Source organism: Candoia aspera, chromosome 2 (genome assembly GCF_035149785.1).
Source record: "Candoia aspera isolate rCanAsp1 chromosome 2, rCanAsp1.hap2, whole genome shotgun sequence".
Classification (NCBI taxonomy): Eukaryota; Metazoa; Chordata; class Lepidosauria; order Squamata; family Boidae; genus Candoia; species Candoia aspera.
In genome coordinates, this window is record NC_086154.1 from 240,777,951 (window position 1) to 240,922,129 (window position 144,179).

Genomic DNA, 144,179 nt, shown 5'->3' on the forward strand with positions numbered 1-144,179 from the left:
GGAAAGCATTGGTGGAACCAGTTTCCCGGGGATCCTCGCCTCAAGCAAAGGCAACGCGAAGGCATCTCTTGAGCTGTAATGGGGAGCCCTGCGCTGGCCAGGAGGCTGGAGGCGACGGCCTAAATGGCCCCTTCCAACTCTGTCACTGCAGCCAGTCATGGTTTATCCAACAAATCACGGTTAAACGTTTCAGCTTGGTGCACGAACCACCGTGCCGGGGCGATCGGGTGGGCTAGTCCCTTGAGGAACCCTCCCTCCCGCTGCCTCCCCGACCGCCGCGGTTCTTTTATCTCGGGGCGAAGGAAAGGTCCCGCTCAAACTTCGCGAATGAGGCGAGGGGTTCGTTTCCGTTGCCCCGGCTGCAAGTGGGGAGTTCCTGCCTGCCTGCCCCTTCCTTCGCTTCCCTCCCGGCCTTCCTTCGGGGCTGAAAGGCAGGCAAAGTCCCCGGAAGGATGGACACGGCAGCTGCAGGACCTCCGTCCTCTTCCCCACCTCAGCCCACCGCCCGGCCAGGCGAGGAGGCCGCTTTCTTCCCCACCCCGGCTGTAGCCCCAGTCCCGGCCGGGCTGCCATTGGCTTAGCGGCCCCATCCGGGCATTTGGCGCATCGCTGCTGCTCAGCCCGAGCGCTCCCAATATGGCGGAGGTGAGCGGGGAAAGCGGGTAGGGGCGCTGGGGTCCGGCCGGCTCCTGGTCGAGTTCCGCTGAGGGGCGGCCCCTTTCGGCCACTCAGGCACCCTCATAATTCCCTCCCGGAGGTCGGAGCCCTAGTGAGGGGGCCTCGGGGGGCGGCTGGGGTCCCTTTGAGACACTTGCAGCGGGGAAGCGCAGCCTGCGCGACTAGGCCGCGGCTGCCTCCGTCCGTCCGTCGGTCCGTCTGCCTCTGGCTGTCTGCTGAGCGCTCTGCCGGTCTCCACCCACAGTCCCGGGGCCGGGAGCGGAGCGGTCTCCTTTCTCCGGTTCTGCGGGGGTCGGAATTGGGATGAAGACGGGCTGGCTGGGCTGAGATGTGGAGGGAGACGAAAGAGGCGGCGGAGCGGTGAGATTCTCCGACGGGCAGTCCGGATCTTTTGGTCGTTGCTTCTTCTTAAGCTGCCCCTGTCACCTCTCGGGCGGGCCCGGCCGGGATGGGACTGGTGTCAAGGCCCGGGTCTCGCGTCGGGGACGGGGTGGAGGACCTGAAGAAGGCGAAGGTTGGAGGGAGAGAGGCAAGTTGGGGCGCTGAGTGCGGAGAGCAGGCGAGAAGAGAAGAGGGACCGGAGGAGCGGTGGTGGTGGGGAGGCGATGGAGGGATGCTGAGAGCCGAAGAAGAGGAAAGAAAGAAGTTAGAAGGAAAAAAGGAAAAAAAGATGGGGAAGTGTGTATGTGAGAGAGAGACAGATTGAATAATTAGGAGGGGTTGCATTAAGATATTCCTTTTATAAGTCCTCTTTTTGGAAGTCTCTCTGCCAGCCTATTTGTAACCTGTTTTTTTCCCTTCTCCCATTGCTTGTTCCAGGCTTCCTTTGGGAGTTCGAGCCCAGGTTTGTCCCGTTCAGTTCCTTCTTCTGTGATTCCGGCAGTGGGAAGCTTTTGGGTACGGTTAAGGGCCAGGGTACAGGCACATCTGTAAAAGATGTTTTATGTGTTTTCTTTCTTATGTTACAATAATTACTTCCTCCTCCATAGTCTGTAGTTTATGCTTAGTTTTTTTTTATCCTAAAATCACTTGTATGGTCCTTATTGAAAGTATGAAGCTATTTGCAGAGGCATTCTGCCCTGTAGAAACTCTTGTGATCAGTTTCAAATTGTTCTGGATGTTTGATTTTCTAAAGAATATTTCTTGAATATGTAAGAGGCTTCAATTTAAAACATTGCTGAAGCAGCAGACAATTTTATTCAACAATCTGCAGAGCCCTTGCTTCTTTACTAAGCATGATACAAAGCATGCTTACTTGGAAGTAATCCATTTGTATTACATTGTATTTATGCAACATGAGTTAAAACTGCAGTCTTGATTACCATGTTTTTCAATAGTAAATTGGGCTTACTATAAGGTTGTTAAGTGGCCTGTACTCCCTCTAACAATGCACTAATTTATACAAATAAACATAATAAAGTAAAGTAAGGGATGAGATCCTCATTTGCATTATCAGCTTTCTGTTCACTCAGTGGAACCTTGCCATCTTTTCTTTGTCCTTCAACCCCATATACCTCCCCAAACCTCTTCCAGAAGCTCTGTCAACTCTTTGGAGTAAGTTTGGGGAGCAGGGTTGCAGGGATAGTCAGATGCTCTGCTGGTGGATGCTGTTCCTTCAAAGGAAAATAAAAGCAAGTGTAAATATATTTGGGAGTAAGTTTAATTGATATTAATGGGATCCAACTGTCCATGGCTATAATAGGCTGTGTGCATTCATATACGTATTGACTTGGAGGAAAGTCCTATTGCATTGTGAATCGTGCATCCTTGATCTTAATGCTTCTTTAGCTTTCAACAACAATGTTAGTTGCTTTCTTTACAGAATATTAATGAACTAAATAGAAATGTAATTTTATGAATGGAAGCAGAATTACTTTTGTCAATGAACTTAAAGTGTAATGCATTTGCCTTATAATAAAATCAAAATTAAAAATGTTCAGTTCAGATATTTTACGTACAACATATAAATGTATGATCAGCCTTATAACATGTCCTTAATCAACTTGATAAAAAGTACATTATATTTTAAAATGTTAGCTAATTTGAATTATTTTTTCTGGGTATAATCTTGGAATAAGCCCCTTTGAATTCAGGATGAATTCTGAGTAGACTATGCTATCAATTAAGGTATTCTTCCTTAAATATACATCTTTAGTGATATATGTATATGTCAATATAAAACAATTTCAAAAGCACTTCAAATACATTTTTCAGAAGAAATGTTAAAAACATTAATGTAATTACAGTGCAGTGCTACACTAGAAATCTGATGCTTGGAGCAAGTTTGGATGGGTAAGATTCCCTCCACTTGCTAAGCATGATACTAAGCGTGTTTTCTTGGAAATAAGGTCACTAAAGTTCAGTAGGACTTTCTTTATGGGAAATGAGTTGAAAATTCCAGCTTTTTTAACTTGATCACCATGTTTTTCAGAAGTAAACCCACCTGATTGGACTGATAAGGTCCCCAAGATGGCTCACGACAGTAAGCACAGCCCTTGGTATGCCTACAGAAAATGGTGTGATAGATCTGCTGCTGTGTTCTATAGACATGATGGCCATTTGTCTAAATCAATCTTGGATTCCCTGAATCCAAAGCCTTTTTATTTCCCCAAACAGCCCATAGATCAGCCCATCAGCTACATCTGCCTGAAGGTGGCTTTCTTATCATCAATCTAGTGGGATGAGGAAGTGACACATGATACCCCAGTTCACTCCCCTCCCTTTAAGATTCATCTGTACAACTGTAATACTTTATACATTTTCTTGGGAGTAAGCTCCAGTAAAATCATTATGGCTTACTCTGATAAAGACACACATAGGATTGCATTAACTTTATCATCATGATCCAAATATATAGTTACTTAAGATTTTTCATCTTACAGTAGTATAAACTTCATTATAAGATTCATTTAATTTTTTAAAAATAACATGAGCAAATGCAACCAAGGTTAAGCATTATTGATTGTATCAATTTTGTTTCCCACCAAGACTAAAGGCATTTCATAATGCTTAAATTTGCTTAGAATTTGTCCTATACATTTAAAACTCTTGAAATTTGAGTATTAAATGTCATATACTTGTTCTAGATATTTCTATCATGATTGAACACATTTTTGTTAATTTGAATAAACAAGGCTTTTTTTAGCATGATACATAGTCATTTTCAAAGAAGAAAAGTTCTAAAAAAAAAAAGAAATAAGCTGTTTTATATTTTGTGTACATTATTGAAAATTACAGCTTGTTTAGACATGGTTAATTTTTCAGGTAAACTGGATTTACTTCAGATATCTTTTATGTCCCAATACAAATACTTTACATTTAATGGGAAATGCACAATTTGAAGGCATTCTGTTAACTTCCAGCTTATTAAAAAGAAAAACCATAAAGATTCACCAGAGTCAAGCTTGACTTCTGGTGGTTACTAGGGCCCATCCATGCCATGCTCTTGGCAACAGGATGGAATTGGGTTGCCATTGCCTTCTTACCTGTCATTTTTTCAACCTTCCTGTCTAGCTTACAGCCTTGAGCTTTCTTGGTGGTCTCCCATCCAAGCATAAACCAGATCCTTCTTTGTTTATCTTTGTCAAAATCACCCACAATCAGCTAGGTGTTTGTACCACTTATCTGCATAATTTAAAAATGGCCATTCATCATCAATATATGTTTCCCTAAATCTGCAAAACAACAGTGTATACCCACTTTCCCAAAGGGGTGGCCTCAAGCCATTGGAGCAATATCTTCCAGAATTCCTAGTACTTCAGGGTCTAAAAACATAGCGTTTTGTATCGGGCTAGTCCTATAAACACAGTGAGTTGTGAAAAGCAGTCCTAATTTTTTTAGGTAGCTTTACCCCTTCCTCCAAAATGTATTAGCTTTAGAATTTGAACCATCTCTACAGATAAGTTGGCTATTTTTTAACATGCAGAAGATAATGCTATTTTCCTGATCCAAATTCTGTTTAGCTTCCACATACAGTTGTAATCGAAGTTATTCAACCCCCATTGCAAATCAGGTTGATTGTCAAACTGAACAGACTTTCAGCTGTTTGCAATGAACAGATCAAACAAAAGCAACTGAAATAGCTCAACACAATGAATGCTTCAAGTGGTGTCCCCAGATTCAACTGAAAATGCAACTTATCATGACTTCTCCAGTCTCAAAATTATTCAACCCCCTGAATAGAATCCAGCACAACAGCACACAGACAGTATGCAAAATAGGTGTTGTCTCAAGCACACCTGATACAACTAATCAAGGGCTTCATTAGTTGCACCAGGTATGCTTGAGCTGGAACACATGAAATACCTGAACTGGCTAGGGGTTTGTTGAGTACCACGTTTGACTGCATTTTAGAAATACAGTATGGCTAAGTCAAAAGAATGGTCCAAAAAGGTAAGAGAAGAGATCATTGCTCTTCACAAACAAGGAACAGGATACAAAAAGATAGCGAAGGCACTGAATGTTCCTAGAGACACAGTTGGAAGCATAGTTCTCAAGTTCAGAGTTAAAGGAACAGTGGTTACACTACCTGGACGGGGCAGAAAAAGGAAGCTGTCAATGGCTGCAACCAGATTTCTGAGAAGGCAGGTGGAGAGAAACCCTCGAGTGACTGCAAAAGACCTGCAGCAAGACTTGGTGGCAACAGGCACTGAGGTTTCAGTGAGCCCAGTAAGGCGCGTACTAAACACAGAAGGTTCCCATGCCAGAACTCCAAGACATGCACCACTACTGACCCAAAAGCACAAGAAAAGTTGTCTCCAACACGCTCAAAATCATATAAATAAACCACAGAAGTTTTGGGATTCTGTTCTGTGGAGCGATGAAACAAAACTGGAACTTTTTGGCCCGATGGAGCAGCAGTATGTCTGGAGGAAGAATGAAGCATGCACTGAAAAGAACACTCTGCCTTCAGTTAAGCATGGTGGTGGCTCGGTGATGCTCTGGGGCTGCTTTACATCCTCTGGCACTGGAAACCTGCAGCATGTGGACAGCAAGATGGATTCACTGAAGTATCAGGAAATCCTAGGAGAAAACCTCATGCCATCTGTAAAGAAGCTGAAGCTTGGGCGTCATTGGACCTTCCAACAGGGCAATGATCCCAAGCATACTTCAAATTCCACTAAGGCTTGGATGCAGAAGAAGTCCTGGAAGATTCTACAGTGGCCATCACAGTCACCTGACTTGAACCCCATAGACAATCTCTGGTGGGATTTGAAGAAGGCAGTTGCAGCACCCACACCCAAGAAGATTACTGAACTGGAGGCCATTGCTCATGAGGAATGGGGTAAGATTCCTCAGGAACGCTGCCAGAAGCTGGTGTCTGGCTATGCATCTCGTTTGCAGCAGGTCATAACAGCAAAAGGGTGCTCTACTGAGTAGTGAAGATGCTTGCCATGAAGGGGCTGAATAATTTTGAGACTGGAGAAGTCATGATAAGTTGCATTTGCAGTTGACTTTGGGGACACCATTTGAAGCATTCGTTGTGTTGAGCGATTTCAATTGCTTTTGTTTGATTTGTTCATTGCAAACAGCTGAAAGTCTGTACATTTTGACAACCTGATTTGCAATGGGGGTTGAATAATTTCGATTACAACTGTCTAAACTATTGTGTTTATATTGCTTTGAGCACATTTAGTAGTTCATAAAATCAAAACCCAGTAGCTAGGAAAATTACATAGCTACAGTGGGGTTAGGATTGGTGTAGCTTATGCTAGTATAAGTGCAAATATGGTTATTTCAATTTTAATACTTTTGACAAAGACTGTAATGAAGTAATTCTGTTATGTCAGCTGAACGTCTGCTCCAGGGAAGTCCCTTCACTACACCAATAAAATGGTTTTAGAATAAGAAGCATTAATTTAATACCCTTTTTGGTTTATTCTGCAGAATATACAGCTGTGCTTAAAATTCATGCCATGGTTGATTACATGTTCATTTGGAGCATTTAATCTTGAATTTTGATAATATAACATTTAAGGTGTTGGTACCATTTGCTAAAGAGATTCACATTGTCTTTTTTTAGTTGGCTCTTTGTCTTCTGAGGATCATGACTTTGACCCTACAGCTGAAATGTTGGTACATGATTATGATGATGAAAGAACTCTTGAAGAGGAGGAAATGATGGATGAAGGCAAAAATTTCAGTTCTGAGATTGAAGACTTAGAAAAGGTAAGACTTTTCTTTCCAGAGAGAATGCATCTAGACGTTTGTTCTTAAGTACCATTTGAGAATGGTGCATTTTAGAAGTTTTGAGGAAACTATTCATACCACTGCAGTGATATAAAGCAGGCCAATAAATAATTTCTGGGAACAGCCATTTAAAGAATAACTGGAAAACTTATTTACATTAACAGTATAAATGAGGGAAAGCAATGTTAGTACAACTTCTTTCTGGAATGAAGTATTAATTCCAAAGACATATGTGATTATTATAATATATCTCATTTGCATGTAATGAAATATTGATTGCTTTGTGGCACTGTGTTCAGTGTCTTGTTTGTTAAGAGAATATTTACTTTATATTTCAATTTTAAATTTGCAGACTAGATTGTAAACTAACAGTTCAAATTGTTAAGAGGATTATCAGTTTCAATAAACAATGAATAAATATGAATATCTTTACTGATAGCATCATTTCTATTTAAATTAATTTGTTCCTCAATACATGTGCAAAACCATATGGTCTTCTACAAATGGCAATCTATTTTCTCTTTATTTAAAAAAAAATCTCAGGAAGGAAGCATGCCATTAGAAGACTTACTGGCATTCTATGGCTATGAACCTACCATTCCTGTTATAGCAAGTTCCAGTGCAGATAGTTCCCCAAGTGAACTTGCAGATGAACTTCCAGACATGACTTTGGATAAAGTAAGTTGTAAACTGTTTTATCTGTTGCACTAAAATGCAAGAGATTCCTAGGTTCTGTTATTATCATGATCCCATTCCATTTAGAGATTAAATTCTTTCATCACCTGACTGGTAATGTGAGCAAGCATAGCTTTAAGTAGAATAGCAGAATTCAGAATGAAGAGAGAACATGTCTATAGTATTGAAGAGTTTTTAAAATTAAATTATCAGTACACAGTAAGATATTACTGCTGTGAAGTGAACATATAGTAGGATGCAGTATGGCTTCTACATCAAGTCCTGTTTTGTGTAATTTTTTTTATAAAGCAAGAAAAACATTATGTACAAATTAACAGGGTTCCTATATCATACTAAACCCCTAAGTCATGGTTTGCAAACCACATTCATTGAGGTAATAAAATACTCTAAAAATAAACCAAAGATCCCTCATTATGGATTAGAGCTATGGATGAGCCCAGCCATTGTATTTGAACTGCTAGAAAGAGAATATGAGGTTTCACATATACATAGTCCAAATGTTTTATATAATGATTGAAGGTAAAGCTACGGTAATCCATTTCAGTTTTTTCCAGTTCTTTCTTAAGGATATTGGTGGAGTTCCCCAGATTTATGGTTTTGGGGGACTTCAATCTGCCATCCCTGGGGCATGCCTCAGAGGCGGCTTGGGAGTTCATAGCTATCATGGCCATGTCCCAGATTATGGTTCATGGGCCTGTCCCAGATTATTCAGGACCCAACTTGAGACATTGGCCTCACTCTGGACTTGGTTTTCTTGTTGGAGCAGTGGCAGTGTGATCTGAGGGGAGAGTTGGATCTGTCCCCATTGTCATGGTCAGACCACGCCCTGGTGGTTTTGAGATTCTTTTGTGCTGCCCCACTCTGCAGGGAGGCGGGACCCATTTGACTGATCTGACCCCAGCGACTAATGGACCCAGTAGGGTTTCAGAAGGAGCTGGGGGTTATACCTGAAGATCTGATGCATGGTCCAATGGAGGTCCTAGCCGCAGCCTGGAATAGGGAAGCGGCCGGCACCTTGGATAGGATTGCGCCTGTGCGGCCTCTCTTACCCCATTCTACTTGACATTCCCTGTGGTTTACGGAGGAGTTGTGGGTTTTGAAGAGGATTAAGAGAGCCTAGAGTGCTGCTGGAGGAAGACAAAGTCCGAATCTGACCGAACACAAGCTAGAGCTGCTATTAGGGCCTACCTTGTGGTGATAAGAGTGGCAAAACGTCAATATTTATCCACTCTTATTGCATCTCCAGAATGCTGCCCAACAGCCCTGTTTAAAATTACTCGATCTCTTTTAGGTGAGGGGGGCTCAGTTACCCACCTACAGGGCTGTGCCGAGGAGTTTTCTGAGTGTCTGCAGGATACAATCACTCAGATTTGTTCCAAGTTGGACACTAAGCATAGGGCACAGTCCAAGGAGATGCCAAGGGAATGTACATACCCTGTTTGAGGGAACAGTTTGATCCTGTTGGGCCTGAGGAAGTGGACAGGATCCTCTGGACTGTAAACACTACATGTTATCTAGACCCATGCACATCCTGGCTGGTGAAGGCAGCCCAGGAGGTGACGTGGTTGGGTCCAGGCAATGGTTAATACATCCCTGAGAGAGGGGTTGGTTCCAGCTGCCTTTAAGGAGGCGCTGGTGCACCCCCTCCTTAAGAAACCATCACTGGACCCTACTCAGTTGGACAATTTTTGTCCTGGTCTCCCACCTTCCCTTTTTGGGGAGGGTGGTTGAGAAAGTGGTGGCATTACAACTCCAGAGGATTCTGGATGAAACAGATTATCTAGACCCCTTTCAGTCAGGTTTCAGGCCGGGATATGGGACAAAGACTGCATTGGTTGCGCTTATGGATGATCTCTGGTGGAAGCGGGATGGAGGGAGTGCATCCATCCTGGCTCTTCTTCTTGACCTCTCAGTGGCTTTCGGTACCATCGACCATGGTATCCTTTTGGGGCAGCTCAGGGAGCTGGGGGTGGGCGGCGTGGTTTTGCGCTGGTTCACGTCCTTCCTCCACTCCCAGTCAGAGGTAATAGGAGACGAGAGATCTGACCCTCGGCCTCTTCTGTGTGGGGTCCCGCAGGGTTCGGTGCTCTCCCCTCTCCTATTTAACATCTACCTGAAACCTCTGGGTGAGATCACTGTCACCACGGGATGAGGTATCATCAGTGCGCTGATGATACTCAACTATACATCTCCATCCCAGGTGAAGTAAGTGATGCGGTGACTGCCCTTTCTCAGTGTCTGGGGGCTGTGGGGGGCTGGAACAACAGGCTTCAGCTGAACCCTGGTAAGACAGAGTGGCTGTGGATTGATGGCGCCTTGGTATCCGGGAAGTTACTATCTTTAGTTCTGGATGGGGTGGCACTGCCCCAGACAGACCCAGTGTGTAACTTGGGGGTCCTCCTGGACTCAAGACTCCTGCTCAAAGAGCAGGTGGCAGTCGTGGCCAGGAGGGCTTTTGCGCAACTTCGCATTGTGTGCCAGTTATGCCCATTCCTGGATCGAGATGCCCTCCAGACAGTCACTCATGCCCTCGTCATCTCCCACATAGACTATTGCAAATTGCTATTTACATGGGGCTACCCTTGAAGAGTATCCGGAAGCTTCAGTTGGTCCAGAATGCAGCCGCACAGGCAGTTATGAGTGCTCCAAGATCAGCACACGTGACACCACTGCTGCACGAGCTGCACTGGGTACCAGTTTGCTTCCGGGTCCAATTCAAGGTGTTCGCTAACTCAAGTGTATATATGTATATAAACTCATTCAGACTATCTATCAATCTATCTACGCAGACGCATATATATAGAGAGAGGAAGGAATAAAATTTGCAGGGAAATTAAAACATTCTGTGTTATGGAAGCATGTATTTCATAGAAGTTAATGCAGAGGCTTTTGAACAATTCCCTTAATGTAGCTTTTTAAAAGTACCATTAGAACAGGATGAAATTCACAGGAAAGCTAGATAGCTATAAAGAGATGAAGAATAACACATTTATTACTGATTTGAGCAAAGGTTTTCAAACTAAGCTTTACATTCTGACTTTATAAAAAAGTACTCATAGCTTTTGCTTTGTTTTGTTTTGAGACAGAAGGTAAAAACATTTGCAGTGAAAAGGACTCTATAGTAAGGTGGTTGTATGACATTTTACTGGAAAATAGATTTTGCCCAAAGGGAAAGAGTGGTGACAAAAATTGGCTCATGAATGGCTTGGAGCTGATTGTCAGGTAAAGTGTGGGGGGAAAAAAAGATTAATTCACTCATATTTTTCATATTATAAAGTATAGTCCTTAAGCCAATCAGATAGATAAGAATAACCATAACAATTCTTGCAGTTTCTAAAGCTACTGTAGATAGAGAAAAGAAGTAAGCAAATAGTTGAACTAAGATTCTCTTTCAGTTTATTTACTTCACCCAGATTGAAAAAACTAATGTAATCTGATGGTATGATCCTGTGATCAGAGAGCACACACATTAGTCACTGAATCCAATCCATCCTTCCCCATCCAGTTGTTTTCGCACACTAGCAAGTGTCAAAGATTAGTATTAAAAATATTCTTTTACTGTTTCCCATGCATTTTGCTGCCTTTTCTATTCACATGCTGGGCTCAGAGAGAGAGTTTTTGGGAGGATTTTGAATTAGAGACAAGGCAAATTAAGCACTTCTGTCCCACCTCTGTTAGCTTCCACTATGACACCTTGTGAAAAGTCACCCTGAACTGCGGCCCACCCTGGCTCTAGATTCTTGCTGAATCAGAACTCCGCTTTATTAGTTAATTCTTCCAGACATGAATGATATTAATGCTTCATTCTTTTGATTATAGGAAGAAATAGCCAAAGACCTTTTGTCAGGAGATGATGAAGAAACACAGTCTTCTGCTGATGATTTGACACCATCAGTTACTTCACATGAAACAACAGATTTTTTTCCTCGACCTTTAAGATGTAAGGAAATATAATCAATACTCCTAATTAGGTGTATTAAAACCGTGAGACTGTTAGTCATCTGTCTTGGTCTGAAGAGCACATTCTGCTAGACTAGGTGCATTTTCAAATTTAAGCATAGTAGTGTCTTTCAAGAATAATTTTTAGTTTCTTTCTAATCCATTTTGTTGTATGAAATAACATGATTGTAAAAATAAAGTTAAGAATTTAATTGGTATGGTTCTAACATAGTGCCAGGGTGAAGCTATGCAAAAGGACAGAACTGCTCCTTCAGAGGAGTATGACCCCATCTATGGCAACCAATAGATCTGTGACAAGAAAACCTTGCTGTTTACAAATGAATAGCAACTCAACTTTCCTCTGGATCCATCTGAGCCTTTTCCTCCAAATCCAGTCCCTCACAGCCTCCAGACACTGGTTCAAGACATCCAGAGCATCTCTGGCATGGCTTGGAATGGCAGTGTATAATTTGAGTATTATCTGCGTACTGATGATAGTTCACCCCAAACCAACAGAGGATCTATTCCAATGGTTTCATATAGATGTTAAAAAACATGGGGGAGAGGATTAAGCTCTGATATTCCACACTGAGTAACTGCAGTCTCAGTTGCTCTTGTCTCATGACTACTGACTGGGAGTGCCCACTCAGGAGTAGAATTACTGTAAAATTATGCCTCCAAATCTCAGAAACCAAAAGGATACCATGGTTGACAATATTGAATGCAACCAATAGGTCTGCATTTCCCCCTATCCATGTCTCAGTGAAGGTTATCCAGCAAAGCAATAAATGATACTACTTCCATCCTCTGACAGCCTGAATCCTGCTTAAAGGATCTAGATAATTAGTTTTCTTTAGGATCCTCTGTAGCTGAGTCCATACCATGTTTTCGACATCCTTCCCTAAGAAAAGAAGATTTGGGACAGTGCAAAATGTGCCTAATATGGCTAATTAATATGTTCCTTAGGGCTGGGAGCATCAGAACCTCTCTCTGGGAACATTAATCACTTTCCAATCCAGCCATACTTATCTTGCTTAGTCACACAGAGGAACTAAGAGGGACATGGGTGCAGTCTGCAGGTGGTGCAGCCTATCCACTTACTTGGGTTCCACAGTCCCAAATCACATTGCCAGATGTCACCCCGTTCAGCTCACATGGTTCTGCCCATCCAGACTTGAGCAAAAATGAGTAATTGTACCTGAAAAGAAACAAATCTTAGGGTCATGAAAACTGCCTAGAGTTACATTTCTGCAAATTGGGTGGCTATATAAATCGATCGATAGATATGTAGCTAGAGTGAATATTCGTTGTTAGTTATTTTTCTCCCTTTCCGAGTTGTTATGTATTGATTCGCTGAAGACAAAATGTATATAAGACTTGCAGGGGCGGTGTTTCCAATTTCCTTTTGCAAGTCAAAGTCAAATTTCTAATTCTTTGATGAAGGAATTAGGGGTGTACAAAATGTTTCTGATTCCAAAAGGCTTCTCCCAACCTTTTTAAAAGTGTTTCAGTGCTTTTCAAACTACTCTGGAAGTGTTTAAAGTTAGAAGCAGATGTTTTGAGCTCAAACAGGGCCTCTTCTGTGCGTCCATCATCCAGAATTGTCTAATTGGGGTGATATAAAAATGTAATTTATTTATCAAGCTTTATCACCGCCCATCTCTCCCACACGGGGGACTCTTAATTACTAAATAAGATAAAAAGTGCATAGCTGGGTACATGGAGTCATTAGGAGTGGAACTTGATTTGAGGGAGTCTTTCTTTTACTTCAATATTGTATTAAAATTATATAAAAAATTTCCAGTTAACACTCCTTTTCTGTTGAAAAAGCAAACACTACATGTGATGGTGATAAAGAATCTGATGGTGAAGACGTGGAAGTAGATACTGGTAATTCATCTGAAGATTTGCGGAAGGTAATTCTTAAAATGATCTGTAGTAATACATAAACTTATGTACATGTTCTACATACTTAAAGACTGAAATTAAAACATTTGAAAATGTCCTAGAATTACATTTATTGCTGACCTCAAAGCTCCAAAGCTGTACTTGCCTTTGAAAGTGTTTTGCTTCTCCATTTCAACCGTAACCTAAAGGGTAGGAGATCTGCCTGAGTGTACTGTTGCTAAAGGAGAAGTTTGTCCTAATTCCAATATGAGCATGGAAATATGTGTGGGTTTGGATCATAGGAAAGGACAGCATTTGAATCCTGGTCTTTTTGGTTCACAAATATATATAATCTTGATGAGACATGGATTTATGTATGGTTATAATACTACCTGTTCTAATTTTTTCAGGAAATAATGATTGGTTCACAATACCAAGCAGAAATACCACTTTTCTTAGGCAAAAGTTGTGATGATGAAAAAGGTAATTAATTTTTTTTAATTAAATTGTGAGATTTGAAAATAATCATTTAAAAATATATTAGCAACTAAAGTAGAAAATTAAAACATCAACAGACTGTTGTGCTGTGCACTTCGATACTACATTTGAGTTCAGAATCCTGGTTGGCCATGAGGCATGGCATATTTGGTTGAGTTATCTTGGACTTAATTTTTGAGTTGGTTTTGAGAGTTTAATGAAGTATGTTACAGAGCACTATACGTATTCAAAAACTGCATAGAAGTACAGTGAGACCACATTTTAACAGGCCTGTTGAGGAGCAGGATATCCGTTATTTCCAAATATCTATTAAACATGAAAGAATGTCACTGCATTTGTCATCTGTATAATGATGTAATTACACAGATGATGCAAATGGCATCATTGGCATTAGTTTACATCATGTGTGTAATGATATCATTACGTAAAAGTTATAGATCACTGTAAATGTTGTAAAATTAAGATAAATTTAACTGTCTTGTCTGGATTACTACAGATGCAACAGATTCATACATCATTGGGGGGGTTATATGGGTAGAAATACAGTTTGTTGCATCTGAAGTCTGCTAATTGGAACTTTAATTGTAGTGATAATAATCTATTAAGACATGCATTGTTACTTTAACCATCTTTAGGCAGTCACCTGTCCCATTTCATACTCTCCTTAAACTCTAGCTGGTGGTTTAAAGGGGGAACTATATTTGTGTTGATTTGAATGGGAGTATATTTTCTGCACATTTAAAACTTTAGATAAATATGCAGAATAAATAAGAATACACCTCTCCTTTACAATATAAGACTGGACATTCTTATCAATAAAAAGGTAGAAATATAATTCCATTTAGTTAGTTACAGGTAGGTGGTATTTGAGGATGACTAAAATCAGAGACTTTCTGGACAGTTGATAGATGAAGTATTAGCATCTCAGTCATATCCCAACAGCTGTCTTTCACATAGGCTGGACTGCAGGTAGTCCTTGAGTTACGACTGGAATTGGGACTGGAATTTCCATTGCCAAGCGATGCGGTCGTAAAGTGCAACATCATGTGACCGCATCGCTTAGCAATGGCAAGCCTTGCAGACCCCGTTGCGGTTGTTAAGCGAGGATCATAGGTCTTTCTAGCACCTCCTCACAACTTCCTGCCAGCTTCCAACAACCAAAGTCAGTGGGAAAGCCAACAGGAAGTTGCAAGTCCCAAGCAGCTCACAAGCAGGTCAGCAGGCAGGTAAGCAGCCGCTGCCAGGTGGGAAAGGGAGTGAGGGGGTGAGCGGGTGGTTGGGTGGTTGGGGAAGCATGGCAGAGCTAGGGGTGGCTGCTACCAAGTGGGAGAGTGTGCGCAAGTGGCAGAGGAGGCATGACACAAGCACAATGGGGCTTGGGGTGGCTGCTGACGGGCAGTGGCCAGGGAGGGTGCACAGGTGGCAGGGGAGGTGTGGCACAAGCGCAACGAGGCTTGAGGGTGCGCAGGTAGGGGAGACTTACCTGAGCAACTTGCAACCTTCCCTGCTGGCTTCCTCATTGACTTTATTTGTGGGAAGGTCACAAATTGCAATCATGACTTTGGGACCCTGCAACCATCATAAGTTGCCAAGTGCCAAGATCACGATCATGTGACCGTGGGAGTGCTGGGCCGGCCAGAACTTCAAGGACCAGTCATAACCACCACTTGTTCAGTGCCACCATAACTTTGAGTGGTCGCTGAATGAGTAGTCATTAACTGAGGACTACCTGTACAGCTTTCCTCATCCACAGCTAGTATGGGAGTTATAGTCCAAACACATCTAGTGAGCACCAGATTTTGGAAAGATGCTTTATAGTTCCTTTGATTCAATAGAATAACAATTGCTGTTGGAGTGTACTGTAGGATTTAAACTATTTAGAGTGATATTCTTCGAAAACAGCACTTTGAATTGTGCCTGAAGATGAGAAGTATTCAGTTCAAAACTTATTTCCTGTCTTAATTGAAATTGGTTAAAATTGAACCATGCTACATTTGAGAAGATACGGAGTTAGGACACTTTCCAAAATTTTTCTGCTACTCTAAAATAGCAGATACTTAACTTTTCATGGTTATTTATTTGACTGTAATAAATAAAGCTTAGAGACAAACATTTCCATGTTAATTTTAACTGCTGAATAAATACTAATATTTTCCCCAGTAGCTCATAATATTTTAAGTTAAGTGCTTTATTAAGGTGCATGGATTAATTTCAGTACTGAATTCAAATTAAGTCAAATATCACAACTCACAAAAATGTATACTTTAACAATATTCTGATTTTTGGAAAAAAAATACATTGGACTTTGTAACAACAATATCTCTCAATATCCATGTATTTCTTCTTTTGGATTTCTAAAAATAAGAAACAAATTATTCCACATCATTCCAAGGTATGAGAAAGTAATTTCTTGTGGTTTCCTTTTGTGGCCTTCATGTAAGAAAATAATTACTTCCAAATTTCTTAGAAAATCGAACAATATGCAGATATATCAAAAAACTGTTGAGAGCGGGAAGAATTGCCTAAATATTTGTTAATTCCAGATTAAGATATCAGAAACAACTGTAGAATTCTAGCAAGAAAATGGAATTTATTATTTTCAAATATATTTTATACTTGATCAAGATATAGAAAAATACTTTCAATTATTATAGAATTCAGTTTGATGCATGCTAGAGTTTTCAAAAGATGCAAGCAGGGTTTTGGGGTCTTACTTGACTGTTCTTTCTTTAGAATAGGAAACTAATTATAACTTTTTTCTTCATATAAATTTTTTCATGTTTGTATTACTCTCTTATTTTATATAACTATATGGCAGACTTTTTATTGGCAACTAAGTAATTGGTAATTATTCATTATAATTATCTAATATATGTTGCAAGTAGAAAGTCTGCAAGATAAATATGAAGATGCAGGTTGCAACAAAATGAGATGCTTAAACATTTGCATAGATAAAAACCAATATGATACTTTTTTAAAATGTTATTTTATTAAATTTAAAAAATGCTACAGTTGATATTTTTGAAAAAAAAAAACAAATCTTAATAGTTTGTGGCATCATATATATACTAAATATCAAGAGTGTAACAATATAGCCCTGCAGAGACATTGAAGAAGCTGAGTATGTGTAGCCTTAAGAACACTGAAGAGAGATAGGAAAACAAGTATTACCAGAGGAAAGTCACAACCAGTTCTTATCATCCTAGAGTCTAGGTCATGTTAGTTTTAAGGCAGATTCTTACAAATTTTGTATTTCATTTTACATATTACTCTCCAGATTCCTGGAGATTGCTGGATTACTGGAGAGTTGGTCTCATCCGTATTTCAATATTTCTTAACAGCATATGAAAATGAGGACCAGCTACTTTGGCAACCTGATATTATTTCAGAAACTAAAGTTAAAGAGTACCTTTTTGAAACTTCTGTAAGAACTGGAAATGAAAAAATAATTGGCAGAATTCCTGATGGAATGCATACCCGGGACAATGAACAAGTATGCTTTAATCTTATTTCTGTACAGGTTGCCAGTCTAACTCTTTGTTTATGCTTATGTATGAGAAAAGACAAATACTTGTCTTTTCTATTTTTTAAGTTAATATGTTATATTTGATAACCTATATCACATCTTACTCTATGACTTCAAAACATTTTTATTTGCTTGTTTGTTTGTATACAATGTATATAAAGGGTCAAAGTTATTTTGTTAATAGAAGAATTTGTTTCATTTTTGCTACTGTTTCAAAAGAATGGAGATCCAAGGAGATTCTGGCTAGAGAAAGGATGAAGGGGAAGCAGTGTTCATTGATTTAGCTTTTCTCAGTTTTCCCATCTCTTACAATGTTCTAAATAATATTTTGTCCTTTGCTGTCCCCCCTTCACTCCATGCACTTAGGAGGTTCATTTCATTGATTGCAGGAGGAGGCAACTTTTGCCATTTTACCTTCTCTTAGTGATCTCTGGTAATTTTCTGGTAAAGAAAACCCTCCAAAACAGCACAGTTGACAAGCTTCTTCTACAGTGTTCTACCAGTAGGATCTTTCTGCTGGATCAGCAACGTTTAGCTGATGGAAGAAGTCTTTGTTCATAGAAATTTTGATCCAGTATAGTATCCATTAACACTGTACATTGTTTTATTTGAAGTGGATAAGTAACAGTGTCATAGAAATTTTTGACTGTAATGAGAATATAGCTGCTGGATTGTGTATGTTCCTTTTGACTGGTTAAACAAGAAATGTTGCAATCTCTACTAGGCACTCTATGAACTCTTCAAGTGTAACCACAATTTAAAAGACGCCATTGAAAAATATTGTTCAAATGGAAAGACATCACAGGGTAAGTTCTCTATTAAGAGGTTAGTGTTTTAAATAATCTTAAATCATAAGTGCAGAAGTGGATTGAGATGACTGTTATCCAATACAGTTCCTCATTTTTTTGTAGTAGCAGAATAGATTGCAGCAAAGTAATCAGAGTGATGCAACAGTAACAGCTGGAATATTCCATATAAGTAGATAACTGAAGAAGATATCCAGTCTCTTGGAAGATTCTGTTGTATAAGATTAAAGCTTTTATCTATAACTTGACTCCATTATGTTTTTATAGACAAACATTCAGCAATCTTACTTGCTAATTGTCACAACACTATTCAGATAGCAAGAAGGAATGCTTGAAACAATAACATTGTATGAAATATGCAATTATGTATGCATCAGCTCATCATTAGCTCTAAGTGTTCTTCCCTGCCTTTTGGACTCCTGCTGCAATTGACGGAATACCATTTCCACATGTGGCTTACTGTTATTGGCTAAGTTCACACTTCAGCCTAAGTCATAAACTATGGCTTACAAACCATAGTAGCTTCCAACCACAAGGTAAGCGAAAACCAAGCAAACCATGTTATGGCTTAGTTTGCTGTGTGAACCAGGCAATTTTGTTAAAGAGGTTTTCTTTATTTTCCAAATGTTGGGGCCAAATGCCTGCTGATTTGGCAAAATATCAAACGTTCATTAGTTTCTCTCTTTCTCTCCCTCTTAAGATATGACAGCTTGGACAGAAGAAGAATGTAGAAACTTTGAACATGCACTTCTGATATATGGGAAAGATTTTCATCTTATACAAAAAAATAAGGTAAGCTGACATACAAATGATGCAATAAATGGTAAAGTTAAAATTTAAGTAGTTGGATATAATATGTAAAACAACATAAACAGCATTTTTTTGTCAACTAGTTATTTGGTTTTTAAAAAAATATTTTTAATTAGACATTTTAGGGAAAATATATAAACAGAAGGAAAAAGAACAAAAGAAGAGATAAAAGAGTAGGATACAAATGAATAAACAAGTGATTTACAAATGTTATAGAGATTATAATTTTCAAGTATATCATTAATTGATCATTTGCATATGAAATGCCCATTTAGTAAATGAGTCAGCTTCTGTCTAAAATATTTTAACTAGTTGCTATATTCATAAGCATGTTTTACTATTTCATAACAAACATTAAATTATCACTTGAGGCTTTTTGAAAACGATTTTACTATGCAGAACTAATTAACAAAATGGAAGTACAACAATGTTAAGAATAGAATATAGCTTCAAATATAATCATGACATTTTAAAAGGACCTGGAAAATTAAAGTTATAATTAGAACAACTCCAAAAACATTGACTATATTAATGAAATGGTCCTTTGCTGTGATTAGATCACTTCCTTGTCAACTGTGGATCATAGAAGCTCTGGGCTTTGCAAGAGCAGGGGATACATTAGATTGGTCTACTTTAAGCTCCTAATGGATTCAGAGGGTTTGCAGAGGGTCCCTGTGGATTTCCATAATAATTTGACAGTTAGTCTTGCACTTGGTCAATCTGGAATACAAAGGGAGCCAGAGTTCTGGATGAGATTGCTCTAGTAAAGTCTTGAAACCCAAGAGATTCTTTGGTTTTCTGAGATAAGATAAAATCAGTGAATGAAAAAATATCTAGAGCAACAGTAGTGGAAAACCAGAAATGGATACCACTAAGCCCACATGGTATTGATAACAGCAGGGAAGTGTCAGTTCTTTTCTGTGATTATTGCATCCACAGATTCCTGCTTGGTGGCCAAATACAGAGTAACATGGACCCTTTGAGGAAAGATAGGCAGGATAAAATGCCTTCAGGCATGTTGGAGGAGTTTTTTTGGGTTTCTTGGTGGCTAAAGTCACTTGTATCCACTCTGGGCAGGTTATCAGTTGGGCAGATTCCACTGTGCTAAGTGAGGCAATGTCTTGTGTTATAATCTGGGATTTTTTGGAAGTTGAGCCCAAGAAAGTAGGTGGATAGTTTGAATCCTGCCATCTGCAGGCTTGACTCATGCCCCTTCTAGTTTCTTTGGGTGGTTAGGCAGGACATGAGCAACTAAATCTGGAGATAATCACTGTCTCTGGAGGAAGACATAGTACTCTCTTCCTTGTGTGCCCTTTTTTGAAGATGTCTGCCCTGGATCCAGCATTGTTTGATAAATTTTGTTACATTTCCAACCTTCCCTTTTTAGAGAAAGTTGTTGAGAAGGTCTTGGCAAATCAGATACAGAAGTTCTTAGAGGAAATGGATTGCCTGGATCCTTTTCTGTCAGTATTAAGCCTGATCATGGGACAGAAATGGCATTGGTTGCTCTAGTAATTACCTTTGTCATGGACTAGATTGGGGGAATGTGACCATCTTGATCCAGTTAGACTCTGGTAACATCCAGTACCATTGACCACTGTATCCCACTGGCCAGCCCCTTGGGAATACCAGTGTGGAGTTCCTTGGAGTTGGATGCTGTCTCCCATGTTATTTAACATCTACATAAAACCAGTGGGACAGGTGGTGTAGAGGAAGACAGCTGTGGTGCTGGCTGCCAGCTTGGCTGGCTTCAAGAAGGGGTTTGACCAATTCATGGAAATGATGGGGATCAATGGTATTCGCCTTGCTGGCAGTTGGACTACCTCTGAAGGCCATCTTCTGGGAGACTAGTGGGCTTCCTTGTGTAGTTGGTTGCTCATTGTAAGAATAGACTGCTGGACTAGATGGGCCAGGGGTCCGATCCAGCAGGGCACTGTTTATATTCTTTCCAGTATGTTCAGGGTGAGGTATCATCAATATACCGATGATACCCAGCTATAAATAGCCACTCTGGGCTGAGCTCAAGATGCCATAGAAGTCCTGAACCAGTGTTCGTCCAGTTTAGTCATCAAGAAAGAGCCTATTGAGGGTCTCCCCGTCTCAAGGTATATTAAGTATGGAGTAGATGACTGGTTTTAATGTCAGCCCCCACTCTATGGAATACTGTGGAATTGTCTGCTTTTGGCCTAGTGGAGTCCAGGGCTATACATCCATAGAAGGCAACTTCTGATTTGAATTCCACATCTTTATTTAATATTGCATTACATGAGGCAAGAAGCAATGTAGTCTTCATTTGGAATGAACTGTAAATGGGAAAGAGGGATATTTTCCAAAATCAGAGTTGTCTGTAGCTTATCCACAGCAAAGAGGAAGTGGTGATTTGATGCTATATCTTTTTCTTTTAGCCAGCATTCAGATGCTTGTAATCAATATTTTAAAATAAATAATTGTCTTAATTATTGTTAGTCAAGGTAACATCTTATTTAATAATTTTAAATGAGTCAGAAACTCTGATATCCTTCACTGAGGCACAAAAAGAACTTAAAATGCAGATTATTTGATTCCTTCGTGAATAGAAAAACTGTTATGTGATCAGAGCAAAAGATTATTTCACCAATTTGTGAGAGTCAAGCCCCTTTTTGCTAGTTCGTTGATATGCTTTGATATCAGGAGTAGTACTTTGGCTATGTTAGACCCTGTCCTGGAGCTTGTAAGTAACTTTCTAGATATTAGAATAATCCCAGGGTAACCCCTGAACCCCAGGTTATTAGTAGCATCAAATCCATTTTAAAGATAACTGGGCAAGTTTAAAAATAACTGGGCAAGGTATTAAATTTTTTAATTAAAAAAATTAGGTTAGGTTAAGAATAGAAATGTTTGCTGGTAATAAGGTAATAATCAGCATATAAAACCATATTGTACACTCTTGCCTTCTACTTTTAATAGTTTCACAATTTGTAACAGCACAAAAAAGCACTTCTAAAATTAAAAGCTAAAGTTAAAAAAGGATAATATATTATTACTTATAAAGGTCAATATATAACATGATATAAAGAAGAAAAGAAAGCAGTACATTGTTAATAGCTACTTATGGTCCAAATGTTGAATAAAACATTCTTATTCAAAATCCAAAACTCTTTGAGATTTAATCAAATCTATAAAATCTCCAATGAACCACATTTAAAACCATGAAGCTTCATTAAGAGAGATATTTTAAAGAGATAGAATAAATATCTTAGAATTTAGATTTTTCTTCCACCCAGCATTCGGACAAAATTGCTTTGGGCAAAATTCCAATCATATGGCAAGATTTCTTTAAACAGATGTTATCTCTATTTGTGCACTGTAAAACTGTGTATTGTATGCACATACCACCCAAACCACTCTGTAGGAAGTTCTGAATCCTAGTGCTATCAGTGGGGTCAACCATAGCTTTGTTCAGCAGAATATGATGGCAATCGCCCTTCTGATTTTGCTACTCAATGTGATTATGAGTAGATTAAATTCATGAATACCTGAATAAAATTTAATCCATATTTAGTTTCTTACGTTCTACTGTTAGCCATTAAAATATCCTGCTAAGGCAGAAGTTAAAAACTGTTTTGGAACATACAGTAATAAACATAAAATACTTGCACAGAAAACCTCCATTTTAAATTAGTAAATTCATTCTCTGCTTCTGTTCTAACGGTTGAGATGGTACTTGCAGAGGTTTCACAGTGTTAACCTGGAATCAAAACTAGTAATTCAAAGTCTTCCAAGTATTGTACAATTTGCCAAGTATTTTATCATTTGTATTCCTTCCCCATAAGAATTTACCACAAATATTAAGACTAATTCTTCCTCTCTTTAGGTGAGAACCAGGACAGTTGCTGAATGTGTAGCATTTTATTACATGTGGAAGAAATCTGAACGATACGATTACTTTGCTCAGCAAACAAGATTTGGGAAAAAGAGATACAACCACCATCCTGGAGTCACGTAAGTTTAAAGATCTTGGAAGATCTGCACTCATGCTTAATTTCTCTTCTGGAATTTCCCACCATTAATCGTGTGAGTGTATCATTATACCTTCCCAGTGGAATCTGTTAAATAACCTCACTGTGATCATTTTCTTGCAGGGACTATATGGATCGGTTGGTAGATGAAGCAGAAGCTTTAGGTGGAGCAGTTTCTTCAGCCATAATGTCAAATAACAGACCTGAGCCCATTCCTGATCAACAACTAAGCATCCTGAACTCTATCACTGCCAATGATTTGACAGGTAAATTAAAAGATAAAATAGAGGAGCTTACTATGACTGTAGGTCTAAGAAATGGTGGCATCTTGTATAACATCTTTTTCTCTCTCCTAGCACTGACCAACAGTGTAGCTACAGTCTGCCACCCTACAGATGTGAACTCAGAAGATGCCTTCCCACCTCTGGACAGCTTGCCTCGAACAGCAGTTAATCATGTGCCTGTCGTAACAGAAGATTTGCTTAACTTGCCTAGTAATGGTGAAAGTGATTGTTTTAATTTATTTGAGACTGGATTTTATCATTCTGAATTAAACACCATGAACATGTGCATTGAAGAATCTGAAAGGCCTGCCAAGAGATTGAAAATGGGAATTGCAGTCCCAGAATCCTTCATGAATGAAGTTTCGGTAAACAACTTGGGTGTTGATTTTGAGAATCATACACATCATATTACCAGTGCCAAAATGGCAGTCTCGGTGGCTGACTTCAGCAGTCTATCTGCAAATGAGACAAATGGCTTTATCAGTGCCCATGCATTACACCAGCACACTGCCCTCCACTCAGAATGAATTCAAGCAGCAAATTAAAGACAGTGAATACTGTTGGCAGTTTGTGGTAAACTTGATGAATTGATCAGGTTTGCTTAGTCTTTCACTGGAAGTTTGAACTATATGACATCAGTGATGTCTTTATGTACAGAACTATATCTTGATTTATCAAGAATAATTTCACTTTTTTCCAATCCATAAATGTGGAAACTTCATATAATATCTAGCAGAGTTCGGGACTCAGAGAACTATGTGGTGCAGCTTTAAGCTCTGCTTCCTTCCTTTTTAAACCTGTAGAGAGACTGCTGTCTCAAAACCAGCACAGAAGTTCTGAACTTAATAGAGTGGGTTTTTATTCTAGGTTGCTTCTGCCCTAATGGATGCAGTGGAATAACATTTGTTTACAGGTACCAGTCCTGATCCTTGCTTAATGTAGCATTTAAAAAGTAAAATCAAAAGCAGGGAAACATTTCTTTAATTTAAACTGCACAACTACACAAGGATATTTTTAAATGGAACCTTCTGTCATCTGATATTAAACCAGAGCACTTCAGTTTACAAAACAACAGATTCATCTTGATGGATACTAGCACAAAGGACAGTAGGAGCAAAGTCTGAGGACATGCTTAGATGCTCTTACAAAATTACAGGCCATGGCTACCTTACACAAAGATAGTTATACTGTCCAAAGGTTTGTGTACTTTAACGCATTGGCTGAAACAATGTGTGTTGTTGGAGTCGGGGTGGGGGGGATGTCCACCCTTCAAGTGTTACCTAGCATTCTTAAGGCCACTAAGAGAGAATGGTACAGTCTGCACAGTTGAGGATTTACCACTAATGAATTACATCTTGGGGTTTGCCTTTACTTCAGAACACTGCAGTTCAAAGTAGTGTGAGAAACTCTAGATTAATAGATGGCAATGATGGAATAGATCTTTGAACCATTTTCAAGCATTGGTGTAGTTTTCTTTCCCCCTTCCTGGTTTTTTTCATACTTAAGTACATTAGTATTCCAGAGAGGAACCTTTGACAAGATTGTTCTGTGTTGGAAGATTTGTGAAAGTTCACTAAAACTTTGGTTTATCAGTTATAAAGCTTGCCAATTTTACATTGACAATTTTACATATTTAATTTTCTTTAAACTGATTTTTAAAGTATTTTTTTTCAGTGTTAGTAAATTGCTTCATGGTTGTATATCAGAAAATACCTTAGTTAATACTTCAAAGAGAGCATACTCTACATTTCTACAGACTGCATTAGCATCTTGAGTTTGAGCAACAACAGGGTGCTGGGTATTCACTTTGGAATTGTGACAGAGGTTTTGAAGAGTTCCTCAAATAGCACATTTTAACCATTCTAAGAATTTAGTTAGCACAGCAGAAAAATTAATTGTGATCTGTTGTAAAGTATACATCTGAAACCTGTCAGTCTAATACAGTACACAGTCAATAATGGGTAGCCTTGGCCCTGTGTCATGTTCTGATACTTTCAGTCAGATTGTCAGCTTCTTGTTGCTGTAATTTGCGCTGAATGCTACATCTTGTGGGTTTTCTCCTGTTTTGAATCAACACATCTTATTTAATTTTGTAAAATACTGGCCATATTTTTTCTTTTTGTTATACATTCATGTTTATGGGTTTACAGTGGCTGGTCTGTGTAAAAAATCATCACAAAAAATGTATGAATGCTTATACCAGTTGCACTTAAATGAACACACCCATTCCCATCAGCTGATGCAGTACTATGTTCAGTTTATCTATGCATTGCTGGGGTCTTAATGAAGACCGAGACAGTCTAGTTTCTCGTCTAAAGTTTTGATTGTCAGCAAGTTAAATGGACACTTTAGTTATTTAATAAAGACTTTTGACCAAAATTCTAAAAATGGTATGAGAGAACAATGAATTCTGGCTAGTTTTAATAGATTTTTAATTGCTGATCTAATTTAGCCTATTGGCTAGCTAGCTGGTAATGTTTACTTTTAATTCCTTGTTAAAATGAGGCAATAATTTGCAAGATTATGTAAATATGTACATTCTGCATATCTTTTTAGATACCTATTTCAATATTTTCTGACTACTTCTGTGTATAGTAACATTTTGTGCATGCTTGATGTGACATTCATAAATTTGTACCACTATGACTTTATTCATGTAAAATAGCTATTTATTGAATTTTTCTTTTAAAAGCTGGACTTAAACTGTTCCTCTCTATTTTAAACATTTTACTGGAGAAATTGTTACTGTTTATTAAAAGAATTGCGTTTGAATCAGAATGAAGATGGCTAAATTGCAGCCATGTTAAAACTACATTGCATTGGTTTGTTGTAGGTAAAGCACAATTCTTCTAACAAACCGTGATGATTCTTTGTTCATTGCCGAGTATATCCTCTGTTCTCCCCTGCTCTCAGTCCCATTTGTATACACCAAAAATCCATGGTGGGCAACTGCAGTTTGTAGATGTATCACTTCCAGGGACTCCAAAAAATAGTTGGTTCACTTGGATGTGCAACTGGTGCTGCGATAGAGCAATACTTCATCTTTTGTTAGCCATTTCACCCTCTCATTGATAGCTTTTTAAATGTTTATTTTTCCTCTTTTTATAGGCAGACCAACCTTACTTGAAGACCGCACAATATTCTCTGAAGTATACTGAACTCTGTACTGTTAGATTTTGTGCAGTTTTCCTTTTTAAACCAATAATCAGACCCACATTAAGTTCACATCCAATAGTGCATTAGTGATACTATTTAATTGAAGCAAAATCTTTGAATGTAAATTAGTAAATATCCTGACCACTAGAAGACTGCCCAGTGTTACAAGCACATCATCTATAAATGGGAAACTAAATGTGCAAAGAATCATGATTAGAATTTCCCATGGAGGTGGAGTATTCTAGTTACTGCTTGAGACCAGTTGAGGACTGCAGTCCACCTCAAAGAAACCAGTCATGCCCATTCCTAGGTTCAGATTGCTTCACCCTGTGCATAAATTAGTGACAATCGCAACCAGTTTTAGTATCTGATGCTTAAGAGGAAGTTGCTATTGTCGCATTGGTTTTAATATTTGTACATAAACACTGATTTTTTTGAACATTATTTTGTATTTGTTGTACTTTAATACCTGGTGTACAGTTCCAGAAATAAATGTCTGGAAACCTTTTTTTCTCCTATCAAAGTTTTCATGCCTCTGCAACATTATTTGTCCCTTTAGTATGTTTGGAAAAAGGTTTTTAAAATGAGTTATCAAATACTCCATTTGCAGCCAACAAGAAATAGAAACTGAATGGTAAAGTCTCTCTCTCTCTCTCTCTCTCTCTGTCTCATCTATATATATCCCATGTCCAATTCTTGGAGACTGTCTGGACAAGTCCTTGCAGTTTTCCTGGCAAAAGACTATACAGATCTCTATATAGAAAGCAGCATTCCTTGTTAGTCAAGATGGTTCACTTTTACTGTTTATATTTGTACTTTATCACATTTCACAGAGCACCTTTCTGTGCCATGGCACATATGCATACCAGTAGATCCATGATGTATCTCTTACAGTGTTACAAACATGATAGTCCTTGAGTCCAGTCTGGTAACTTTTTTTAAAAAACGTGCAGCATCTTATAGGCTAAAGCACTCATAATTATTTAATGAGTTGCAACACTACTCTGCCCAAGGCTTAATTTGTTATAATGAAATTTCAGCACTCCATAGGAGCATTACCCACTGTAAACATGCTCCACTTTCTTTTCTTTGCATGGCATGGATATGTTTGTTTGACAAGCTGTGGACCCTAAATATTCTCTAAAAGCTTCCACAGAATTGTAATTTCTAATGTGATGGAAGGAATATTATTAAATAAATGGGAAGTAATCTATTCCCCCAAAACATGATACATCCCTGTCTTACACCATCAAGAATTCCCTTTTTTTTTTTTACTGAGCTTCCAAATGTACTGGGTGTTCTTGTGTATCAGCTAAGAGGTAAGCTTCATTACATTTAATAAGAATAACATCTGAATAAATGGGAATAGGATTACAGCCTAAAATATTGAAGTGGACTTCACAAATACATGCACTAAGCAATTTATTTTTGAGTGATGAAATTGCAAAATCGTAATCTTTATAATGATGCATTTGCAATGCAATATGGTAAATCTGAATGTGATAGTACTCAGTTATCAAAAATATTCTACAGAAAATATACAGATATATCAACCGCTATCAACAATACTACCTACCTACAAGGGAGGTATTGATGTAGTATTTGCTATCATCACACTGGAAAAAATATTTTCAGAAGTCTACCTAAATTCCATAGCTTTAAAAATTAGTTTAAAATGGACACAAGTCTTAATAGGTTTGCTTCCATTTCTTTTTAATGGATATAATGTATCAGAAACCTCAAAACTCATATTTATTTGAAAGCAAAGTGTTTATCCACTCATCTAAACCAGTTCAGCCTTTTATTCTGTAAGAATTCCAAATCTTTGATGAGAATAATGATTCCAATATAATTCATTCCTGCAGATACAGGTCTAGAGAATGGGTGGGTAGGGGGTCCTGTTTTCAAAAAGTTTGCAGGTGCAGCCTGGATGCTATTTCTGCACATGCATTTGCTATTTCTGTTTCTGAGTGTCTGACATAAGTAATTTTTCATAAAAGGGTAGTTACCTCACATGAATGTTACCATATATAACATATCAAGTCTATAAAATGCACAGCAGCTAAAGTTTAAGTATTTCTCTGGTTTAGTTTTTTTAAAAAAAGTAAACTATATGGGCAATCTTCTTTTGACAATATTAAAAGAAATGATAAAGCCATTCAAAATCCAAAATATTAGTGTATTAAAAGACAACAGAGGGAGAGAACAACTTGGGAGTCTCTAGGCTGGATCCTACTACACTGTGGAACTCTTCTTTATTTCAGCTGGTGCTTGTGCAACAAGTGTTTCCCAAATAAGTTATGTCCTATACTAATTAACAAAGTTTAAATGTCAACCAAAGGTTCCAAATATTCTGTCCCTATTAATAAACCCAACAAGCTTGACTTAGTAAATATATAGTTGCAGGCACAACCTAACAATAGTTACTTGCATGTATCTTCCATAACTCTTTGTTAAAGGATACAACATTTGGTTTAAATACCATAAAAGTCAACAGTTGACCATCAAGAAATAACTGTGTAATAGTTTGAAAAAAGTTCTTCTCCTGGACCAATGTTTCGAAGAGCTACCAAAACCACGCATCTCAAGGGCCTGCAGATTGAACATTGGGGAAAAAGAAGTCCTGATTATACACTGATTTTTTTTATAACACAAGCAATTTTTGCTACATTATAGTCCTGATATATCCTGCTTGAAATATTTGACAATGCTTAACTATTTAAATTATTCCAAAAATATTCAAAAATATAAACTTCTCACCTCTCTATTTCATGGCTGTAGTTTATGTTTGGAAGATACTGTTTAAATTCTATAGGAAAACATTTAGGTATGTTGAATTCCTGATAGCATACATTTGCTTCTTTGTCTGATGGAGAAAGAGAAATACCTTAAATGAAGAAGAGATGCCTGCACATTAATATGCTTCTAAATTTATTCAAGTAAATAATCCCTTTGCCACCTAAGCTCTTCTGTGAAGATGGCTATAGCCATGCAGAGGTAGTTTTATTTATTTATCAAATTTATATGGCTGCCCATCTCACAAAAAGTGACTCTGGGTGGCATAGAGAGTAACATTTGAACTGACAAAACCTTACAGACTACACTCTCTTTGATGTCGAATGAACCTCCATCATTTGTAGGAACTACAAATGGAAACCCACTGACAAATTAGTATTTAGACAGACTGACAGCAGGCACAGCAACTTCAATTTTCAAATCTAACCAAGGAGAAAATAATGGCCTTACCAGTTGAACAATTATTAACATACTGTCCCACAGCCAACGGATTTTGCACAGCAGTTGTAAGCCAAAAGACATCACACATTTTTAAAGGACCAATTTGATCTCTTTTGCTGCATGACCTGAATGAAATTATAATATTAGCCACAACATACAGTCTATTTTGATTGCTTCTTGGGCAGTTACAAATTGCTAGAGCTGCATTACTCAACACCCAAGATCCTGTTCAATATTTGTAAAGTGGAGCTAAATATCTATTTCCACAAACTGTAGCAGAGATAGTATGATACCAATGACTTTTTAAAAAGATTCTTTTAAATTAAAAGATAGGGAATTCGCGTGCTGTAAATCTGCATGCTGCCGCTAGCATCACTAGTTTTTCAAGAATATCTCTGAGCCCCCATCAACTCCCTAGTATTATCAGAAAATAAAACATGGAAAGTGAATGCAGTTCAGTACTTTGTTTGGAAAGATGACTTGCTCAGGAAGAAGCCAGAGAGAGAGAGACCATCTTGGGAGGCTGGAGGAAATTAGCAACTATGCCTTATTGTATAGATTAGGTGTCCATTTTATGAATCGACTAAAAATGTTAAATGTCCCTAACATCAGGGACTGTATCAGAGGTCTGATAAACAGAAAACAGAACATCAGTTTCAAACAAGACCCTACACATAAAGTAGCTTAGGGCACTTCTCTGCCACCATTGCTTTTGTACCTCAAACCCTCAAACATGTATTGAAGCCAACCTGTGACTGTTCTGCTGGCCTCAAAATGTTGAGTGCAGGCAAAACACAGCATGTGTCAATCAGCATGTCCTTCAGATGAAGAGAGTGCAAGAAACTGTATTCAATTAGTGCCCTACTCTGTACTGCCACTCTGGTCTCTCTCCACCAAAAAGGAAAGAAAATAAATTACAAGAGCCCCTGCCCTTCTATAATTTTAGTATATGCTGTAGAAATCAATACAAACAGCATTTTCTCCACCAACTACCTATTAGCAGTGGTCTTGGCCAGAAATTGCAGCATCAGGAAGTATGTGTGCTTTGTTTGCTTGAATGTTGACACACTTAACACATACAAACACAAGTAATTCAAGTCACTTTATCAAAACCCTACTGATTATTGACTGATTATGTGCCATCAAGTCTGTGTCAACACTTAGTGACCATATAGATAGATTTTTTCCAGGAGGATCTGTTCCCAACCTGGTCCTTCAGATCTTAAAACAATGCACCCGCTGCCACTGTAACTGAGTCCATCCACCTAGCTGCTGGTCATCCTCTTTTCTTTCATTCAACCTTTCCCAGCATTAGAGCTTTCTCCAGAGAGCTTTCTCCAAGCTTCGCATAATGTGTCCAAAGTCAGATAACTTGAATCTAGTCATTTGTGCCTCAAATATTTCCAACTTTGGCATTCCAATCTTCAATCAAAAGCAGCACATCTTGTTTGCATGTTCTGTCAACTTCAAATTAAACTTGTTCATTAAATACGTCCTCTTCTGCATCAGTGGTTGAACCATAAACTTGGATGATGTCATATTACAGGGTTAATTGATATTAATCAGTTATCGATTGCATAATAGCTAAGTACTATATTTGCTGTATCTTTCCCAACTATGAAACCAATACCATTCCTTGTTTTTCATGTGAGGAGAAAAAAAAATTGATCTTTTGATTAAAGATTCTAGTCCATCTCAATTCACTGATGCCTAAGATGTCAGTATGTTGTTGATTCATTTCATCTTTCAACTGTGTTGAACTTTCCCACATTCATTCTTTGTATGTTCCATGTTCCAATTATAATTTGCAGTTTGGGATTTTTTTTTCTACATGGCAAGATCAGCAACTAGATGTCCCAAAGGCTTTAATCTAGCCATGTCATAAACACCATTAATACTCTGAAAGATCCTCAGCTCTTCCCCAGTAGCATGTTCAGTGCCACCTGACCTGTTCCATCATCTAGCACTATATCATTAACCATTTTACCTTTTATGTCAAGATGGTTTTCTTAGTAAAGCACAGGAATGATTTATCATTGCCTTCTCCCACACTGATGCCTTTGCCATCACCACTAAAGTGATCATCTGCCTCTGGCATCTTCCTATATTGCTGTTGTCCAATATAGGTGCCTGCTTGCTTTAGCTGGGTAGCTGTCATGCGCTGCCTACCTCTGAATAACGTTCAGACACTGGTTTGCAAAGCAGGCTCTGGTTTATTTCAGGGTAGGTACAACGTTGGTAGAAAAAAGCTGAGAGTGACAGGAGCGCGCCGGTGCGGGGTTTAAATACCCCGCGCCGGTCAGCGCCCCCTCGCTCTCGGTCACGTCACCCCCCTTTGTCCCATGCGTTGCCCTGCCATTGGTTGAGGGTTTCCAGGATCGCCCATCCTCAGGTTTTCAATCTTCTGCTGATTGCTTTCAGCTGGGCGATCCCCGTTGCATTGCCGCTGATGGCTTGGGTGGCTCCGTGATCCGTTTATCTATTGTTTGTTAGCCGTTAGTCGTTGTGGGTTGATGGCTACTTAACTTGTACCCCTTCACCTATTTCCTTGTCATTGTCATGAGTGCCATTGCGCTGATGACTTTAGCTCAACGGCACTCATGACATACTGCCCCCTTTCCGAATAGTGTTCTCCCCCGGGTTTCTGGGTTTTCCCCATGGAGCTGTCAAAACGCCACATTTTTTTTTTTTTTTTTTTTTTCAAAGTTCCCGCCGGAGTGTTTGTCGCCCCTCCCTTTGCTCCTCCCTCTACCACGTGCCTTCCCAGGGTGTGTCCATGGTGCGCATGCTCGGGTTCTGACCTGGCGTGCGCATGCTCCAACCACACCCTGTTTGTTTGGCTCAGTTCGGCGAGGCGAGAGGCGTGGCTGGTCGGGTGCTGCTCAGCTCCAGGTAGGGCCCTTCTTTTCTTATTTAGAGTGCGTCGCCTTTGTTGTGTCTCCTGGGCGTTGCCCCCAGGTTGCCCTGTTGACTTGCTTGCCACTCCCCCGCGGCCGGGGGGCGGGGGGAGGGTGCTGGCGATCGTTTGTCACCACCCCGTGGGCCCGGGGCGGGGGGAGTGAGTCCCGGGGGGGGGAAGGTCCACCCAAGTCGCGGGCTTGGGGGGGGCCCTTTCCCTTGGGGCACGGGAGGCGGGGGGAGGCCTGCGGGGGGGGGGTTGGTTTTGCTGACCTTGATTGCGGTTTGTCGGGGTATGCCCGGTGAAATGCTCTGGTCAGGTCAGGCGCGTTAACATTGTGCGCCGCCACCCATTCCGGGTGGGGGAAGTGTTTCCACCTGACCAGATAGTGTAGAGTTCCTCGTTGCTTGCGGGAGTCGAGGATGTCCCTGATCTCGAAGTGGTGTTGCCCGTCGATCATTAGCGGTGCGGGCTGTGGCGTGCTTGGGTGCCATCGGGAGGTGGTTGCCGGTTTTAGGAGGCTGGTATGGAACACCGGGTGGAGTCTCCGGAGGTTGTGTGGCAGGTCCAGGCGTATTGCTACCGGGTTCACTATTTGCGTGACTCGGAACGGCCCGATGTACTTAGGCCCCAGTTTTTTCGAGGGTTGGGTTGACTTTAGGAACTTGGTGGAGAGATAGGCCATATCCCCCGCCTGGAACGTCGGTTGTTGGCGCCGGTGCTTGTCGGCCTGCTCTTTGTAAGCAGCCTGTGCCTCCTTCAGTGCCGCCGTGATTACTGGCCATGCTTCCGCGATCTTCCGTCCCCAGTCGCTGGCGTCCACCTGGGGTTCCGGGGGTTGAGGTAGCTCCGGTATGGGGACGAAGTCGCGCCCCGAGACTACTTCGAACGGGGTTTTCCCCGTGCTCGTGTGGACGGCGTTGTTGTATGCGACTTCGGCGAACGGGAGCAGTTCAGCTCAGTCGTCTTGGTGGTAGTTCGTATATGATCGTATAAATTGCTCTAAGGTGGCATTAAGAACCTCAGTGGCTCCGTCCGTCTGCGGATGCCAAGCCGTAGACAGGGCCTGTTGGGTCCCCGTCAGCTTCAGGAAGGCCCGCCAGAATTTGGAGGTGAACTGTGTGCCCCTGTCGGTCACCACACGTGCGGGACATCCGTGTAGCCTGTACACGTGGATGAGGAAGAGTTTGGCTAGTTGTTGTGAGGATGGGACCGACGTGCAGGGGATGAAGTGGGCCTGCTTTGAGAAGTAGTCCTTCACCACCCAAATGGCCGTTTTCTTCTGGCTGGGTGGGAGGTCCACTATAAAATCCATAGAGATTTCCTCCCATGGGCGGGAGGGTTCTGCCACCCGTTGCAATAGCCCCGCGGGTTTGCCTGGTGCCCGTTTGGCCCTAGCGCACGTTGGGCAGGACGCCACGTAGGTTTTTACGTCTCGCCTGAGCGCGGGCCACCAGAATTGGCGCCGTGTTAGGTGTAGGGTCTTGAGGAACCCAAAGTGTCCCGCTTGCTTGGCGTCGTGTGACCTATGCAAGATCGCCTGGCGTTGCGAGTCCGGGACGTAGATTCTGCCTTCCCCCCATGCCAGGTCTTGCGCCATTGTTACCTTGTCGGGGTTTGCCAGGAACCAGGGGTCGGTTTTGAGGGCGGCGGCGAGGTCCGTGCGCATTCCCCCTGGTAGTTGCGGTTGCCTTCTTTCCGTCGCCGGTTGTCCCGCCGTCGGCTGCGCCGTAGCGTCGAGCTGCCTCCGTGCGCCGCTTCGGGTGGTCACGGCCATCCCCAGTTGCGAGGCGGATAGGACCGTCCCAATGGTGTCTGGGGCGGGCTCTTCGTCTTGGGGCAGCCGGGAGAGGGCGTCGGCCAGGAAGTTCTTCTTGCCCGGCATGAACTTCAGCTGGAAATCAAAGCGGCTGAAGAATTGGGCCCATCGGACCTGTTTTGGGCTAAGGCGTCTAGGCGTTCGTAGGGCCTCGAGGTTCCGGTGGTCCGTCCAGACCTCGAATGGTTGGGTGGCTCCCTCGAGTAGGTGACGCCATGTCTCTAGTGCCGATTTCACCGCGAAGGCTTCTTTCTCCCAGACGTGCCATCGCCTCTCTGTCTCGGAGAACTTCCTTGACAGGTAGGCGCATGGTTTCAGGAGCCCCGTGGAGTCTTTTTGTAGCAGGATGGCTCCCAGGGAGAAGTCTGAGGCGTCGGCTTGGACCACGAACGGCCGTTCTGGGTCCGGGTGCGCGAGGATTGGCTCCGTCGTGAACAGCGCTTTCAGCTTGTCGAATGCGGTCTGGCACGCGGGAGTCCAATTCAGCACTGTGCCTGGGTTCTTGGCGCGTCGGGTGTCCCCCACCCCTTTGGTTTTGAGGAGGTCCGTTAAGGGGAGGGCTATCTCAGCGAACCCCCGGGCGAAGGACCTGTAGAAATTCGCGAATCCCAGGAAGCTCTGTAGTTGCCGTCTGTTGCGGGGCCGCTCCCAGTTTAGTACCGCTTCGACTTTTGCGGGGTCCATTTCGATGCCGTCCCCGGAGATTCGATACCCCAAATAGTCTAGGCGCTCTTTGTGAAACTCGCACTTTGTGGGCTTTGCATAGAGCTGCGCCCTTCTGAGCTTGTCGAGGACTTGCCTGACTAAGGTTACGTGTTCCTCGTATGTTTTTGTGTAAATAAGGACGTCGTCGATGTAGACCAGGACCCCTTTAAACAGGTGTTCATGCAGTACCTCATTGATGAGCTGCATGAACACCCCAGGGGCCCCCGCGAGTCCGAAGGGCAGTACCTTGTACTGGAAAGCGCCTAGGGGGCAGTTAAACGCCGTCTTCCATTCGTCCCCCTCCCTGATTCGGATGCGATAGTACGCCTCGCGCAGGTCCAATTTGGAAAAGACTTTGCCCGTGGACAGGTGGGCGAGCATGTCCTTCACCAGGGGTAAGGGGTATTTGTTGGACAGGGAAGCCGCGTTTAGGCCCCGGTAGTCGGTACAGAGCCGTAGGGTCCCGTCTTTCTTCTCTCGGAATAAGACGGGGGCTCCGACCGGTGAGCATGCTGGCTCTATGAATCCCCTGTCTAGGTTTTTATCGATGAACTCCCGGAGGGTTGCCATCTCCTTCGGGGTCATCGAATAGATCTTTGGTCTAGGTAGGGGGACGTCGGGCAGTAGGTCGATCCGGCAATCCGTCTTGCGGTGGGGGGGTAGTTGGTCTGCCTCTGCCTCTCCGAAGACCTCGGAGAAGTCGGCGTATTGTTCCGGTAGGTCTGCTGTGGTAGCGGCGTTGTCTTGTGTGGTCGCCTCCGCTCGTCCTACCGTGGGGTTGCTTTTGCCAGCTGGTACTGGTGCTCGATACTCGCCGTCGCCGAATGTGAAGGTGCGGGTCGCCCAGTTGATCCGCGGGTTGTTTTTCGCGAGCCATGGCATCCCCAGGACTGCAATGGGCCGTCCGATGGGCGTGACTACGAACGATGTGCGCTCGGTGTGAGTGCCCATTTGCAGGGTGACCGGCTCGGTTTGTAGCGTGGCTGGTTTCCCTCCCGCTGTAGAGCCGTCCAGCTGGTGGAATGCCAGCGGCGTGGGGAGGGGGAAGCAGCGGAGGTCGAGTTTGGCGACTAGGTCGGGGTGGATAAGGTTTTTTGAGCACCCCGAGTCCACTAGTGCCGCGGCCGTGGTGGCTCCGTTGCCGGCAGAGAGTTGAATTGCTGCCAATATTACGGAGCTTTTGTCGTTTCGTTGAGGTGGTCCGCGTTGCTGTCCCACCGCCTGCCTCGCCACGCGTTTCAGGGCAAGCGGGGAGCATTTCCCGCCGGCTGGTCGGGGTCGGTATTGTCCTCTTCTCCCCAGTAAGCGTCCCAGCCCTCTTCCGGTGTCGCTGTGGCCACGGTCATTCGGCGGTGAGGGGGCGGCCCCGGGTTGGGTGGTTTGGGGCTAATTTTCGGGGCGGGCTTGGGCGCGCTGGTCGGCGGTCGGTTGGCGAAGCAATCCGCCGTCTTGTGCCCTACTTTGCCACACCTCCCGCAGGGCTCCCGGTTGAACTTCTTTTTTGGGTATATGGGGCCGGCCATCCCCCCGTGTGGTGCGGGTACCTTTTTCCCGACGTAGTTTGTGTCTTCCGTGGTTGTCATAAGGAAGGTGCGGTGCGCGTGTTCGGCTTTCCCCGCGAGGTGGATCCACCCGTGTAACGTTTCTGGGTCGTCGCGGTAGAGGGCCCATTGGAGAACGTCGCGGTTGAGCCCCCTTTTGAAGATTTCCAGCAGGGTGGTCTCAGACCAGTCGCAGACTTTTCCCGCGAGGGCTTTGAACTCCAGGGCGTAGTCAGGGACCGTGCGTGTGCCCTGTTTAAGTCTCTGGAGTGCGCTTTTCGCCCGTACTTTAGCTAGGGGGTCTTCGAAGTAGTTTTTCATCTCTTTGATGAAAGCAGGGAAGGTGGCGAGGGCGGGGGAGCTGGACTCGTACAGTTGGACGTACCAGTCCGCCGCCCTGTCTTGGAGTTTGATCGCCACGGCGGCGATCTTGTCGGCCTCGGAGTCATAGGAGTGTCCGTGCCTCCCCATGAACTCCCTAGCGTTGGTAACGAAAAACGAGAGTTTTGAGGGGGTCCCATCGAAGAAGATGGGGAAGTCCTTTGGGGCCCGGGCGTTTTGCGCGGCCCCGCCTCTCGCTTCCCGGGGTGTGGTGTCGGCCGCCTGTGCCGTCTGCTGGCTCTCCGCTGGCCCGTGTGGGTTCGGTGCTTCGCTCGGGGTGTGGGCTTGTGCGGGGACGTCGTTGGGTGGCGCGGGGGGCATAAGCGCCTGGAGCATGGTCCGGAGTTCCGTCAGCTGAGCCCGCATGGCCGCGAGTTCAGCTCGTGCCTCCTCGTCCACAGCCCGCGCCGCCGCTGGGGCCGGTTCCGTTGGCGCGTCCTCGGGGGTGGGGGGTTCATCGTCCCTCCGCCGCGGGTCCGCTTCCTCCTCCGTCTGATGGGTGTCTCCGTCGTCCTCCTCCGTGTTGAGCACCGTGGGGCTGTCGCTCCACGCCCGTTGCTGGGGTGCGATGTGGGGCGCGGGGTCCTCCGCTGGTTTCGGAAGTCGTGCTGCTCCCTCCCGCGGTCGGGTTGCCTCCGTCGCCATCTCCCCTTGGGGTTGGAGCTGAGGCTCGGGTCGGGTGGGGTGGGCGTCCATGGCTCCGGGAGTCCGCGGTGCCTCTGGCCTCGGTCGGTCCTCCTCTGTCTCTTGCCGCGCGGCTCGCCCTCCTGGTCCGCGCCGTTCCGGCCTCATCTTGCTGGTCTTCTCGCCGTCTACTCCTCCCGCGGCTCGTTGTCGTCCGGTGGGGCTCGGCGAGGCTGAGTTTATGACTCTCAGCTTTATGTCATGCGCTGCCTACCTCTGAATAACGTTCAGACACTGGTTTGCAAAGCAGGCTCTGGTTTATTTCAGGGTAGGTACAACGTTGGTAGAAAAAAGCTGAGAGTGACAGGAGCGCGCCGGTGCGGGGTTTAAATACCCCGCGCCGGTCAGCGCCCCCTCGCTCTCGGTCACGTCACCCCCCTTTGTCCCATGCGTTGCCCTGCCATTGGTTGAGGGTTTCCAGGATCGCCCATCCTCAGGTTTTCAATCTTCTGCTGATTGCTTTCAGCTGGGCGATCCCCGTTGCATTGCCGCTGATGGCTTGGGTGGCTCCGTGATCCGTTTATCTATTGTTTGTTAGCCGTTAGTCGTTGTGGGTTGATGGCTACTTAACTTGTACCCCTTCACCTATTTCCTTGTCATTGTCATGAGTGCCATTGCGCTGATGACTTTAGCTCAACGGCACTCATGACAGTAGCTTGGTGACCTTCACATCTTGGGTGAACCTGCTGGGATTATGGCACACACTCCTGCAATTCTTTGCTCATCCTCCCATGAACAATCTCCTGCCATGATGAGGTAGTACGGCAGGACTTGGGGGAGGCCTACTAATTAACCCATATAAAAATAGTTATGGTAAGATTTTACACTCTTCGCAAGGTGATACTGATGCTCTTCAGTATCCTCAGTATCAGAGGAAAGACAATACAAACAATGCATGTTGGAGGACAGTCAGGATTATAGAAGAACCCTGGCTGAGTCTCAAAGGTTGGTTATATATCTAATATCCTACAATAACCTATCCAAAATGCATCCCCCAAGAGCAAATTTCCATAAAACACTGATGAGGCCCAAGGCACCTCATGGGGTTGCTGTTGTGGGGAAAATGGGAGAAGGAAGGAGTATGAGGTATGTTCACCACCTTGAGTTATATATAAATAATAAAGGTGGGATAAAAATATAAATAAATAAATCTCATTATAACCTGGGTGAAGTAAAAAAGCAAAGGAGACAAATAATGTACTGCAGCTGTCTCCAAACTTCAGGCAAAAAGTACAAGTAGTCCTTGTTTAGCTACCACAACTGGGACTGGCAACTTGGTCGCTAAGCACCACAGTTGCTAAGCGGAATATCACATGACTGCAACAACCTTACTTCCCCTTCAGTTGTTAAGCAAAGTGCCACAGTCGCTAAGCAAAAAAATCACATGCCCGCAACTTACAATTTTACTTCTGCCTTCTCTATTAACAATCATGTGACCATGGAACGCTGCAACAGTTGTAAATCGAGGGTTGGTCACAAAGCTACTTTTTTTACACCATCATAACTTCAAACAGTCACTAAATGAGGCAGTCCATAGGCGAGGACTACCTGTACTCAGGATATGACCCTTTACAAGAACATGGAAGCACTTTCCATGAAGCCTGGATACCTTAACTGTTAGGTCTTTGCATTACCAACTACAAGGGCACTGAAAAACAAAACTTCTGCAAATCCTTAAATCACTAAATTTGTACTTACCTGAAGCTTGAATATATATAATTTTGTATGAAGAGGTCAGCTTTGGAGCCAGCAAATGGGGGTAGTCATGTACATCAGATGTACATGATGTACATGAAAGTGGATTTTAACTCAGAATGCTAAGGGCAAAAATTTCCAACAAGGGGCATCCACGATGGAGGCCAAAGCCTCTAAATTGGTGGGTGTTGTTTGCACTGAATTCAGGAGCTGTGAGGCAAAAGTTCCCATCAACAGAGAAATTAGACCATTCATAAAAGCAGCATTTCAAAGCACTGGAAAAGAAAGTACCAGCTACTACGGAAGCCTAAAGTTTTGAAAGGACAGTCCACTTTGATGAAGATTCAAGTGAAGCAGCCCCTCAAAGGATGACCTTCTCTCTTATAAAAACTGATAAAGACATGGATACCAGATGGAAACCAGTGCTCTGAAATTTTGCAGCCCCTAAAGCAGCCTTTCTCAACTTTTTGACCCTGGAGGAACCCTTGAAATATTTTTCAGGCCCTGGGGAACCCCTGCACATCCAGGCTCAAATATAGGCCAGAAGTGACAAAATTATTATATTCGTTTCATGTTTATATAGGCATTAACAGTGTTCTTAAACTAAAAATATAGAATGAAATTTATCTCTTTAATGTGAAGTTGCCGAATTTGAAGTAATTTTTTAAATAAATTGTGATCTCCCAGGGAACCCCTAGTGACCTCTTGCGGAACCCTAGGGCTCCACGGCACCCTGATTGAGAAACCCTGCCTTAAGTTATAAACAAAAGTACATGACTCCCCTCATGTATAAGAAGTAAAATTTCCCTGATTGGTGGATGGTTCTGACAGATGTGTGGATGCATAGGCTCAACCAACTCTCCGAGCTAACATGTCTTTGCTTCCCACTTTGTCTACCCAAGCCTGCTTGAGACCTCTTGATTATACCCTTGGATAAGAAGTGTTTACATGGCATAAAACGTTAGGAATAATAATGACTTGCTCTTTACTTATATCACTATTTACTTCATGCTATCACTTCTTACCTGTATATAGCCTTTGAGATTCCCCTATTATTTCCATCAATAAGTACACCATCTATACACCTAAATATAAATGGATTGCCAATGGATTGAAAAAATATGGGTTCATGATTTTCATAGACTGTGCCTGTTGTTAAAAAAAGCAGTTATTTTAGATTCTTATGTATATATTTCTTAGCTATTTGTAATGAAAGTAGATATAGCTATTTTTAAATATTCAGCAGAACAAAATCTTACCTTTTGTTTCAATAGCTTAACATTCATAAAACTTTGACATGGATTAAATAGTGTTTTAGTTTATTACAACTGCTGAATCACACCTATCTCCAAGGAGTTTAGTACATGATTTGTGAGATAAGATTAGGCTGAACAGTAACAACTATTCAAGAACTGGTTGAATAAGAATTTGAACACAGGTTCCTGCAGCTGAAATGCACCATGTCACACTGGTTTTATTTTACACAGGGCATGATATACGAAAGGCTGATAGGTGCCACCTCCCCACCCCCCTTGAAAAAAAAGGACTACTGAGCTGGTAATGGCTGCATAATAACAGGACATTTTAAAGAGTGCCCTATTTAAAAGAGTACATACTCTTTTAAATATATATATTTAATATATATATATATAAAATATACTTCCATACCAGGGTACATTGATACGACTGTTCCTTCTGGAACAAACCCTTTTGCCACAAAGACTCCTATTCCAGCCGAATCCAGTGAACTGCGTTGTCGAGTAATGCTGAATCCTAACGTATTGAACAGAATTTCTTCTGGATTAAGGGCTCTTTGACTTTCTTGACTGTTGCATAGTGCTTCAGATATTGTTTTGGACTGCACTGAGTGTATTTCTGGATATTTTGATTTAACTTCTGGAATTACATTCAGAAGGAACATTTGTCTGTTCAAGTCATTTACAAATAAAGATCTAAATGTTTTCAATAACATTTGAAGGACATCTTCATCAGAAACTATTTTGTCCTTAGATGCTTCTGGCACAAACCGCAGAGTCCTGAAGTAAGATAGGAGGAGAAGATACCGTAAGTACAAGGGCTGTCATGGTTTGAAATGCAATGAATTTGTAGGGGAAGGGGGCATACAAAAATGTTTTTTTCTTTTTATAAGAAAGTTTCGTTAAATTGTTGATAATCATTATAATTTCAAAAACATGGCTATTGTGATGTGAAACAGACAGGCAGGTAGATAGACTGGATGTCCATTCCCATACATCATCTAAGTCCAGGAATCTTAACTTGATGCTCCTGGGCACCTCTCAGTGTCTGCATTTCCCACCCCCAACCCCTGCAACCTTTAACAAAAAAAACGTCTGGGATGGCTGGTTTGGAAAAATGGTTTGGTATCACATCTGTCTTGTGCTGAGATTCCTAGGCAAGTGACTGACTTGCTCTCTCAATGGCTTGTGTTTCTGCGAAACAGGTGCTGAAATTACTGCCAGAGGGGGGGAAAAAAGAGAAACATTTTCTCTTTTTATTTAATAAAACATTTTATTTTGTTTTAGAATGAAATAGATGCATTTACAGTTGTACAATTTCCAATTAGCTAAATTGTGACACCTGGCCCTCTTTACTTTCTCTAAATTACAAATGTTAACAAAGTTACTAGCCATATAAATTAATAATAATAATTTATTAAATTTATATGCTGCCTGACTCCAAGTGACTCTGGGTGGTTTACAATTGTTAAAACATTTTTAAAAAACAAAGAACAATACAGAAAACATAACAACAGCACAAGGCAAAGGGACAACGATGGCAGAGGGGAACAGAAAGAAAAAAAGGGGCATCAATCGTCTTCTCCAAAGACCTAGTTGAAGAGCCAGGTCTTTAAGGCCCTTTGAAATCCCAGCAGGGTGAGAGCTGTTAGAATTTCAGGAGGAACCACATTCCAGAGGGCAGGCACTGCTACCCAGAAGGTGCTTCTGGGGTCCTGATAGGTGGCATTGTTTAATCAATGAAACCCGGAGCACGCCAACCTTCCCAGACTGAACCAATCAGGCAGATACTATGGGAGAGTCATGGTCTAAGTCAATGTGGAAAATCATGGCCTAAGTCAATGCATATATTAAAGCAGCATTGCAACTTGCCTGTCACTTGCAAGTGAGTATGTCCCCCTAGTGACTAGAATTCACAGATGTGAAAATACAATCCCTGGTCCTCTTGGCATGCATGAGATGCTCTTTTATCCCTCTTCCTGCTCTAAGGAGATACTGATGAGAAAGCAATGCCCACAAGCCATATGGTAGTGTACTTCTGCTGGCTAAACAAACATGCATACCATTCTCCCTGGGTCTCCATTCCTGGGAGTTTAGTTGGCAGATTATGACTTTTAATTTGTATTTAACAAATATCACCTTTGCCTTATATTGGGGTAAAGTAGGGACAGGAATCAGTTCTGCTGACAACATATTTCAAATGAAGAAGAGACTTAACTACTCACTAAAATCTTTCTATCAGACTAATGATGACTGGATGAAGAACTAGGATGTTATAGGACACACCCCTGCCCCGCCAACTTAAAACTGGTATTTGTGATGAGCATCCCATATAATTTTTTTAATAAAATACAAACTCTTTCCTAAATCTCAGCTGCCAGCATTAGTATCCTAATAAAAATTATCTGTGTGAGAGAATATAAGGCTGTGATTCCTTAGAACTTCACTCAGTATATTAAACCAAAAGTTTACATCTTGATATACCTGTTAGTTTGCAAGGGAACCAAGAATCAATTTAAACTTACATTACTCCAGACACCTATTTATTATTACAGAAATCGCAGATACAGGTTGGAAGGGACAGCCCAATTAAATCACATGCACATTGCAGTCAGTGTAGAATTGTGCTCGTACATCATATTCAGAAATGCTTCCTTTTGAGCTTTAATTACTCTTCAAAGTAAACAAGTTACTCCATAGTATCTATGAAGAGACTGTGTACCTTTACCCATCATATATACAGACAGACTTTGAGGACAAGATAAGCAAAAAAATGCGTATAAAGGAAATAGTTTTTTGAAAAAAATTGTAACTCAAGACCATTTATTTCTCTTCTTGATAAATTCTGGTTTATTTTAAGTAAGAGGCAATCCAACTCTTAAAAATTGATGGCCATTCTATTGCATTATTTAAAATAAGGTAAAAACATGTTGCTGTGAATTACAAACCACAGCAGGAAGCTACCTTTTGTAGCTGTCAGCAAAAATTTTGCTAATAATGTTAGTACTGAGATTTACTGCAGGTGTTGACAAAAATTATATTTCTTAATGAGAGGAAAATGCATTTTGATTCTAGATATAAACAAATACTATGAAAAAAACCCCAGTGAGGATAGGTTCATGCAATATGTTTACTGACTTAGCTCTTTTCTGAATACAGTAAGTACAATACAAATTAGGGCTGCCATATTTGGGAATGCAACCATCCACATGGCTACAAGGTGGCAGCAAAGAGTTACAGGAGCAGTGATGGTGATAAGTCTTTGTTGTCATCTAATGGTTCTCCAGATTTTTGGAGTCCAGATGTTGTAATTGAACCATAAACCAACTACATGAGCCAAGGCTCTAGAACAGTCTGTACTATTAAAAAAAATATCAAATGAGGCATTGTGCATTGTGGATACCCAAGTAGAGAAATACAAAATGCCATCACCCTAATTTGCATAACTTTTCTTAAATTTACCATGAAGAATCCGAAGATCTATGAGTGATAATCACATGTAGTCCAAGGTAGGGAAAATTCAGGATAGACAGATAGAGATTTGTGAGGTCTGAAATAAAAGGACCATCCATGGAAACTACCCTGCCAAGAGGGCAATCTCCATGTTACAATGTCTCCAAACTCCTGCTCTCAGTTCGTTGAATTACAACTACAATCATCCCCAGCCAGTCAAGAGACTGCAGAATACTAATGTGCTAGAAGCATCCTTCACCAGATCGACACACCGAAATCAGATTGACTACATCCTTTGCAGCCAAAGGTGGCGGACATCTATATAGTCGGCAAAAACAAGACCTGGAGCTGACTGTAGTTCAGATCATGAACTTCTTATTGCACAATTTAGGATCAGACTAAAGAGATTAGGGAAGACCCACAGATAGTTAGATATGAGCTTACTAATATTCCTAATGAATATGCAGTGGAGGTGAAGAATAGATTTAAGGGATTAGATTTAGTAGAAAGAGTCCCAGAAGAACTATGGACAGAAGTTGGCAGCATTGTTCAGGAGACGGCAACAAAATACATCCCAAAGAAAGAGAAAACCAAGGAGGCAAAATGGCTGTCTGCTGAGACACTAGAAGTAGCCCAAGAAAGAAGGAAAGCAAAAGACAACAGCGATAGGGGGAGATACGCCCAATTAAATGCAAAATTCCAGAGGTTAGCCAGAAGAGATAAGGAACTATTTTTAAACAAGCAATGTGCGGAAGTGGAAGAAGACAATAGAATAGGAAAGACAAGAGATGTCTTCCAGAAAGTTAGAAACATGGGAGGTAAATTCCAGGCAAAAATGGGTATGATCAAAAACAAAGATGGCAAGGACCTAACAGAAGAAGAAGAGATCAAGAAAAGGTGGCAAGAATACAGTATATGGAAGACCTGTATAGGAAGGATAATAATATTGGGGATAGCTTTGACAGTGTGGTGAGTGAGTTAGAGCCAGACATCCTGAAGAGTGAGGTTGAATGGGCCTTAAGAAGCATTGCTAATAACAAGGCAGCAGGAGACAACAGTATCCCAGCTGAACTGTTCAAAATCTTGCAAGATGATGCTGTCAAGGTAATGCATGCTATATGCCAGCAAATTTGGAAAACACAAGAGTGGCCATCAGATTGGAAAAAATCAACTTATATCCCCATACCAAAAAAGGGAAACACTAAAGAATGTTCAAACTATCGAACAGTGGCACTCATTTCACATGCCAGTAAGGTAATGCTCAAGATCCTACAAGGTAGACTCCAGCAATTCATGGAACGAGAATTGCCAGATGTACAAGCTGGGTTTAGAAAAGGCAGAGGAAGTAGGGACCAAATTGCCAATATCCGCTGGATAATGGAAAAAGCCAGGGAGTTTCAGAAAAACATCTATTTCTGTTTTATTGACTATTCTAAAGCCTTTGACTGTGTGGACCATAACAAATTGTGGCAAGTTCTTAGTGGTATGGGGATACCAAGTCATCTTGTCTGCCTCCTGAGGAATCTGTATAAAAACCAAGTGGCAATGGTAAGAACAGACCATGGAACAACAGACTGGTTTAAGATTGGGAAAGGAGTATGGCAGGGCTGTATACTCTCACCCTACCTATTCAACTTGTACACAGAACACATCATGCGACATGCTGGGCTTGATGAATACAAGGCTGGGGTTAAAATCGCTGGAAGAAACATTAACTATCTCAGAAATGCAGATGATACCACTTTGATGGCTGAAAGCAAGGAGGAACTGAGGAGCCTTTTGATGAAGGTGAAAGAAGAAAGTGCAAAAGCTGGCTTGCAGTTAAACCTCCAAAACAAAACAACCCCCCCGCAAAAAATTATGGCAACCAGCTTGATTAAAAACTGGCAGATAGAGGGTGAAAACGTAGATGCAGTGACAGAGTTTGCATTTCTAGGCGCAAAGATTACTGCGGATGCTGACTGCAGTCAGGAAATCAGAAGACGTTTAATTCTTGGGAGGAGAGCAATGACAAATCTCGATAAAATAGTTAAGAGCAGAGACGTCACGCTGACAACAAAGGTCCGCATAGTGAAAGCAATGGTGTTCCCCGTAGTAACATATGGCTGCCGGACCTAGACCATAGGAAGTCTGAGTAAAGGAAGATAGATGCTTTTGAACTGTGGTGCTGGAGGAAAATTCTGAGAGTGCCTTGGACTGCAAGATCAAACCAGTCCATGCGCCAGGAAATAAAGCCAGACTGCTCACTTGAGGGAACGATATTAAAGGCAAAACTGAAGTACTTTGGCCACATAATGAGAAGACAGGATACCCTGGAGAAGATGCTGATGCTAGGGAGAGTGGAGGGCGAAAGGAAGAGGGGCCGACCAAGGGCAAGGTGGATGGATGATATTCTAGAGGTGACGGACTCGTCCCTGGGGGAGCTGGGGGTGTTTACGACCGACAGGAAGCTCTGGCGTGGGCTGGTCCATGAAGTCACGAAGAGTCGGAAGCAACTGAACGAATAAACAACAAAGAAGCATCCTAATCAACAGCTTCCAGTACAGCTGCCTTAATTTATTCTAAGTAAATGTGAGGATAAATAGACTTAAAAATTAACCCAGATTATAACTGTACAGTTCTTATGGTGATGCTAACTTCTCTCTTAGCAATTCGTTTCCTGGTACATACTATCTCCAGCTAAGGACAGAACCAGATGGTTATGAAGAGGTAAAAATGTAACAATAACCTTTGAACAGGAATAATTTTCTTTTACTTTCTATATCCAGTTTCTATCCTTTCTCTCTTTCTACCTATCATAACTACCAACTGCCTCTTTTTGCTTCTTGGCTGCCTTCCTTAAGAGGAAGTGGCCAATTAGCCTTTAATTCAGCTTCTGCTCAGTCTGACGGGTAGCCGGTCCTAGCATGGGCCACCGCACAACCTGATCCGGGTGCAGGTTGTTAAAAAACAATTTCTATCAGAAAGTGGAAATACTGGTACTAGGAAGGAAGGAAGGGAGGAAGGAAGGAAGGAAAAGAGGAAGAAACAGGGATGATGGATGGATGGATGGATGGATGGATGGAGAAAGGGATAGGGATAGGATAAGGGAAGGGAAAGGGAAAGCGAGAGCGAGAGCGAGCGCGCTTCGATCCGCCTGCAAAATTCCGGACGAGGAGACGGCAGCAATGTTTTATGCGTGCCTTGGCTGCCATCTGCAGGTCCTTCGGAATTCTGCACACCGGATCTCGCAGCCTTTCAGCAGCGCCAGCGAGACACCCGCAAAGGCCCCTCTTTATCGCTCCCCCCAAATGAGGCCCCTTCCTTCCGCGGCCCGGGAGGCAAAGGCGGCCGCGCGCCCTTGCCCTCACCTGAGCTTGTGGCGGAGGTTGAGCGCGATCCAGGGCACGAAGCGGTACTTGTAGGCCTCCCAGCGCCTCCGCAGCGCTCCTAGCATGGTGGGGTCGTGCCCGGAAAGCCTGTCGCCCGTCGCAGGAAGGCAGGGCAAGGCGCGCCGCAGTGCCGCATATAAGCGGGCGGTGGATGTTCTCCCGCAAATCTCGAAGGCGGCTCTCCTTCTCGGGGGAAGTCAATCTGCCTTTCGCCAATATGTTTCACATGAAGGGGACATAGCCCCAAATGCGGACGCTTAAACCCAACCGCGCCTCTCGTCAAAAACGCTCTGAATTCGCGGAAAGATTCCTCCGGAACAAAACTCGTCACGGGCAGAGTTTCCAGGGGGATGTTGCAGGGCGGGGACGCCGGGCTTTTCGGCAGCGTCTTGGTTGCAACCTTGCGCCCTCGTTTCCGAGCTTCCCCGCGGCTCGGGGGAAAATCTGGGGCAGTCAGAACGATGGGCAACAACTGTCGTCGTACATTGTTTGCATGCTTACCGAGGAGTGAAATGCTCGGTTTCGCGAGAAAGGTTTGTGCGGTCAGGCCACCTGTGAGCGTCAGAGATTTTTGGAGACCTGTTCGTAGGGATCAGGAGCACTTGTAGCAGCAGCCAGCGGCGGCCTCGCGCGAAAACTGACGACTTAAAATCCCGACTTTTCAAATGTTATTTGAACCAGCAGGGAAAATCTATTTGTAGTCCCCCTTTTCGGGCGAATAGGGGGATGGAGACCAGCAAACTTTTTTTCTTCTTTTTGTGGCGGGGCGGATGCTCTGGCACTCCCTGCCCCCTAAAAACCGATCAGCTTCTTCATCATAAAACTTATTAATCAACTTGTTAGCCTTCATGATTTTTTTTTTTAAAAAACAACGGTTTAAGAAAGCGTTTGCGATATAGGTATCACCTATTTTTTTTGTTTTATTCATTTCTCATTTTACACATTTTTTTTCTGTTGCAGTATTTTTAGCATAGACGTTTTATTGTTGAACTTGTAACCCTCCGAGTCTCAACTGAGGGTCAAAACTGAATGGCTGAATAAAATAAAAGGAAAGTTGTCCTCATATTTTAGCAGAAAAGCAAGCAAAGAAACAGGGAAAGGTGGAAGGAAAGAGAAGGACAATAGCAACAAGGTGGATGGACTCAGTTACAGTGGAGATGGGCGCAGCATTGGCTTCCCAGACCCTTGGATAGAGCAACTAGTTGGTGGCTGCACAGCAGATTCTGCTTTCTCCATTTGTTAACCTCAGCTGTTCCCTCCCTGATGCTTGGACTGCGGGTTGTATCTAAGGGATGTGCCAATCCCACGTGGCAGGCACCATGTGTTGCCCATCACCAGCAGGAGGATTCAGGCAGTCTTTGGACAAAGTTGTGAGAAAGCAGGTGACTGTTCAGGAAAGGGCTTCCTTTGCTCAAGAATCACACACACAGCATTTCTTCCCCTCTTGCACACTCCTAAGAATCCAGGAGCTGAAGTGGCATTCCTCAACATTGCTGTCCTGGCTATCTACTCTTTGGTCACCTCCAGTCAGCTGGAGCTGGTGATCCAGGAGTCTTATCATCTCACAAGGTGGCCAAACATAGATTAAGCATGTCCCTCCCCCCCCTTGTCTTCAGGAGCTTTATTTGCATATACAATTTAGAGGCTGCACAACACTAAACAACTCTGGGCAGCTTACAGTTACAACCAGCAAACAATAAAAACAGATAGAAATCATGCATCCAGAAGACAAACTATATGTAAGAACAAAACTTAGCGTACAGACTCAAGAACCACCCTACTCCAAGACCTTGGAGAATACCCAGGTTTTCAGTAACTTTTTGGGTATCATCAGGATGGGAGCCATACAGGTCTCTGGAGGATGCTGTTCCACAGACAGGCCCTGCAACAGAGATCAGAAATGTGCAAAATGGTTCTTGGCACTGGGTGTCTTCTGTCAGAATGTTACTGCTAAGACCCCTTAACTAATCTGCCATGTGTTTGAGAAGGGAACGAGCAAATTCTGCAAAGTAGCTTTTTCATTCTTCATCCAAGAGGTGCCCCATGATTCCCCCTCAGTGCTGGGGGAGACTGCTATAGACATGTGGGGAGGACAGGCTTCTGGCTTGAAGGCTGTATTAGCTTGACTGAAATGGAAAACGCTAAACAGGATCTGTTCTGGTGCAGATGAAGTTGGAAGGAAAGCATGAATGCAGTCTTACAGGGTGGCTGATTTGTCCAGAAGCTCCAGCTGTGGGAGGAGTCCCACAGTCCCATGGGATGCACAAAGCTGAATTGCTGCCAGAGTTTGCTCCCACTTTGCCAAGATGAGCCAGCAGCAAAGTCTGAATTTTCTGCAGTGGCTTCTATAAAGAGCAAATTTCAATCCAAAATAATGAGTGTGAGTCTCTCAAAAAATAAAACCCAAATTTCAAGAATTACAAAAAACTAAGCAAGTTCACCCTTCCCATAAAAATACAATTTTTTAAAGTTGCAAGCTTCTATTGTTTTATTATATATATTTAGATTAAAATTTAATTATTAAAAGTGGTATATTTATTTCTTGCCCAATCTGTAACCCCAGTGAAATCATTAGTTTTTATTCCTAGGGAGGGGTTATCACATTCATTTATGGATTGGGGGAGAAACGGCTGAAAGTTTTAAGAACCCTTACCCTTCAGGATTGTGTAGATAAAGCATACAATGAAAGTTACAGATTTCTTGGCTTTACCTAATTCCAAATATGAAGTGTTTATATGACCAAGAAATAGAAACAATGGCATCCTTATTTGCAGGCACTTTTCAAACCACACAGTTTAAAGGAAAATACATGTATGCAGAATTTCAAGAAGTAATAAAGTCAAGTTCATTGCCATTAAAAAAGGACGAGTTTTGTCCAAAATCCTTTATTTACTATAAAGACAAAACCACCAAAATAGGTACAAATTATACTATAAAATTGGTTCAAAGGGGTAAAAACTTTTAATTAAAATATCTTGATATATTTAAAATAACAAAGAATATAATGAAGCCAAATTTTCTTAACCCAGATATCTTTAAAATTTACTTGCACAGTAAGGTGCTAATAGAAGTTAGCCCTTAAGCCCTGGAACTCTTAGGAATCAGTAACATAGCAAATATAATTTCAATGTGAAAGTGAACTTTGGTAGAAGAAAATCTATAGGATACCTGAGGTAGTAGAAACTGGAATAAACAGCAGTAGACGTTATTTACAACTTAGGTACCAAATAACATTAAAAGCACAAAAATAATTACATAATACAATTTTCAGTCCAGCTTTGATCCAAAGAAAATAAGATTACATCACATCTGCATTAAAAAAAACACAATTACCAGCAAGCTGAGGGAAATGCAAACAAAATCAAAGAATGCTTTTAGACATCTAGAGGTGGTCCAAGTTTGATATATGGAAGACATGGTGATCTACAAAGATAATACTGATTAGCTGAGGTTTATCAGTTTATATAATTGACATTTAAGTCCGAAGTAGTATTTATCTGACAAGTGATCTTCCAGTATAGGACTTAGCAAGAGGGCATCCTTTAAAGCTTGCGCAGAAGACACCTGGGAACAATCTGATTGGAATAATGACAAATTCTAAAATGTCAAGAAACAAGTCAAATACAAAACAAAGCTACAAAACTTCACATTCAGATTTTTTTTAACTCTTCAAAGTCTCCCAATATTAAGAAAGAAAAGCAAAGGAATGTCACATTTCAAGAAGAAATACACATCCACCTTTAATGACATTGCTTTTAATTAACTTTAGCATGGTCATTGCTGTAAACCTCCACCAACTTTGCTTCCAATTTTTTAAAATTGTACATTGCCTAAACTGTACAGTATTATAGCTTATTAAGTTTGTCCTGAGCCTTTGATCATAACCAATTTCCGATCAGTATTTCAACTGGCTTCTGAAGAGTTAAAATTGGAACAGTTATGTTAACCAAAGTTGATTAAACACAATCAGTACTTCAAATAAAAAAAACTCGCAGAAAGCAAAAGAAGAGCTGCCATTTTCCTTCAATATTCCATTCATCAGAATTTAAAAGCCTGCCCTTGAAATCATCAATGATGCATTTGTTAAAAAAATCGTTTTGCATCCTTGGTGCAAAAGTATTTCTTCAAGGCTGTTGATTTCATTTTGTTAAAATTTAAACATTAGTTTTTAAATGGCTCTTTTCCTTTTTAAAAATAGTTCCCAATAACATAATTATCAACCATTATTTATTTATTTATTTTCCACATTTCTACCTTGCCATTACTCAAATTGTAAATGATAGGGCTGTGCAAGGATCATGTGACCTGCTTCAAGGCCAGCTTGAAAAGTTCCCCAGTCTGCCCTGTGTTGCCCTGACGTCATACCCGCTGACTCGTTCCCAATTTTGGAACTTCTCCAACCATTTGTTAGCAAGGGAAGATACCATAAACACCTAAGAGTATCTTGTCATTTATTTAACAAAATAGGATGCTATTTTCAGGAAAGGCTGTTATGTGGGGATAAAGCCACAGTTCCTAGAAATTCTGGGGGTTTCAAGTTTGACTCTACAAGTGCCCATAACATATTTCTCCTTATCAGAATGGGTTCACACCAAATCAAAGCACGGCCCTAGTAAACAGATGACAAATGGCATAAGGAAAATAGCAGGAAAAACAGTGAACATGAATGCAGTGCTGAAAGTAAGGTTGAATTAAAGCTTCAGCTGACTAGAATAGAAGTTGGGTGTCAGAAGGCAGCATGACACAATACTCCTTTCTACCACAATTTTACCACAAGCTGTGACATTAAAAAGGGCTTCAAAACAGAATGTTCACTTAATCCTTGGCTATGAAGTTTTGTTATTCAAAACACTTGCGTACTCCTACCCCAATACACATCTTGTTTAAAACATGACTCAAGGGCAGCCTTTTATTGCAGGTTTCAAACCAATTTTAACCACAGTCTTTTATAGCAAGCCATCCAGCAATATTTAGCTTGAACTTAATTCTAGCTATTCGGGTTTGTTTTAAAAAAACATTTTTCCCTGAATGTGAACAAAAGGTAAAATGAAAGCACAGAACGGTAACTTCCAAAGGAAAGTTCCAAGACTAGTAGTAAATAAATCAACCACAATTGCCATGCTTAGTGACCCTAAAACAAGCAAATGTGATTTTAAAACTCTCCAAGTTTCTTTTTCCACATAAAGAACAAGCTTCACCAAAATGCAGACACAAACTTTCTTTAAACTGGGTTGAAGTTTGCATGTTGTGAAAAGGTATAGTGATTGCATTTTAAATGGCTCTTCAGCCACTTAACTGCTAATATCACTGAAAGAATGCTTTAACATAAAGTTTAAAAAATCACTTTTTCCACTAAATAATCATGCAGATCTAAAAGAGGAATTGCTTCTCTGTTTATGAACAGCCAGATCTTTGAGAAAGGCACAGTTTACATATTTCTGCACAAATTTCTGAAATGCTGCATACTGAACTTATGTAAGGATCTCGATTTGTCAGTCACATACTTAAGTATAGGTCCTCTACTGACCTCAAGTCCTCAAAACATATAATTAAGGCCAGCAGAGCAATTAATACACATTGCTGTGCAAACCTGCACAGGAAGACCAGCACTTTATATATTCAGTAGCATCAAGTTCAGTGTACCCCCCGTTTTCCACAACTACCACATAGTGCGAAAGACAGGGTGTTTTAACAACTCCCTTGCTGGGGGTCTGTCCTGAGGTTGGAGCTCCAAACATCGAAGTGCCACATCCCTTAAGCCTGGAGACAGATGCAATGGGATTGTTGGAGCTGTAGTTGCACTAGCGATCTACGAATAAACAGAAAATGAAGGTTACACAAAAGAAATCCAAAGACAACAGATACAGATTATATCCTGCAAGGCATCTTAGTATTTGCATTGCTGACCATATACATTAAGTACATTACAGTTGATTCGCGTTATCTGCAGATTGCGTATTTGTGAATTCTCCTACTCGCTAAAATTTATTTGTAACCACAAAATCAATATTTGTAGCACTTTTGCTCTCTTTTGCAAACATGCAGAGCAGTGAAAAATCTGAGTCACCCTACATGCATATTCCCAGCTGAGGTTTCCATATTTGCAATTTCAGTATTTGCAGCAACTTTATAGAATGTAACTACCATGAATAACAAGAATTGACTGTATATTCACACTATTAATACATTTGTTCATGGTGGGGTTATATGCCTACTCTGAAAAAGATTTTGGAACTTTCAGTAATTAATCTCAGGGTCACAATAGGCAAGAAGGAAGGAAAACAAATTTGCTCTGTAAAATTCCTATCAGAAAATAAATAAATGGCCTGTTAAATCAGAACATTTGCCACTTCATATACAGGTATAGCTTACTTCGAAACTCAATTTATGTACTTGTATTTATTTTTACAATCTCAAACACCTTGGGTCCCAAATATCTTCAAGAATGTTTCTCTTTCTGTCAAACTGCCCAGATCCAAACTCAGCAGAAAGGCATGCAAAAAAATCCCATCTGAATTTAACAAACATTTTGCTTTAACAGTCATCCAAGCCCATTAAATTGTGGTTAAATTATTAGTATATTAATTTAAAGCTACTGGACAATGTCATCAATGCAACTCAGATATAACTATCTGACCTGCATCATTTGCACTGTAAGCATTCTCACTGCAAAGGGTTCAGCTCAAAACTAATGTAGAAGTAGAGGAAACAAAAGGCAACTCTTACAGCTTATTTACATTACATTATCATCTAATGTACAGTATGTTAAAATTCCTCCCATATCCATTGCCTGTTAGGATGTGACTTAGATGTTCTGATTCAATCTCTAGGACATAGTTTTGAAATATCCCTGTTTAAAATGTATTCAGAAGAGTTGTTTCATACTTGTCCCAATTTCAAGGAACACGGTTGTCTTAATCAATGAAGTGCCTGAAGTCCCAACTCTGATTCATATCCATCAGGCAGAAATAGGATCAGCAGATAGGCCCTACAAAGCAGGTTTTAATTCTTTCTCATTGAAATCTCAGTCTTTCCCATTTTTTTCTTTTTAACTTCTAACTATTTTTAAACCACTGGAATTTATTCATACCTGTTTGAAAATAAAATAATGAATTGAGATACATTGGATATGATGTGGCTATTACAGAAAGTGTTTTTCAAACTGAGATAATGCTTTCAAAATACAAGGCATCCCCAATCAACTTTTTGGACAGAATATAGAATGTTCTTCAAGTCCATTAGCTTACACGCATGATTTCCATTTAACCTAATCTAGCAACCTACTGCAAATTCCTTTCCTCCCAAGTTCTAGTGACAAATTTACACTGCACTCTTGGGCGTGTTCATTGATGTCAGTGGTCCTTGCATGGAAGAAGCTCCTAGTGCATTTCCTCAAATATAAGCTTTACACATTTTCTCTCATGGATTACTTTACCTTAAATATCAAAGCAAGATGATTGGAATGTTTCTCTGCGTTCCATGGGGGCTTAGCACAAGCCATTTCTATAATAGCACAGCCAACACTCCACACATCACAGCTCCTGCCATATTGTTGGCCTCTCAACACCTAAGAGAGAAAAATAAACGTTAACTTTGATTCATCAACAGAGCATCTTTTTTTTCAAAACAGTGTTTGCTATCAGGCAGATAACAGGTGTAAAAAATATTTAATCATGAGATTAACCTAAAATAGCAGGTTACAGTAGGATGCGATCATAAAATATGAAAGATTGCTTTATTTCAATGTATATAAAACACTGTTCCTGAAAATATTACTCTTACAATTAACACTTGCAAATTCCAGATCAAAGTACAAATGTCAAATTTTTAGATTTTCTTCTTCATGTTTTGCTAAACTTTAAAAATCCCATGAAAATTAAATACATGTTCACATGGCTCCACTAATTTTCTTTGAAGAGAACATGGAAACGAGGACTATTTGCGGTTCATTCCCAACGTTCATTAATCATTTTTATATTTTTAGCAATTCTTTGTTTAAGAGCAGCTGTCTAACATGAACTCTGCTTGACAGCAAAGGAAGAAAATGCCAGTGCTATTAGGACAGACAAGTCAAGGTACTTTGCTTTCTATTTCCAGAACAGTGTTTCTTAAAACCATGAGTAACATTGCTCACTTGTAACTGTTGTTCTTAAAGAATAACCCATATATCATGACAAACAAGGCTGGTCTGCTAGTATTGTAACGGGGATGATGTTTTTCAGTCTGACAATGAAAGAACATTACACCTATATACAGGAGAGAAGGCATCAGATAAACGATTGTAAATGTAGATGCAACCTCCATATTTTGGTCACCAGATTTTGGTTTGTACCAGTAGTGCAAACAAATTTTTGAGATCAATCCTTGCTGCACCCAATGGAACAGCAAACACCCACTTAAGGCTTGAGATAGGAATCCAGATAATGGCTTGGAGGTTTTGTAATTTTTTAATTTTTGCTAGTCACTGACCAAATAAACTAATATTGTTATTATTGGTCACCATTTCATATTACTGTGGTGCCAGTCAAGCTCAGTAGCTATTTCAATTTAAGAAAAAAACTGAGCAAGAGGTATTGGGATATGATTATCATCATCATATAATGATGATTATTATCCTAAGGGTTATGCAAACATCTTTAGGTGATGTACAGATCCTTACATGAGGAATGAACCTTAAACTGTTTAGTCAATCAAACCCTGAATATTGAGAGGGCAAAAAATGGGAAAGACTTCAATCTGTTCTTGTGAGCTTCTTTGAAACATATGGCTGGTTGGCCTCTGTGGGAATCATGAAATTGGATTTGACAGATTTTTAGCCTGATCAAGTAGGGCTCTTCTCATGTTCATGTGCCCTCCCAAATTAGTGTTTCATGGAATTGAAGAATCTTTTAAAGTGAAACAAAACCAAAGTATAAGCATTTTCTCAACTGCATTGCACAGAATACCCCTTTAAGTACTATATTAGTATAGCAATTAAAGTGCTATATATTAATATAGCAATTAAAGCTCAAGTCAAAACTTGGTAATATCCATTTTCTCTGGTGAAATCTTACCTCTGGTGCCATAAATGCAATGGTCCCCAATAACTGCCCTTGAAATTCTCCAGCACCAGTTCCTTTTGATGCCAATCTAGCTGCAGCTCCAAAATCAGCAATTCTTAGCCTATGACCTGTGCTATCAATTAACAAGTTGGCACCTGTTGGCATAATTAGAAATGCAATTAAGTGACGAAAGAAATGCATGCAAATACACATATGGTAGAAAATGAAAAAAAAATTCTAACTGAACAGTTTTCCTTTATTCAACAAAATAATTTCTGGGGTAAATTTAAATATATGCTAAAGTCTGTAACAGTGTTTCTCAACCTTAGCAACTTTAAGAAGTGTGGACTTCAACTCCCAGAATTCTGTGGACTTGAACTCCCAGGATTCTCCCAAAAGCTACGCTGGCTATGAAGCTATGAAGTCCACACTTAAAGTTGCCATGGTTGAGAAACACTGGTCTATAATTATATAATAATAATAATAATAATAATAATAATAATAATAATGGAATATACAATAAATTAAAATCAAAAGACAGAATAACAGTCTGGATACTTGAACAGCTATAGACTCAAGAGGCTTTTGTTGTTGTTGTTGCATCTGTCTATTAGAGATGTATCCAAATTTTATTATGGTTTCTACTTTAAAAAAAATTAGCAAAGAAGCAACAACTAAATATGATACATATTTTGTATCAGTGGTTTATGGTTTTCAGTACACAAACAGAACATTAAAACCAAAAAAAATCAAAGTAGGCACAGGGAATCCAATAGCTCTTGAACTGTTAAAAAAGATGCCATGACTCTTTCTTTCTTTTTTTTCAATTCTAAGCAAGTTGTCTGCTTGCAGATGGCAAGTCAGTGCTCTGCCTTTGTCTTTTATACATACATACATATATACATACATACATACTTATTCCATAGATTATTATACATGTTACAATATATAACAGCTGGACTTGAAGAAGCCTGAGAGAAGTTAACACTGTGCCTGTCAATTCACAATCCTACTTATCTTGCTCTTTCAGTGCTACATCAGAGAATATTTTTGAAAATAATCATAATTCCTCCTGAGAACTACTGGGTTATCTTTCATATCATGTTAATATTTCAAAAATCAGTGCTTTTCAACACTTTTCATTTCAACATAATCCAAAATGAAGAGAAACAAGCATTGAACATTACATAATCAAGGATACCAAGCTAGCTAAACAGATTTTAGCAAGTCAACATCTACCAACATTTTAAGAAATGAAATTAGATGTTGGTGGTGAATGAACTAAAAAAAATTATTCCCATTAGAGGACTCACTGATTGGCCAATGTGTGAATGTCCAGCTATAATAACATTGATCTTACCTTTGACATCTCTGTGAATGATCTGATTTTCATGAAGGTAAGACAGGCCACGAAGCAATTGTTCTGTGTAGTTTGCAACTACAGACTCTTTAAAGGCTCCATATTTACCTAATAAATGAGCAACAGATCCTCCTGAAAAAGAGGAATATATTTTATCTATTTAGATTTGACTATTTGAAAACAGCAATTTGCAAGAGCTTTGGGGGAGGAAAGTATTCTATCAACACATTTTCCATGTAAGATTCCTGATGACACATCTACTATCAAGAGTGTAGAGAGCAAGGAAGATGACTGAGGGAGACAGACAAGATCTGAGATGCAGTACAATCAGGTTTGCAAGATTCTGTTATTATAGCAACTCTCCAAATGGTTTACCTGGTGGGGCTGACACAGGCACAGAATTCAAAGAGAAAACCCTAAACTTAACCCTAATGAGACAGACTTGTGAGTGGGAAGCAAATACCAAGAGATATGTCTTGGGCACACATACCTGCCATCCATTCTATAAAGAGGTTGTAGTTGCTTTTTTCACATGTAGCACCCAGCATTCGAATTATATTAGGGTGATTCAAATGACTCATCATCCTTATTTCTTCTCTCAAGGCTTCCACCACTTCTTCCTGCTCAGATGATGTGTTCCTGACATATGTTACCTGTTTCATAAAACATGTCAGATTTTGATTCAACAATTACTTAAGCAGGAAAAATAGCAACTCTCACTGTTGTATCTGGATCAGATAACATGTTGAACTATTTGAAGGAAAATATTCAAACTATGATATACTGTATGACATCACTATGTCAGAGTATAGAATGTGCACCCCAGGATTACATGAGGACCCTAGAGACTTCCAAAAGTTGTTGCCAGATTGTAATTTTACTGTGAAAGGGGATACACACAAACATATGTGTGTGTATGAAGAGCAATCATATTTATTATATTCAATTATTATGTAAATTTAATTTTTAAATTATATTTAATTTTATCCTAGTCCCACTCATTACTTTTTGAATGTCCCCGAAAGAATGAGTGCCACCTTTCGACTAGAAAAAGCTCTACAATATATGTAACAATCCTGAATACCTGCTATTTTTGCTGTAAAGGTAAAGGTAAAGGTTTCCCTTGACATTAAGTCCAGTCGTGTCCGACTCTAGGGGGCGGTGCTCATCTCCGTTTCAAAGCCGAAGAGCCGGCGTTTGTCCGTAGACACTTCCGTGGTCATGTGGCCGGCATGACTACACGGAACGCTGTTACCTGCCCGCCGAAGCGGTACCTATTAATCTACTCACATTTGCATGTTTCTGAACTGCTAGGTTGGCAGGAGCTGGGACTAGCAACGGGAGCTCACCCCGTCACACGGATTCAAACCGCCGACCTTCCGATAGGCAAGCTCAGCAGCTCAGCAGTTTAACCCGCAGCGCCACCACGTCCCTATTTTTGCTGTAATTTTGTTCATATTTCATTGGGACAAAATTCAAATAAATTGTGCAGGTAGTTCTCAATTTACAACCACAATTGGGACTAGAATTTCCCTCACTAAGCGATGCGGTCGTTAGGCGAAACATCATGACCACACTGCTTAGTGATGGCAGTTCCAGTAGTCCCAGTTGCAGTTGTTAGGCCAGGACAGCGCCACCATTAGGCGAGTACGTCAAGCTTCTCCAGCCCTGCTGCGCTCGCCTTCACTTCAACTCCTCCAAACCCACCTATCTCCCCGCCATCTCTACCCTTTTGTCTGCCCTGCACTCCGCCGTCCCCCGCTGCCGCTGCCCTCTACTGTCTTCTTCCTCCTGCTGCTTCTTTTAATGATAAAATATGCAGAATCATTACCAAAAGCAGTCTCAAAATCTCTCTATGTATGTTTGTGCCTCGCCAATCGAAGCGAATTATTGTAGCTCAGGGTTGAACTGTGGAGTCCTTGGTGCTCTCTGAGCTTTGTTGTTTTCTTGCAGACGTTTCATTGCCAGACTAGGCAACGTCTTCAGTGCCTAGTCTGAAGGCACTGAAGATGTTGCCTACTCTGGCAATGAAACGTCTGCAAGAAAACAGCAAGGCTCAGAGAGCACCAAGGACTCCGCATGTTTGTGCCTGTTCTTCACAACTTAATATTATTTTCCATATATATTCCATATATTCATTCAGTGAATGCTTGCAAAATATTCAAGAGGATCTTTTTACCTGCTTCACTGCCATTAATGTCCCAGTGCCAACGTCTTGAGCTTGGTAACAAGAAGAAAAAGCACCGAGGCCTATCTGTTGACCTTTAAGCCATTCAATGTCTTCCCTATAATGGCGCTTTGCTTTGGTATGTCCAGGCAGGGTTTCTGGGGTCTGCAAATTAAACAAAAGGTATGACAATGCAATCCCTCTGAAACTTAGGAAAAAAGATTAATGTATTCTTAAAACAAAGATATGAAGCCTCTATTTAGAATATGCAAACAGCATGAGCGTTTCTCTAAGCCCACAGGTTGCCCAAATGAGACCTGCCCCGTGCAAAAGTTTAAAGAAAAAAGAACCAATTTTCAGAATCTGTTTACAGATTTTCTCACATATCTATTAATTTAACATTTTTATAACCCACCCCATTCCCAAGGGACTCTTGGAGTCAAACCTAAAACAATAATACAAAACTCCAAGTAAATTCATTATAATAGGCACTACCATTCACTGGGGACAAAACCACACTGAAATAAAACAGCTCTGAATTGTTTCTGGAAGGTTTACAGAATAGCTATCACATATACTTCTGGGGGAAGGGGCTACCTTGGAGAAGGACTGCTAATTCACTGCCCCTACCCCCTGGTACATCTCTGCGGGGGGTGGGCTTATTTTCAGCAAGTCCACTCTAGGTGACCAAGTTGGATAGAGAGACTGAGTTCTGGTGAAGTGCTGCCTGATACATCTTCTAGTGCTGGCTTTTAAGGGTAATAACTGTGCAGTGACTTCAAAACTGATGTGATTTGAGACTGGTGGATTAACCTGTCTGAATTAGATTCCTATGAAAAACACCTGTGTGTGTATAAATAGAGTTATAAACAAACGAACTCTGGCTGCCTCTGATGTTCTGTGCCCCTGACACTGAAAATATAACCCTTCCTGACATATACAATCTTCAGGTATAATACAGCACAATAATTGTCTATGATGATAAAGGCGGGACAGAAAATAAAATAAATAAATAAATAATCAAAATGAGATGATCTTCTACAGTTTAGAACTCATACTGTGCAAGTGCATCACAGAATAGAACGCATTCAGTCGTAAACATCTGCATCCTATTAAATGGCATATGCTGCCTTGAAATGTCTAGAGATCATAATAGCCAAGAACTTAAACACTGCTTCAGTCAACATGAACAGAACAAACATAAGAAGTTTCTCATTCTCCCCAGAAAGAAGTCCAATTATCTGGTGACTGAACTATTTAAGTAATCAAATTAACAGTGAATGCATTATGATTATGTTGTTAAATAGTAGGGATGTGCAAAACATTCTGTGCACAGAATACCTGTTTGATTTTGGTTTGGGTTCGCACCCAGACCAAAACATGCATATTTAGAGCATTTTGATCCATGTACTGGATGAAATAGAAATGTAGACAAGAGCTGCAGCTGAGGGGAGAAGATCCAGGAAGGCCAAGGAGTGGGACATGCTGCACCCGGACAGAGGAGTCAGAGGAGGGAAGGGGAGGACAGATGTTAGAAAGAGAGGAGGCCTGCTGACCAGCACCAAAGCCATGCAGAGGACAAGAGAGAGGAGGCAATAAGCACCTGCCATGCCCTACTTGCTTTAAAATCACCCCAAAATTCCTCCAGATTTTGTTTTGGCTGAAATGTGGAACAACTAGACTCGCTAGAAACAGTGATTTCCACAAAGCCTTGCACTCATGTTGTGATTACTCTATTACTCCAAACAGTGCTATTTCTAGAGGCAAAATCGATTTATCTTCAAAATACTATCAGAACTGCATCATGCAATCGTAACAATAAGAAATAACAAAAGCCCAAATACTCACATCCTGCTGAATAATTATGATATCTTCACCATTTTCAACCTGAAGTTGAGGGACTATTGGAAGGGCATCCTGAGATGCTGACATGGCCATGGCAATAGCTAAAGCTTCCTCTTCTTCAGCTTCCATCTTTTCCTTGCATTTCTGATTATGATTCACATCATCTTTATACGTGTTATCATTTTCTGCACGTTCAGGAGACAAGACAGCCACTTCGGACTTGAATGTGACGGTTCCATCACTGGTAGGCGCCTCAAGTAAGTCTTCCATACTAGAACTGAGTTCTGCATTAATATCCAGTTGGCTATGTTTTTCTTCCACTGGGGTGAAAACAGTATCTTCACTTGGTATAGCTGCACTAATACTATTATCACATTGTGATATGTCATTTAAATTAAGCGTCATGCTGTTTTTAGAGGTTTCCCCCTGTTTATTCACATCACAGGGTATAGGTCGAGATGGCTTTGGCCTATGTATATGACTGAACGGCAGAGGCCTGGCCTGGGTAAAAACAGGGGAAAGCTTTTCCAATTCTTTTTGTTCAGCACAGTTTCTCTGAATCTGGAGAGAGAGCTTCCGCTGCATTTGAGGAGAGGCAGAGGGTATTTTACAGGGAACAAATCCCTGAGATCTGAGTTTAGGAATATCAGTTCCTGCAAGTACAGATGGGGTAGAGGGGGAAGGCAAAATGGGGAATATAGTTTGGGAATGACAGGGCGTGAGAGAAGAGTTCAAGCATTGACCAGGGGATCTGCCTTTTGTTTGAATGGCTGGCTTTGGTTGCGCCATTGTTCCTGCAGAAACAGGAAGTTCCAAGAAAACACCAGCCATTGTGTCAGAAATGTCCTCCAGCATAGCACTTCGTTTTTTACCATCTACTCCTTTTCCACTTTTACCTGGTAACTGAACTGTATTATTTGCAGTAGTATTCTCTGACAACTCCGGAGAGTTATCAGGAACTGGAGGCTGTGCAAATTCATGCCTGCATTCCCCAGAATGCATTTGCTCCATGCCTAGCTGGATGGCTTCTGCAATTTCCATTTCATCTGCTATAGCCATCAATCGCCGACGCATTCTTGTATGATGGATTGAGCTTGTCGTGCTCAACATTTCTAACAGTTTTACGAATACTTGGGGTACTCTTGCAACCATTCTGGCAGCACTCAAAAATATTCTCCGTGACAATTTACCCACCATCGAATGGGAGTTGTCAATTGACTGCAGGGCAAAGCTCAGTAGAGACAACAGCTTTTTGTACCTAAAAATAAATACAAAGCAGTTAATTTCAATTTATGTTTCTGAATTTTTTTTAAAAAAAATCAGTATTTCAAGAGAAAATCATTTAAAGCAGATTTTAACATAAGATTTTCACTTTCTGAACCAACCAGCATTTTGATACTAAACATCAACTTTTCAAAAAGCAAGGTTTTCTAAAGTAGTACCTGTCAATGATAGCATCAGCTTGTAAGATGTCCCCACTAACAATGTGGGGATAAAATTCACCAGGAAACTCTAACAGCAACCTATCTATAAGACAAAGACGTCCAAGTAATGCTTGCCAGTTGTTTGATTCAGGTTGTGTTCCAAGGATGCAATTTAAGACAAAATCAATACCCTCAATGCCAATGGACCCTACAGGAAAAGATTAAACAAAGAATTAATAAGATTGTATTATGTGAACTGGCAGATGGCTTCTCTTATAAGCCAGTTTCCTACACCTGAAGTTGTTTTACCTAATAGTGCCAATTTTAATTCCCATTGTTGAGAACTATTTCTGAGTTTCTGAAGATACATTAGTTTTAAAAAACGCAATGAGCAGAATTCTCATTCTCGACATGAATGATATTGGATGTATTTGAATTTACCCATATTGCCATTCCCTCTGATTGAAACTTGCACTATAAGCTTATTCATCACATAAACATTTCAAAGGTACAAATGCCATTACAAGGATTAATGCTAGGATCCATCACATATTAAAGAGACGAAAACATTAAATACCTGTGCAATCAGCGTTGAATTCAGTTAATTTGGATACATTCAGAGTTTTAGCATTACCATACTTTCAAATTCCCACAGTGTTATGTACACAAGGATATCAAGTTCACCAATTATTACACTACTGAATTACATTACTTGTTTTACACTTATTTTTCTTTCATTTTCTTACTCTTATTCTGAACTCTTCTGCCCATCTAATATTTTATTATTCTTTGAACAGTATCCATTCCAACAAGATTTTATTCTCTCCACCAATTATTCTTTCTCATTGCATTCAAAATCAGTAAATCACTTATCTGTTAGATTTTTACCCCTTTTTTGTATATAGCTGTCCCTCTTCCCTGCTATACAGCAACAATTTGGTGAAGTAAGTGGGGTCAGAGTGAGTGCTTCTGTGGCTAAGGATGGCTCTCATTTTATAGTTTTCTCCTGCATAATATTTATAGCCTATTATACCTTCCATCCCAAACCAGTTTGTTTTGTTTGCAATTTTCAATATGTTATTTCCTAAGTCCCCTATTATGCATATTTCCTATGTACAGAAAGCTTCTTATAGATTTTTCTCCTTTCCTCCTTTAAAAGCAACTTTACTTTTACTCTAACTTTTCACTTTCATTTCTATCTATTCCTACGCCAAATTTCTCTTTTATGACAACAATGTACCCTATGTTTTATGTCATGTCCTTAATATACATTAAGGATACATTTAACATACAAATATCTGAGTCAGTCAAATACAAACCTCTGTTACATTGAGATTTTACAATTAGCTTTTTGAAAACTTAAAATAACGGGTTGTTTATTCTTTTATTGATATAAAAATTATATCCAGCCCTTCTTACTGCCAGCTTTTCAAATTCCAATCGAAGCCTAAGTATCTATAAACATATTTGTTCACAATCACCCCATTTTCCTGTTACTCTCAAAAGCCAAATTTAAATTTGATTAGGAGGAAAGAATAGAGCTGCAGAAACATCACAACACCAAATCAAAGTGCCAAATTGATTTTATGTGACGTAATTGTGCCTTCAAATATATTTGAAAATTTGGCAGATTTGTATGTGCACACACTTTTATTTTAAACTGAAAATTCAAACCAAATGAAGTTTTCTTGGCAACGTTTTCTGAAGTGGTTTGTTCTTCCCTTCTTTGTAGAGCTGAGAGAGAGAGAGAGACTAACCACAGTCACCCAGCTGGCTTCATGCCTAAGGCGGGACTAGAATTCACAGTCTCCCCATTTCTAGTACCTTTAACTGCTTCCCCAAATTTGTTAATGCTGCTTAGATAAAAAGAAAATGAAGTTTTACCAGACTTAAGTATTTCTCGACCAATTGCCAACTCTCCTGCTTGACCTTTGCACATCTCCATCAATGTTGAAACAGACAGTTGGCTTGTGCGGCTATAAAAAGTAAAAAGAGGTTTCTACTAGCTAAATTTCGTTAAGATAAAAGAATGAATATTTAATTATTTAGAGCTGACTGAATACATTATAAATATTTGTCACTGTTCTCTTAACAAAGTACATCTACTGTACAACTTCTAGAAAGTATTTGATAATGTGTACAACTAACTATTCATAGGAGAAACACAATCCTAGCATTGTTTAAATCACTGTGACTGAGATTTGAGCATTTCCACTACTTTTTAATATTGGTTTATAAGTATTTATTACTAGTATTTCCTACAGAAAAATTAAATGCAACCTATCAGTCCATACTATGTGCACTGTGTGCACAATTATTAAGCAAGTTGTATTTTTGAGGATGAATTTCATTATTGAACAACTACAGTGCTCTCGGTCAATCCAAAATGTTAATAAACCTCAAACCTGAATATTTAAGAAAGTAAAAGTGAGGTTTTGGCTTTCTTAAGACCATATCTATGTGTGCACAATTATTGGGTAACTATTAGTGTGCAGAATTATTATGCAACTAAATGAAGAATGAAAATTCCCCCATCTCACTCGTTTATTTTCATCTGTTAAAGTGAGAATAATAAACAAACAACTCAAAATTTACAAATAAACATTTCTGACATTTCAAACAAAAAATCAGTGACTAATATAGCCACCTTTCTTTGCAGTAACAGTCATAAGCCTTCCATTCATGGAGTCTGTCAGTTTCTTGATCTGTTGACGATCAACTTTTTGTGCAGCAGCAACCACAGCCTCCCAGACACTGTTCAGAGAGATGTACTGTTTTCCTTCACCGTAAATCTCCCGTTTGAGAAGGGCCCACAAGTTCTCAATAGGGTTTAGGTCAGGTAAGGAAGGGGGCCATGTCATTATTCTTTCATCTTTGAGGCCTTTACTGGCTAGCCACGCAGTGGAGTACTTCGATGCATGCGATGGAGCATTGTCCTGCATAAATATCATGGTCTTCTTGAAAGATGCAGACTTTTTCCTGTACCACTGCTTGAAGAAAGTGTCTTCTAAAAACTGGCAGTAGGTTTGGGAGTTGATTTTGAGTCCATCTTCAACCCGAAAAGGTCCAGCTAGCTCATCTTTAATAATACCAGCCCATACCAGTACCCCACCTCCACCTTGCTGGCGTCTGATTGAAGTGGAGCTCTGTGCCCATTACTGATCCAGCCACGGGCCCATCCACCTGGTCCGTCAAGAGTCACTCTCATCTCATCAGTTCATAAGACCTTTGAAAAATCTGTTTCCAGATATTTCTTGGCCCAGTCTTGCCGTTTCAACTTATGTGTCTTGTTCAGTGGTGGTCGAGTTTCAGCCTTCCTTACCGTGGCCATGTCTCTGAGCACTGAACACCTTGTACTTCTGGGCACTCCAGGTAAGTTGCAGTTCTGGAATATGACAACACTGGAGGATAATGGGTTCCTGGTAGCTTCACGTTTGATTCTTCTCAAATCTTTGGCAGTTAATTTGCGTCTTTTTTTCTCAACGCGTTTCTTGCGACCCTGTTGACTATTTGTAACAAAACGTTTGATGGTTCTGTGGTCACGCCCCAATATCTTAGCAATTTCAAGAGTGCTGCATCCCTCTGAAAGACTTTTTACAATTTTTGACTTTTCAGAGTCAGTTAAATCTCTTTTTTGGCCCATTTTGCCTGAGGAAAAGAAGCTGCCTAATAATTATGCACACCTTGATATAGGGTGTTGATCTCCTTAGGCCACACCCTCCCTCATTACACAAATACACATCACCTGATATGCTTATATCCAATAAGGATTCAGGTTTATACAGCTTGGAGGAGGAAAATATGCATAAAAATGATGATATGGTCAAAATACTCACTTGCCTAATAATTCTGCACACAGTGTAACAATATCATGCTAACATGTTACTTCTTTTTATTTTAAAAAAAGTGCTGCTACATTGACTATTTTCTTCTGTAACAGCTTTCACATTTTCAGCACATATATATTCATTCTCAAAAAAACTGCATGCAAATTTCCACTTGAATTTGTCCCTATATTATGAAACAAGTACATACAGTTTTGAAGACAGGTATCTAAAATATTTAAATAGATTAAAAACTATACCTGTTGGCATCTGCACATTTCACCAATATGGTTTCCACAACTGGTTTTAAAAGTTGTTGCAGTTTTGTCCTCTCTGTTAGACTATGGCAGGGAGTATATACCAGCATGGCTCTTAATGTTTTCTAAAAAGAAGGGTAGATAAATTAAAAATACAAACGCTACTTCTTAAAACACTGTATACATTCCTGCAACCAAAAGATTAATACAAAATACACAAATCTGCACAAAAGATTATACAGAATTTTATTCAGAAAATTGCCTTTGCCTACCAATTTGTCAATTGTAAAATGATATACCTCTTTGTCATTTTAAAAGTTCCCTTTTTCTGAGATTCCAAATAAAAATGAGATTATCTGCTAAACTGAAGCTAATAGTTTAAGGCAAAGTTACTGGGGTCCAGTACGAAAGGACAAAATCAATTATCAGCTTTCAGACTTTCAGCTCCCAGCTGGGTAAACTAAGGATAACATCCAAGAACTGAGTAACACTCAAAGTAAAATGAAGTAGTGACATTTATCTTCCATATATACATGCAGCTTAAAATTGAAAATCAGCTGATCAACTTATTTGAGGAACTGGTTTCAGCAATACTACAAAGCAAGAGTGCTTCAAATATTGTACTAAGAAACTGGAAATAGAAAACTTGGTGCCACTGCCCACACTGTGAATCTTTGATGACTACTTTATAGTAGCAATTCTTATTATTTAGTGTTTCACAGAAAAAAGCAAAACAATAAACATGGCAAAAGTATCACAGGATATCTCAAGTCAGTCTACAAATATAGCACATAAAAATAGTTATAGGAATTAGTCAAACTATTCAATGACTTTGAGCAGCTGTCTGAATCCTGCCATAAAGGTTGACCTGTTATTAGAAGAAAATGAGAAACAAATTTCTGAGGATCAGACCAGCAGTCTTTCCATTCCAGGGGGACGGGGGAAAAATATTCTATACAAGCTGCTGAAGAAATTGGCAAAGTAACGAATAATGATGGTTATTTTCTATAGTGCTTTATAAGGAACCTTTTTTTACCAGCTATTGATACAACTGATATCCTGCTGCATTACTATGTTTCCTTCTGCCCATAAAAGTGGAGATACGCGTACAATTATTTTCACATTCAAAATGGTTTATCGTCACAGCAAAATAACGGGTATACATTTACCCTGGATTTCTAGAGCTATCTTGCTGTAAAATTATTTAAACTAGAAAACAAAAGAACAGAATACAGAATCTGATGTGACAAACCCTGGAATTCCGTTGCACCATCTGTAGGCCTATTCCTCACTTGCACCAGAAGACAGAGCTTAGACTACCCTGTTATCTGAGAGACTCACTCTGAGCATCAAATTAAATATTCCAGAAGGACTTGATTTGCCTGGAAATATATCCATTTCAGAAGTGAGATTGGAAAAAAGCACATTTCTAGAGTTACTATAACCTGTTTTTAACAACCTGTTTGAAGGGACTCTGTCTCAAGTAAAGTATTCATATCTCAAATAGTGCTGTCCTATTTCTAAATTCTGAATATGATTTAGAAAGGAAGTATTACAAAGGAATAAGCTACTTACTAAAGCAGCAACATACACTTTGTAGACAGGGTCAGCACAAACCATCGAAAGTGCACTGCAGCAGGATTCCACAACAACATCTCCTGAGAAATTTGTCTGGGATGACCCACTAGCTGCTCCCAGAGTTCCAGAATTTGTGGTGTTTCCACTGCTGCTCCCGGAATTTCCAGTGCTTTCACCATTAGCCAATAATAGAGCACCACTAACGTCATGGGAGAGACGTCGAAGGGCCATCTCACGTATATTCCAGTTTCGAGAAAACAGGCAACCAACTAATTCCATTCCAAATACCTAAAAAAATCAACATTGCAAACAGAACGATTGCAATTAAACATTTAAATACACATACACACACACACACACACACACACACACACACGAAATAAAGAATTTGAATTCTTGTGGCAAAGATTATAAAGGAACGTATTGCATATTTTTAAGGATTCTTATTTTCAATATATATTGCATACCATGGAGATATAACAGGATCAGATTAACATTGCACTAGATATTACTTGGTGAAAGGAGTAAGCAGTGACTGGCTGAAACGAAATGCACTAAGAAATGTAGTTTATTAAAAATGTTCTGAACTCCTAGACTGAGACTGAAGTTAGAATGCAAATATTTTCATTTTCATTCTCCAAAGGTGGGCACAATTAATGCATCTACTGCAGTTTTCTACCATTCAAAACTGTATTTGGACTCTAGGCTGCCAGAATTGGACAAAGACTTCAGCGCTATCAAACAATTTGAAATATTTCATAGTAGCACACACAAGGTGTGGTCACAGTGGCACATCAGCCAAATTAGAGTAGCTACAGGTCTCCAAGGTACTTAACAATAGTTCGACATGGTTTCAGGAATTGTTAGGCATGATTAATAATAAAGCAGAAAAATAAAACCAGAAGGCAAGAGCCAAACAAATAAGAAATCAAATAAATTTAGGCCAAAGAAGTTTAAAAATTGGCAACTAAAAGCAAACAATATAAGGTGATATATGACTAGTTAAAATGTTATGAAGTTTTGGTGCTTTAAGATAGAAGGCACTGCCTCAATAGCCATTAATGTCACTTCTGGAGGAAAGACATCCAGACAGGGCCTCTGGATGGTTTTAACAAGAGAGTTATAACAAGACTTTAACTGTCTTGACATCTTCCATGGATGTTTGCTGCATACTTTTTGTAACAACCTGGAAAAGCAAACTTGGGGGGAAAAAGACTACAGTGTACTCAGGTATTCACAAAACAAAGAGAATGTAGTCAGCACCAGTACATATCTGTGCAGTCTGAGATAAAATATAAGTTGTAACAGAAAAAAAAAAACAAATTAGTTTAAGTAGTTTTAGAAATTTAGCACACCTGAATCCATGGCTCAGCTAAGTCCTTATATGTAGAAGGGATTTGCTGAACCCCGTAATGAGTAAGGTTACTATCTTGATTCCTCCTTGGTGAACCAGTTACAGGTTGCTGAGTTGGTTGCTGGACCACACGAACAATCGAAGGAGAATCAACAGGGCTTGGCAACTCATGACTAGACAAATAAGATACCAAAAAGATAATCAGTAAATATTTTCAGACTTTAAAGAAAATCAAGGATTTAACTTGATATGCATTTTAATCAACTTGTCACAATTCACATTTCCCAAAATAATATGCAAGTGAGAGTGTGGTTATCTTCAAGGTTTACCATTTCTTTGATTTTTATTATTCCAGTTTTCAGCTCAAAAATATGAAAAACATGCATCTTTTGGAAAAAGTATATTCAGGTAAAGCAATATGTTATTGTATCTTGTAAAAACATACAGGCTGATGTGGAATTGGGATGGAATGGGCTTATAAACACACATGAAACCAACCTGAACTGGAAACAGATTGATAAGGCTTAGATGTTTAACTATGCTCATAAATGGACAACACAACAAATTCAAATAAAACAAATCCTCACCTATAGAAATCATGTGTCCTCCACTTAGATCTACAAAGAGGGCATATAAGAGGCTCCTTGTTTCTTCTACATTCCTCTGCCCCTAAAATTGTATCAAGGTACCCCAAAGAAAAACAGATGGATTCTGGAGTTAGTAGTGTAAGAACATTTTAGAACAGTAGTATTTGGAAATGTGTACAGATCTTATACTGTATAACAAAGCAGACACAGGGAAAGCTCATTAGATACTTATTCACATGTCTGATGAATAATATGCAGTAAATGCACATGCAATAAATGTGCATTTATTAACAGTACCGGCACTTTTTTAAAAAATTCAACACGAGAAAGTATGTTTAACAATTCTATAGTTACTATATAGGCTTTATAATTACCCACATACCATTATATTTTTATATACCTCTATTCTCCCTTGTATTTAAAACTTCAAAGCATACTTTCTTACATTTCCATAAATATGTTCCATAAATATGTAAATATTGGATTCCTTCTCTAAGATACTAGCTTGTATGAAAATAATTCCATTAACATTCAGCAACTACAATATCACTTATGACTGCAATTACTTTTGTTTCTCCACTGCTGGCAAGGACCTTCTTTGCTATTATTCTTTAAATCCATTCTTATGATTCAAGTGCACATATAATATCAGTGACGTACATATTGACATGCAGTGATGGTGAAGTTTATTTCTGCAACCTTCTTCACAGACAGTCAAGCTCTCCTCATCCAACATGCCTAGCAAACAAATGGGGCACATCTGCTCCTCTTCATCCTTGATACTACAAAAATATATACATATAGATAAATATTTTAAAACTAATCCCTTTTAGCAGTTCACATTTATTTATTTTTCTTCCTGGCCAAAAACTGCCAACTCCCACAGTATTTAATGAGAAACATTTTATCATTCTGTAAATGGACAAATACCAATCTTTGGTGCGGCTTTGTAGTTACTCTGGATAACTGTGCATGTAGCACAGACCTTGCTATGGACGAGGTCTTCTCATCCACCCCACCTACTGTAAATTCTCATATTTTTTCCAGGATTGTAGGATCTATGAAGCAGATTTAGAGATTCAGGGAAATTCTTGCTGCACAACTGGCATCTTTCTTGCATGACATTAGGTGTAGTCCATTATGTTTTTGTGTATATATTGTTTTTATCATATATTACTGTTTCAGATATATATAAGTTATAATGCACAGGGACATATCTTAGTTCATCTCACGGACTTTCCACATTAACTTACTCTAGGAGCCACTCCTCCTGAATAAATATAAATACTATATAATTTTAGTATAGTATAATTCTAGAATGAATATAAATACTATATTATTTTAGTATAGTATAATTGTATACTATAGTAAAGACTTCTTCAAAATTTACAGGTAAGTGTCAAATTTATTTTATGTACTTAAAATTTTAAACTGCCCAATAGCCAAAACTGTCTGGGCAGTTTACAATAAAATAAAAAATTAATTACAAACAAGTGCATTTAAAAGATCTTAAGAACTGCCTATTATGTAAGTATTAAGATTATTTAGGAAGGAATAATCTCCCAAGTCTAAAAGTAGAAACCTAATAAGATAGGGAGATAATGGATTTTAAAAGTTGGTTACTACAAACAGATGAGGTTGTAAAATAGGAATTTTGTAAGTGCATGCAGTAAATTCTTCGCATTCTGAAAATTGTTTGCATATTAAATGTTTCTACTATGGGCAGATTCTTTCAGGGGTCACAATCATGTAAGAAATATTATGCTCCAGAATTCCTTTCCAGCCATTACCATTCATCTTCTATCAAACTGCCACTGCAACTACTTTATTCACACAAGTTTGTTCATGCAGGTATCATTTCCAATGAACTTGTTTTATTGATTTTTTTACTCTGTAAGCCACCCAGAGTCATTGCGTGTGAGCTGGGTGGCCAAATAAATGTATTTAATAATAATAAAAAATAATTTCTTCTTACTGATGGACCAGCTTCTGTCTGTGGAAAAGGGAGAGTACATATTTCCTCTATTGCTATACACTTTCAATATTTATTCTAGAGGAATAACGGTCTCTCCAGAACAGATTTTGGGGATCACAGGGAAAAGAAGACAGTGGAAATCTTTTGCATAGTATTAAATTGCAAGTTTGGGATGTAAAGGGAAAAGGTGCTTCAGAACATGCAGGGTCTTTCACACAGGACCGGTCAGCAACTCTTTAAAGTAACTGTGTCTTTTCCTAGGATTCCATGGCTGTCCTCTGTCCACATGAACCAAAGAAAAAATGTATATGGTCCAAGAAGTTACTGACCGGTAACATATTGAAGTGTCCTGGGGCACAGCTCTACCTTTGTTTACTGTATACTGTAAAGGGCTATGTATTCTGATAGTGAGAAAATAAATTAGAGCCATAACCAGCATGTAAATATTTCAACTGAACCACCAAACTGAGAAATCAATGCTCATTTTTCCTATCTGAGCATGAGAATTTCACATACTAAAAACTTAAATAAATTCCATTCCTTTCAAGAGCACTTTTAGAGAATCACTTCTACATTCACAAGTAGAGAAAATTCAGAGACAGCCAAGTTCTATATCCTTTGGAGCCACTGTGTCTGCCTAGGACCCAAAAGTTATTTTCAAACATAACATTCATATCAATGATATCCTACAGCTTTATATTGTAAACTTCCCTTATGAAAACATCTTGAGCCCTTCCTTCCTTCCTTCCTTCCTTCCTTCCTTCCTTCCTTCCTTCCTTCCTTCCTTCCTTCCTTCCTTCCTTCCTTCCTTCCTTCCTTCCTTCCTTCCTTCCTTCCTTCCTTCCTTCCTTCCTTCCTTCCTTCCTTCTCTTGTTACGGCCATTCCAGTAGACGCCAGGTGGCTTACAAAATTCAATATGCAGTTAAAACAGTTAAAAACATGAAGAAAACGAGACAGCCCAGATGAAAAACAATCACAATAATACTAAAAAATAGTATGTTGACTAAAAATTAAAAGTATTGGAGCAGCAGGCAAATTCATTTGAGTTTCAGATTTAGCTATAAATAATCTATTTCCAGTAGTTACTTAATTCTAATTTTTTTATTCCTGGAATAGTTAGTTTATTTTTAAAAGCTTAGATGTCCTTAAAGACCCTATTACGTTTTAAGAGTCTCTAGTCATGCACACAAACAGCTCCTCATATATACTAGCTCTTTAAGAAAATATGCCTGTGACAAGAGCAGCAGACCTCTACTTAGAAATGTAGAAAGACACCTACCGAGCCACAAGGAAATGAGGCAAACAGAAATATTGCCCAAAACATAGAGACAAACAAAAATAAATAAAATAGCCCAAACTTCATACTTAGGTCTCATTCTATTAAACAATAAAACAAAATAAAAAATGTTGCTTTAAAATAACTGTCCATATGGGAATAATTTAAAATAGATTTAGTATGACAAATAAAAGCAAATATTATTTATAAAATGGATAATATTTAGAACGGTATTACTGAATTCTTAAGAATAACTACTAACCTATTTTCTGAACTAGATGTAGATGTGCTAGAAGATGACAATGTATGAGAGTTTGACATGCGTGAGACAAACTTCTGGATGGTGTTACGAGATGGGGCTTTGATCCTTGAACTACGCCTACTGTGGTATTTCTGGAACAAACTCTCAACCTAACATTGGAAGAAAATATTAATAGGCACTGTTAGGATATGAACTGCTCAAAGTTGATGTCTCTTAAATAAAGATATAATTGCAGCCAGACTGTAAGGTAAAATTGTTATCAAATTATAACAAAATAAATATTCACCTATATGTAAATAAAGTATCAGCACGCTATAAATACCATAAGCACTATGGGATGGATGCACTCTGTCAACAGACATGTTTTGTAAATAGACATATATATACACACACACATACACACACACACACACACTGTACATATTCTCTTTCACTTATGGGAATGCGAACGCTGATGCTACATTTTGCCTAATTCTATATTGGATGCATGTTCAATGTTCATAATTATCACTATGACATAAGCTAACGATGCTACTACCCTGAAGAACAAGAGAAATAGTAACACAGAAGTTAAATAAATTATATCAATAAATTATATGCAATAAATGAGTAATAGGGCCAATCTTTTACCATTGTTTAAGAGCTACATGACATCAACCTCTGCCCTGACCTTTCTCATGATTAATAGATATATTACAACAATGATCAACCAGGATTAAGGATAACTAAGGTAACATTTGCTTAGGTTTTCCACATTTAATCATATAAACTTCTATACAGTTAAGGGAAAAAAGAGCCTATAGTAAAAATAAACGTCTATATAATTTAGGGGGAAAGTAGTGCTTACAGTGAAGAACATGGCCTTTCTAGCTAGCCCTGTTAAATTCCACTTATTAAAAAGGAGACATAATAATGGAGAATTTATTCAATGAATTCCACGCATTTATTTGATATTGCAATAGCAATTGTTATTAACTGATTTTAGAAATGAGATGGTCATATTTCTGTATTTTTGTAACTCTAAAAATTCTGTGTGGGTAAATTTCAGCAGCTACAACTGTCTATTTGCGACAAAGGAGATTGGATGGCACTACCTCAAAGTTCTTCAAGGTTTTTCGCCACAGCATTGGATCTGAGGATTCAAGTTGAAACACTCGAAGCATAACAAACAGCAGATGAATGCAAAATGTTCCACGCCCACAGCTACATGTCTGTAAATAGAAAAATATTTGGTTATTATTATTTGTGGTTATTATGGCTATGTTGTATTGTTTTTACAACCCTCTCCCCAAATCACGTCTTTCAGACTTATAAGGATTGTGCTTCTGCTTTCTTCAAAACAAGAAATCTTTAATTAACAATGGCTTCATTTTTTCCAAACTGCTGTTGGCTAACTGATGTTGTTGCTGACATAATCAACATGACATTTATATAGCTGTTTATTTTTCACTGATACTTTGTCAATGCCTATCTTCTGATTTATGCAAATGAGAATTAAATAAAATATGCCAACCAACTTCTGGAAAGCAAGAAATGTTTCAGCATTTTCTTGTTCTTTTAAGACTGGTGATTAAGAGGTAATCTTAATTAAATCTTCTCAAATGTGTTTATTTAATAATTAGTGATTAAATAGTCAGCATTGTTTCAATTCTTACCTGAGGACCAATGAACACTCTATATTTATTATCTGGACTGTCTCCCCCTATCAAGAAAGAATTAGGTCCTATCTGCTGCAAGAGATACAATCTAGCTCTCATGACTTTGTTGACACGCCGACTTGTTTCCTCAGGACTATATGGTGAGAAGCCATCTGGAGACGGTGCTCTTCGTGGTGGTGTTATACGTCCACTCTGAAACTTAAAATTAAATTTTGCTTTCAGTAATTTTGTCTTTACTTTTCACTTCCCCATTCCTCATCCTATCAATGAAATTCAGCTATATCTTTCTGAACTAGTAGGTGCACCCCATAATCATATAATAAGAAATGCTAACACTTCTTCCACTAAATACTATAAAAATTACTACTTCTATGCTTTTCTCTCAGAAACAATGCCAGTAGTAATATTTATTCCTCATATATACCTATACTATTTAGAGTAAAATAATCCAAAGCAGCTTACAATCAACCAGAAATTAAAATAGACACATCAGCAAAAACAGGCAAAAGATAGTAAGTTACAATGATCTTATTATATAGAAAACATAATGAAGACAGCCATTTAATGTCCATCAAGCCAAAGGCCTGCTAACTCAAGATGGGCCAAATCATGTGGAAGGAGATATAAATTAGGTATCATAAGCCTAGGCTATCCCATAGTTACTTACAGGTACAGGAGACACCCTTTTCCTTCTAACGCCAGGTGACTCAGATTTAACAGTCCTGGAAGAGGATGAGAAGGCTCCACTAGGAGAAGGGCTCCGTCTTCCTTTCTGAGTAGGTGAAGTAGCATTAGTTTGTCCATCAGGAGGAGGTTCTGTTGCTGATTTGTTTGTTTCACAGCCCTCTCCTTTTATTGGTATTGGCTTTACCACCTTGAAAAGAAAGATATGAAAAAAATGTCTCCTTTTCCCCAAAATAAATCAAATATTCCCACTAATTTGTAGATAAATGGAGGAAGGGGATTTCCACCATACAGGTTTTCTTAAGGCCAATGAGCATCTCTTTTAAGTAAAATGAGCATCACCTACATGATGAAAATCTAATAATGGCGATGATGATGTTACCGACAATGGGCCCAGTTTTTCTCAGAGAGCCTGTAGCACCTCATAATTATTATGGTTCTTTTAGTCAAGTTTAATAAATTATTATTATTATTATTTATTAAATTCCTAGAAAACAGCACTGAGCTCCTCAGTGTTTGGCAAGCAAATACAAAAATAGTTTGGATGGCAAAAGCTTTTGGACAAATGCCACTATAATTTAACTGTATTTATGACCAAATACAATGCCATACACCCCAATGTTTTTCAAAAACTGGTCTTTATCTTCCCGATCCAACTCTGCCAATGTCCTTAACTGTCTTGAGTTTTATGTTTTGGAAAACCTTGCCTCTTTCACTGTACGGTGATCAGTTATCACGGGCACTTTATAGGCTGAATTTTAAAAATCACATTGCTTTATTACATTTTTCCTTCTAGTTATGATTATAAAAACAGCCTTCCCCCCACCCCTGCAACCAATGAAGCAGAAGGTAAAACATTGCCCATAGAGGGCAGTGTTGTATTATTTTAAGCAACAGAAATTTCAATTGGGTTTGACTTCGGTAATGCACGGCTGTCTGTCCAGTGAAATTTAAAGCTCCAAAGCAGCAACATGAAGAAATGAAGCAAGAGGAATTACACTGCAACATTCCCAAATACAGCACCAACTGTAAGGTAATGTAAGATAAGAAACCAAATTCAGTGCTTTCAGCAATTCTGTTTTTTAAAAGTATACTTTCAGTGATTTCCCCCAGGAGTTACTTACCACAGGGCCTCTCCGACTCCTCCTTTCCAGCCATTCATGCTTCCAGGCGGGCATACACATTGCCTTGAGTTTTTCCCTGATCATACGCTCCTCTGGGCGATCATCCATCTTCTGCAATCCCCTGAGAGTTTCTTTATTCTCCATGTCACGACTACAGCTAAAATGAGAAGCAAAAACTATAAATGTGACTGTCAATAAACGTACCAAAATGCTTCAGCTTTGAACCACATTATAATTTATTCCCTCAAAAAACCCTAAAACAGTGATTGCCAGTACAACACATGTAACACTTTGATGTAGACAATTTGCAATCCTTCCTCTTAGAGTTATTAATTAAACAAAATGAAAACACTCTTTGGCTTTAAAAATACATTTTAAATAGATCCATTAATTATGCCCTATCACAACTTATAAACATTTTGAACAGCCTTTAACATGCTGCATTGAGATAAAGACATGCCCATTTCATCGAGTAAAGAAGTAGAATTACTGATGTGGTACGTATTTTATGTTTCCAAAATAGATTTTGTAACAGATTTTAAAAATCAAAATCCTAAAGAAAGGTGTATTAGGGTTGGATGGGAATGCATATCCTCATTCATATTACTGATATGTATCCAAATGCCCATCCACTGAACAATGTAGTTCAATGCAACTCATCTGGGAGGCCAAGGTTTGAATTCAACCTTTGAACGTCAAAACCCCAAAATCCAAGGAGAGGCTAGAATGAAGAAGCTTGCGCCACCAGGAAAAGAATAAAACAGATTTAATTTAATTTACTACTTACTTTAATCTAATTCTATTAATATTTACCCTGTATGTAATAATTTCCCCTTACTATCACATTAACATTTATAATGTTAGGGGCTCCTAGGTCTACAATTAAGGGCTGAGAAAGCAAGTTGCACACCAAAGACTTAGAGAACATATACTGGACACTCCAAAATCAGTCTCTGGCACATTGTTTTAATCCAGGTATGCAGATCTCTCCATGTCGTCAAACCTCAGATATTGGGAGGAAAGAATGCCTGCTTTGTTTGGAATATCCTTTTTAAAGTTTAACTGGCATGCCTGTATTATTGTTTCAGCATCAACTTATAATTGCTTTATTTAAGCATTCTGAAATGTGATACTAGCTTGGGTTCACAGTTTTGTACTTTGGTTGTTGTCATTTTCCCTGTGGTTTGTCGCTATTGTAAAGAAGTATTATACTTTCATAAAGAACACTAACTAGCTAAAAAATTAAATCACATTTCTCCCTCTGTACCAATTATACACACTCCCCAAATGTTTGGACAGGCTTTAAACTACAATTGTAAAGGCTGACCATTTTTACATGTACTCTTTCAAGCAAAAACCAATTAACTTCCTCTCATGTGAAAGTAAAACCAGTTTGTTCTTGCTTACAATAAAATGACTCTGATCTGTCTATCTATTGATATCTTTACACCCTGTGAAGCATGAACTACAAAACAACAAGTTTTTAGTCAGGCCTACAGGTAGCAGATTACCACAGGGGCCACTGAAAAAAATGTTCATATGCTCCATGTAGCCCTCCATGATGTTGCCTAAGTATTTACATTTTAGCCCCAAAATAAATTCATCAGACAAAAAACAACAGGACGCGGTGGCGCTGCGGGTTAAACCGCTGAGCTGCCGATCGGAAGGTTGGCGGTTCGAAACCACGCGGCAGGGTGAGCTCCCGTTGCTAGTCCCAGCTCCTGCTCACCTAGCAGTTCGAAAACATGCAGATGTGAGATCAATAGGTACCGCTTCGGCGGGAAGGTAATGGCATTCCGTGTCGTCATGCTGGCCACATGACCCGGAAGTGTCCTATGGACAACGCCGGCTCTAAGGCTTAGAAACGGAGATGAGCACCGCCCCCTAGAGTCGGACACGACTGGACTTTACGTCAAGGGAAACCTTTACCTTTACCTTTAAGTTTATTCCAGCTATATTACTCTGTCTCACCAAATACAAGCATGCCCATCCATACATCTATTAAATATTTGGAATCAGTGGTAAATTAAAATCCAATACTTTGAAATTCAGCCCAGGCAAGACAGATATTGGTAGAATCTGATTCATTTGCCTACATACCTGATATCAACTTGATCAGGAAGAAATTGTACTCCCCTCCAAAACATCAGATTTACTGTTTTAGGTCCCAATACACAGATCACATAAGGCAACAGCCATAGTTATTCATGTCCTGGTAACCTTCAGATTATAGCAACCTGCTGACTGAATAATTTATTCACCTAATTGATAGCTTTTCAGTGGCTGATTGCAACAGATGGCTGTACAACCACCTGGTTCCTTACAGACATCTCTCTTGGGACCTCGTTTTCCATTTTACCTGACTATGCATAATTTCATTCATGATCACAAAATTCCATGTATGTCAGATCTATTCCAAAGTTTAAATTTAAATTTAATCACTTATAAACACATTAACACATATTCTTAAATTAAATACGGAGAGCTATAGATGTAAATTGTGTCTCTTTATTTGGAGAAACGAAGTTTTAACACTTCAAAATATAAAATTTTCAGGTAATGAGCAGAGGCATCCAGATTCTGATCATTTCATCAAAATGAGGAAACAAGCATTGTGATGTAAGCTGCACCCCATTTTGACGTGTGCATGACATCGCAATGCACATATAAAAGGGGAAGAGCATGCACCTCTGTCATGCTCCTTGATCAAACCTTCCCAGAACATCTGATTGGATTCGCATGCATGAATGTAGTTAACACGTATTGGGACTTGCGGGTCAGTAGAATTGGGAGGGGGAACATGCCAGGAGTGTGAAAGCATCTAGTTTGGACTATCTCTGGTATCCAAGGTCAAGCTGCCATGCCATTGAAGACATCTACATGGAACTGAACTGACTGACACGAAGAGGGGGGCTGCATGCCTGAGAAAGGGAGGGGGTTTGAACTCATTGGGTTGTTTAACTTGGGGAAAACGCAGGAACTTTCATTCACAATTTTTTCACTGTTCTGTATGCTACGCTCCCTTAAAGGGATTTCTACTATAACCACATATGAATCGAATTTGATGGCAAGTTGAATAATAGTCATTACAATCTCTGTACTTGTTTTCTCATCCCCCCCATGCCTTTGCAACAAGGTGGTTTTATTCTTTTTGTACTATGCATTAGAGGAATCAGATTTTAAGAATATAATGCAATCTATTGGAATATTGTCAGTTTTCCCTTATCAGATAATGCTTATCATTCACAGACAGGCAGTTCAACAAACAACTTTAACCATTAAACAAGTCAAGCCTTGTAGATTTTTAATGTTCTGTTACAGAAATGTTAGTCTGAACTGTACAGCCATGAAAAAACATTCGGGATTATAAACCATCTTTACAATGTTATTATAATAGCAATGTTATGTTAGAGATTTTTCACACATGCCTGGAACTTCAAGTTGCATTTCCCACAGGAATAGTTCAGTTAACCTCTATCATTGTATTTCCAAATAATGCATGTATCATGGAGGCATTGCATCTAATATAACATTCAGTGGTAAAAATGGAACCCTATTATGATACCTGTGGGAACTTTCTATGTAAGAATATGTGTGGAAATCACTACCACAAACAGTGCATAAAAATGCCATATAATTATTACAATTAATGATAAGTAGTAGTAGTAGATTATTAAACACAATCAATCCTGGTTGAGGATGGGAGTTATAAACACATCTAGAAGGAACCATTTTGGGAACGACTTGCACTAGGGAAATGCAGCATTTAAACAAACCATTCCCCAAAGTGCCTGAGACAAGCATTTTTCTGACTGCAATACCATATGCTGAATGCAAACTACTTTTGAACCAAGGTAAGCTGCTAGAGTAGCTTGTACAAGGGCACAGGAGTCAAGTGGTAACGGGGACAGGGGAAAAAAAACTCCAGCAGGCTTGCTCAATCCCTGTTCCTCAGACTGGGCAGTTTTGTGGATCTGGGCCACTGAGTATCTTCAAATATAGTAAAATGTATGGTAGGATGGCAGTCTAAAAAGCATTCAGTACAGTGCTATTGCAGTATTCGATCTACAGCAAACTGTGCACAAAGCAAAAAAATGTACTATTCCATGTATGGAACTCACACACTTTGGCTTAGAAGTTCAGATAGACTGTTTCAGAGGGTCGTAATTCAGCCAAACATAAGCCCGCATCCTGGTTGTTCTAGATTTCAGCTGAGCCAAATTCAAAAGGGACTAATGGGGTGAGTAGGCAAAGCTGGTCCACCTCCCCCAATCTTCATCCTAGTTCCTTTCCATTACCTCCCATTAGCTGTGTGTCACTGTCACTTAAGCTCCCCTTGAATTCAAGTGCAGCATATCCAACTGACCATCTGCCCCTCCCCTGACCTTCCTTTGTCTTCCTTTCCCTTGCGTCTCCTTAAATGTTTATCCATCACCCCCACCATGTCCAACCAGCCTGCCCAACCCTCCTCTGATCTTCCCACACCTATCTTTCCTTCGCTTCCCTTCCAGTCACCACTCTTGTGGTGCCACCTCTGATGACCTTCCCTTTTCTCCTCTCCCCAGACTGGAACATCTCTGTGTGGACCAAACACATGTATTCTGGGTCCACATGCAGGTGGAACAGGTGTCTCAGTCTAAGGATAGACCACCCAGAATTGTCTGTTCATGCATGGAACAATCCATACACAGAACATTTTGTGCATCTCTCCTTATAAGTATTGGTAGAATGATACAGGGATAATGCTTTCCCTTAATCATCTCTGAAGCAAGCAAATGGATCTATGTATTTGCAGTAATTTTTAAATAACATACTTGGGTGCAACTGAAACCATTTTTTATTTTTATAATTTTTATAATTTAGTTAAATATCTAAGTTTGACTCAAAAACCAACTTTGAGACAAGGCCCCTACATTTAAAGGGGCATGATCAAAGGATAGGAAAGATAACAAATTCCATATTCATTTGGACTGATAAATATGCTGTCACTGTATTTTTTCAATATTGTCGATCTATTAATCCAATGGCAATGACCCCGGGTGAAAATTTAGTAAAACTGTCAAGGTCCCCATAGTCCACATCTTTTCTCTATAAAACAGTATCAGGAAATCATTGTCCGAAGAATAATATACTAAATTTTATACTTAAACTTCTAGAAAGATGCAGGTTTCTTCCCTCTCTTAATTGCATGTCTGCAGGAAAAAAGATTAGACATTGCATCCAACAGTCTCAGTCTGCCATCAGAAAAGACTGTCTCCCTGCTGCAGTTCAATCTGCTTAGAAATTTGTAAATTTTCCTGGAGCGTAAGTCTAGGAATATGATTGGCTGCATGGAAAGTCTATTTTCATAATATTGAATGCAGCTCTGCCTGCAATAGATCAAAAACCTCAATCTGCCAATGCTACAAATATCTTGCATTTTATTTCCTATCATCAGGAGAAGTTCCTGTATTTATATTGCCAAGATGGCAATACAGCTCAGATGCAGTACTAAGATTTGCAGGAATAACTCTTTGTGAATCCCCTAAACAGAACAATGAGGACTGAGTATGCTGGGTGGCTACACAGTATTTTATGAATATGGGGAGAAATCTCAGAAAACCAGATGGGAAAAGTAGCAAAGTTTCTAGAAAGGAGGGAGGAAGCACTATTAATGTTAAGGAAAAGATGAACTCTCATTGTCTATGTATGTCATTTCCTGGTTCACCATTAGAAACTATTTTTAAACATCCGCAGAAACAAAAATCAGAAGTTCTCATAGAAATAAATGGAGAAACCTAAGATTTCAAAATAGACAAGAGGAGACATTACAATATCTACCCTAACCTGCAAAAGACAGCAACAAAACTTTATTTTGTGTGAAACATCTGAAAAATAACCCTGCGAAAATAAGTTACAAAGCAAATGAAATTAATTTTCATTACTGAAAACTGGAACAGACTGCAGCTGCAAGATAGACTAATGACAGCCATAAAGTATAGTACACACTGAATTCTGGCCAAGATCAGTGTTACTAACATTGCAGCAGTATTAGACTCTTATACTAGGCAGGAAGCTGGGCTAAAGCTGAAGTTGCAACCAACTTGCAATTATTAATATACACTCAGTCCTTGTTTAGTGACAGTTGGGACCAGCAACTCAGTTGTTAAGCAAAGCAGCCACTAAGTGGAACCACAACTGTGCTTATGATCTTACTTCAGTTTTCCTTTGCTGTACAGACCTGCAAAGGTCGTAAATGCAAGGATTGTTGTAAAGTTACTTTTTCATCACTGTCATAACTGCATACAGTCACTTAATGAGGCAGTTGCTATACGAGGGCTGCCTCTATATTTATTTTATTCTTGTGTTGCATTTTGCACCGAGAGTAGTGTAAACAGCCTAGTTAATAGTGCTTCAGAGATGAAACTGAAGCTGGTTTCAGTTCCCATTTAAAGCTTCACTTTGTTGGCACTCTGTTTTAACAAAAATTGCCACCCCTTTCCCCAGCACTCATTTGTATTCAGGATGTTTTCTGAAACCACTAACTTACATGCAGTTTAACTGCAAGTGTGCAATCCAGGCTGCAGAGAAGTATCACCTTCAAGATATCATAGTTGGCTCATACACTTAAATATTAACATTTGACACAGCAGTATTTTTTCCAGGTGCCATTTTGAATCCAGGTTATCTGGGATTCTTTCAATCTTGTGGAGAGGGTTCCTGGCAATCCAAATTGTGCTACATGTAGGCTGCATTCTTCTTCTACCAGGCTCCTTTGGATAGGTAGAGGTGCATTGAGAAGTTGAATTCAGGAACTGATTAACGCCTCTGGAGGGAATTGTATATTCTGCCTTGAAGGAGATGAAAGTGCACCCCATCTGAAAGGATCTCTCAATCCCACAATGCTGGACAACTTCTACCGGGTCTCCAACTATACCTTTCTAGGACTACAACAGAAGCAAATTATCTTGATCCCTTTCAGTTAGACCTCAGACTCTGTCACCTGTGTGATGGAAACTGCATATGTCACTCTTGTGGATGACTTCTACCAGACAGAGGGAGTGTGACTTTCCCAGTCCTATTAGATCACTCAGTGGTGTTTTATACCATTGAATATGATATTCTTCTGGACTGCCTACAAGGGGTTGGGAGTTTGAGATATAATTTTGCAATAGATGCAACCAACCTAGACTGCACAACTCCCATTAAGTTTAACAGGAGAGACTTGGAATTCTCCCACCAGTTGATTTTTACTTTAACCAAAAAAAAAAAATTATCAGTACTTATTTAAGCTACTGCTACTATATAAACTGGAGCATTAACACAACAATTATGTAACAGTTTACTAGAATGATTTACTACAGCAAACTACTTAACAGAAGGAAAAGTGCACAAACAATAGTATTACTATAATGTAACTCAAAACTCATTATCATAAAAATGGAAAATAGAAAAACTGGATAAAAGGAAAATGGGAAAATGCTATAAATGCTAGTGTTGAAGAAACAAATGTTGAAAAAAGAAGTCATAAATCCTGTAAGAACCCTGAAATATAAGGCTGCAAGCATAGACAGCATAACCGAAGAAATGTTAAAAAAACAGACATGGTTTGCTTACAGAGTGGCTGTATGACTTGCTTAGCCTGTGTGGACACTGCATCTGTGCCTGGTAATTGGAATGTTCTCTTATCCTAAGAGAAAAGTAGCAGAGGTGGATGCAAAAATTACAGGGGGATTAGTTTGGTCAGTGTCTAGGGAAGGTGTTGGGCAGAATTCTGCATGAAATTATGCAAGAAATGGCAATAAACAACACTGGGGAAGTGCATTGTGGCTTTATGCCAAACAGGGGTGTGAAGATCATTTTTCTCTCAGCAAGTCACTGCAAAATGCATAACTATGAGAAAGATGACTGTGTACATCTGTTAATTGGAGAAAGCATATGATAGACCAAATAGAGTTATTATATAACGTTCTGAATGAACATGGAGTTGAAGGTTGGTACTGAATGCAGTGAGATAATAGAAGTAAATCAAGGGTGAGAATAAATGGAATGCTTAAAATGTTGGTACAACACTGAACAGTCAAACAAGCCAGTTACTATTATCTATCTATGTTTAGTATAACATTATTCACACTTGTAACCTCTTTTTTTCTGAGTAAGGACAATGTACCACCATGGAAACTGGATCCAGTGAGTTTCATGGCTGAGTACAATCTGAACAGTCTGCCTTATCCAAGAACACTATTTCTATCATTACATGTTCTCTAGAACATATTAGAAACTAAATTTATCTGTAATGTTTCTCTAAACACAAATATAGCCCATTTCATTCATATATATATTTGTAGTCTTTATGACTGACTAATATTTAAGTTAGCTAAGTTAAACCAATAAGCTAAAAGCAACCTGATGCATTTTTAGAGGAATAAGCATATCTTCCTAATTAATAAACTGCTTAGAAATTCCACGACACACAGCATTTATCGCACAGCTGTGTCTTTTGCTCATTGTTCAAAAGGGAAAAAAACATTTTGAAGACTCATAAAGCATGCCACTTTCATGATGAGAGCTGCCTATTAGTCACTATAGATAATTATAGTGCATACATTCACTATCTTTTCTGTTTTTCATAAGAAATCCAATATTCACAAAAAGGAGAGATGCAGTTCAGGAGAGATATTCAAGAAAATACAAACAGAATCACAGAATTCAGTTACAAGGTGTTGCTTAGGATACGCTCAGCTTGAGAATCTGTTTTCAGTACCAGATATATAGCTCATGTATGAACACTTTTCTACGTGAACTTACTTCTGAGTGAAAGTTTATATCTTTGGGAAAAGACACAACATTTTAAGATGAATGTTTACTGCCTACTCAGGGAACTACAAGAAGATATACACTAAATCACTGCAAGAATAATTATTGTGAAAATCTTATGAGATCTCAAACAAGATTTTCAATATCTTGAGAGATGGGAGGTTTTGTTTTGTTTTTTTTACAAGTGTTAGGCTTTTAAAGAAGACATTTAGGCCAATACATGATGGTTCTCAGTGTTAGTGACTCCTGGCCTCTCTTACCCCCCGATTTAAACCTCACAAAATGCAAAGTATAGAATGTATACTTGACAGACCTTGTCTTTTTTTTAAAAAAATAACTGTATACCATCATGCTTGGAAGCATGGAGCATGGAAGATTGCACTTTCACTACTGGCTAATGTTGGCCTTTTCAGGAGAAGATCTGGAAGAACTGAGACAGAGAGGTGATACAAGATGGAAATTACAGGCCTTACTAACCAATTTAAAATAAGTAAATCAGCAGGAATAGATATAATAATCCAAGAATTCTTTAAAAACTTAAGCAGGATTGTGCTGATTTTCTAATAAAAAATGTTTCTAAAATCAACATTTGTCCTCAAAGACCAAAAAAATCTAACTTTTAAAAAGAATTCAAGGAGGAATACAAGAAATTACAGCTCAGCTAGCTTAATATTTGTTCTAGGCAAAGTGGTAGAAAGGATTGAAAAGAAATACCACACTATAGGAAAACAGGTTTTGCTTTAAAAAGAACTAAAATGGCTTCTGTAAGAATAAAACTTGTCTCCCTAACATTGCAGGTTTTGGGGGTATGTCAATAAGCATATAGATGTGATCTTCCACTAAATATACTTGGACTATCACAAAGCCCCAAGCTTTTTAGAAAACTCAGCAGCTGGAAGATAAGGTGGGATAAGTAACTTGCATGCATCCCCTCACTCTCACCTCAGTTACAGCCAAGAGGTCCTGCAGCTGAAACTCAGTGGTAAGATTCTGGGTGCAAAAATACCAAAATAAGGATAGAGATTAGTGTTAAAGGCCTCTGCAAAGCAAAACATGACCATTCCCAACCTTAAACACCTCCCATACTAAAATAAAGGCAAAAATCTTCATTCTCACCCTTTCTAGATATATCACTGAAAGTCTTCCTGTAGCCCACAAATTATAGAATTTGCTGACATCAGATGTGGTGATGGTCTTGGTTAAGATGGTTTAAAAGGGGACTAGAAGATAATCTTTATTGTTATATATTACATACTTCACACACTTAACTTCAAGTTGATTGGCTTCAAATTGTCATCATTTCTCCTGTGAGCTTCCTAGATGCATCTAGTTGCCTACTTTGAATTTGGCTTAGTTTCAAGGTTCAGTCAGTCCTATTTGACTTGATATGGTCTTGTTTGGAACTGTTTTAAGGTCATCATGCTTTCCAGAATTAGAGAGGTGTTTACAGGTATGCTGGGGTTAATTGTGAGCTAAATTTATGTCAATCTAAACTGATTTGCATAGAATCTATTTAATCTAACAATGGACTATAAATTTCTGCCAGTGGCTTTTTACTTATTAACTATCATATTTATCAACAATTGCTCGAAGACCATGCTTATTTCCCTAATTTAACTGCTACAGATTCTCTGCATAGATTATAACAGGTTACAAAACATGAAACTTCAAATAAAAATTGAGTTAAGTTTAATTTTCCATGGAGTTACTGCTTGAGATAAACTAAGCCATAGTGTCTGATTTTGGCTAAAGATACTGAAACATAAACAAACAAAAATCTAATGAAGCAGCAGCTAAAACAAATGGTAAGTGAAATCTGAAGAAGCAATGTCATTCTTTCCCAAGCTAATTCCTGCCAGATTTAAGCCATACCCTGATCCAAGCTCTGCCTAAGATATAAATATCACCTTGAAAGGCAGCCTTCAGTAAATAGAGTATTATGTTCCTGTAACAACCATAATATGCCAACTCTAAAAGGTTAGGAACATTTTTCAACATCTAAACTCCTGCTTGTATCTGAAAGGAGGGGCAAATATTGGTTCCAGTTGTGTCTTATGAAATACTATTCCAAAAAACTTCCCAGCCATGGAAAGAAATGAAGGAATTGCCATTCTTATGTGATACTATGTTGTCTCCAATAGAGTACCTCCTAAATATACTGAGATTCAAACTATCATCCCCAGGTGGTATGACCATCAGATAAAGAATACTGATATATATAACAGACATATATAACATTAAATGTATTTTTAAAAGTCTTTGAAAAATAGGATTTTTTAAAACTTGTGCCATGATCTAGCTCATTTCTAAGAAAAACTCAGCAGTACAAAAACTAAAAATATACTTTTACCGATATTTTAAGTGATAGCTAACATTTGTTAGCTAACATTTGTTAGTGCACCAGGTTAAAACAGCCATAAGCAAAGGTCAGTGTCCATGGTCTCCAGTTTTCAACAAGGTCAGGTGACATTACAACAACCATAAAACTGAAAGTTTTAAAACTGCTTGTTGTTTATTCATTTAGTCACTTCCGACTCTAACTTTATTTAAAAATACATCATGCTTATCCTTAATATAAGTAGTAATAAACCTCATGCTTTTGCATGAAGTGATCAACATATCTATCAAAAGATATGGGTGGATGGATAGATTCCCAGCAGATAATGTGGTAATATCAATTTCCATGAAAAAAATACCTATTACAAATATTCCCAGTTAGGTAACAATGATTATACAGTTGGAACAGTCCATATATGAATAAACAAGCAGCAATATCTAAGAAAAACAGCAAACCATTAATTGTATTTTACAACATATTTACTGTAAAATGCTAAACTACAATATAATATAAATATTTACAGCCATTACAACCATATTTGCAGGTGAGCATATACACACACAAGGTCAAATGCACACAAAATCTCTCTTCCAGAAAACCTTCGCATAAAATGCAGCACAGCACATTACCTGCATTGGCCTCACTTCATTTTCACTGCCAGTCAAAGTGAAGCAGTTTTAAGTACCTTTGCTTGAAGTGAACTGCAAGTCATGAGGTTTTCTTTCCTCTTCCCAAAAGAGGGCAAAATTATTGTTTTCACTATTTTTACAGTAGCAATTCTGAATTCCCCAAGGCAAGGTTCATGGCTTGTGGTTTACTCAAAGCAAAAAGGTTCAAAAATGCTCTGTTTGGCTGGTAATGACTTCTTCTAGCTTGGCACCCTCTTTTCACCTCACTTCACTGACTCCACCTTCACCCTTTCAACCTTGCTATGGAGCCCCAACTAACCAACCATCCAGTTAGGACTGTAGCCAGGCCTTCATTTTAAAGTAGAATTCAGTTTTATAATGTTCTAGGCCAATTCTGAGAGACAGGGTGAAGGTCTTTAAGACTCCTGGCTGGTTTTGCTACCATCAATCTGGTTACTTCTCTAGAAATGTTTAACGATCTAGAGCAAAGTTGGTAAAAGAGAGCTTTCCTCATATGAATAAAGCATGAGTTCTTTTCCAATACTTTTACTTCGTTAAGTATCTCATGCAGCAATCTAAAAACAAATGCCAGTACCTGTACTTGCTGATTTTTCCTACCATTATTTATTTAAGGTATGTTGCAAATGCAATAAAGCTTGGGCACAACATTTTAAAAGATTCTACTCCCTGAACACTGCTTCCCTGGTCAGAACAGAAACTCACACATAGCTGGATCTTGCAAACATAAATACATGCACACACACAACACACACAAAGAAAAAATCAATCAGGAACTACTCATCCTAATTTGCAGTTTGGCTCTCCAAGCTGGTACTACCTAAAATTACACTGGAGAAGACTGCCTCAAAGATATGTTGCCAAAGCCATTTAAAACTTATAACCAGTACCTGCAGTGATTCTTAATAGTTTGTGAACGGTTTTGAATTTTCAATATTTCTCCATAAATATGACCTAAAATGTAATCTGTTCACAAGTCCTAAAATTAGATAAAGAGAAATCCACACATGTCCTAAAATTAGATAAAGAGAACTCATTTTGACAAATGAATCATAAATATTATATTTGTTCATTGATTTATTGAGGAAAGTGATTCAAAGCTATGTATTTGTATGTGGCAAAAGTATGTGAACCTCTAGGATTGTCAGTTCATTTGAAGGGGAAATTAGAGTCAAGTGTTCATATCAATGGGATAATAATCAGGGGTGAGTGTGGAAGGTCCTGCCTTATTTAAAGAACAGAATTCTGGGTATTCACTATCAAAATCTTATCTTCACAACACAGTTATATGGAAGTGTGTCATGGCTCGAACAAAGGAGATTTCTGAGGACCTCTGAAAAACAGTTGCTGATGCTCATCAGGCTGGAAAAAGTTACAAAACTATTTCCAAAGGGTTTGGATTGCCCCAGCCCACTGTCAGGCAGATTATATACAAATGGAGGCAATTCAACTCCACTGTTACCCTCCCCTGGAGTGGTCAATCAACCAAGATCACACAACCAAGAGCAAGGCATGTAATACTCCAGGAGGTCTTAAAGAATCCCAGGGTAATGTCTAAGGAACTAAAGGCCTCTCTCGCATTGGTGAATGTCAGTGTTCATGAGACCACCATCAGGAGAACACTGAACAACAATGGTGTGCGTGGCAGAGTTGCAAGGAGAAAGCCACTACTCTCCAAAAAGAACATTGCTGCCCATCTACAGTTTACAAAAGACTACATGGATAAACCAGAAGGTTATTGGGAGAATGTTCTGTGGGCAGATGAGACCAAAACATAACTTTTTGGCTTGAATGAAAAGCATTATGCTTGGCAAAAGGCAAATTCTGCATTCCAGCACAACAACCTTATCCCATCTGTGAAACATGGTGGTTGTCCTGTTTGGCTGAGCTTGACACAATTGACACCAGTTTAACAATTAAAACCTTTATTTACAGCAATAGTGAACACATAGCGTACTGGATGCAGCGGGTCAGAATAAAGTGGACTTGCTAATGCTCTACAACTGATGGTGAATAAATCTGCACGTGGCTGTAGCCTAAGTTCAGAATGGCTCTGGGTTGAAGAGTTCAAGGCAGGACAATTCAGCGGCTATTAGAAGTCTAGGCAAGAAGAGTACAGCTGTCAGACTAGGAGTCAGGTGAAGGCGAGACGGTGCACTCTGGAAGGAATGCAGGGCTTGCCAGAACAGCAAGGCAAGGGCTCACCGGAATTAACGCGGAGGCAGGACCACAGGCGGAGGCAAGAGGTGACGGAGTGACAAGTTCACAGGCTGGGGCAAGAGGTGGTGGAATGGCAGGAACACAGGCGGAGGCAGGAACACAGGCTGAAGCAAAAGGTGGCAGAATGACAGGAACCGAAACAGAAGAAGACTCATCAACAAGGTAGGTTTCTGGACCCAGTGGAGGAGGCGAGGGTTCTCCAAGAGTGGTGTCAGGGCAAGGCTGGAAAGGTCCTTCAGACGAATTAGGAAGATGGCTCAGGCTGAGGTAATCTGGGAGGCTGGAAGTTGAAGGCTGCGATTCAGAGCGGCTGACCTCAGCAACCGGCTCTGTCTTTCAGCGCCTTTTGTAACTTCCCTTTCCATGTTGTTGGTGACTGGGAACCAACTGGGCCTTCCATTGCTCAGCCCTCCTTTCAGCCCTTCATTCTCTCATGCTGATTGGAGGTGGCGAATGCCAGTCATGCCCCTCTTCTTCTGGCTCTCTGCTCTTCCTGTTTTCTATGCTTTCCCTGTCTTTTTCTATGGTTTGAGTTAACAGTTCTAATGAATCGTCACTTTCCTCCTCCTCCTCTGATTCCTCATTCCTAACAGTGGTGGCAGTATCATGGTTTGGGCCTGCTTTGCTGCCTCTGGACCAGGAAAGCTTGCCATCATTGAGGGAACTATGAATTCTGAACTGTACCAGCAAATTCTACAGGAAAATGTCAAGGCATCTGTCCATGAACTGAAGCTCAGGAGAAAGGGAGTCATGCAGCAAATAATGACCCAAAACACACAAATCATATGACAAAAGAATGGTTAAAGCAGAAGAAAGCCAATGTTTTAGAATGTTTAAGTTCTAACCTTAACTCTATAGAAATGTTGTAGAAGGACCTGAAGTGGGCAGTTCATGTGCGGAAGCCCACCAACATCCCAAAGTTGAAGTTGTTCTGTAAGGAGGAATGGGCTTAAATTACTCCAAGCCATTGTGCAAGACTGATCAACAGTTATTGGAAACATTTGCAGTTACTGCTGCCCAAGGAGAGTATACAAGTTCCCAAAAGCAAACATTCACATACTTTTGCTACACACATGTAGCTGTGGATCATTTTCCTCAATAAATCAATGAACAAGTACGTTTTTAAGTCATTTGTTTAATTGGGTTCTCTTTATCTAGTTTTAGGACTTATGTGGAAAACAGATCACGTTTTGGGTCCTATTTATGCAGAAATATTGAAAATTCAAAAGGGTTCACAAACTTTTAAGCACCGCTGTAAAAATGCGCATAGAAAAAGGAAGAGTTTTATGTAGAATATTAAGAAAGTTGTATTATTCTTATATCATTATATTATATTTATTTTAATATGATTGTTAGGTCTGTGACCTGTAGTCATTCATTCACTCATTCATTCAAATAATACAGCATCATCACTATGATACATTTTATTTCATGAAAATTGCAATATATATATATATATATATATATATATATATATATATATATATCAAGGAAGCAAGAATGCAACATTACTTTCTGTTATGGTATTAATGCTAGCTATGAGAATTGTCTATTTCAACAAGTTACCTTATTATGTAGTTCAATATCATTGCTTCAGCTAAAAGCTGCTTCTGGTACAATGTATGCAATAGAGTTCAGGCCCTGAAATGTTTCCTGCCTTTGTACCTTTATTTCTGAGTAAAATGTAGCACAAATTTCAGCAGATGGCAGCACCTGACTCACCTTTCTGGGCTAAGAAGCTACACAAGTCTGTGCCTAATTAATACTTGGATGGGAAACTACTGGGAATACCAGGATTGTAGGTTAGACAAGTCAAAAAATATCCCAGAAGACAATGGTCAACCACTTCTGTTGCCAAGAAAATTGCATGGCTGTGTCCTTGAAGTCACCAGGAGGTGAGTCCATTCAAACTGCTGTTATTAAATGTATATTGTTTTTTTCATACCCAACTTTCTCACATCCCTTGTCCCTTTTGGGGTTTTTTTTAAAGAAGTTCAATTGGGTCATACCAAAACATTTTTCTGGCACAGTACAAACTTCTAATAAATAAATAAATGTATTGGTTTCCTATTAATTCACTGGTCAGCTCATATCCATGATACTTCAGTGTAATGAATGTTCCCAGGTCACTTAGGATCTGAACTCTACATATCAATATCTCATTATGGAACTGGGTTCTTTAATCATACCAATAAGCAAAACCTGGGATTGTTAACTTCCCTTAATTATATCATTTTTCCAAATCTTATGAAGCAAGTGCACCAATGCAGAAAGGCTGTTTCAATTTGGTAGGCTTATATCCTTGTAGCAAATGAACTTTTAAAGAAAGTACACAATCTGAGGCTGCAGGACAGCATGTGTTCCCTGACACATTCTGGGTAGCCTCCAGTCAAATATTTTGGTTAAATTGCTATGTTTAATTCTTCAGAAGGAGAAATTATTAAATATACAAAGGGTGAATAAACATATTAGCTTATATTTAATTAAATGTAAACGTAAATTGAATTAAATCAAATTTAGTTTTTGTTCTAGCCCTACACTATTTTTAGAGTGTGGCATCCCATTGGCCATATTTAAAGGCTAAATGCAGCCCTCAGCCAGTAAAAGGTTCTCTGCTCCAAATTAAGAGAAACCTTTACAGAATTCAATAACCTTTCTACTTATACTTGAAGACACAAGAGTATCCACTTGCATTAAATTTGTTTAGCTTTAGTAAAGGTAAAGGTAAAGGTTTCCCTCGACATAAAGTCCAGTCGTGTCCGACTCTAGGGGGCGGTGCTCATCTCCGTTTCTAAGCCTTAGAGCCGGCGTTGTCATAGACACTTCCAGGTCATGTGGCCAGCATGACGACACGGAACGCCGTTACCTTCCCGCCGAAGCGGTACCTATTGATCTACTCACATTTGCATGTTTTCGAACTGCTAGGTGAGCAGGAGCTGGGACTAGCAACGGGAGCTCACCCCGCTGCGCGGTTTCGAACCACCGACCTTCCGATCGGCAGCTCAGCGGTTTAACCCGCAGCGCCACCGCGTCCCTCTAGCTTTAGATGGGAGTAATCAATTTAATAAAGCTTAACAGCTATTCTTCAATAAGATAGCTGGCAAGCCACCTCCCTTTCTTTGGTAGACCAACTCTCCAGCTTGTTAGAAGACAGGCAAGAAGAGCTAGAACCTTTATACCCTCTTTTCTTCACTTCCATATGTCAGTTTTGGACTCCAACCTCTTAGCAGAACATTTAACATTGGAAGTCAAATCATGCTCCAGAACTGTGATTTTGTCATCACCTAGTTATTTAACGGGAAACAAGACTTTGAACAGATATCTCCCAATTTAATGCAATCATCATTTGGAGTTTTTTCCTACAGAATTTTTTAAAACTGGAAAATTAAAAGGAAAAAATCCAATAAATTCAAATGTTTGATATTCTTCATTAAGAACACATAAACAAGGATCCATCTTAGCCATTTGTTTATGTAGAAGAACCACCAAATCAGTGTGCTTCACAAAGTTAACAGCTCAAATATCCAAAAGTTATTATTTATTTATTATTCAAATTTCTATTACCACCCATCTCCCCCCAAAGAGGGAGGATTCATTTCCTGATTTAAGATTTTCAAATTATAATCAGGTCTTTGAATAACTGCTATGCATAACATAATGGTTATAAAGAGGGGCAAAATTAGAATGCCAGACTGATTCATTTATTATAGACACAAATATGCTTTAACAATGTCTGAATTGTAATCACTAAAGATGCATAGCCTTCCTACTAATTCAGATTAGAGGAATAAAATCCACTTAATATATGGGATCATACTAGTTTAATACTTTATTGATAAAAATGTACATACAATAGATTTTTGTTAGTTTCTCTCATTGGATACAATGTGTTTTTAAATAAATGAAAAGTGCAATCCAATCAAGCAAGATGGCCACTGTCAAAGATTGACACTTGAGTAATTGAGGCTTTTCTGAAACACTTGAATAATGCAGTTTCAGGCCTTTCTTTTACAATAGTAGTTGTATAAATAGGCAGTAATATACGAAGACTAAGCACATGCAAAATTCACAGGTTTGGGAACAAAATCTGTGCTGCCTCTGGAGCATGAAGAACCTCCTCCTGTCAATATCATTAGAAACAGTTTAAGGTGCTTTGTCTAGAACAGCATGCCTGGAAAAACACCTCAAACTTCTTCCAGTTTGGAGGATTTACTTCTGAAAATCCACCAAACCATTTTGAGAATGGCATAATCCAGAGGAATTTTGACATGGCATGGAGAAGAAACAGAACATTCCAGAATATTCCAGACCATTTTATCCTAGAACCTGCAAGCTTTGCCCATGCTTACCCACACAATCATAATCACCAAGTGATTTGATAACACATTAGCCACATAGTGAAGGCAACAGTGAAGATGCAGTGATGATACTGTTAAAATACCATAATACACAAGGTTCATTGCTATTTCAAGCACCACAAAGATTGTATTTCAAGCAGCACTCTAGTAATGCTAAGGAAACAGGAAAACAAAAGGCACAATATCGCAATATTACATGGTTTCAAATCATGGCATCTTAAATTATTAAGCACATTCACAACAAACAGAGATGAAAGTTTCTATATGGTTATACACTAATGGATTCATGATAGTATTTTTAAAAGATGGGGAACTACCCTAAAGTCAGTAGTATAAAAATTAAAATCAATTTTCATTTTCAAAATGCTATTTAAGTGGAATTTGGGAGGGCTTTTTTCTTTTGTACACCAGATACACTATTCCAAGTGACATTATCTCAGAATTTTGAAAGAGGGTCTATGAAGAATTGGTATTTCAGAAACCAAACATACCTCCTTCTGTTATTGTTAGGCTTTAGGTTGTTAGAACCCATTAGCATTTGTTAATACCAAAAATTTTCCTATGTGCAAATGCTATATTCACAAAAGTAGTTCACGCAAAAATATACGATGCCTGGTTCTTATTTAACCCAGGACTCAGTACTGCAAAATACATTTATATGCTTAACTAAGATGTTAAACCAAAATTAGCGCAGCTGTTTCTAAAAAAAGCATAAGTTATGTGCATTCCCTCCTTGCAATCTTGTTAATCTTGTTTACTGAGTAATAAGATAATGAGTGAGTTAGGAGGAGAAAGATTTTATAAAATAGTCCTCCTTACAAGAACATACTCCTATCTGCACCCACAGAAGAGAACAAGCAGTAGATGCTGCAAGATTCTGAATGGAAGTAGCTTCTGGCAACAAATTCCACTAATCTCTGAGATACGGCCTATGGCAAGTACCAACTGTTTCTAGAAAACAAGTTCTTACAGCTAGAGAGTTGCATTGTGCTATGACTACTGCTCGTGACTGCCTTTCTTCTTGCCATTAAGAGTTGTGCAGGCATGAAGAGCCACTTGCATGCCTTCTTACAGGACTAGATACAGAAGTGTTGGAGAGAGCTGCACATTTAACTTCTACCATATAGCCACCCTATCAAAACTGAATTGTCTGCCCCATTTTTAGAGTCTCAGCATGTCTTAGCAGCCATGTTCACAAACACAACAGAGATGTGTGAGGTGGAGTTATAAAAATCAATAAGGGACATGGGGCTTATTTAGTACCAAATTTTAGCCTCCCTCTTATATTTTTGGCAGCTTCAAAGAATGATAAAGATCTTTTTTTAAAAAAGTTGAGTGAAAGGTTAAACACCATTTGTGAAGTGTTAATCCTTCAACCTTGCATTACACATTACATAAATTTAAATACATTGGCTGTTTTTTATGGTTGAAAATGAAAACACAATATATATACTTAGCATAACAGATCTGAAGTAATCTTATAGTAACAAAAGGGGACAAAAATTGACCAGCAACATGAACAAAGGAACAAGCAAACTATCACTATTTCCAAGATACAGCAATATAGATTATTACATTTGTCTAGCCTTGAGATTATACAGCAAGGAATGACAGTTGCTAGGCATTATATAGAAGGAAGGCTAGTATTCATCACACCAAGATGGACACATGTTCAACTCACATAAAGTGTAAGGGCAATTCCACTGAATCAGACCAGAGATCTATTTGGTCTAACATCCTGTTTCTAACAATAACCAAATACTTCCAGGAATCCCAAAGAAGGGCATGAAAGCAACAACTTTCCTTATTGTTGCTCCCTACCCAAAAGTATTCAGAAGTTTAATCCCACATTTCTGGTGTCAGTAGAGCACTGTCTCCACAAGCATGTGAAGGAAAACTTGTCAAACTGGTCTTCCTTGTACCTAAATCTCAAAGACTGCAAGGCTTCTCTGGGCTCAACACAGAAAATGTATCAAACAACCTCATGTTTATCTTCAAATATATTTGAGAAAAGCACTTTTTAACATTTGGAGTAAAACTATCACATGATCAACTAAATTTTGACTGAATGGAAAAGAGTTGTAAATTCAAATCAGCCAGAAAAATGACAGAACTGACAATGCCAAACATAACAGAACATAACAATGCCATGTTATTTATAACATGGTCATGTATATCACTGAGCCTTCTGCAGATGATTATTTTCAGATATGTACATATCCATGGTTATTTGGGGAACTACTGTGTGAACCTCTGTAGCAACTGTCAACCACAACTGTTGGAACCACCGAGATCCCAGAAATAATTAAAGACACCTTACTAATATGATAACTTTTTGAAGCAATGTAAGGGCAGTGTGGAAAATAGTCTTCTTACAGCAGATCAAGAACTACACTTATAGCAGATGTGAGGAACTGCACTTTTTAAGAATTATTCTTTAGACTTCCAAAGACCTCAAGGACTATGGTAGTAACACAATTTTGCCAATGGGAGGAGGGACAGCTATGATATTGGGTCTTTCTGTGCTTGGAGGCTGCTTAAAGTCAAAAAAGACGTTTTTGCCTAGCAATGTAAGCAACTCTGCAGACCTGCTCCTTAACGGAATGTATGATCCCTGACTACAGCAACTACCACAACTGAAATTTCCAGTGAGCCAAGATGTTTACAAATACACAACATCTCCAGCTGTTTCTCCCCATCCACAATCTTACAGGCTCCAGACACTGATTCAAGACTTCCACAGCATCTCCAGCCCAGCCTGCAGTGGCAGTGTGTAATTGAGCATTATTAGATGGATGACCCATTTCAGTTAAATAACAGAGGGGAAGGACTGATTCCTGTGGCCCTCCACATACCAAGAGTCTCTTGAGTAGGCATCATGCTGTAGAGAAATAAACTAAACTATAGATTCTATTGCTCTTCTTCCATAACTATTGACTGGAACCACCCACTCAGGTGGCAACAGAACCACACAAGACAGTATTCCCAAGTCCCAACCCATCCAGGCAATCCAGAAGGATACTATGGTCCATGGAACTGAAGACTGCCATGATGGGCATACTCTACCCATCCAGATCCCAACAAAGGTCATCCACCAGAGGAACCATGCTTTTATCCATGTTTCTATCCATGACAAGATGTCAAGCTTTTGATAACACCAAATAGCAAAATTCTCACAGAGGCTTTTTTTTTAAATAAGATTTATTGAAAAGGAAAAAGATTATAGAAATCTCAGGAACTGAACTGTTTTCACCTTCAAAAGCCATTTTATCTCCCAGCCTGCTAAAATGGGAATCTTCTCAGCCTCTTAACCACAGCCTCTGTGTGAACTGGTAAAAAGGTTGTTTACTTGACTGGTAAGAGGGGAATGTCCAGATATCCAGAAGTGGGAATCTCTCGCAGGCTCTGAACATACCATTGTATCTGTGCTGGTCTATGACTGTAATAAAAATTTGATTTGATTTGATTACCATTGTACCATGTTTGAACCCTGACTGGAAGCTGATTCCCACTATCTTCCCAACAACCTTTCTGCCAAAGGGAAGGCTTGATACAGGGGGAAGTTCTTCAGATCATGCTAAACAGAGCTGCTGATTGTAGATGCAATAAGAGCAAAAAAGGACATTTGCTTCACTGCTCTCATCACCACCAGGCACATACCAGTGCTTGATCAAATTCTATAATGGAATCTCTGAGAACAAGAATAATGGTTTGCAAATGTTGTGTGACCTAAAAATTTGTACATTCCTCCCTTATCAAGAAAATAAATGACAACTTCTCCCCTTTGTCAAGAGGCAGAAAGAGGATCAGAGCAATCAAAGCCCCTAACTTAACATACTTGCTGATAAATGAACTGCTAAAGTACAAGTATCCCATTTCCAAGATTCTGCAACCTAATCCCTTCTCCTTCAATAAATCTGACTAATGAGACTCTGTAAGAATATAGCTTTCTTGGTTGTGAACATGAGAGATTCACTTTTGGTCTTATACTATTATTGCTATGGGTATCTTTTTGCTTGCTTCATCTCTTATAGCCTCTCTGAGAAACAAAGAGCCACTCAGGATTGCCACTTGGAAGTGACCTCACTTTTAATGGGTCTTTCACCTTCAAGAGGTCTAGGGTACACATAACGTACAGTATGGCCATAAAGTGATCTGATCCTAGCAAAGGACAGGTGTGAATTTCTTCCATATTTAGATCACATCTTATCATCTCCAATAAAATACTGGGTACCCAACTCTGTGAGTCTAGGTTGAGACTACCTGGGACAAGCTCACTGCCCAACATAGAAACCTGGAGACTCATGTCCCTCTGAACCCAAAATTTCAAGGACTTCAGTATCAGTCCCAAAATGAAGACCAGGAGCACCTGGAAGGCCACTGTTAGTCAGCAGGGTAGATGCTACAGCTGACTTTTGCATACGGGACTCTTATCCAGTTACTTTCAGGTAAGTTGTTACTGGTCACTGCCAAGGTCTCATGAATGATTACAGCAATTCTTTCTCCCTGGCTTTAGAATCACAGCAGGACCTGAAACCCAGGATCTCCAATAGGGCCACAACTGTTGCTGCTCAACCAAGTCTCAGTAATACACACATCTGAGCATTTGTCTATCACCAAATCATGCATGGATGGACATGGTTTTATTCCACACAGACCGTGCAGGTGCCAACAAATACATCCTTGTTACCCAAGATAAACTAAGACATGTAGTATGCTGCTGTAAGTTTTTATGGCTGGCAATCAAGCACGTACAAAAACCGAAGTCCAGTCAATCCTTCTTCAGTTGCCTGTGAGCTGCCAGAAGTATACTACAAAGCAGCTGACCCTGCCTCTAAAGATGCCAGTCACAGCTGCTGGCAAAATGTGAGGACACCAGAAAACCAGGTCACAACCATTCAGTCTAAAAACTCATCACTGCTTAAGAAATGTAGTGAAAATATGCCTACATCTCTTCATTATTAACTACATGGGGGAAAGCTGTTCTGGGGAAAAGAAAATAATATAACAAATATTATTTTGTTAAAATAATAATAAAAATAAAATAACAAATACATTGCTTTTTAAAGCAATACACTGCTCAGAGGTCCCTTTAATATATTCATCCCAAATATACATTTTATCTCCAGTGTTATGATTTGAAACAAAAATCTACTTATTGATAGCAAAAGCTGTTAGTATACTATTTACCACTCCCTCATAATGCCTCCTAGACAGCCTAGCCGCTCCCTAACCAATAATACCTTTTTAAATGTGTTCCTTTGACTCATAAGGTGACAGAAAGTTATCAAAGATTTTTAAACAGCTCATGTATTTAAAATGCTGAAGCACATAAAACAAGACCAATATTAAAACAATGTCTGATTCACTGATAGGTACATAAGTAATTTCTGATGGGCAGCTTGGAGTCTAAGAATGGATTGATAATAAAACCACTGCACTCTTAGAATTGTTTATCATCTCTGAGAAATCTTGGAATACTAAAAAGTCACCATAAGAGATGCAAATAGGCAAACATCATTCAAATCTTTAAAAAGAAGAAAAAGGGAATGTTGGAAGATTAGTTAACTTGATTTTGATATTGCAATTTAAAAACTTATAAAGGACTCTATCTCCTGATAACAAAACATTACTTTGAAGAAGGCAACATGAAGAAGGCATCATGAATAAATACAGCCAGAATAATCTGATTTCTTTACTCAATGGATTACAATCTTAATAGATGGTGGTAATGAAATGAGTATAATGTATCTTAATATCAACAGAACATTTGGCAAGAATCCATGATACTTCATTAATACTGGAAACCTAATGCTGCAGAACTATAAGTAAGTCCCACGGAACAAACTGGAACATTTTTAATTAAATATGCAGAGATTGGTGAGTAAAGACATTCAGAAACTGTAATTACTGAGTAAAATAATGTTTCTCTGTGAAAAAAATTGTTTACATGTAAACAGAGTTATCAATATTCTTATCAATAAGAAGGTAGAAGAGCCAAGGAACCTATACAGCTCAATGACATACAAGATAGCATTTCTTGTATCTTTGCATTTCTAATAATTTGCTAGCTTTTGGGACCAGTAAATTGCACACAGTAATAGATCCCCCCAACCTCCATTATCTCACACATTAGGAAAAGATGCCTTTAACTCAGTTTTGGATTCACACACTACACTAATCCAAAATCAAGATACCAGATGTGCTGCGCGCCACTAATATAGACCATATTAAAAGGGGAATGTATACATTAACAGAAGACGGAACCATCAACACTTCTGAGTTTTGATGGCTGTTTAATACCTCCTAAACCACAAGCAGCATTATCTATAATACCAGGTACTAGAGAACAACAATAAAAGAGGACTACTGCCCTTCTGCCATGCCTCTGAGTTTCCTGAATGCATCTAGCTACCTGCTATGCAACACAAAATGCTGGAATATAAAGATTTTGGCCGGATCCAGTAGAGCTCCTCTAATGTTCTTATACTTGAAACCCCCTTACACCTTAGTTTTTCTGTATAAATCCACTTCATTCACATTATGGCTTGATATTACACAAATTATAGCCTATGTAAAATTTCCAGAGTCCTCAGATTATAGTTTGATTCTGACTGACCAACTCACTTTGTAGGTTTAGATGTAATAATGAATTATAGAAATAATATTAAAGTGGAGGATACTGGAAGGAAAGGGAGTGCCTTTTAATGTATCTCCAAAATATGGCTTGATGTGTGAAATAACATAGTTAATTTGACAGATGCTGTAATTATGGTTGGTGCAGGATAAACCAAGTGACTTCTTAAAATACAACTAAAACCTTGCTGACCTGCTGCCTTTCTTGCCAAGATAACTAATGGAAGGGATATTGTGAAACCTTAGAACTACGGCTCTGATAGTTTCAACTTTCCTGGTAAGCACTCTGTAAGATCAAACTGGAACTCCAGGGACTTAGTACTGACCTGGGAACAAGGCCCTCAGACTGAAAATAGGAGTGTTCTGCTGACCTTGCTGTTATGATAAGAGTATTTAGAATAATCCATCCTTACAAATTTATGGAATCCAACAGATACCTAAATATATTCAGAGATTTTGTTGTGGATATTGGAATGGCAATATGTAATGAGCAAGAATAAGTGTCCTTTCTGACTTTGCCTAGTACAATGGTTTTGGTATGTCTGGTAGACAACTCACCACAAAGATAGCTAAAGATGCCCTAAAGCACAGTTATGCCAGTTTCATGATAACAGTGGAAACAAAACAAATCATTTTGTTCTTTGAGTTGAATCTTCAAATAGCCACCCAGTTAAATTATTTCATTCGCTTCGTAAGTTATTATCTTCAGTAGTGATTGAAATGTCTGAATCATCAGCATGATAATGCGTTAGATGAGTACTCTGAGGATAAAATCACTTACTCTCATGTTGCCCTGAATATTAGGTTTCAAACAAATCTAAGCTGGGCATCCAATATATCCAATATATCAATTGTCCCAGATCTGTAGCAACAGTTTCAGACACTGATATTCAATTGTCCCAGATCTGTAGCAACAGTTTCAGACACTGATGTTCAAACAAGGATACAAAGTGGCTTATTCAGATTCATCTTCATAATTGCTAATTAAAATTAACTAAAGAGAGGAGGTTAGTTGAAGAGGTCTAAAATGGGGGGTGGGTTCAATTGAGGGACACATTGGTTTTTAAAAAGTGTACTAAACCGTACTCCAGAAAGTATAAGGCTGGGAAAAATATGTATCTATTAATATATGAAATTATATGAAATTAATTGATATTCAATTCCATTTAACCAGCTGATTTTGTTCATTTTAAGCATGAAGCATGCAATTACACATTAAGTACAAAGTTTAAAAGTTGATTATAAAATGTATACATACATATCTCTAAATAAGTTTAAAATAATGCACTCACAAATATTCTGTCACACATAGGCACATTTAGATACATCCTGAGCAAACAGTTTCACCTCTCACTTCATAGTTAATTATTGCTTTCCCACAATGGTAAATCAGATTACACCTGGAATCAATGAGAAGGAAGCAAATCAATCCCTTACCCAGCTATTTCCTTCACCAAAATGCTGGTCCTGTGACAGCTGAATAATAAATCCTAGGCATTGCAGTCTCTAAAAGGTACAGTGTCTGATGCCAGATCCTCCTAAAAGCATTCCACCTCTTTCATATAATTTCCTTTGCCTAGCAAAGATTTTTTTTTTCTTGTAATTCAGCAAGTGCATCTGCAAAGCAAAAGAATTAACACAGCATCTCTGTGGACTTGTCAGCCTTCCCAGGTAGACCACACAGGAAGCATGACAAGTTGAGCTAATTCTACTTTATTGTAAGGCTACCTTAAGAGAATCTTGCAAGTCTGAAAGTACAAATCTCCCACCATCTCTTTTTATAGCCTGGTAAGTTGGGGGGGTCCTTTCTGAGTTTCTTTCTGTGCCTGTTATACAGCTGCAGGCTCCCTCCCCCTTATCCTATCATTCTCTAGGGAGCACCTCTCCCCCCTCATCTCCAAAGATTATTCCCACATACCATTACAGGACGCCTGCATTGGGTGGCTAATATTTAAGTTTTTTGTCAAACAGACAACCAACTTGCCTTCACTGCTATTAATATCTACATGAAACCACCAGGAATAGTAATTAGATTTAGAGGGTGGTATCACGTATATCATTGTTACATCTGAATTTGGAGAGCCCAAAGAGGCACTAAGCCAGTGCTGGACACAATAGTAAGTTGAGTGCTAATAAAATGAAACTGAATCCAAGTAAGATAGAAATAGTCTGGATAGGCAATTTGTAAGTCTATGAAAGAAACAGGCCTGTTTATAGGATTATGCCCATGGTTCCCAAACTGTATGACAGGGCACCCTGGGGCACTGCAGCAAACTCCCAGAGGAACCACAGGACCATAAGCCAGTTCAGGGTTCACAGTATGCTGATGATATTCGGTTGTATATCTCAACACCGGGCTGTGCAAGTAAAGCTGTTGAAGTGATCTGCTATCTGGAGGCTGTTTAGGTCTGGGTGGGGTAGGACACACTTCAGTTCAATCCTGACAAGATGAAGTGGTGTGGCTATTTGGCCCCACTGAGTCAGGGATGTTTCCTTCATTGGTCTTGGATGGATAGCACTTCCCCATTTGATATTGGAGCACAACTTGTGGGTCCTTCTAAATTTGCAGCTACTGCTCGAAGAGTATGGCCAGGAGGATCTTTGCACAGATTCATCTTGTGCTCCAGTTGCACCCTCTCTTCAACCAGGAAATCCTTCAGACAGTTACTGACATTCTGCTCCCCTCGTGATTAGATTACTGCAATGCATTCTACATGAGGCTGCCCGTGAAGACCACCTGGAGGTTACAGCTGGTCCAAAATGCAGCAGTGCTAGCAATAACAAGTGCTTCTCATTATGGCCATGTGTCACCACTGCTATGTGAGTTGCATCGGTTGCCAGTTGGCTTAAGGATGAAGTTCAAGATATTCACTGTCACCTATAAAGCCCCTCATAGCAGAGGACCTGGTTATCTGAAGGACCACCAGCTCCAATTGTTTCTGCCTCCCCACTTCTGGTACAATGGATGTGCTCCAGGTCCCCTCTATTAAATGTTGTCATCTTGCAAGACCAAGGAAGTATGCCTTCTCTGTCATTGCCCCCGCCCCCTGGAGCAGCATTCCTTCCAGAGATACAGACAGCATCCACTCCTCTGGGGTTCTGGAAAGCCCTCAAGACCTGGCTCTGGTCCCAGGCCTGGGGTTAATGTGTTTGTGGGGTCCCTGTTGTGTTTTTTTGTTATTGTTATGGTTGCTTTAGTCCAGGCTGTCTAATTTGTATTTTAAATTGTTTTTACTTTTTTGGGATTTTATGAGCTGCCCAGAGTCTGCTGGAGCAGGCGGTCATAAAAAATTTGAAATGAAAACAGCTTGTGGTAGTTCACTGTATTGACCTAGGGGCACCATGAAAACATTACTGAGACACTAAGGGCACCATGGACTAAAAAAGTTTGGGAAACTCTGGATTACACTCTTTCTATAGGTACATAGTTCGAATAGTTCCCAGGACCATAATTGGCACTGGAGACCTCACTGACAAGATGCACATTTTTTCCACCTTGGACTGTTATGTTATCTATGATATAATTATCTGTTGATGAATTAGTTTAATTTTTAAAATGTAAGAATTGCATTTCATGTTTTTTTAATACATGGAACCACCGATTTTCCAAAATTGGATATTCTAGTATTTATTTATTTATTTGTTATTTAATCACATTTCTCACATAGTGACTCTGGGTGGCATGTTGTTGTTGTTAGTTGCCATTGAGTTATTTACGACTCATGGGACCCCACGTATAACAGAACAAAATGCTGTTCGGTCTTGCGCCATATGCCTGACTGTTCCAATGTTTGCATCGACTGTTGCTGTAACTGTATCAATCCATTGCACTGAAGGTCTTCCTCTTTTCTGCTGGCCCTCGACTTTACCAAAGATGATGTCCTTTCCAAGCGATCGGTCTTTCCTGACGATGTGCCCAAGGTATGAGAGTCTAAGCCTAGGTATCTTTGCCTCTAGGGAACATTCTGGTTGTATACATAGTAATAATCAAATGTATATAAAAACCATTAAATCAACTAATTTAAATTACAATAAAAACAAGATAAAAACAAATTAAAAAACAACAAAAAGGCAGGAAAACATGCAGAGAATGCATTCCATTAACTGTCATACAACCACCCAACAGGCTCCACTCTATCATGGGATCCCCAAGCTAGTTGAAAAGGCCATGTTTTAAGGGCCTTCTGGAAGGCCAACAGGGTTGGGGCCAACCTTGCCTCAGGGGGAATGATGTTCCACAGGGCAGGGGCTATGGCAGAAAAGGCTTCCTTCCTAGGTCTTGCCCGATAACCCTCCCTAGCTGACGGGACCCGCAACATGCCTCTGCTGCCGGAGTTGATGGGATGGGTAGATGTAACTGGGGAGAGGTGGTCCCTCAAATATTCCGGTTCCATGCCATGTAGGATTTTAAAGGTTATAACCAACACGTTCCTTCCACAAATCATATATATAACTAATGCTAACTTTCATTTCACTTTTTAATGCCTTATAAAATTGAATTGTTGGTTTTTGTTCAAGTGCAGCATCTCTTACAGAAGCTAAATTTGCAGATACCTTGGAGGCTGCTAAAGCCATATTGTTAGCGGCTAGCCATATTGTTTATTTTGTACATATTTCAGATGTATATAGTGCCAAGTGTATATTGAAAGGAAGTCAGACCCAAAAAACATAACTACAATTTGGCCAAAGTTATTCTAAGGGCTTTAGCCTGCCATAAAAATATTCTTATTAATTTATATATCTGTATGAATTAGCGTGAAGAGCCTTGTGTGGCACAGAGTTATAGGCGGCAGTATTGTAACCGAAACTCTCCCCACGATCCGAGTTCGATCCCAGTGGAAGCTGGATTCGAGTAGCCAGCTCAGGTCAACTCAGCCTTCCATCCTTCTAAGATTGGTAAAATGAGTACCCAGCTTGCTGGAGAAGGTGACGACTGGGGAAGGCAATGGCAAACCACCCCACTATAGTCTGCCAAGAAAATGTTGCAAAAGTGGCATCCCTCCAAAGGGTCAGACATGACTCGGTGCTTGCACTGGGGACCTTTCACCTTTCACCATGAATTAGCAAGAATTAACATTGGAATGTCTCTTAAAATATATATTAATCTCAATGTAATATTCATTTTAATATAATTAATCTTATCCCAAAGATTTAATAAGAGTTTTGACTATCAAGTTACAGTATATCCATTGAAATTACAACTATACATTCAGACATTTCATTCAACATACTGTGATACATTTTGGAAAAAATGTAAACTCAAATATTTTATAGAATCTGTTCAAATTGTAAATTCTAATGTCCTACAATAATCTATAGACATAGTAGATCCCAAAGATAATAAATTAGACTTATTTCAGTTAATAGTATAGCCAGACTATAAACATATTGCTTTGTAACTTCAACAAACTTTGGTAATAATATTACATAATTTTCAAGAATAGCCAGAATATTATTGGCATATAAGAACAATATATATTCATTGTCAAGTGTCATGCCTTTAATTTCTTGAGACTGTAACATAAGCCACGAATGGTTCAAAAACCAAACTGAAAATCAAAAGAAGCAAGGTACATTCCTTATAATTTAAAGGGTCACAATGCAATATAAAGGGCAGAGAGACAAAGTGATTGGTGATAATTCGAGCCACAGGATGAAGATACTAAATTATAATGCCATGAACAAAAGATAATAGAAACCGTATCTTCTTAAAATGCATTTTGATATTCAGTCTAGACCCTATCAAAGGCCTTTTCAGTATCTAACAAAATTAGAGCAGCTGATTCCAGCTGATCTGCAGCTATATTCATAATTATCAATCACCAGGCAAATATTTATCAGATGCTTATCTAACCCAGCCAGCGTTCATGCCTAAGATGACTGAAATGAAGAACTTCATTCCACAAACACAGATGATCAACCTCTCCTTCTGTCACACTGGGAATAGGGCAGTACAAAGGCTTCTATGCAAACCCAAAACCTGCTTTATCAGGGTCTAGGTTCACACAGCAGCTTTTCCATCCACAGCTTATCACATGACAAGTTTTTTTCACTGAAGACAACTGCACTGACCTCAGGATGACTGCCTCTTCACTGATGTCACCACATGACTTACAGAGAAGAGGGGCTGTTCGCTGCTCTTTGCATGGTAAGTGCTACACCTTTTGAACAGGGACTGTTCAAAGGCCCTCTGCCATTACCAGAAATAAGATATAAACTGACAATCTGGTAGCTTAGGTGCACACCGTTAACTTTTTCATTTACTCTGCCATCTGAAAATCTGTGTTTGTTGTTTAAATATATGGAGACTGACCATTTATTTGATTTCTTATTTATAATGCAATTTTTATATTGCAATTTGAATGTTGCATGCTTTGATGTTGTAAAGTCAGGCAGCACAAAGTATTTTAAAATAAATATCAGACTTTTCCAACATTCTTAAAATCAATCCTGATGTGTCTAAGACCTAACAGATCATCAAATGCTCTCCTTTCATATTTTCATATCCTCTACTCTGTTGTTCCACCTCCACTGATGCTCAAAGCTTATTCAGTCTGGCTTTCGCCACCCAGTTGGGACAGAGTCCGGCAGTCTATAAATTTAAATAATAATAATTGCTCTACCCAGACACACACACACACACACAGAGCATATTACTGTACTGGAATGAAATCCTCTTACTCCATGATTCCCCCCCCCCCAAACCCTCTCTGCATATACAAAGCCTAATTTTTGTTTAGGGTCCAGTAACACAATATTATCTAGGTATGTATCTTCAACGATCATACTGGCACAATTTCTATTTCTACAACTTCTCCCCCACCCCAAATCTGAACAAATAAAATAATAGGTAGGAACAACAGAAATCGTTGGTAATGAACAGTACAGTGTTGATTACTTCTGATAGACAAACTGCATCATGGCTTAGCAGGAATTCAAGTTATAATCTACACCTATAAAAGTGATTATAGTAGTATTAAGACTGTTTCCTTATAGGTAGGCAGGAAAAGCCATAGTTGCAAAAAAAATAGTCTCATGAGTGATACAAGCACAGTTTTGTCTACTCAGACATAAGCTTCACTGAGCTTAATGCAGCTCGCTCTCAGTGTATAGGACTGCAGCCTAAATTTCAGAAATTTATTTAATCATAAAAAACTCCTTTTTCAGATTCTATTATTATGGTAGGACATAATAATGAGTGTATTGAAACACTCAGAATCACATATTTAGTTTTACAAAGCAAATATTAGGCTGCTGCTTTCCCATACTTTTTGAGAATAGTGGAACAATTAATACTATGTAATACTAGTAGCATTTACTGAACAAAAGTATACATTAATAAGTAACATGAAAGTACATGAAAAAATAATCTGGATCTCCAGTTTTCTTCTTCTTTTTTTTTTTGCTAGGCAAAATAAACTAATGGCTACGATAATATGGTAAAATTAAGACACTGTCAAGATTGCTACCTTGCTTTGTTGTATTTCACAGAAGGACAGGGTGTTATCACAGTTAAATATTTGATTAACTGAATAAGATTTAACTTTGGATTAACTGTCATGGCTAACATAATGCTCAGATTCAGCAAGGACAGTCACTCTATGCAGCTGCAGCCTTCTGCAAATGGAGATATTATACTGCATTAGTGATCATCCAATCCCCTAAATGGATGGATATTTTGATCCCTATCCCAATCTACAACTCATTATTACACATGGCTAATTGCTTAGACCAGAGTCAATTACAAAGAATTTTTTTTTTACTTTATTTTATTTTAGGAGCAGGATGACCATAATTCAAAATAAGCATTCTTGAACTAGAGTGATGGGACATACTGCAACTAGCACTCATAATTCAGAAATGTGGTAAAGTATGAACTATTTAAACCCAGGGGTGGGGGATCATAGATAAAAGGAAAAATACATAGGGGCCTTAAAGCAGCTGCATTACCTACTTATTTCAAGACCATGTGAAAGGAATCAATATTCCAGTAAGTGCACTTACTGTATTAAATGTAATAATGTGATTTACATTTTAAGAATTTAGTTGACATATTTACCATTTAGAGCCAATTTGGTGTAGTGATTTAAGGTACCAGGTGACTGTGAGTTCTAGTCCTGCCTGAGGCACAAAGCCAGCTGACCTTGAGCCAGTCACTCTTCCTCAGCCCTAGGAAGAAGATAATGGCAAATAACTTCCAAAAATCTTGCCAAGAATACTGCATGGGCTTGTCCAGGCAATCACCAGGAATCAAGAATGAGTTGAATGCACATACAGAAGCACACAAAAGTATTTAGTTGAAATATTTAGCAAGTGTAATAATGCATATTCAGTATTTGAACACATTGAAATTATAATCTGCATTAGGTTTCTCTTTTTTTTGGATTTATTTCAATAAAATCTATACGGTACATGCAGAGATAAACTATTTAAGTAAAAGGATTTCTTCAGTATGTTAAATATTTTCTCAGCAATTAATATTAGTGACTTACTTCAATGAGTACACCAATCCCCAAATGTGCAAAATTTCTGTGACATGTTTGTAACAAAAGAGATCACCAATACAGATCTCTCATGTACAAGCAACAAACCTTATTCTAACAAATACTGCAATATGCATCATATGCTGACCTTTCTGCGCTCATGACATCACAATAAATATCTTTCAGATGGGATTTGCAGGTGCATTTCTGCCTTAGTATTATTCTTCTGTCGCAGCAAAGGCTTATTGAAATAAAATAACCAACATCACTATGGCATACACTGAGCGCACACTTGGCACAGTGACACATCACTTTACTGAAGTATTAATCTTCAGTAATATACATTTACTGAAGTATTAATCTACTTCAATGCTAGCTCTTTTCAATTAATGCATTTCCATAATCAGGGTACACAGTTCACTTGCCAGTTTAGAATTCAGTTTCAGTTAGCAGGTTTGTTTGTTTGTTTATTTCTAAAAAAATTTGCTACCACCCATCTCCCCCCAAAGAGGGACTCTGAGCAGTAAGCAAACTTAACAGGTTACCTCTTACGTGTTTTAATCATCATATATTTTAACACCACCGCTAAAAGTTGCTAACCACCAGTTATAAGCATACAGAGAATAACTGGTTATTGGCTGCATAAGACTAGATTTGGATCCACAAGTAGTTTAAAAACTAATTGTGCATTAAGACTACAATCCTAAACATTCTTATTAAAAGTGAGTCATACTGAGGTCAAGGAGATCTGCTTCTGGGAGAGCCCTGTTTAGGATCAGGCTTCCTTCATGAGCAATGCAGAATGCTGCTCTCAAAGCACCCCTCTTGCTGATTTTAAGACCTTTTTCCATCAACCCCTAGTAAAATGTTCTGATGAAGAATGCATCAATCTGAACAGAAGGCTACTAAAAACAGAAACCGGAACACTTTAATATATGTATTTAAAAAAAAAATCTCAGCTCTCTCAAATTTAAACCTGTGCTTTTTAATTTAAGATCCCCAACTGAAACCTGTGCTTCCTGTGCAGGGAAACTTGAACAGGGCAAAGTCTGCAAGGTCAGTTAACTTTAAGAAATGAAGCACCCCGCATAGTTTTCTATAATGTCACCTGAAACCTTATTACGTATCTGTTCCAAAGACAACCGGGAAGAGAGGCACATCGATAAATTGCTTTTTCCCTCTCCCTAAACACAGTTCCGCATTTTCAAACAGCAGGAGGGAACAAGCTACAGACGCGCTTTCGGTCCCTGAACTTTGGAGAACGTCAATTAAAGGCAAGCCAATCTAAAATACTCCACTTCTCCGCATTTTAAAGAGATGTTTACCCTCAGCCCCCCTCCCGCCCCCCGCCCCAACTCCGGATCCTCCTACTACAGAGGAGAAAAGAATCGCCTGAAGAATTAGCGGGTTGATCCGCACAGAAACTGAAAGGCTGGGACATCCGGTCTTTTTCCACCACCACGGCCAATTCAAACTTCAAAGCCCCTCAAGCAACCGCCGCTGGGCAGGTATTAAGTGGCTTTCGCCCCTTGAACGTGCACATTCCTTCCGCAACCCGGAATCTCCCATACTGGAGCAAAAACCTAGTGCGGGGTGTTAGCGCCAGAAAGAAAAGCTTCTAGGTAATACAGCAAAGGGTGCGTGCGCCGGGCAGGGGAGTCTGCTGCCAAAACAATGCTTGGGAAGCAGCGCCGCTCTCTGACCTGCCCCCGAGAGCGACCCCTGGCCGGCTTCCCTGACAAATCCGAGCTCGGCTTCCCTCGCAGCCAGGCAGGCAAGCAAGCAGGAAACTCTCGCAGCTCGCCCGACTGTTTGCAAACACGCGCCCTCTCTCTGCACGGCGCCCCAAGTGCCGCGTTACCTGCCCGCGCAGGGGAGGAGAGGCGGCGGCCGTATCTAAGCCCAACCCGCATCCCAGCGACCCCCTGCTCCGGCAGGCCGAACGGATCCCGCCGCTCTCAAGTGTCACCCGCAGCCGCCCGCGCACCCCGCAGCCCCACTCACCCAGCTCCGGCTGAACCGGGGGGTGCCGCCGGCGGCGGCGGCAGCAACTCCGGGGTCCTCTGGGCGACGCCAGCTCCCACCGCTTGGCTCCCAACGTCCAGCAGCGGCGGGTCGTGGGAGCCGGCGACGAGGAAGCCGCCGCGGCTGGGGGAGGACGCGGGGCTGCCGGGGGTGGAGCGCGGCGCCGGGGCCACGGGCTGGGGGGCGGAGGAGGACGTGGCGCCCCCGGCGGCTCTGGCGAGGCAAAGGGGCAGCTCCGGGCACTCGGCGGGCTCCGGCAGCCCGTCCAAGTCCACGCTCCGCACTTTGCGCAGCTGCTTCCGCTTCCAGTCTGAGCGCGGCTCCCTCTGGCCGCCGCCGCCGTCTCCGGTGGGAAGCCCCGCGACTAGCGCCGTTGCAGCACCACCGGCCCCGCTGTACCGCGCAGGCTTCGGGCTCAGAGCGCCTGCGGCGGGCGGTGCTGCGGAGGCGGCAACAGCGGCGGCGGCGGCGGCGGCTTCGTTCCCCGAAGATAATCCCACCGAGCAGGCGATGCGATTCCCAGCCGCCGCCGCCCCCGCCGCCGCCGGTCCTCCTGCCGCCGCCATTTTCTCTGGCGGGTCACATCCCAGCCCACACTCGCCCTCCGTCAGTCAGGCGCACCGGCTCTGAGCGGGCAGGGAGCGAATTCCCCGGACGGCCACTACGCCTGCGGCGTGGCCTGCGCCGGTTGCGTAGCCGGAGGGGCACTGGGTCGCTGGGCGGGCCCAGGTTGTGGGAGGGAAGGAGAAAGAAAGGAAGAGGGCGGATGCGATAGGTAACCTGAGGGGCGCCGTGGCTCGTTTTGCGCAGCCGGCTGTCTCAGCGCCTCCTCTGGCCGGCCAGGTGCATTTGGCTTTTGGCTCTGCGCTCGCCTTGGCCGCTCCTCCTCGCCTCCTTCCCCCAGCCAAGTTTCTTCTCTCAGCTGCCCTGCTTCCAAGCAGAGAAACAGTGTCTTGGGGAAAGTGCCTGCTTCCGACTAGGGACTCTCCCGTTTGACTTCCCTTGGCGAGGATTGCACACCGATTAGCTCTGTGAAGAAGCCGTTGTATCTGTCCGGTCAGCAGGAATAAGGCAATTAGCGGACTTCTGAGGCATTTAGCAAGGATGGAAGCATTCTGAACGGCAACGGGGAGATTTTTCAGGACTCCCCATATAATAAGTGCGGCACTTCCTGTAAGTCGGAAACTAGTAAAATGAAGACCTTCAGGGAAAGCCTTATGTGCTGAGGATCTGCTTTGAGACAGGTTTGCTTCCTGGGAATGGAAGATTCAAACCCAGGAAGTTTGAAATGGTGGGATCCGTTCTGTCACCGTTCTGGGGAAATTAAAGCCATGCAGCTAATGCATCCACCTATGGCCGTGTTGGCATGCCCCGCTTACTCTACACTTAACAATGTTTTGTCAAGTTGACATTTTCTAATTTTTCATAACACACTGAGCCACAAGCCAGCTGGGTTCTCGCAGCATGGTAGGCTCAAGTGTTTCCAGCTCCCTGTGCTGTGTGAATCCAAGTTATAAATATGCATAAAACTGCATCCTAAAACAGCCATAATGCTGACACTGTATCCGAAGTCTGCATACAGTATCTCTCCAATGCAACTTTGTCTTAAGAGTTTTTTGTTCGTTTGTTTGCTTGTTTTAGGGTTTTTTTTTGGCACAGTTGTTTTTATTTATTTATTTATTTATTTAATTAATTAATTAATATTTCAAGTTTCTATCACCTCCGATCTCCCCCAGAAAGCTTTTACTCTGACAAACATTTCCTCTGGTCAACTTCTTCTGTACTTTTGGCATTTTAACCAAAAGTAGATGTCTTGAATACCTTCCGCAATTTAGTAATTTCTTAGCAAACTATACTCTTTTGATTATTAGACTGGCATCCTAAACTTGCTGAGCTACTGGCATTGACAGCCCCTGGATAAACCCATGAATAGGCTAAGTGGCATCCTGACACTGCAGCTCCGCAGTGGTATAATGCAACATTAGAGTGTTGTACATGCCAATCCCATTCTTAGTTACTCTGGTATGTAATGTCCCCTCTGCCCTTTTCTCCCAACTGCTTAGCAAACAATGAGGAGGTGTGTCTCATTTGCCCTGAGCCTTGTGGTTTCAAAAAATTACAGACCTTGGCATTGTCAAATTAGTTTGTTCAGTGCAGGATTCCATTATTTTAATAAAAAAAGCACTCCTGATCCATGTTGGGTTAGTCAGTGCACATCCATAGCAAGTTCCTTTTTAATTCACAACATCAAAACTTTTTTTAAATGTTCCAGGTTATATTAAACAAGTATTGTATTGTATTGTATTGTATTGTATTGTATTGTATTGTATTGTATTGTATTGTATTGTATTGTATTGTATTGTATTGTATTCATCAAATTTATATGGCTGCTCGTCTCACCCAGAGTGACTCTGGGTGGGGTACAATAAAACCAGGAAACATTTTACAAACCTATTAAAACAATAAGAATAGGTTATTCTTATTCTTATAAGAAAACAAGATCATGAGAGAGAAGATATTACATACAATACAACCAGCATGTAGGCTCCCTATTACCAGGGGATCCCCAGGCTTGCTGAAAAAAACATTTTTCGAGGGCATTCTGGAAGGCCATAAGGATTGGGGCTAACCTGACATCAGGAGGGATGATATTCCAGAGGGTAGGTGCCATGGCCAAAAAGGCTCAACTCCTAGGGAACTCTTGCAGATGGGACCTGCAGCATGCATCTCCTGCCAGACCTGATGGGATGGGTAGATGTAATCAGGAAGAGGCAGTCCCTCAGATAACCTGACTCCATGTCATGTAGCACTTTAAAGGTCAAAATCAGCACCTTGAATTGGACCTGGAAGCAGACTGGCAACCAATGCAGCTCACAGAGCAGAGGTGTAATGTGTGTCCATCTAGGGACACACAAAACTGCCCACGCTGCCACATTTTGCACCAGCTGAAGCTTCTGGATACTCTTCAAGGGCAGCCCCATGTAGACCCTGTTACAGTAGTCCATTTGGAAGTTGACCAGGGCATGAGTGACTGTGAACAGAACCTCACAATCCAGGAATGGGCACAACTGGAGCACAACACAAGTTGCAGAAAGGCCCTCCTGGCCATGACTGCCATCTGCTCCTCAAGCAGGAGTCATGAATCCAGAAGGACCCCCAGATTGCTCACCTGGACTATTTGGGGAAGTGCCGAGAGTGGGATCTCTCACTCCCAATCAACGCCCCCTATAAATCTAATGTTCTGATGGTTTAGTTGTCTCCAAACCAATTATCTTTCAGATACTATGATGACTGCTATATCAAGCAGGTATATCAGGAATCACAATCTGGGTTTACACAATGCACTAAGCTATGGAATGCATAACCATGGCTTGTTAATGTTGCATTCACACAATATACTAATCTACAAATCATGATTTACACCCTACTCATCATACCAAATAAGCCATGTTATAGCTTAGCATAAAATTTGAAACCAGTAATTTTGTTACATCCTTTTAGGATTCAGTGAAACAAGAACTGTAGCTAATGGCATGTCTCTTTCCGCAGTATGATGATAATAATAATTTATTAAACTTGTATGCTGCTTAACTCTCAACAACTCTGGGTCGCTCACAACAATCAAATGAAGAAATTACAATAAAACATAAAAAATTAAAAAAAAGATGGCAAACAGGATGAAGCAAGAGGTCTCACCCTCCCTTGCCGAAGGCCTGAGTGAAGAGGCAGATCTTCATGGCTTTTCTAAATAACAGCAGAATGGGGGTGGGGGCACCTCATTCCAGAGGGCAGATGCTGCTACAGAGAAGACATGCTTCCGGGGTCCTGAGAGATGACACTGTTTAATCAAAGGTATCCGAAGCATGCCAACCCTGCAGGATTGAATCGGCTGGGCAGATGTTATGGGAGACAGACAGTCCCTCAAGTAACCAGGCCCTATGCTGTGTAGGTGTCCTAACAAGTAGGAACCACACTGAGACGAGGAATAGGTCTCTAGTGTTTTATTACTGCTACATTAGACAGAAAATCCTAACAAACTGAAGAAGCATGAGAAAACCCATACAGATAAACCCCAAAAGTCAAGGCAGGTCTGTTCTGTGTCTCTTTGAATGACAGCTGAAATTCTTGCTACTACACATGCATTTTCCCCCCTGGATAGGGGCCCCCTCCTGCTCACCATCAGTGCTCATGACAGTAGGGCCTTACAGGTAACAACCAGCACCTTGAATCACACCCAGAAGCAAATTGGCAAACAGTGCAGTTTATGAAGGACGGGTGTTACATCGCATAATTACATCTGCCCATCCCATCAGATCTGGCAGAAGAGGCATGCTGCAGGTCCCATCTGTTAGGGAAAAGCTGGCTGGGTGACCTTGGGCCAGTCCCTCTCTCTCAGCCCAATGCACCTCACAGGGTTGTTGTTGTGCATAAAATAGGAGGAGGAAGGAGTATTAAGTATGTTCACCGCCTTGAGTAATTTATAAAAATAATAAAGGGATAGAAAATAAATAAATAAACAAATAAACAAATAAATAAATACACTTGGTGGGCTTGAGGAGGCATGCTTTCTCTGCCATAGCACCGCCTTATGGAACATTACCCCCCACCTCTGAAGTAAGGTCAGCTGCATCCCTACTTACTTTCCAGAAGTCCTTCAAGACATGGCTTTGTCATCAGGCCTGGGGGTCCCAGGAGGAACGGGTATTGGGTACGTTAGCCGCCTTGAGTTATTTATAAAAATAAGAAAGGCGGATAAAAAAAATCTAAAGAAATAAATATACTGTATATATAAGAACTGCCTCCTACCTAATGAGTTTCCATAAGGAAGTAAAAACACATCTCTAGGAGAGAGCATTTGAAGAATGTTAAGCGTGTTATCTATTCACGTTGGTCAGTGCCATATTAATAATAGCCATAAGTACTGTTAAATTGTTTTTAATCTTCTGTTTTATTCAATGTAGCCCCTCAGGGCCATTGGGAATAGAGTGGCATAGAAAGGTTAGCAAATAAACAAACAAACAAACAAACAAACAAACCTCGTCATAATGTAGTGCCTTGTATATGGATGTAAATGCTGTTTGTTTCTCTGTTCCTAACAGCAATAGCTAATAGCGAACCTGGGACATAGATGAAATCCCTACAGAGGGTAAACAATACCACCTGCTATGGAGGGAGGGGTATGTGACACAGGATACCTGGTTTTAGTTACAGTATTTCTTAGGTCTTATCAGTTTCAGCATAACTTGCTTGCAGGCAAACGTATCTGGAACTGCAGAACATTTCTGCTAAACAGCTATCTGTTTTATATCTGGCTTTTCCTGTTTTTAAAGTAATATTTTTCTGCATCATCGATCTAATGATCTAACATGATTGATTGACTGATTGACTGATTATGTTCCATCAAGCTGGTGTTGACTCTTAGCGACCACATAGACAGATTTTCTCCATGACAAGATCTAACATGAATGACCGTCTATTTTTAAGACTTTGTGATAGAATTTTGATAGAGTTCTTAACAGCAGGTCTGAAGAGAATAAAAAGAGATAAGTTGAATACTATTTATACATTACCTAGTCTGCAATTTTAAATAGAAATGAGTGAAGTGACATTAGCAGACTATAATTATGAAAATCTTGGAACCCGTTTTTTTAAAAAAGCCAAGCCTTTCAGTTGTTACCCAGCGAATTTGGAAAAAATGAAGTGATCAAGTGTTTCACTGGACAACCATGGGAAGGGCCCTTCAAACATGAGCAAGCAGCCTAGCAGCCAAGGACAAAATGGCCACTTTTCCCTTACCCATTGGGTTGAAAAGGGACAGAAAACAGTGGAAATTTCTCAACACTTCAGTATGCAGCTCAATCTTAATTATAATCAACCTCTGGTATCACCAGATAACCAGAGTGTTTTATTACAATCCCCATGCCAATCCTGTCCAGTTTCCTGGTTCTGGAGCAATAGCTAATGAAGCAATTGAAAAAAAAATTAGAGCAATTATGCAAAAAGAAATGACTGAGCACTGATGCCAGCCCAAGTTTGGGTCTTCACAGTGGCAGTAAGAATGGTGAAGCATTTGGATTTTTCTGCACTAAGGGTGACCATGATCTTTTTAGGATGGATGGAATGGTCAAAACAGAGCTACTATGAACTATTTGTGGGTTTCCTTGCAGATATAATCACTCATATTTGTTCAGGGTTAAGTGGGGAAACAACTACACATGATCTTAGAGGAAACAGATTATCTAGAACCCTTCCAGTCAGGATTCAGGCCTGGACATGGGACACAAAGAGTGTTGGTTGCTCTGGTGGGTGATATATGTTGTGATCTGGATGAAGAGAGTGTGCCCTTCCCACTCTGCTGAACTCTCAACATAGTTTTGTAGCATCAAATATGGTATCCTTTTAGACTGCCTGCAAGAATAGGGAATTGGTCCTGCTTTGTTACTCCAGTCTCCTTACTTAAGGACTTATTGCTTATAAAGAGTTTTTAATAAAGAGTTTTATTGAGAATTGATCTGGTGCATGGTCTGAACAGGACACTAGTCTAGAGAGGCATGGATGAGTGAACACCATCTTTCAGATGGTCTAGTCCTAACCATTCAGGGCTGTAATGGTTATAATTAAGATTCTGAATTGTATCCAGTTCAGGATATGAAGCTAGTTCATTCTAACAAAGAAAGCATATGCTCTGTGTGTCTGGATTCCTGATAACAGTATTTTTCTGTTTACCAAAGGCATCTTAAACACAGGTGGAATATAAAACTAATTGAAGGTGGTGACATATAAATGAAAATGATTGTGTGTGTGTGTGTGTGTGAACGAGAGAGAGAGTGCAACTAAAGCAGATATGAAGCAGTTTCCAAGATAGATGAGACTTTTTTTATTCTTCTTGATTAAAAGACCAATATACAAGAAGATGCTTTTTCTACTAGACTGCCAACATTTAGGATAACATGTCATACTGATGTTGTCAGGCAATCTGTTTTCATATGATTACAACCAAAGCATGGCCAACTTCTTCATGTCCAAGTTGCTTGTCATCCCCATCAAGGAAAATCCTTGAAGTAGGGATCTGCTACCCACATATAGGTTATTTGTCCAATTAAGAAGCTGCATGGTCTTAGTTTTAAATTGCAGGAGAATCAACATTCCTGTTCCAGATTTCCTTCAGCTATATATTGGGATAGAAGGTGGTACAACCATTGGGGAGGGCTCCACAAGTGCAGCACATTCCCCGCTTTGTGTAAGTAGTATCTTACATGGAAATAATCTCTCTCTCTCCCTCTCTTTCTGTATCACCCTTTCATTCTTATTCTTGACTCTGTTCTTGTTTTACCAGACACACTTCTTAAGTACTTCATTCCCAATGCATCCATCTTAGTTTTTAGGGTTCTCCTCATGAGCCCAATTCTCTCTCCCGTATAATAAAATGGGAAGATACACACTTTTAGGTGCAGCCCACTTCTTTTGAAAAATATCCATTCTTCACACTAGACCATCTTATACCTTTCTACTAGATTTTGTATTATCTTAATTTTTTTTAACATGCTACCAAATTACACAAATCCATTTACTTGTTCTGATTTTTCACCATTTATAGATAACTTGCAATTGTTCACTCTGTTGTCCCTGTCTAGCACTCTTAAGTGGAGAGTTTGACAGGGAAATGTTCAGACAATTTCTGTATTTGAAATATTAATTTTCAGATCCCTACTCCTTGTTGCATCATACTAGCTATCTAACATCCACTGCAAATCATTCAGGTTCAGCCAACAGCATTACATTATCTGCATAGCAAAAGTACACACAGATTCAGGTCTCCCATCAACATACCTTTAACATCACCACAAACATTCCTTATCCATTTATCCATAGGCATAAAGAAACCAAGGGGACATCACATATGCTTGTTTTACAGCTCAATGTTGAAACAGTCACTAAATAATCAATTTATTCCCATGCATATTTTACTTCCATCAGATTCTTTCAGTTAGAATTCTGCCTTCTTAGACACTCTGAACAAACTAATCCCCTGTATTTTTTCACATTCACTCTTGCTATCTTTGTATAAGGGAACAATAACTGCACTCTTCCAATTGGCAAGCCTACACATTTAAAAATTATTTTGAAACTCTGAGATTTCTAGTCCAATATATCTGAAGGGCACCCAGGTTGGAGAAGTCTGATGTAGATTCATTTCAGCCTTGCTCACTTCTAGCTAGTTATGGGACAAATAATGTCATTGCTGTCTTGGTAGATGATCCACACCATGAACAAATTTCATAAGACTATCTCTGTTGATTATGTTAAACTTCTCAGCAGCATTTGCTGTCATTAGTCATGACATCCTTTTGAGTCATTTGACTGTGATGGAACTCAGAGGCATTATTTTATGGAGGCTTCAATCCTTCCTGAAAGGATAATTTCAGAGTGCTGGGGAACTCCTTCAACAACATAGCCATAGATTTATGAGCTCCCACAAGGCTCCATCTTCTTTTCAGTGCTAATTAGCATGTTTTTTTAAATTGCTGTGATCAAATACATTGATGACATGCAATTCTGTGTCTCTTCTCCATCAGAATTCAAGAATGGTATTCAAGTTTTTAATGCAAAAAAATGGACCAGATGAGGACAAATAAATTGAAGCTTAGCCAGAAGTGTTTCTGTCAAAGCCAGATAAGGGAAAGAAGATTCAACCTGTGCTAGAAGCAGTCTCTGGAGGTGCAAATTTGCAGTTTGGCGAATTCTAGATTGATTCAGCCCTAACCGCCCAGAGTCCCTCCTTGTGGGGGGGAGATGGGCAGTGATAAAAATGTGATAAAGAAATAAAAAATAAAATAAATAAATGGGTGTGTGTGAGAGAAAGAGGTTGCTGTATTGGCTAGTAGGATGTCAACTCTTTCATAATTTCTAGTCCGTACAATTTTTATCAATGGTGTAGGAGTGCAGAGTTCAGAATGACTGTGTACATGTGTGCAATGGATCTGAACCCAAGGGCAGCAGTCCATAGTATGATACTGATTATATTACAGTCATCATGTTTGTAACCTTTATCATAGCTATGTTGGAATAAAGTCCATTGAAAATGGTGTTTCTAATTGTAGTACACACTAATTATGAAACATCCTGAACCTTATGTGAGATCCTAATTCACTGAAATGAGACCTTTAATTTTAATAAGAAATGCAAACAATATTTTAAAGAAATGCAAGTAGCTAACATCAAGTAAAAACTTCAAAGAAAGGGAAATCAAAGAAAGGAAAATAATTATCCAGATCTTTTGTAAGCATCACAAAGCCTGAATTCTTATTGTGCCATTTATTTTCAAACAGAATCTGCCAGTTACCCGAAATTTTAGTAGATTATATTAACCACTTGACTTAAGAAATGCTCCATAACTGAATTCTTTCTACTGTTCTACTGGCTTAATTATTATCTAGCCAAACAGTAAATCATATTAGTGGTAAATAAGCTCATGCTTCTAGACTATTGTTACAATAATTAAGATTATATTATTAAATTGTTTGTGTGTATTTTTCAATATAATTTCAATATAATTGTACAGATTATTTCTGCACAACTGTTAGGAACTGCTCTAGGTTTGGGGATGGAGAGAGGGTTCCATATCAAAAATTCATAGAACACAAAGTAAGCATGCTGATGGAGAATGGGGGATGCAAGCAATTCATTTTATTTCCTTTTTATTTGGAATAGGAGCAAGAGAATTTTTTGTTATTCTAAGACCTGCAGCGCTAAATAAATGACATTCTTTACTCCTTTGTTTTTAGCATTATGAGGTCAGCAGAAATAAAAAAAATGTAGATTATCTTCAAATTTCTGAGAAACTGGAGAGTAGAAATGGTAGTGGTTTGGAAGTGTCTTGTGAATATGATATCTGGGAGGGGGAGGTGTTTGTCTATCTTATAGGATGCTTCCCATGCTCTATATTTTGCTATAGCTGCAATCTGTTTACGTTTCCTACATAATCACATATTGATCAGGGAACAACTGTTACATGACACAATGATTTCCATGTGTGAAGCAGCAGTTGCTGCAGACCGTTTCCTAGCATCATAATAACTGGCTCATCTATTACAATAGCATTGGTGGGTGATACTACCTGGCATCATTTCAACCCCAATCTTTCTCAGGAGAGACAGTTCACATGTTTCACTTGCAAATTATCATCAAAGCAACATGGTGTCATGAGATGTTCAGACTTCTGTGAACTGATCCTACAAGAATCTGAGGCACCTCCAGCATTTGTCTATTAGGGCACAGTCCCAGCAGTACTGCTTCCTCATCTTCTTTTAGAAGAACTAAGCAGTCTTTGGCGGGCAAAAATGTTCCTTTTCTCTGTTCCTTCAGCTACTCCCTTTCCACCTTGCTGCTGATTCTGGCAAGAGCAGAGCCCAGGCTAATAAACAATCACCAAAAGCAGCTACAATATCCACAGGACATTAAGGAAGAACAGCACAGACACTCAAACAGCAGTAAACATAGAAAATAGGCCAACTCTCAGTGGTAAACCACAGACGGTTGTAGGCTAAAAGACAGTTGTATAATGCTTTGCACCCAGCTCCAAACAGCTTCTAACATGTTCCCAATATGATGATAGAGATGGAAAATGTATTGGCCACATTTGGAGAAATAATAATTCTCCTTTAATTCTCCTTTAATTGACCTTGCTTTTCCATACTTAATGAAAGGGATATGCACCCTGCATTCACCCTGTTAAATGTATATATCAGCCTTCTCCAATCTGGTGCTCACCAAGTGTGCTGGACTGAAATTCTCAGATTTCCCATGAGCAATGAGGTTGGGGATTCTGGGAACTTAACAGCTCTGGAGGGAGTCTGGTTGGGGAAAGTATATCTAATTCCACCTTATCACATATAATTTTACTTATTTATTGCTTTAAAGCACCCATTCTCCAGATCTTGATGGTTTAGAAATATTTATATGCAATAAGAACTATTAAAACCTAGCTAAAACACCATATCATTTTTCCCTATCTATCATTTTGAGCCAGTTTGCTACATAACTATTATATTTTCTTTATCACTTAAAAAAATTAACCTGCCAGACTGTCCAGGCTAGGGTCCCAACTCAGACCCATACCTGACAATGCAGGTCACTGCAAACATGAATTAATATTAACCAGAAGGCCACAATAATTTCTTTCTTAAACTTCCCAGTTAATATGTACTAGTGGGACCTCTGCAACTATCCAAGAGAATATGAATGCCCAGCAGTCCAGTCCATCAGGCAAGGCCCTCATGCCCAAACAAGACTTGCTTGATTGTATTAGTAATTCCAACAACTACCAACAAAGTTTATGGAATCTGAACCAGCATTTAAATAGAAAAAGACTAGGGACAACTGCTGAAATTTTCAGCCACTACTTTCTAGGCCTTCACTGGTGTCTCAAAAGCAAGGACAGAGTTTAAACAGGTCACAATGGCTTAATAGGAACCATGATTCACTGAAATTATTCCAGCATCAGGTGAATAGTTACTGGTTTAGTTCAGAAGTAGTAGAATGGACAGTTCATTTTTAATACCAAGTTAAAGGTAAATTTTTTGAATACTGTGTAAAAATAAAAACCCTGCCAGAGAGTCAGCAAACAGTCAGCAATTAAATAAAAACCTATTTAATGACATATGAGAATGAATTCAATATATAACGTATTAGATAAGCTACATCTGGGGCGGGCAATGTTTGAAGAGTCAGGGGCTCAACTCAGCCTGCTTACTTTCTGAAGAAATCACCCAGCGATACTATGACAACAGAGGAATGAGCAGGGCTGAAAATACATTTGATCTTCCCCTTTTTCTGTTTGCTTTTGGGGGTGGGTTTATGGGTGGGGATGGAAGCAGTTGCATATCATTTGTATACGCTAATTTATACATACAGATGCTAATTATGTAGTATAATGCCCAGAGTTGTTGGGAATCAGGCAGCGTATAAATAATAACCATCATCATCATCAATCATCATCATCCAAGTGATATCTTCCTCGAATGCTCTCTTTTTCCCTGGAAAGGTCTAATCCAAGCAATTCAGGGGTGGTTAGTACATTTCCAAGTGTGTATCTTCCATAACAGGAAGTAGTTTGTGGGGTTTCAGCTAAGGTCTGGCCCTGGAATAGGCTTGTTCTGGGATCAGACCACATCTGGATTTTCCCACCTTTGGGGTACACAATTCTGTTCATGCATAACTGCATTAGCATCAACTTGCTAAAGTTATTGCATTAGTATAGACTTGCCATTCCAAATATTGGCCATGTCTCCCCATAACCTTTGTCCTGACAAGCAACTAGCACTTCAACTGCAAAGGAAGATTTACCCCCAATATTCACATTGGCTTTTAAGCTGGCTTTGCAAATGATTTAGAGCTGTTGGTATTAGAAAGAACACAGAGGTCAGGATAGAAACAACTACACAACTAATGTCACCATGTCTCAGTCAGCACCACACAGAAACACCTATAATCAGATTTCTTTCACAGGAAAGGTTGATGCAAATTTACGGCATATAGGTATTATTTATTGCCAAGAGCACATGCCTCAGATCATGGGGAACATGGGAAGTTAGAAATCTCTTAATGATTAATTTGTACATAATCCTATTGAGCATGGCTATAGTCTTGGCTGCTAGTTTGGCTTCTGTCCATTAAAGAATAGTACTATTTTCCCCTCACCGCCCGGAGAAAACATTCAGGGAATTTTAATAACATCACAAACAAAGTCAGTGTCAGTGTAAAATATTCTATAATGGTCACTAAAACCAAAATCTTTAGAGTGACTATCTCTTATGGACAGTAAATGTCAATCATGAGGGTTTAAATATCAGGAAATGACAGTAAAAATGTTAGTTAGGTCCTAAGGAATTTAAAGGGAAATTTAGACTTCCAGTAATTTATTACCTATGCAGAAATATTTATTTACTTAATTAAAAAATACAGAATGTAAATTCATAATTAGTCCTCCAGAAAACATTAAATATTAAGAAAAACTTGATTCCTACATCCCACCCACCATATTGTGTGATGTTATATTTGTGCAAATATTATGTGGATGGTGGGAGATACAAATAAGGAGTTGACTAGAAGTGACAAACACATAAGCCTACATATGGTATGAAAGAAAAAAAGCTGGCACTAGGAAATCTCCCTGTTACTACATATGCTATGCAGGATATAGCTAATGTGGTAGCCAAGTTTCTATATATTCTGGTCAAGGTTCTATATGTTCTTGTCTTAATGTTATATACAGAGAGGCAGCGGATGTGTAGACATTTCCTTGTTACTTGTTTTCCAAGCAAAAATCGTATCACTGGATCACCTGTATTTTGAAAAATGTAACGGACATAATTCTTTGGCATAATTTAAAACAACTTCTTAAAATTATGAAATGAAAAAAAAAATTGCTCTCTTATTTTTAAAAACAGGAAAAATTAATTATCAGGGACATTATGAGTGTGGAGTAGACAACTGATTAGGGAAAAAAAACCCACCTGTAGGTAACTACTATAAATGTGAGTCAGGAATAATTTACACATTGATGTTGTCCCTTTAAAAAAAATCAAGTAAACACCATAGGAATATTAAATATGGCCTTCAAAGACAAAACTTTTCAGTTGAAGCAGTTCAGTGTCCATCTTCAGTTCATATAATGCCCCACAAAGTACTGTGAGGCAAATGTCTTCATTTTTAAACTATTCTCATTCATTATCATGGAAACGAAACTGCTTGTATAGATTCCCCCCCACCCCCCCCCCGCCGCCCCAAGAACATCTCATGAGGTAAGATGAGGGTTTTTCACGCTTAGCTATAAAATGGTTGAAAAATCTCAGTGTCCTGTCTTCTACTGTTCAGAGATCTCTCCAGCACTCTGCAACCTTCCAGACTACCTACATTTCAGCTAAATATCAAGAAAAATTGAAGGGCACTTCTGTTGTTGGGTCTTTCTCCATTCAGGAAGTAGGGATAGGCTGTGGACTAACGAAGAGATTTATAGCAAAATAAAACAACAAAAATTTCCTCCTTCACCTTGTAACTAAAAAGTAAACCCAAAGAACTGAACTGAACTGATTTTATTTTATATATTAGATTTGTTATGGCCCCCAGTCCAGAAGACTTTGAGCAGCTTATGAAGGCCAAAACACAATACAATTAAAACAGTTAAAACCCTCATAAACAGGCAGCCCAGACTAAAACAACTAGAATAAACAGTACAAATATGACAGGACAGGAGCCCCACAAATTCATAACAAACACAGACCTGGGAACAGAGCCAGGTCTTAAGGGCTTTCCAAAATCCTAAAACCTGAAATTTAAACAAAAATGGAAGCACCCTAGGAATAAAGTAGAAAACAGAATTCACTTTGACGGGAGGGGAAAAAACAATGGGGAAATTCAGCATAGTATTAAAATGTGGTCAGGGCCAGACCTGCTGTGCATTAAAAAGAAATAACTGGCTTCAGGCAGAACTATAGCATCTAAATGAGAAGAATCAGGGTCTGAATTAATACTTGGCTAAATTTGTCCCACCCACCAATTTTCACAGGACCATTTTTAAGGAATGGTCAGAATCCAAGAGTGAATCCATGAATGTGAAGGTAAAATTTATAAAAAGTTTATGATTGGATTACTAAAAATATTTTTTCTATGAATATGCAAAAGAATTTGCATGATTTGGGTGCAGCTCAAAGGCTTGTTTAAAACCATTTTTATGTTCTTTGACTCACCAGCCTGGCTGGGTATCAAAATGGCTACAGGCATACCTAGGAACTGCCAAACCTGCCTTGTTTAAAAAAAAGAAAGAAAGCAGTGCTCAAGGTGTGCATATGCTGTAGGATTACATTTGAAGTATATTACATTTTTAATTAGTTTTAACATCTGCATTTAACATCCACCTACATGATGACAGGTAGGGAACCTGTGATATTGGAGAACCTCTGGGGACTCTGATGTGGTTCACAATGAGCTCATAGGATTTCTTATGGTAGGCTTATCTTTCCATGTCCCAATGGAAATGCCTGTGTCTGGATATAAGATTCAGGAGAAATAAAACCCATGTGTTTTTCTTGGATTGTCCTCACCTTCTCTCAAGAATAGTGCCTGGTGGCTGTAGGGCCTGGTTAGGGAAAAACTGACTCCAGCTCAATCCTACTGAGATTGCATGGCTGTGATTATTACCTAGGTCTAACGATCTAGATGTGGTTGTGCTTCCCCATTCAGCAGTAGGGCATAATCTGGCAGTCCTCCTGGACTTACAGCTTCTGCTTCAAGAGCAGGTGACAGCTGTGGCTAAGAGGGCCTTCGCACATCTTCATCTGGTGTGCCATTTTCATCCCTTCCTGGATCGGACAGCTCTCCAGATAGTCGCTCATGCCCTTGTCACCTCATAGCTCAACTATTGCAATGCTCTGTATATGGGGCTGCCCTTGAAGACCATTCAGAAGCTTCAACTGGTCCAGAATGCAGTGGCACAAGCAGTGGTGGGCCTGCCTAGGCATGCCCATGTGAAGCCCCTGCTTTACTAGCAGCATTAATTGATAGTCTGCTTCCAGGTGTGATACAAGGTGCTGGTTATCACATATAAAGTCCTCCATGGACTGGGGCCTGATTACCTGAGGGACTGTCTATCTCCTTTGGTGTCTGCCTTACCAGTAAGAGCTGACAGGGTGGGTGTGTTCCAGGTCCCCTCCATTAAACAGTGTCATTTTTCAAGGGCCAGGAACTGTACCTTCTCTGTCACAGTGCCTGCTCTCTGGAATGAGGTCCTCCTTGAGATCTGAATGGTTCCCACCCTGATGGCACCTTGGAAGGCCTTAAAGACTTGGCTGTTCTCCAAGGCCTTGAGGTAGGGTGGATGAGCCACTTGATGGATGTGCTTGTCATACATTTATATGTTTTGATGTTAGTGGCCCAGGTTTGCTATTTTGTTTACTTCCCTAATTGTATTTTTAAATGAAATTTAATTGATTTTGTTGTATTTGTATTTTTTTTATTGTGACAATATAAAAAACAAGAATCAGTTTTGAGTTGGATGGCACCGAAGTTGAATTAAATAAAAATAGGCCATACACATAAATGCACTGCACTACAGTAGGAAAATGTGACCTACTATAATTAACCTCCTGAATTTTCCTTCCTATTTTGCAGTCCTGTGTCCAGTCTAACTCCTTTGGAGTACCAGGATAAGTTACTTCTCCCAAACACTGAAAGAATGTTCAGCAACTACTTACATCTCCACTGCTTATCATATGCTGGGGCTACATCCTCATCATCACTGCCCAAGATGGAAATGCTTCTGTCAGTTCCTCTTCTGTTCCCATGTGTATTTAAATCTACAGATATAATTCATAGCTGCAAGAAAGAGTCTTAATTGGCCCAGTCCCTGTCATTGTATTGGAATACATTTTCCCCATGCTATTCAAACCCATGAATGCTAGAGAATAATTTCTATCTTTGGTGGCAGTAGGAGGAGACAAAATTTACTCATGCAGTTGCACCATAACCCTTCTTACCTGTTTCTTGGGTGGATCATCCTAGTATCAGGAGGTATCAGCAAAAGAGCCAGAAACTGACAATTTGGATAATCTGCTATGACAGTGAAATATTATCGGACTATAGGTTGCTCCTGTCCATCCAGATTGATCATTGTACCTTATCAGATTCAAACAGTATTTTATAGACTTCCTGTTCAAGATGACATATCCTGAGCATCTGCATCTCTTTGTGTTCTTTGGTTGTGACATAGCTTTGTACACACAACCCCTAGTAGTTTCTGGTGCTCTAAGTTACTTTGAGTTTTGATACCCACCTACTTAGAGATCTTTCTTCCCAATTCTATTGAACATATTGGCAGGATCTCCATGGAATTCTAGTTCTATATATGTACCTGATACCAGGTTAGCTGTGCAAATCTTCAGATTAAGAAAAAAAAAACAGTGCTTTAAAAAGCACTGTTAGCAATTCCTTAAACCAAAAGCCTATTTTTTTCTAGAATTGTGCTGCAGCTGTGAAGAGCAGCCATGCAATTGCAAAAAAAAATGCAGCTAGATTAAGGAGTTTCCAACTAGTCCTTATGTGAGTATCCCCATGTGCTCCAAAGCATCTTTCCCCCTTCAAATATGAAGTGTTACATACTGTAGCTCTAGTAGGCAGACTCAGGTAGGCATACATTGGTATGCAGAAGCAGAATAGGCAATCTATCAAATTCTAAACTGATGTTCAACTTAAAATATCAAGAAATCACTTCAGATCAAATCAATCTTTTCTAATTTAGGTTTCTGATTTGCACTGAAATCAGAACATGTTGGGAATTTAGAGAAGAAAAACCTTCTCTCTTCTTCCCCCACCCCCATGATTGGCAGTGCCTAGAATGTTTTATAAATACATCAACAATTCTATGGAATTCTAGACTGCGCTGAAGAAGAAAAGGGTCATGTGATATGTGGTGGCGACCACACTATATCAGATCCAATCAGGTCTCCAGATAATAGCTTGCCTTAGGGCCTCCAATAGACCAAGAAGTTCAAAACACAGCCCCACTGTTTTGGGATTGGGGGAAAAGGAAGGAAGGAGATTTTTTTTAAGTCCAGAGAGATAAAATGCCATGAAAGAAAAGTTTTGCAACAGACAGACAGTAGGCAGGCCCAGTCCTGATCTTTGATTAGAATACAGACTTCACTGCTGTCTGTTTACATCATCTGCTGCAATCCCAGCTTTAGTTTTTTTTCAATATATGCATTGACTTGTGCAAGGACTTGAGAGATTCACATCAACTGCTAGTAGACAATTAACAGTATGGCTGAAAGCCCATGTCCAATCACACTATACTTTATTCCCCTTCTAAAAATTTCAGCAGTTGAGAAAGGCTTGCTTCATGTTTTTAAAGTCAGGTAATGACATCAGGTAATGAATGCCAAAATTTAGTAGATATTATATAAATAGATATGAAGAAATTTACCACTTTAACTACTGTATTTTAGCAGTTGCCAGTTGTGGCAACTGCCTCCAAAATGCTACAATAGTTTTGCTCTGATATCTCCCATATCCTACACTGTGGAATGCAAGTTATCACAAAGAAAGGTTTACTCAGGCCCACTTTATATATCACATTTCTGCATGAAGGGGACACCTCTTAGTTCCTCCTCCACCATGTTGCCTGCTTCTCCCACCCATGCTTTCAAGTCACAGTTGCACATGAGTGTAAATGTGGATTATCAATATTTTGCACTTTCATGGAACAACCCATCTGCCTGTAGATCTGTATGCATTTATAGGACTCTGAACATACACACTTTGAACAACGAAAAGAATCTGCATAAAAGCCATCCACAAAATACAGTGCAAAATTAGGACAATGTGAGAATTGCCAGTGTGAGAGTTGCTGGTCCCAACTGCAGTCAGTAAGTGAGGACTGCCTGTATTCCTACAGAGCAGGTTACAAGGATCCAAATGTGAGGTTACAGTGCATGAACAACCATAGTTAAGTTCCCTCTGTCCAGCAAACAGCATAGCTGGTAAAACACTAACACCACTCTAGATCCAGAAACAAAATAAGTGATAGTACTTAGAATATCATAAATTCAGACCAGCTCAACCTCGTGTTTGTTCGCCTGCTACACGTGGTAGAGAAAATCATCTGGGCAAGATGGCACATTATTTGCATGATCTCATGGTACCATCTCAGCGTAGGGCCTTCTTCCTGGCCAGAGTAAATGCTCTTCCTTCCGAGGTACCCTTCGGAAGGTACAAACGCATTCCCAACCAGGAGAGGCTCTGTCTCTGTGGCGGTCCGGATACAATCCATCACATCATTTTTGACTGCCACTTATTTGTGTCTCTTCAGCATGAATTACTCTCAGAACCTTTACAGGGTAAATACCTGTTAAATGCTGTAAATACTGTGTCATCTTGCCAATATCTACTGAGTGATGCTCTATCTGAAACCACCTGAATTGTTGCCAAATTCCTAGAGGAAGTACCTAAAAGGGAACGTAATCAAATTTTTCAGTGAGTATAGCTCTTTCTTTGTTACTCTCATGATGCGTTAATGCCTTTTGCATTTTATTGCTTTTATAATGCCAATAAAGGTTTGATTGATTGATTGATTTTTAAATTCTAATATTAACCCTAACCGCTCTTACTTGCAATGGGGAAAAGAAAACTAAGTAAGTAGCAGTATTTTTGGTTGAGAAGGGAAATAGCAACTTCAGAAACCAGTTCAGATTGGGAAAGCAAGCTGGGGAAGAGAATGTTAAGCATGCTCTCCCTTTTTGCTCTTAACATCATCTGTCAATCTTTCCTCCTTTGCTTTTAAGTTTTCTTTTCAAGAGTCTTCTGCTATATGGTACCTATGTTGAGCCTGCAGCTAAACATCCAGAACAAAACAAAAAAAAGCAAAACCAAATACCTGAAGATTCCTCCGAGCAAGCAGTGAGCAACATTCAAAGACATGAGTTTTGTTTGTATATCTTCACAAATGTTGTGGTTCTCTGATAGCCACGCTGGGCCCAATATCACTACTAAGTTACTCTTTAACTTTTTCAATGTATGGACTTTTCCAATGATCTTTGTCCATGTGCAGCATCAGAAAGGTTACATTTGTGAATCACAGAAAGCTGCATTATGCTATATCAAATCCTTGGTGCATATAGTCTGATATTGTCTCTACCAGGCATCTTGAAACTGACTGCCCCCAGACTCCATTACAGAGAGCTGTACAGGTAGTCCTCGTTTAGCAACTCCTCATTTAGCAACTGTTTGCAGTTATGACAGTGATAAAGTAACTTTGTGACCAGTCCTCACATGTATAACCTTCACAGGTCTGTAAAGCAAAGGAAAGCTGAAGTAGTATCTTAAGCATGGTCATGGTTTCCCTTAGAGATCACTTCACTTAACGGCCAAGTTGCCAGTTCCAATTGTGGTCACTAAATGAAAACTACCTGTAAATGATTGAGGTTATGATCACAAAAAGATGGGATATGAACGAGTTAGTTGTAAATGGCAACTGAGGGGCAGCTGTATGATCTTTAGGTTTGTGTACTTACAAGCACTTCTTCCTTTCCCTCCCTGCCTTTACAGTGTCAATAAATGAAATTAGGAAAATAATATACTGCCCTTTCATGATAGCCAAAATCTTCTAATGGTAATCCCCCCTCCAGCATCAGTCTTGAAGTCTTGTTTTCTAAATACAGCATTAGGTTGTCATCACAGTGCACTCCCTCTTACATACATAGTCATAAACATACAGTAGCAGAATTAACAATAGCAGGCCATGAAATAAGACAAAAATACAAAGAAGGCCGTGAAATACAAGCTGACAAGGCCAAACAGAACTTTTGTGTAAACATACCTGAACCTCAGCTGCCTTCCCATGACCTTAAAAAGAACAGCAACATATTGATTGATTTCAAAAGGCAGGAGGAAAAAAGCTAGAATTAAAACCCTGGAGCCTAGGCATTTGTTTAGAACAGTTATATGAGCACTCAACTTAAACAGTGTGACTTGGGGTGGAGAACAAAAAGATCTTCAAGATATACAGTATAAGGCAGTACTCTGTGAGGTACCAAGTGAGCAGCCAAGAGCATCACTACTTCCAGTGGGGCTCTCCTATGACCCTGAAGCTTCTGAGGCAGAGGCATCATCTACTACTACAGAAAGCTGATGCAGGGTTGCTTCATCATCAGGCAAAATGAGACAACACCCCAGGTGGCAAATGCTATTTCTACTGAGGCAAGCCTGCTCTGCTACTGCATGAATAACAGCAAAAAATGAATTTGTTTTTGCAGGTCTTGAAACTTGTTCTACCCACAACTCCCCCTCTTCCCATACTGTCATGGTCAGTTAGATGCCATCCTATTTCTAACAATAAATTAATAGTCATCTACCAATCCAGTTGAATGCTGAACAGTGAACAGGAGGGCAGTTATCTTGGCATTTGCCTTAGGCAGGAGAATGTCTCGGACTAGCTCTGGTCCAAGGCCTAAAAAGAACTGGCACAACCGAACAGAACTGGTTAGGGTTCCAGTTCTGCTGTGCAGTTGTTAGACTAGGCTGAAGCTGCCATTGGCTAAAGATGGAGCAGACACGTATGCAGACAGGACAAAAGCCAGGAAACTTGTCTAAAAGATCCCTTCAGGGAGGTAGACAAGTTGGAAGCAAGTTGTCAAGGAAACAAAGGAAAAATGTCACCTGAACCAGACAAAGAAAGTTGGGCCTGAGCACATGGAAACCCCCACCCCAATCCCATCAACAGCTACCAGACTTGTAAATTAACAAGGCAAGAGTAGCTGCCAGTCTTGTGAATCAACAAAGCAAGAACTTTTGGGGATAAAAGGGGTCCTGAGGCCCACACACTCCTTGAGCCATTTTTGGATCCAGACTTGGCGGCTTCCATCCCTCTAGCTGGTGCCTGGCAGCCTAGTTGAGATAGAAGTGGGTAAGTGTGGACGAGCATGTGTGCATGTGTGTGCGCGCATGTGAGAAATAGCAATGTACCTTGTAACCAGTAAAGTTTTGCTGTTATTTTAAATCCACTGGGAACCTGTTGTGTTGGGTTTGGCTGGAAGTGATTTGTGTGTGTCCCTAATTATTTCCCAGCTGTTGACCAGGGCTGTGTGCTTGTCTGCTCAAGCCACACCTCTCTGGAAAACCCAGGTAGAAAGCAAGGGGGGCTGACAAGATCCGTGTGCCTCAACAAGCTGTGAGTGTGTGAGTGAGTGAGTGACCATAAGCCGAACCTGGGAGCTTGTGTGTGTAACACAGTGCTGTCCAGCAAAATTAGAAAAAGAGTTGCAGAAAGCCTGGTATTGTAGTAGTGATTGCATTATCTTCTTTCTAGTGCAATTTGACCTTTTGCTGCCTCAATAGTATCTGCCCTACATGAAGATTTTGTAAGTGGAATGTTTTTTTCCTTAATGAGACAATACTTATAGAGAACTTTCACTCCTATTTTTCAGCCCTTCAAGGGTACATCAGGTCAGGAAACAGTTAATGTATGAAGTACTGGAACTCTCCTTTATTGTCCAAGGGTATAAGAGCAGAACCTTGAAAGCCTAACAGAGAATCTCTCTCCCCACTTATACCAAAGACAATCAAGATGGAACAATCTTGAGTTTTTTCTTCACCCCGTTCCTGTCTACCCGGGGTAAGCGGATGTTTATATAACAGTCACTGAATTCTTTCTTCAAGGTCACCTCCATATCCTTCTGCAGCTATGAAGTCAAATCACAACTTGAGAATATATCCAACTTCCTCCTCTGTAATCCTGTATGCATAATGTTTGATTGTAGCAATATTTAATAACCTATTAAAATAAATCAAAAAGCCAACATGATGGTTAGAACATTATTAGGACCTATAAAATAACTATCCCAGGAGGCATATAGCGGAGCAGCAATGTGTCTCCATACTCCTGTCTTGGAGAACAGAATAGTATGTGCCAACTGGACTGCTCTGTGCCTCATGGGCTAACTTGTAGACCTTGGTTATTGTGGCAGATTCTTTTATTACTGTTGCGAAAGTAAGATTCCGTTTGCAGTTCACTTGGTATGTGGTGTTGCCGGTGATGGTTTTCCTCAAAAAATCTTGAGGCAGTTCTATGGCCCACAACATTCCACCAAATTTAAAACAACCAATTGGTCATAAATTCATCTAATCAGAACTCAATAAACATGTTCATTTGCCCCCTGCAAACCCCTTTAGAGCCCATCATTCATGCTGAGTGGATTAGGCCTGGATAATGACATTGCACAAATAAGAAATATACAGCACTGACCCATGAAAAATGACTTCAGATTCCTGCCCAGTTCCATTATTGTCATTGTGAGAACATGGGCCTTCTCTTTCCTTAACCTACCTTGCAGTTAATTATGAGGAGAAAATGTAACGGAGGTTACTCCTAGGCAGGCATGTTTAGGATGATTTGAACTTAAAACTATGAGACATTGTTTTAACCTCTGTTGTAAAGCCCCATAGTTCTACTTTGATGAACATACCATCACACATTAATTACACAGTATTAATAAATTAATAAGAGCCAGTTTGGTATAGTGGTTAAGACACCAGGCTAGAAACCGGGATACCATGAGTTCTAGTCCCACCTAAGGCACAAAGCCAGCTGGGTGACCTTGGGCCAGTCACTTTCTCTCAGCCCTAGGAAGGAAGCAATGGCAAACCACTTCTGAAATCTTCCCAAGAAAACTGCAGGGACTTGTCCAGGCAGTCTCCAAGAATTGGACACGATTGAACAGATTAAAAATAAATAAATTAATACTACTTATAATATGTACACATGTGTGCACTTACACAGAGAGAATCCTCATGTAGGTTTTTATAAGATCTCCATCCTTTTGTTTTTGAAAGCTCAGAAAAAGTATATACAAGGCTGAAATATTTTAAGCATTTTGTTTGTTTTGATTTTGTGCATGTGAAACAAATCCAAGGCACTTTGCTTCCTGAGGCAAATAAGAACCCCCCTTCCCTAATTCCATATGCAGAAATGTCCTCCGCAAGCTCTTGAGGGCATGGAAACATTTAAGAAGCAGAGACCGAGTCACTGTGCCTAATGGTAGAGCCAGCCCTAAACATTTCAGGGGAAATTGATGGGGGAAGTTTGGAGCAAAATTAACTCCTCCCTGTAAAAGCTCTGATCTCTAAATTTAGAATCTTCAACAAAAATAAACAAAGCAATAGCAGGATGGAAAGCTATATAAACCTATGCGCACACATACAATGTAAAAATAACTGGAGTCAGAATAAGCTACTCAAGCTGACAAAGCTATAGAATTTGTTTATTAGTCTTGAACACAAAAGTTGGACTTGCTCTTCTTTACAATGTTGTTGATTCTGTTCTTGGCAGTGAAGGCACAGAAAGAACTGCAGTGATTTTGTTTTTAGAATGGACTGAAATATGGGATCAAGAGAGAAAATGAAATTGTTAATTTGCCTCAATTCACTACTGCTGCATATTGTGGCTACATTTGCAAACCAATGTGAGACACTAGCCTGAACACTGGGCTGTGCACACTTCGAAAATAATCTGGAAGCAGTGGTTCATATCTCACAAGCACAACTCCTCCCTGCTTTTTAATTAAAGCAACTTGACTTTTTTTCAGGGGGTTTATGTGCTCCTGCAGTGAAGCTGCTCCTGTGCTTAGGAGAGATCCAAAGCACTTCTTCCAAATATTTTCAAACATGAACAGTCCTATATAATAATCTGGGCATCTGAGTTAGTATACCCTCTATAGAAAAAGTTGTCAAGTTTTCAAATGTGTAGAGAAAGGTACCAAAACTGTATTATGGGTGTCACAGAATGAGCTGTAAGAAGCACTACAACCAATTCATAACAATCTGAAGTTATTCCTTGAGTGCTCCAGGACAGCCAGCTGGTGTGGTGCTAAGGGAAACCCAGTTTCTAGGCCAGGGTTTCTCAACCAGGGTTCCGTGAGAGGTCACTAGGGGTTCCCTGGGAGATCCTGATTTATTTAAAAAATTATTTCCAATTTGGGCAACTTCACATTAAAGAGGTAAGTTCCATTCTTTATTTTTAGTTTAAGAACACTGTTAATACATATATGCAGACCTACACATGAAATGAATATAATAATTTTGTAACTTCTGGCCTTTATTTGAGCCTGAATGTGCAGGGGTTCCCCAAGGCCTGAAAAATATTTCAAGGGTTCCTCCAGGATCAAAAGGTTGAGAAAGGCTGGTCTAGGCCATCCTCAGCCATGAAAGCTCATGACTTTGGGCCAATCATTCTCTCTCAGCCCAACCTAACTCAAGGATTGCTGTTTTGGGGAAAAGAAAAAAAAAGAGGATGAAGTGCCTTAAATTCCCAAATTGAAAGATGAGATACAAATCTAGCAACACTGAACATTGTAACAGAGACAGAAAAATGTTTATTTTTTAAGACTTTTCAAATAGCAGTTATATGTAAAAGAGAGAGAGAGAAATCTGGAGAAGACATTTTAACTCTTTTCTGTTTTTTTTTCCTTAACCCACAGTTGCAGGATAAGAATTGCTATTGGAAAAAAAATAAAGGAGAAATTTTAATTCCCTCCCCATTCCGCCAGTCACCTTATAATTGAACAATGTCATTCCTTTCCCACAGCTGCTGTTTGTAACCCTTTGAAAAGTCTGAAAATGCATCTCCATCATCATGTGAAGATGTGACTTCTGTTATATACGACTGAGCAGCTCCAGAGTTTCAGGTGATTGGGAAATCAGCTTAAGAGTAAAACAAGTAAAAACTTGCATAAATAATTTTGGTATGATTACAGTGAAATATAAAAAATAGTCATCACAACAAATGCTCTTAAAATAGGCTATATATGACTGTATATACATAGGCTGTATATGACTATAGCCAGAAGCAGATCATTAATTTGAAGATTCTACCACAGATCCTCCTTCACTTAGGAGATCAGAGACAGAGCTTTTGATACAACAGAACTTAGGACATAATGGCCCTTGGCATTAAATGAACTGTAAACCAAATTACAGAAAGCTCATTGCTTCAGGTGAAATAAATTACTTGATGTTTTTAAAGGCTTTTGTGTAATTATGAAGTTGGGATTATGTCAGAAACGAAGAGTAGATTCCTTAAAGGACTATAAATCAGCACAATAGAACAAGGAAATAGTCTCCTAAATATGCTAATTAATACTGCAACTTATGCTTTAAATTTCAAGTATCTGTCACTTAGCTGGTATATAGGCTGATTATTTGTATCTTCTAATAATTTTATTGACTATAATGCAATCCAGAAGTCAAATTGTTTGCCCATATAAGCCTAATACCACCTTCTGGCCTGGTAGTCTGCACAGGCTTAGGTATGATATACCAGGAATTAATTTATCTATATGCAAAGCATGTTACTACAATGGGGTACATGCATATATCTCTTTTACTGCATATTTTATTCAAATCATGGGAATAAATGTTTTCCAAAGCAAGCATATTAATGAGATTAATTCTATAATGATCTTCAGTCAAAGGACTGATATTACAGCTTTTTCACCCACTACAAACTTAGAGACCATTCATTGTTCCTATAGGATCTATAGTGCAATATTGATGGACTACTTGCAGCCAACAGGCGGCATGAGACCCTTGGCCAAAAACAGTGTAGCCCATAAAGCTGCCAGGATCCTCATCCATTTCCTCCATGGGCCAACTGATCAGCTCACTAGCAGGAAATGGATTGCTGGTTTCCTGTTTTCATTAATAGAAGGAAATGAATCAATCTGGTCCCCACAGGTCAGTTCATCACCTGCTAACGTCAGCCAGAAACAAGCAATGCACAGTGGACCACTCTGGCAAATCTCTGTAATTCTTTGGATTATGTTTACATTGCTATCCTGCAGATATGCTTCTATGGAGTATAAGGTTATGCATCTTCAGGTTTAATTAGGAAAAAAAAAATCTAATCTCTGGTATGTTATCTAGAACATTTTTTCACTGGTAAAACTGAAAATACAATTTAAAGGAGCACAACAGATGAGGAAACAGTAAAGGAAAAAGTGGTTGGAGGATGTATGACTTGTAAATTTGGGCGGGGGGAAGGGAAGCAAACAAGCAGACATTCAGCCTGAATATTTCTTCTCCATATGACTCCATTAAAAAAAAAATCTGACAAATTAGCTCCAGTATGCCTTCAAAGGTTTCCTTCTTTTCTATATTTGGTAGCAGAATATGAATTTGAATCTATGTTAACATGCCTTGCTATTAATCCAGTTTCTGAAATAAGTTGTGCCCTTTTTAAACAGGCTAAGCTTCCTTGTTATGCTTATGAATGTGACTTTTCTTTAAAAAAATGATGCCCATGTGACAGTTCCATTTAACAATCAGCTTGTTATACTGCCTACTGCAGCACTATGAAGTTGGAATTGAGTGATTAATTTCATATGTCACAAGAATTAGCTTGAAATACATATAATAAAGGGCAAATTACAGCTGCAAAGATGGCATGCTGCTTTACTGGTTCTCGCATGTATTACTTTCCCAACTGACATTTTATAATAAATGCGGAGGAAATACATTTACATTAACAATCTCAAAAAGCTTTGCATGTATCATTACATCATTTTTGCTTCACTATTAAAAAAAACTTTATTGTTCTTTGTAGTCTTAGATTTTCACAGTAGCTGGGAGGAAAAAAGGAGAGGAATTATACTTGAGCTAGAACAGATTATGTTGATGAATAAGAATATGAGCTTTTGAGCTGCACAGAACACTTCAACAGACATCATTATACATCAAATAGGTATAATTATTATTGAGAAGAGAAAGATAATTTGTTATCTTTACAGATGCATTTGATACTTGAGCCCACTAATACAAGTAGAAACTTGGTTTTGCTCAAATGCATTAAACCTAACATTTATAAATTGTGGAGCCAGGCAACTGACTTCCCTTGTAACTGCCCATAAATCTACTTTGAGAGTTTGGCACTCTCTGGAACAACATGGAATGTAATACAAAGGACTGAACATGGATATGGATTTCAGAATTAATTAAGGTGTACAAAACTACTCTTGAAAACAATTGCCATATTCTCCCACTCTAACATATATGTCAGCCTTACCAGGTGGACCAGGCAGGAAACATGACCAGATAAGCTAATTCTACTTTATTGTAAAGCTACATTAACAGAATCTTGCAAGTCTGAAAGTACAGATCTCCTGCCATCTCCTTTACAGCCCAAGAAACTAGGGAGGGTACCTTCTGAGCCTCTTGTCCCACCCACTATCCAGCCGCAGGCTATGCTGTCACTTATTTGACTGTTCCCTAGGCAGCATCTCTTCACCCCATCTCCCAAGGTCTTTCCCAAATACCATTACAATATATCACAAACCAGAGCACACCATGAAATACTGTATACTTAATTATATATTTTGTTTATGGAATTTATTCTAGCATGACTTTTCCAAAACTGAAGATACTCCAAGCAATTTGCAACGATATGCATGCATTAAAAATTGTTTTTCCTAGGTTTAATAATTAATTCAGCTCCTCCATCCACCATCTGACTGTCTGGGCTTCTCAAAAAACAGGGGTGGACAAAAGTCACACTGGTATTTGGGAGTGAGGAAACAAGGGCTGAGATTTCTGAGGGATCTGGGGCTGGGTTCTTGGTTTTCTTAAATGTAAAATGCATAATTTAGATATTCATTTGTACTATTACTTTCATCTGTTTTGCATCAAGTGATAGGAAACTGGTGCAATCAGTTTCCTGCATTCATAGTCAGAGAGGGCCTTGAGGCTGCAGATATCTCACCCATGCCTTAGATGCTGCAAGTCCATACAAGAGAACTAGCTTCCCAGAAATGTTTATCTATGCGTAGACTGGCACAACTAATTTATTCTGCCCTGCTGAAAGTACATTGATATGTTATCCATTTCCAATTTCACTTTGCTTCTTTCATTTAAATAAGTAAGTTATAGCTCCCATTTCTGAAGGTCCCATTTTTTTATGCTGCATATCTCTTTCCAGCCACCTATAAAAAATAAAACTGGTTCAGATGAGTTTTTGCTACATTCCATTCTTGTAATTTGCCCTTTCCCATCTGGAAGATTTTTACACATTATACTTTTTATTTATCATCAAAGTTTGTTTATCATCAAAGTCCAATAAATTCAGACAGAGAAACATAATACAGTCAAATAAAAGCACAGGGAGTGGGGGAGGAGTGTCCAGGAAATCAGTAGAATTACAGACCATCTGGCCAGAAATAAACCAGCCATCAGATATTGCCAGGGTTAAACCCAAGGTTTTCTCACTGCAATCAAAATCAAACAGAATGTGGTGAACCTCCTGAATATTTCTGTTGACCTGTTACTTAACAAAAACAGATCATTCTCCACATCAGATCAGCCCATCTGGGAAATCTGTGGTTGTACTATTAATTCAGAGTGCCATGCTTGATAAAAAGAACAGCACAATAGATTGCGTGAAACTGTCTCGATTGCCCCGTCTGTTCTGGCCGGGTATGGTTGAACCTTCTCTTCAGGACTATTGATGGCAAGGCATTGAGTCTGGCTAATGAAAACACTCTTCTGTGTGCGACAAAAAGGCTATTATAAAAGTAATTAGGTGAGGAGAAAGGTTTACCACAGAAGACACAGTTACAGTAATAAGGGTCTTTGCTCCTATCTCTCTGGAGTTCCAGGCAAAGAACTCCATTTAATCCCTAAATTGGCTCTCTCAAGCCCTGATTTTGTCAAAATTCAGTTGATAGACCACAATAATTGAGGTACAAGGCTATGCTTTTCTTCCAAGAAGAAGTAAAGTTATCATCTGGGTCAAAGAACCACTTAACCACTTTGTAGGGACAAAATATTTGCAAATTGAATTAAGGTACTGGAAGGTCTCTGTGCTTGAACTGTTATGTCTTTTGTTTCTTTCAAGCAACAGATAACTGGAATAAAATTCCTAGGTATTTAAAGTCTTTGATTTTGCTCAATGTAGTCATCATTTATTTTCCAGTTGTGAAGTAACATTATCAATGAAAGCTGTACACTATGAGTTTTGAAATGAACAGATAAGATATGCATTTATAAATGTATAATACAGCAAACACTTGTCCTTCAAAGTGAATTAGAGGGATTTCCTAGCAAGCATACATCTGGCAGCAAACCCTATTTTACACAAATATCATTTTGCAGAGAAATGGGATTTGCTTTGCCTTCATCTAAAGTGTATGCTAAGCAACGCATCCTTGTTTGCTACCATATAATGTGTCAGCGGGGCACAAGCAGTAGTTCCCTATGTGCTAATATAAAGTACATAGCTGCCTATGGTCTTAGCATTATGTTATACCAGCAAAATGTATCAATGGCACAGTCTGCTGTTAGTAAGCTGCCAACTATCTTTTTGGTGTTCCTTCACGTAGTATCCTCCGAAAGCCAAAGGAAGTGTTTGAGTTCAAGGACTGGAAAATAGTTACAGCAGTAACTAGAGACTGTCTTATTGGCTCACTTTCCAAGTTGTGTTTTCACTCTTGGCAGGATGAGGTGTTGATGGCAGGTGCTGGATTTACTATAAATAGACAAATTATAAGTGGAGCTGACAACTGGGAAAACAGTGTATGTGCATTTTGGGGAGGGGGAGGAGAATGCTAGCATTTCAGATACTGATAGTTGATTTCCTATGAGATGGCCTTCAGCATGGAATATTGGTAGCTATTGTTCTGAAAAAAGAGCCACTTGGCTTGTGTCAAAATAAATTCTGCTTGGGTTATAGTACTGTTAGGGTTAGAGATTTTCAACAGGGCATTAATGTTATTTAGGTTAATGTGGCTGGGTTTCCTCAAAAGATTTTTTTTTTTCATTGCTTCATTGAGCCAATGGTAATCTCAAAAGTATGCAACTCAATAAAATATTTTTGGAAAATTAGAGCACCCAAATATTGTTTTGAATTTGTTTCCCCATGTAATAGGCTAACTATTGGAAACTTCCTTCATCAGCTGATAGCTTTCATCAGAGAAATTTGCTTGCATTCAAAGGCATTTGAAAGTGATGTCACTGTTTCAAGTATTCAGAGAAGAGTCAAGTTTTCATGCAGTGTATTTTGTACAAGAGATACTTTTGAATTCAAGGGGTAGCTATGCAGGCAGACAAGAAGCAAAGCTCACCATATCAGTAGGATAAACAATGATACTTTGCTTTGATTTGAATCATAAAGCTTATAAAACAGAATTGTTTTGATTTGGATATCATTTTCTCTCTTTTT

At 39.6% G+C, this 144,179-nt stretch overlaps 3 protein-coding genes across 8 annotated transcripts; 1 reads left to right on the forward strand and 2 right to left on the reverse strand.

Annotated features, from left to right (window-relative positions):
- Positions 1-605: 605 nt before the first annotated feature.
- On the forward strand, positions 606-26,990 carry MIER3 (MIER family member 3). 6 transcript variants are annotated; one of them, XM_063295643.1, is made up of 14 exons: positions 606-645; positions 1,498-1,575; positions 3,110-3,160; positions 6,701-6,846; positions 7,411-7,545; positions 11,383-11,503; positions 13,333-13,418; positions 13,800-13,872; positions 17,229-17,380; positions 18,138-18,219; positions 18,920-19,011; positions 22,883-23,010; positions 23,151-23,293; positions 23,384-26,990. In XM_063295643.1, the coding sequence occupies exons 3-14, from the start codon at positions 3,148-3,150 to the stop codon at positions 23,836-23,838; spliced, it is 1,626 nt and encodes a 541-aa protein (XP_063151713.1). In that variant the 5' UTR covers positions 606-645; positions 1,498-1,575; positions 3,110-3,147; the 3' UTR covers positions 23,839-26,990. The 6 variants fall into 6 exon arrangements, with proteins under 6 accessions (XP_063151713.1, XP_063151714.1, XP_063151710.1 ...); XM_063295639.1 differs by having other exon boundaries at positions 622-645; positions 1,498-1,522; XM_063295641.1 differs by having other exon boundaries at positions 628-645; positions 1,498-1,522; positions 3,110-3,176.
- A 720-nt stretch (positions 26,991-27,710) lies between these two features.
- Positions 27,711-47,592, reverse strand: SETD9 (SET domain containing 9). Its single transcript, XM_063295645.1, has 6 exons — positions 47,488-47,592; positions 41,097-41,464; positions 40,454-40,577; positions 29,714-29,829; positions 29,228-29,333; positions 27,711-29,059 (listed from the first exon to the last, which is right to left on the reverse strand). Exons 1-6 carry the CDS (start codon positions 47,571-47,573, stop codon positions 28,972-28,974), a joined length of 888 nt encoding a protein of 295 aa, XP_063151715.1. The 5' UTR covers positions 47,574-47,592; the 3' UTR covers positions 27,711-28,971.
- Positions 47,593-50,356: 2,764 nt separating this feature from the next.
- On the reverse strand, positions 50,357-114,078 carry MAP3K1 (mitogen-activated protein kinase kinase kinase 1). The gene is made up of 20 exons (XM_063295646.1): positions 113,408-114,078; positions 77,926-78,082; positions 76,785-76,991; positions 76,115-76,315; positions 75,554-75,670; positions 74,460-74,608; positions 71,606-71,727; positions 70,946-71,027; positions 70,360-70,531; positions 69,002-69,292; positions 67,430-67,551; positions 65,230-65,321; positions 63,364-63,553; positions 61,925-63,179; positions 60,089-60,241; positions 58,400-58,562; positions 57,910-58,041; positions 56,562-56,704; positions 54,944-55,075; positions 50,357-53,317 (listed from the first exon to the last, which is right to left on the reverse strand). The coding sequence occupies exons 1-20, from the start codon at positions 113,992-113,994 to the stop codon at positions 53,168-53,170; spliced, it is 4,617 nt and encodes a 1,538-aa protein (XP_063151716.1). The 5' UTR covers positions 113,995-114,078; the 3' UTR covers positions 50,357-53,167.
- Positions 114,079-144,179: the final 30,101 nt, after the last annotated feature.

Bases quoted from the DNA above. Each gene is read 5' to 3' on its own strand.
- MIER3 (XM_063295639.1), top strand. The intron at 3,161-6,700 runs GTAAGCACAGCC...GTCTTTTTTTAG, and splicing joins CCCCAAGATGGCTCACGACA to TTGGCTCTTTGTCTTCTGAG. The intron at 19,012-22,882 runs GTAAGCTGACAT...TCCTCTCTTTAG, and splicing joins ATCTTATACAAAAAAATAAG to GTGAGAACCAGGACAGTTGC.
- SETD9 (XM_063295645.1), bottom strand. From the start codon at position 47,573: ATGCTAGGAGCGCTGCGGAGGCGCTGGGAGGCCTACAAGTACCGCTTC. The intron at 41,465-47,487 runs GTGAGGGCAAGG...ATCTTACTTCAG, and splicing joins AACCTCCGCCACAAGCTCAG to GACTCTGCGGTTTGTGCCAG. The intron at 29,334-29,713 runs GTAAGGCCATTA...TTTCTCCATCAG, and splicing joins TGTTAATAATTGTTCAACTG to ACAAAGAAGCAAATGTATGC.
- MAP3K1 (XM_063295646.1), bottom strand. From the start codon at position 113,994: ATGGCGGCGGCAGGAGGACCGGCGGCGGCGGGGGCGGCGGCGGCTGGG. The intron at 76,992-77,925 runs GTAAGTAACTCC...TTTCTTTTCAAG, and splicing joins GGAGTCGGAGAGGCCCTGTG to GTGGTAAAGCCAATACCAAT. The intron at 53,318-54,943 runs GTAAAGTAATCC...GTTTATTCGTAG, and splicing joins ATCTTGCTTTGATATTTAAG to ATCGCTAGTGCAACTACAGC.